Here is a 144,179-nt window from a genome sequence, read left to right as displayed (position 1 = left end):
CATGCTGTTTTCTTTGCAAATTTGCATCATAGGATTGTTTTTTGTTTTTCCTGCAGTATATAAAAATTGCTGTATCTCCAAAATAAAACTATGAAGACACTCAAAATAAATTTCCTGTGGTGGGAAACTATTTTTTGCAACTTTATTGTATTTAAAGTTTTGAGGGATAAACCTCTTAAATTTCTCCAAGTAGAAATATATGTAAACAAAACAAAAGCAATTTTCAAATTTTTTTGTAGTTTATTGCACTTTTTTGCAATTTATGTAATTACTATGGACTTAATGCATACATATTATTAAAATATGGGCTATAACAGTTGTATTGATGTATAGCAACTTGAAATGCTCCCACAAATGGCACTACAGCATGTAAAAAAAATAATATAAGCTCTGGTGGACTTGGTTCTATAGTAGGTCTTAAAGGGTTAAATAAATATCGTCAAATAATCGTGATCTCAATTTCAGTGAAAATAATCGTGATTATCATTTTTGCCATAATCGAGCAGCCCTACCAGTCCCATCCCACCTCCTAGCAAACAGACCCACTGTCATTATGTTCCCATTAGCTCTCGCTAACTCCGCTGCTCCAAACATTATCACGGCTAGACGCTAATGTTATGACTATGATTATCATTATGTGTTCCTGGTTCTGGAAACACACACACCAGCACGGGAGACTTCATTCCATTTCCCTTCCTGCCGTGAAACAAATCAAAAACTAGTTATGCTGCCGTCCGTGAACGCCATCGCCGCTACCTCGCCACGACATTAATATCAACTATCGATAGAAGCCGGCTGAGAAACTGTCGACTGGGGCCCACTTCTGAGCTGAAGTCAATTAGTGCGGAGGACGACCTCTTCAGATCTACAATTATTACCCCCGACTAAAAACTCTCTGGTTGATGCTAGTCTGCTCTAATAGCATCTTTGGTCGGCTACTCAGTAGAGCTAATTCACATTTATGAAAGAGCATAAATGCGCGTGTATGCACAGTGTTGCTCAAAAGTTTCGAGTCACCCGTCCTTTCTTTATATTTTGTTGGGAAAATAGGTGCAGCAGTTTACTGAAACATATAGAAACATACATGGAAACACAGCTTATGAGACAAATACAGATGGTATGACCATCTTTATTCTTCAACACGGCCTGAACTCTCGTAGGCAGCTTTCATGTAATTTCTTTACGTAGTCTTCAGGAATAGTTTTCCAAGCTTCTTGAAGGAAATTCAAAGCTCTGTCTGATCCCACAAAGCTTCAATAATGTAGTGCATTGGGCTCCATTGTGCGTTTTTCTAGGCTGATAGGCAGTGTGTTTGGGATCATTATCATGGTGAAAAACAAAGTTGTTGCCAATCAGATGCTTTCCGGATGGTACTGAATGGTGGATTAAAATCTGAGAATATTTTTCTGCGTTCATTATTTGATAATTTTTAACAAGATCTCCATCATCACTGCCTCAAACCACGACAGCGCCTCCACCGTGTTTCACAGGTGGCTGTGGACACTCGCTGTTGTACCTCTCGCCTGATCTCCTCTGTATGTATTGAGGATGATTCAAACCGAAAATGTCCACTTACCTAGTTTCCTCAATTTCTTAAGGACACAAGTCAAGTCAATAATCCTTTATTTGTCACATTCATTGTTACACACACATGTCACCTGCAGTGAAAATTTGATCCCTTCCGACCATACATACATTGCACAAACATCACACTGGGAAGACAGGTTGGAGACAGGTAGAATGGTGGAAAAACAATGGAAATACACACACTACATGTCATGCTGAGATATGGCAAGTTCTCACCTAATAGCACTTTGAGAATAACCTTGTTGGTGTAAAAATACTGTTTTGTGCTGACAAATTGTGTAATCTTTGGTATTTTTCAAAAATTAAAGACATGGAAACTAATTATATGTTTTTTGCTACAGGCTGGAAAGTTGTTGTATTATTCCTTCTCTTTTATATTTTATTGCATCATTGTTGTGCATTTTACTTATTTTAGTTGCATTTGACATTGTTAAGCACTTTGTGCAGCATGAGGTGTTGGAAATATGGAATAAAAATAAACTTGACCTTGACCTTACACAATTTCTTTGCTAAGTTGACTATTAAGTGTGTTGCCAGCGTTGTAAAGACATCCTTCAAGTTTTTTATTTTCGAATGATTCATAGGTCAGTTTTAAGTGGTTCAGAAAAGAATCCCCCTGAAAATGCTCAGGTACAAGAACTGGATTGAGAATGAGTAAAAATGCAGAGAGTGTATCAAGAAAGACTTTTAGAAAGCTGGAGAACTATTATGACTCAAGACTTTTGCACAGCTCTGTTGCATGTTGCTTTAAAACTCTTCAGCTGCTCTTTGTGGACATGCATCCCAGCATACACACTGAGATAAAAACTGGTTTTCACAGATTGTGTTCCATTCTCTTGACAGCTTTCAGTGTTACAAGCCAAAGACAATGTTACCACAGTGAAATCGACTCCTGCTGCAGCAGACTGGATAATAACAGAGAAGTAACAAATACACAGTTTTCTTATATTCTGTAATCGAAACATCCGGAAAAGGGACCAGACTTTCAACAGGTTTCATTTATCTCTGTCTATTTTCTATTAACTTTTAACTTGGACGTGTCAAACTGTGCCCTGTCTTTGAATTACTGTGGTTTAGTAACAGTGCAGATAGATAAATGTTGACCTGTAGCATGTTTGTAAATGGTTAAACTTCCATTGAAAAATCTTGATGCATGCTCAATCATCTGGGTAAGGAAATCCCAAGAAGTGGATTCAGCTCATCCGGACGTAACGTTTTCAACCTTAAGGTTGGGAAACCTGCAGGCAGTGGACTCTGAAGAAGTCCCTGGAATGAGTGACAAACCGTTTGTCCCACTGAAAACGCTACGTCCAGATTAACAGAATCAGCTTTTTGGGATTTTCTTAAAATAAAAATAAATGAAAAAGACTCCACTAGCTTTATAAAGAAACATCAAACAATGAGAGTCCACAGAGGTCTCCAGTCTCCAGCATCGCTAAGGGAGCTGATTTCACTCACTGTAATCAACGTCTCTTTGCAGTTTATGCATCAGGAAGTGTTCAGTAAACCTAGTTTTGAGAGATATCGGCAAACAGTGAAGTTGGGATAACAAACACTAGTCCAGCAGGTCTTTATTACATCATAGCTCGGCTGTTTCTGTGCACAGCTGGGATTATTGGTCTGTGTTTTAGCTGGCATTGTGTTTTTCCACCGAGCCAAGCCAGAGCAGTGCTGCAAATGTGAGTTGTGTGACTTTTCCTGTGGGATAAATGAAGTGGACTTTTACTTCCACCCCGGAACCCTGAATAGGTTTTCCCACTTTGCAACTTACCTGTAAAAGTAGCATCTTAATCATGCATTTTGTTTGAATGGCCAGTGAGAGGCGACTGCTCTGGCTGCAAGAAGACATGAAGGTGTGTTGTCACCATTCATTCATCTCAATTCAGTTTTATTCATATAGTACAAATTCACAACAACAGTCATCCTTAGGCACTTTATATTGTAAGGTAGACACCCTAAAAGATTAGTAAAAACCCCAACAATCAAAGCGCTCCCTATTTTCGAGAGTGGGAAGGAAAAGGTATAGTTTCAAAACATTAAGCTGCAGACAGATAAAACTGCAAGCTTTATGCTCTGTAACGTACTACAGTGGTTAAGACTGTATTTTATGGTTTCTGATATATGATTGTAAAGTGTGTCTTGTGTGTCTCTTCACCTCCTTGCCTCTACTTTCTCTGCATCGTGTTCTTTTTCCTCTTTGATCTCACTCTGAAGCCTGCTTGGCTCAAAGTGCTCTCATTTTGTTAATAGGAGAAGCATGATATAAGCAAAATGCAGCTGGACTCTATTTGCAATACAAATGCAAATTTCATTTCCTCAGGAGCAGCGTGCATGTCTCATTCTTGGCATCAAAGATGTCTCCTCTTATTCTTCTCCAAATAGTTAATGAGTTAAAGCGATCCAGCATGACTTATTTATGAAATCAAAGCCAGTTCGGTGGGTCAAAGTTCACCAGTTCAGTTTAACATTCAGAGTATCACTGTGTCACAGCTTGTAATATCACCAGGTAATCCGAGCTGCGATCAATCTGCAGTCCTCTACCAGAGCACACAAATGTAGTTTCTGTCCCATATATGGAGAAATGTTTGACTTTTCCCTCATTTTTCTTTGAAGCCTTCAGAGTGAAAGTTTCGGACTTTGCAGTGAAGCCCAAATTGCACGTGAACAACATGGAAAACAGACAATTAATAGAAACACCTCCCAAACCTGCTCCATCCCCATCTGCATCCCTCAATTTTCTCTTCACCTTCAGCTCTCTAATAACAGTCTTAAGTTGACATTCGGTTTTTCCCAGGGCCAAGCACTTAGGGTAGTGCTGTCTGCTTTCTAATTGTAATAATAATTGTGGTTCCGGCTAATCTCGGCCAGAGCTGTGACCCTAACCTGCTGTGAGCGGATTTGAGATAATGAAATAATTGCCCCAAACGCTTTTTACCCAAGCAGTCGCTGAAACCTGAACCCCCTCAGACGAAGTGGCATCGACATTCATTCAGTCTCTATCAGCGGCGTTTTCCACTTTAATTGAAATTTAGATTGTTGTTGACCCTCTGGGTGAGGTTTCATGGACCGAAATGTGTTGCGGGAGGATAGCATGCAGCTCTAACGCAGCTGCCATCTAGCCATCACTGAATGTCTGTATGCATGTGTTTGTGGAAGCTCGTCTTGGTGTTTTCATAATAAAAGGATATCTGTGCCTTTTATCTTCCTCGGCCAGCTCTGCAGCCGTTTTTTGCATATGTGTGTTAGTGATTAGACAAGTACCCCACACACACTGAGTCCTAATCACTCCCTGTTTGTCATACAGTGCACACCATTCACCATCTCCTCTGCTATTTTATTTCATTTCTTTCTCCACAAAATATTGCCAACAAAAATTCCATAATGGAACAAAAACACGTTTCCTCTAACAATGAGGCAGTGCATCGGGCTGAATCGATTGTCTCTTTTGACAGCTTAAATGCCACGCTGCATTTAAGCTGTCAATAATTGCACAAAATTATGATAAATAAGATTCCAAAAGCTGAATTCAAAATACTCCTTTTTACTGAATAAACTGAGTCACCATTATGTAAGGAGCAGAAAGCCATGGAGTGGTCAATTCAATTCAGTTTGGGGTTTTTTTTTCTAGAGAAAGAAGTCCAAACAAAAGTCAACGTGAGGCCCTTCATACTGTAAAGATAAAGATAATACAAATGTAAGATGGAAAACCTTAACAATCTGACAATCCCCATAAGTCTTGTTCTGTCAGAGGTTTCTTCCTGTGAAAATGGAGTTTTTCCTTCCCACTGTCGCCAAATGCTCAGTGATTGTTGCCGTTTTCTGTGTCATATTGTATTTACCTTACAATCTGAAGTGCCTTGAGGCAACTGCTGTTGTGATTTAGTGCTATATGCTATGATCTGAATGAATTTAATTGATTAGCACCTTGTGACAGCAGGAAGGAAACCCTGGCTCAGGGAGGGGCAGAAGAGAAGACAAATGAAAACAAAGAGGAAAATGAGAGATAAAATACAAACTGTTGGAGAGAGAGAGCAGACACAGTTTAATGGCATGCAGTAGTGGTGTATAAACACACGAGGATTAAAAAGAAAGACATGGAGAAGAAGTGCTGATTGCATCATGGGAAGTCCTCCAGCAGCCTAAGCCTGGAACAGCATACTGCCTCTAAGACATGGATCCTATAAGCCTTCTCAAAAGGAAAGCTGTACGTCTAATATTAAAAGTAGAGAGGGTGTAGGTCTCCCAGGTCTAAACTGGAAGGAAGAGAAGGCCATATTGGCTTCTCTTCATCGTTAAATCCAAAATCAAGCTGAAGATCCTTCTCCTCACATACAAAGTCGTGAATAACCAGACCCCTTCTTATATTAAAGACTCCAAAGTACCATCACCCTAATAGAGCTGCCATTTTCTTTCTCTGCATGTTTGCATGCCACTCTGCATTTAATCATTTTTTATTATTATAAATCACTGGCTGTCTCCCACAGTGAGTGTTTTGTCCTGTCTTCCTCCCAACAGAGTAACAAACACATGTACTAAGTTTTCAGCATCACCCTGACACAGGTCAAGTGGGTGATTTCTGACACGGCCACACTTCAAAGATAGATTGTGTCTAACTGCTCACGTGAAGTTATCTTATACTTGCGTTCTTTCTGCTGGCCAGCAGGGGGCGAGTCCTCTGATTATTTATTTATTTTCCTAAGAGAACACAATGTTTATTTTCATTTCATTTCAAGTTATGTCCCAAATTAAAGTCATATAGTAGTAGTAGTAGTTGTAGTATATAGTATACATATTACATATAATAGTATATAGTAGTAGTATATAATAGTAATATAATATAGACACCATGTAGTCGAAAGAATGAGTGAATATGGAGGAAAATTCCTGCAGAAATGAATAAAGTCTTAAAAAGCTCAAGCTTTCAAGGATATCAGAACACATCAGCTTCAGTTGTTCGAGTTCTGCATCCTTTCACTGAAGCACTTTAAGGACCTCAGAAGTGAAATCGACATGAGCTATCTATACACCAGCTATTCAGCACATAAGGAAACAGAGCTGAGCGTAGAAGTGAGTCAGCGTGATATAAACTACTCTATTCAATTTAGGAAGTACAATTTAAACAGTGTGGATTCAAATTGCTGAAGACCAAGACATGACGTGCAGTCATGTGCTGCATTAATGAGCTCTAACACTATAAAGGCTTATATGCAATGACTTTTCTTTTCTTTTCTTTTTTTTTTTTTTTGACGGCTATTCAATGATTCTTCTGTTTTGCACCTCTTTACTATTTTATTGACTTTCCAAGGACTTGACTCATGTGGGAGCTGCAGAAACCACTGGAATTTCAGGATGATTTGCAACCTGATTGGCAGAAAATGTCAAACGTGGTGCAAGTTTGTCCCTCTTTTTCCTTGTTAGGGACGACTTCACACATATCTAAAATCAGAGCCTAACACATAAAGATGCATATGAATTAGTAATAATGCAGCAATATGGTGCGTTTCACAATGATTTGAAAGGACATGAGAGTTGTGCCCTAAATGAACCACAAAGTTTCACTAAAACTAAAGATAAATACTGACAGTGTGGGTTTTTTTGTCCTGGAAAGGAGTATTTAAGGTGATCCAGAGTACATAAACAGATAAAAACAAAAATCACCAGGTATATTTATACTGAGATCTCTGCAGCAGATTACACAGCTCGGATCTGCTCTGTGGGTTGTATACATTTATCTTACCAACTTAAAAACAGCAACAATGCAGCAAAGAAACAAACACCCCCCCCCCCCGGAAAATAATTCTGACTTGTACAAATAAGAACCAAATCTGAGAAGATGGAACTGTGAAGAAAGCTCAACAAACCCATGCATGGACCCAAAGTACAGTATCAGTATGGGCACCCAGAGCTTGCATCCATCTGGTTTCTTAGCTGCTTATCCAAAATAGGGTTGCAGAGGGAGCTGGAAGCTATCCCAGCTGTAATTGGGCAAAAGGCAGAGTACACCCTGGACAGATCGCAAGTCCAACTCAGACCTAAAACAAAGAGAGAGACCGACAACCCCACACTCTCAAATTTACACCTAGGGTCGATTTAGAATAACCAATTAACTTAACAAGCATGACTTTGGAGGGTAGGAAGAAAACCAGAGAGGCGCAGGGAGAACATGAGAGCGATTCTTTCTACTGTGAGGCAACAATACTAACAACTGCACCACCACGTCGCCCTAGGAAACATACTGAAATATAAAATCTGTTTTTTGGTGGTGTTTATGGCATCTTACAGCTTCAGTGTAAAAAAAAGAAGCCTTATCACAGCCAATCAGCTTCATGTTAAATATCTATAGAGATTTTTGACTCTGCATCATTGGTGGGAGACACCGTGTTTACGCTGTAGCTTTGAGAGTTCAAATATCACTGAGGGGAATCACAGAAACATGACGCCAGGAAAGCAAGATTCCACAGAACGACTCGTGTAATATGGAAACCCCTCCTGTGCCCAGTTTGGATCGATATTTCTAAAGAAAATAGAAAATGAGACGTCTTCCTCTTGCAATATCTCACTGAAACACAAACACACATGGAATGCACTGAAGCACACATAAACACATTTAGTGCGAAGGCCCATTGTGCTAGAATTGTAGTTATAAAAGCTATGACACAACAGCATGAATAATAGTGGCTGTGAATCCACTTCAGGGCCACAGTGGCCACAAGATCACGAATCAGTGAGCTTAAATTATTCAGGCTGTGAGGTGATGGGACTGTGAGAGTGAACATCCTGTTTGAGGATTAAAGGTACACGGATGAGCTGTATATATTCTCTAAACACCACAAAGTGACAGTGTTATTACCGCTGGCAGATTGTGTTGTATGTTATGAATGAGACAATCTTCCCAATTACATTTAATGGCGTTTATAAATGAATTAAAGTTAGTATGTTTATTTTTAAGACAGCCCGTGTTCAATCACGGCACGTTGACTTTTCAGCTTTTAAACCGCGGCTGCACCTCGGAAAATTAAAATTAAAATGGAAATAAAGGACAAAGACAAAGATTTTTGCTCTGACTCCACAAAAAAAGAAAGTAACGGCCTTTCTGTGCTGAATGGCATTTAGATCCTGTTTTTTTTTAACACTATTCATCACACTAATTAAACTGACTGGGGAACAAAAGCCAACTTAGCCCATCCAGTTTCCTTAATTGCTTTTGACACAGTGCACAGATGATCAAAGATAAGATCCATAGTCAGTTTTAGAGTTAGTACAATTTTTAATTAGCCTCTTTTATGGAAGTAATTTTCATGGAGGCACCAAGAAAGACACACAGAGAGTTTTCCCGACCACTGAGAGTGCTCAGCTTCAGGCAGCACTCAACCGAATGTATGACCTGATTCATATGAACGCATTGCCTCTAACATGATGCTCAAATGTCCTGCAATAGTGTGAAAGGAAGGAGTCATGCTAAAGCAATTATACTGCTGGAAAAGGAACACTTTGAAATGATGCTGAATACCTATACTCAGTGTTGGGTAAGTTACTTTAAATTAGTAACTTAGTTACATTACTAGTTACTTCTATCAAAAGTAACTCAGTTACTTCAAGTTACTCGTTACTTTCAGAGTAACTAGTTATTAGGGAAAGTAACTTTGGTTTTACTCAGAATTCTCTTGTTAATGTGTTGCTTCCGTAACTGGATACCCAGCCAGATTGCCAAAAATCATAAAGCCTTTGAATGAAAACAAACACTGTTGTGACAGTGATGTACACTGTTTTGATGGTATATATCAATCTATCAATTGTTTGGTGTAAGACTCAGATAATTATTTTTTAAAAGCGAGATATCCAAACCAGCTTCCAGTTTGGATTCGGGAGACAGACACTATCTCTACTTTCAAGATTAGGCTTAAAACTTTCCTTTTTGCTAAAGCATATAGTTAGGGCTGGACCAGGTGACCCTAAATCCTCCCTTAGTTATGCTGCAATAGACGTAGGCAGCCGGGGATTCCCATGATGCATTGAGTTTTTCCTTTCCAGTCTCCTTTCTCACTCAGTATGAGTTAATAGACCTCTCTGCATTGAATCATATCTGTTATTAACCTCTGTCTCTCTTCCACAGCATGTCTTTTATCCTGTCTTCCTTCTCTCACCCCAACCGGTCGCAGCAGATGGCCCCGCCCCTCCCTGAGCCTGGTTCTGCCGGAGGTTTCTTCCTGTTAAAAGGGAGTTTTTCCTTCCCACTGTCGCCAAAGTGCTGCTCATAGGGGGTCATATGGTTGTTGGGTTTTTCTCTGTATCTATGAAGCGCCTTGAGGCGACTTTTGTTGTGATTTGGCGCTATATAAATAAAATTGAATTGAATTGAATATAACTGATAGTAGAAAGTAAGATTAAATAAATTCTAACAACAGCTGATCAAGCTTAAACGTGCTGCTGTTGTTTAATGCGACCTCCGCTGGTTTCCTCTTTCTGGCGCAAAGTGGGCGATAAACAAACAAGAGAGAAAAGCCGATCAGCTGATCATTGATCAGTTTCATGATTGAAGTAGAATGAGAGAAGAAGAGGCAGCTGTGCAGCGTAAACACAGAATAACTCCAGCTTTGTGTCTTTTTCATTGTAGCTGAAGTCCGGGACAAACTGTATTCCTTTTCACCTCAATACGAAACGTGTAATAATTTCTCTGAATACGAGACGATTCTGTTTTTGACGGGACGTTTGGCAACTCTAATAATTAACCTTATGAACAAAATAAAGTTCATCATAGCACCACCCAGCTGTATAGAAACGCCGTCATGCTAGCTAGCACGCAGTAGGAAAAAGTCAGCATAACGAAAATAAACTCCACCTAAACTTGGTTTATATCTGACCCAGAGAGACTGCAGGTCATAACTTCTTACCTGAAGTTCAGTCACCTGACACTCGGACCGGCGGCCGCCTCGGGTCTCTCCTCCTCCTGCCTCCCCTTTCCCTCATCCACCTGCTGGCCTCCACCACTTGTTAATGTTACTGAATCTGTGGAAGCTCTGCGATAACCACCACACGAAGTAACGAGTAACGCGTTCCTGATTTTGGCATAATAACTAGTTACCGTGCTCGTTACCACAATAATAACGTAGTTACTGTAACGCGTTACCTAATAACGCGTTAGTTCCTACACTGCCTATAGTGATATGCACTTTTGGTCAAGTTACTTGAAAAGAGTAATTTGTTACTAATTACTGAGTACTTCTCCAAGAAAGTAATCCCATTACTTCACTGATTAATTATTTTCAAAAGTAATTCGTTACTTTATTAGTAACTAATTTTATTACGTATTCATGACCTGAATACATAATAAAATTCTATTTTTTCTGCATAATCCATCATATAAAATTGAATCAATTAAAAAAGTCTCTTTTTAAAACTTCGTTTTATTCATTTTAATCTTTTAACTTCATGCACATTGCATCAAGCGATGCTTGATGTGTTTACACTCACTCTTTCAAATAGATGCAAGCAAAACACAGCAAAAAGGAAATAGAATCAAAGATTCAGCAGCACTAAGTTTTCACCTGTTTAGCAGGAGTGGGGCTGGTGGAGTTTTGCCAGCGTGCTAGGTGCTTGCTCAGATTTGAAGTTTAATTATTTGCTGTAGAAAGAAGTTTCTTCCCACGTAGAGTGTACAACAGACGCTAGTGTTTTTGTCACTTTTTACAGAATCAAACTCAAAGTAAAGGAAGTACTTCGCACTCTGTCCATGAGAGTATTATCCGTTGTTGATCTACACACGTCTGTTGCTGCCACAGACGTTACACGCGCTTAAGGCACTGTCATGAGAAACTCTCACAAACAAAATCACGGTAGTAACAGTAACAGTAATGTAATTACTTTTTTGCAATAGTAATCCCTCACTTTACTCATTACTTGAAAAAAGTAATTGGCTCACAGTGACTGCCCATCTCTGCTGATATGTACTGGGTAATAATAATAATAATGGATTGCATTTATATAGCACTTTACAATTCCACTATTCATTCACTCACACACTGGTGGAGGCAGCTACAGTCGCAGCCGCAGCTGCCCTGGGGCAGACTGACAGAAGCGAGGCTGCCATATACTGGCCAATACCAGTATGCAGTAGGGTACAGTGGTCCTTGCCCAAGGACACAACAGGTATCGAACCGGCAACTTTCCGGTTACAGATGTGCTTCCCAATCCCCTGAGCCACGGTCGCCCATAATGTGTTAGGAGTGAAAGGATGCCCTGCTGTTTAATGGAAATGAAAAGTGATCAACCTACAGATTTAGAAACAATGTCATTGCAGCAATTTGAAATGGTACTCTGTTGTTTGCATGTCCCACATGTGGTTGTGTTACCATGTGAGCATTCATCAGTTAACTCTCAAAATAGACATTTTTACATAAAAACAACAAGAAAACGGTCTGTTCACCATATCCAAGGCGTCCTACAGAAATACAAATACACACGTTTGTTTATAATGTTTCAAACAGTATTTGAAAAAAAAGGACAGATTTTTTTTTAAAAGATAATCTTCAGATTCACCTCTACTATAAAAATGTTTTAAATCTGCAACTTCTTGTTTGACAGTCTTGACCTCCAACATGGCAACATGGCAGACAGAACCCTTCATTTCAGTACTACTGGTACTGGAAATTACTTTGCAATAAATGGTTTTTAATGTGTGGGCCCACCGTGTAGTTATTTGATAGTATGAAAAGAATTAAAATGTTAATTTCTAGAAAAATTATCAGAAATGTAAATTCCATTTAACCTCACAAAGACTGAGCAAACTAGTGGAGGAATGTTCCACAGCAGCTGGTCTCATATTCACACCAAAAAACAGCAACTCCATTTTACCAACTTGATGTAATATAACAATAGTAATTGCTATTAACGTGTGCTGTTGGGCATATGCACACTCAAGCCACACTCATGAAGTCTGTTTCTGATTGTTTGGTCAGAGACATTCCCATCAGCGGTGTCCTGCTGGAGGTCATTTTGGAGCTTTGGGCATTGCTCATCCTGCACAAAGCAGCTGATACTAGCCCCGCTGATGGGTTAAGCACCTTCTACGGCCCTGTCCAGCTCTCCTAGAGTAACCTCCTGAATTTCTTCCATGCTCTTGAGACTGTGCTGGGAGACACAGCAAACCTTCTGGCAGTGGCATGTATTGATGTGCCATCCTGGAGGAGTTGGACTACCTGCGCAACCTCTGTTGGGTCCAGGCATCACTCATGGAACTGACCCTAGCCAGAGAAAAGAGGAGGAAAATGTCAGAAGCCTCCACCTGTGAAACCATTGCTGTTTAACAGAATTTCCCATTGTTGCTCCTCTACTCCACCTGTTAATTCCCTTCATGCCAAAGCAGCTGAATCAGATTAACAGCCCCCTCTGCTACTTAACCGACCACATCAATATCCCACATGTTATTCATCTTTCTCCTAACTTTACCACATGTTCAAGAGCTGCAAGCTTGCATTAATAATAGCTGTTAAAATACTGGCAATTAATATGAACGTTTTAGAAATGACCTTTTGGTGCACTTTCAGGTGGCCTTTACCTTGAATCTTTGACTATTTTCTCAACACAAGAACACAAAAAATATATATATACTGTAATCAAACTCAGATGCTGAATTCCTTCTCATTATTTATTTATTTTCATTACTTGTACTGTTTATATCAGAATTAAAATAAAAAATCTCATGTTTTCACTCAAAGTAACATAAACATCTTCTCTGGCAGGACACACAGTTGTGCTTAGCCGATGATCCAGGCAAATCAGACGATCTCAGACCCGGCCAGCATCAGCCGATGACTAAGCTAATAGAGCTTTATGCATCCTATAGACAAAATACATCTGCAAACCCATTTGCAACCCACCTTCACCGCAGCCCCTTCATTTCATTGTATTCATGCTATTTCTGAATGAAAGCTCCCTGTGTTCGATAACATGGCCTTGCAGTTACTCTCCCTGCCTTTAGGTTCTTGGAGGAGAGAGCTGTACTGTCAAATATAAATGACTACAGATGGAATAATAATCCCACCACTAACACGATAATGACAGAAACCTATTTAAATGTGCTGAAATCTGGTTTCTTGACACTGAGGAAGCTTTAATTCCCAAGTACACAAGAAAAAAGAAACGGCTTGTTGGGTAACCATCTCATAAATTTATGAAGTACATTAGTCTGTGCTCCCTTGGATTAGTGGGGAGATTAAATCTGATCAGAATCGGAGACGTCCTCAGTTATCAAACACAAGGCCTGAGCTGACAGTCCAGGCTGAATTCATATAGTCGAGTGTGTCCACTGAAAAATGGGCTACATCTTACTTATTGATAGATACAAGCCTCAGAGTTAAAAATTAAACCATACAGAACATTTTAAATTGAGTGCAAATTCATGTTTCATATTTGGAATAAGCTTTCCCGAGTATTTTAATCCAAATATTTCAGCCTGCGCTCCTGAGAGGTTTGGAAATGAGATTCTGCTGTCGTGTATAATCCACTTCTATAATGACTTCTCTGTAAAAGGGATAGATAGTCTGAGGCCACGGGGGTTTGCTAAGTAACTCTGTCAGAGAGCTACAGCTACTCACCACTAACACAGCCACTTACTAAAAATACACACTGTCTGCTGAGTAGCACATTTCACAGCTCTGCTCGACACTGTAAATAGACATTTTTCAGTGTCCTCACTGTAAAGGTGAAAACTTTGAGTCACAGCCAGCTTACAGCAGAGGCTCAGTGAATGACTGTTTTTAGATACCCCTACAAAGGGCCATCTGTGGTGCACAGCCACCGTTTTATCATGCCTGCCACTGAATCATTAATAATGAAAATTCCATTATGAAGTCTTAAATCGATTCATAAAGTGGTGCCAAGTAGTGCCAAGGTTTAGAGTTTGATAAGGAAGAAAGATTCATTTTTTTTAAAGAATCCACGGTGTTGGTGCAGATGAAGCCATTTGTGTCCATTCTGACAAGATGCATGAACGAGCTCTAATGAGTGCAGTTACATGAATGGTTTTTATCTAAGGCAAAATTACATGAAGTGATTCATTACAGTTTCAAGAGAAAAAATGTGAACAGTTGGATTTTACTCATAAAATGTGGCCAAATCTGAAGACACTCATTGCACACAAACAGCTGCATTTTTAATGTCTTTGTTGAACTGCAGGCTGGAAAAAGTAGGTAAACTCTTAGAACCACAGTCAGAGGCTTCCTGCAGCTGCTTATGAGCCTTGTACACAATAATGAGGTCATTTTTTGATTATTCCTGCTATTAAACTGTTTCAGTTAGTCAATATCTCTGCTACGTCTTGATCTTTTTCAGGTTGTGCTACTCCCATCGCATCTCTCTGACTAGCTTATTCCAAAAAACTTGTTGTTTCTCATGTTAATTTGTTTTTAGTCTTGGGTCATTGCTGCATCGCCAAACCTACCTGCTATTCTGGCATCCACCTGGAAGTGTTCTTGATAGAATCCAGGTCCAGGTTTGCAAAGCATCCAGTCCTTGGGTAGTAAAGCAGCAACAAACCACGAGTCTTTCCATAATTTTCCATAGCTGTTATGGTTTTTTGTGTGTGTTTGTGCGTTTTGGTGTGCAGTTAAATTATGTTTGCAAATGTATTTTGCCAAATTGTTTTCACTTTTGTCACATCTGTTGACTGTTGTCTGTTTTGTTTTATACTTTGTTATCCTTGTGTGAAGCACTTTGTGATCTAGAAAAAATAAATAAAGTTTTACTTACTTATTTATCTGTGCACTGAACACTGTACCTGAAGTATTATGGAACATCTAAATGCCTTTAGCAAACCTGTAATACCCTACACTGTATTTTTTTAAGGTACAGTTAGTTGCACTGATTTGTGTGTAATTCCAACAAAATTCTCCAAAACTTTCTATTAAATTAACCCTTTAAAAATACATCATATGAAAATCACCATGTTCACACACACTCTTGAACCCAGTATCTGAGATGGAAATCACTGTTTCGCCCAATCATGTATTATATATGTGGCTACAGACAAATACATATTACGCCAAAGGCAGAGGAGAGGTTTGCTTTGGAGGCAAATTTTAATGCAAGTCTGCACTTTCAGACACAAAATATAAAACATAGGTTTTATCATAGGTCCCTCTTCAAGAGACAACCCCACTGGCATCTTAATAAAATGTCTTTCTCCTTAGCTTAAGTCATGAGTCTAACATGAAAACATACCTGGGCTCATGTATTTAATCCTGATATTATCACAATTACCTATTGTTAGCAGATTAGACGTGTATCCGTCCCATCTCTGAACAGGTGACAACGAGTGGGTTAAGCAACACCTGGTTATAAAATAACGTTATTCAAGCTAAAGTAAGGTTTCCTATACAAATCACTGTTTGTCTCTGATAGATCTACATCGAAGAAAGTTTGACTAATGCTGGCTAACAGCAGCTAACAATTCACCTTAGTGTCGCTGTTGTCACCCAGATATATGTGACTCCTTTCTTGAAGATTTACAGCCTCTTCCAGAGTAGATACAGAGTTGTTTGTCTTACAGCTGCCACCGTAGATAGGATTATGCACTTGAATTGGGAGGGGTAAGAAATCAGAATTCCTCTGACCACAATCTACTGACATCTAGTGGTGAGATTTTACACACGCTACCTTGAAGAGTGATTTCCTTCATGTAAAGAGGTTGTAATTATTTCTGCACGTGTCAGTGAATAAAAGCCAACATTGGTTGATTTCTACAGTTTACAAACAACATTCTCTTTCTAAATTGATTAACCTCCAGGTCTTTATAAAGGTTCTACTACAGTCATGTGAGGGTTGTGATGGTTGGTATGTTTCATGCTGACCAGTCTTCTTATGCCTTATTCACAGAGACTTAGACACTGTTTAGTTACAATCTGGCAACCACAGATCACAATTGTTGTTGGAAGTGCCTGCTGGCTGTCGCTAGCTAATCAACTACTAAAGCCCCTTCATTCAGGCCAAGAGAACAGTCAGTAACCCATCAGCACCTGCCAGTTGTTAGGAAAAAGTAAGGCACAACTTTAATTTTGACCATGAATGTTTTCTGTTTCCATCTTTTATTCTACACTTCTAAATCTCACACATCTCCAAGAGTAGAAATTGTCCATGCAAGCCAGAGCAACCACAGAAATCTGCTTACAACCAGTGCATCACAAGAAAGTTTTTGATGTTGCACCCTACTTTGTTATTTATTTCACCTTGCATCAGTGAGCAACCTCCCACAACCACTAATAACTAGTTGAAGAATACACCTTTCCTTAGTGGTTTAGAGTCTCTATGGAAAAGTGTTTCTACAACCCAAAGACAGTTTTATCTCCTTAACTAGAACACCTTACCTCAAGTAGCTTTTGGATAAGACGTATATTTTATAGCCTGGAGTGTGAATGGCTAAGGATGAAAATACCTGAAAGCATTTAGTGTGATAGCGGCTCTGAAGAGACCTACATGACTGCACAAGCTTAGGGTGAGAAAAAGAAGAAAGTTGCTTTATGTTATTAAAAAACCACAAAAATAAAAGACAACATTAGTTGAATACAGTAATGTGAGAAGTCTTATATCTAAATGTCAGATGATAACATTTTTAGTGGGTCCTAATATCTGGTGCTACAGCTGTGGTGTTCTGGCAGAAAACGGTTTAAAACCCTTTAAACTTGATATCTTAGAGATATTATTTATTTTCCTTTCTTATATTTATATTTGATCTGAAACTACAACAAAACTGTTGTGCAGTTTCTGTCAAACTATCATCTACAAGAGGGTTTATGAAAACAAACAAAAAGCTAAATTAGATTGCCAATGAGTGTGACAGCACCTTCAATCAAAAGACTGTAGCTAAGCAATTTCTATTAGATAAAGAATTATAGAGCAGGCAGTGAATTGAAATATTTTCTTATGCTTCACAGAATATAAAGTATGAGGAGAAAATGTGGTTGCAACAACCTCATCACCTTGAATGGGGCAAAAGCAATATCGTATTGACTTCCCAATTACCAGAAAAGAATATGTATGTAGAAGCAAACCCTTTCTCATCCTTTAACTGGCACGTGTTCTCTGTGCAGAGCAAAACAAATTCAGGCCAACCAGCCACACTGCTATAATGAGACAAAACAAACAAAAGAAAATGAGCTTAACCGCTGCAGAAACTTTTCAGAGCTTATATGCAAATTTGCATTGATTTGGCAATCCCCTGTAACTGTACGGACTAAACATCTTTCTTTCAAACAATGTCCCCTCATTCGGTGCTTTGGTGATGGTGGCGGAGGCGCCTCCTAACACTGCTGACCCCAATCTCCCTGATTTGAAATGTAGTGATTAGCGAGGTTATAGCATATGATTTACATCAGACACCACTCCAGTAAGTTTGTTTCATCATAGCGTAATAAAAAAAAATATTCTGAATGCTGCTCACGTTGTGCCAAAAAACAGTTTGTTCTATGCGCACACTTGCCTGTGTTATGTTAAAATCACACCATTCGGCATCTGTTTATCATCTTCACAGAGAAATGTGAGCTACTTGCTACTGCTACTATTTCATTCAATTCAGTTTATTTAATATAGGTAGAAAATAACAACAACAGTCACCTCAAGGTGCTGTAAATCGTTCGGTAAAGTCCTTGCAGTAACAGAGAAATTCCTAATAATCAGCTCTCCTGTGAGTAAGCACTTAGCGACAGTGGGGCAGAAAAACTCCCTTTTAACAGGAAGAAACTTCAAGTAGCAGACACTGCTGAAAAGAGCCAGAGATTAATAATCACTAATGGTTAAATGCAAAGTGGTGTATAAACATGCAGAGAGTGAAAAGAGGTGAGTGACAAATGTACATTTCATATATATATATAAAGTTTACTTTAAGTGACTTATGCAACAAATGAAAGAGCTTCTTTGTGCATAGTGCTGGGTGCAACACATTATAGTTTTCAGTGACGCAGTAATGTAACGCGTTTCTGTGGACATGGAGGAAAATTGTGGAGCAGGAGTGGAGATATGGACACTAATTGTTATTGCTCAAGAGCGCTGTGGTAAAGGTAAAACTGCATTCAGGACAGAATCAAATGTATTATATATATATATACGCATGTGTCTGCACAGATAGCATGCTAACACAAAGCTACCCAAGAACCCAGAGTGATGACAAACCTGAGCGTTTGCTGACTCTGTAGCCTGATAATTATGTGACAGTGCGCTCCAGGTCATCTTTATGGAGTAACGAGAAAGTAATGTAACAGGACGTGTAACAAATTACTTTCTCTGGCAAGTAGTTAAGTAACACACTGCATTACTTTAAAGAAAAGTAATGAGTAACGTGCTATAAGATTCTTTATTTGAGTAACCACCTCAACACTGCTCATGGATAACCAGCTTCACAGATATTCTTTAACAGAACAGGAAAAAGTTTTTAGCACTGTTAGCTAAAAGTCCTATTTATTTATCAGGCATTCATTACAAGAAACAGGAAAAAGTGTTTATTTATATTATAAATCATATATAAGATTTCATTAATCGGGCAAATTATCACAAATTGTGCCCAGCACGGCTCACACAGTCACAATATTTTTCTCTAAAGGAGATTAGCATCCTTTACATTTTCCTTAGCGACTCAATCCTAGTTAAAACCATCAGCAAAACCGCCCCTACATCCAATTAGGGAAAGGCTCCTCTGTCTATAATTTGCTCTAATTATTTCTTAGATTTGACTTTTCAGGAATTTGGTTCAGAAATAAAATATTATAGCTGAACCTACTTTTCCTATTTTCAGAAAAATAAGCCAGGAAAATGTAGAAAGAAAGCACTTTGTGCATGTATCTGAGTATCCACCAGTTTTCTTATTTGCTCAGGGTCGCAGGTGTCAGAATGTAAATTTGTGCAAACCTTTACAAATATTTACCATTGCACCTTGGGGTTTGAATGTGAGTTGCCAATTTGGGCTGGATCTAGCATGCATATACTGTATGCACCCTAAAGGTGAAGGCTGCATTGTATGACCCAGTAACTGGATGCTCTAGCGTGTGAAACCAACACATCAGTATGCCCATGACTCATGCTGAACTCACACCCGTGCTCAGGCATAACACAGATTGGTGTACACAGTGCACACACACACATTTCACACTATTCAGGCCACTGACCATACATGCCTCCTGTAAGTAGAGCACCATGCGGCAGTACTCTTCAGTGCTCCTTGTCAGCTCCTGTGTGATCACACAGTACAGCATACATAACATGCACTTTGTGTTACAAGGGCAAAGCCCCGCATTTCCTTTGTGAAGAGCCATTTACATCAGGTTGACTGCTTCGTGGAGCTCCTCTCTTTCCCACAGTCATTTATCTCATGCACCCTGCTGTCATCTTATTTTAACCTTCACTTCCTTTCCTTTACATATTCCTCAGAGACTCTGTGTAGTCGAAGCCTGCTTCCTAACAAGACTAAAACGTTTTTGCTAGATATTAAGATATAGATGTGGTTGATTTAGGCTTGCAAAATTTTGCAGATCTTATCCCAACTGCCTGAGATTTGAGCAAAAAAATAAAAAATAAAAATGCTGATCTACCGATCTCTGGAAACAAACCAGGGTCCATAATCCCGCTGGTACCAAAAAGTCCAGAGCGGTCATATCGTCGTCACATGGAGGTTTGAGACAAAGCAGGAGAAAGCGAATAATATGAATTGCCAGCGAGTAGCCGTGCAGCCAGCCTCTGCGGGCTGCTTGAAATACGTAAAACTTCCTGAGCCTGAGGTTCCCCTCACAGAAAATAATTGCCAGAGACGGGGGTGGGGTGGATGTCTGGGGTGTGTGTTGATTTAGCAGATTTGTTGCTGAGGCCCTCAAAAATGGGAGCATTGAACATGAAAAGATTGCATCCCATGTCTCCTGCTGATAAAACTTTATCACTGTCAAAGGAAGCTGTGAAATCAGCGCAGGAAAAAATAAACAGACATTTTTGCTCTCGGGATGTTCTCACGCTCTTGTATCCACTCGCGTAAGGGTCAAAATGCGGACTCGTAGCACTCAAAGCCACCGTGGCAACTTTTATGAAAGGCTGCTGCGGTTATTTTAAACACGGAGCTCAGTATGACCAGTGCTAATTGCTCCATGAAAACAGTTACATAATGTCAACTACAGCTCTGTAAGGGAGCACTCCATCATCGAAGAAATAAAATAGCCCTGCTGATATCATCAAGGTTTGGGCCCTAAAAGCTAAAAGCTTTGTATCAGACTGGGGTATGGCTGCTGAAAGATATTTATCAAAAAGGCAGGTTTCGAGGGGTTCAAATGCAAAGTGCAAATGGCAGAGTTACAAAGAGATTTTTGAACTGCATTACATGTAAGAGTACCAGGATACTTTATTTATAAAGTGCATTTGATGCACAGGATCAGTGAGTTTTGTTTCCAATAAATATTAAAATAACTCTGAGCATTTGTTTCATGCCAAAGAAAACAGATTTATGAAAGCTTCTCTTTAAATATCAGCAATTTATTCATTGTCATATGAGTGGAGACGACTGAGAACAACTGTTGGGTTCTATTAAGATTTTGTTTTAATGTATTAACCGCCTTATATTAGGATGCCTGGGTGGTTGATCCAGGGTTTTGAGTTTATTGTATTATTTATCATTTCTATTCTTTGGTTTCTTCGTTAGATTTATGTCTTATGGTTTATGTCTCTGTGTAATCCTTAGTTGCTATATCCCCGTGTCCAGTCAGTGTCTGTCTGCCCTGGTCCCATGTCTTTGTTCCCTCTGTTGCAGTGCCTGCATATGAGTCTGTGTCTTTAGTTCAGTCTGCATTATGTTTCCTGTTTTATTTTGAAGGTCCATGTCTGATGTTACAGGAAAGAGGTTGAGCTCCTGACCACGTGGTGCAGAGACAACAAGCTCCTGCTAAATGTCAGTAAGACCAAGGAGATTATTGTCAACTTCCAGAGAGGCCACACCTGTCACCCCCCATTGACCATCGACGGCGCTGCGGTGGAGAGAGTGAGCAGCACCAAGTTCCTGGGGGTGCACATCAGTGAGGACCTCTCTTAGACCACCAACACAGCATCACTGGCCAAGAAAGCACAACAGCGCCTCTACTTCCTGCGCAAACTCAAGCGGGCAAGTGCTCCACCACCCATCCCCCCCCCCACGCACACTCTCCAACAAGGAAACACTCTCTGAACCAAGAACTGAAAACATTCCTGACTTGCATTGCAATTGCACACACCTGCTGCTATATATATTTTTTTAGTATTTCTTTTAGCACTATTTATATTACTATATTACTATTTATTACCTTATTGTTAGGGCTGTTTTTGTTGTGCATCTGCACCTTATTGTTGTCAATGTCTACGCATGGGACAGTGTGAAACGTAATTTCAATTCCTTTGTATGGCAAGTACATTTGAAGAAATTGACAAATAAAAGTATTCTATTCTATTCTATTCTATTCTATTAATGTATCTGGTTTTGCTTCCCCTTGTCTCGTTAGGCCTGATTTGCCCCAGCTGTGTTTCCCTCCTGTTACCTATTCCCTGATTGCTCCCTCTGTGTATTTAAGCCCTGTGTTTCTGTGTCTGTGTCATGATCTACCCTTATCTTGCTGTGCGTTCTGTCAGTCTTCCGGTGTAAGTTTATTTTGATATATCCAGTTATGTTACATTTGAGTTTAGCATTAAAGCTGTTTTGAGTTCAAGTTTTGCCTCCGATTGTCTGCACCTTGGGTCCTATTCCTGCCTGCACACAGCCGTTCATAACACCTTAATAATCACACTAACATTTCTACCATTGTAGAGCAATAGAAATAACCCCAGACTTTATGGATAAGACATAAAATGATATTACTGCTCTAAAAATGCTCAAGTGAAACAGATATGAAGTACAAAAATGCTCCATATCATCCATGTCCATAATAATACAACACAGGCTCTTCACTGAATTTGCTTTGCTTGGGCTTTGTGATGCATTTTAATACCATACAAAGTCATGTGAAAAAGAAAGTTTCCACTTACTGTAGGCACAGAGGGTAAGTAAGAGCCAGGTGCTGCTAATGAAGTGCACTTCATAACTTGATCATCAGCAAGTGTGAGCACCTCTATAAACACAGAAGTTGTGGCAGTTTTCTGGTGTGAATTCAGGTGCGTGTTAACACTATGCTGCAATTTTCCTTGGAGTGAAAATCGCAAGACATTCACCACACAGGCAGACTGTGCAACGCAGATGCTCGGAGAAACTGCAAAAAACCTAAGAGCTAACTTTAGAACTCAGTTAGGATGTTAAATGTTCCTGACAGAACAATTAGGAAAACATATAGAATAGATTTGATTTGTTCGGAAGTCCTGCCAGCGGAAAGATTCTTCTCTCTAAAAAAAATAAAGATGGCAGCACGACGGCTTGCAAAGTGACAACCTCTGATTGCTGCCCCTACTTGAGCCTGGTTCTACTGGCGGTTTCTTCCTGTTAACAGGGATTTTTCTCCTTCCCACTGTCACTAATTTTTTGCTCACAGGGGGCTCCTGATTGCCCCCAGAGTTTTCTCTGTATTGTTATAGGCTCTTTACATTACAATACAAAGCACCTTGAGGTGACTATTGTTGTGACTTAGACGATGTCCACACGTACACAAGAAGATTTTACGTTTTCGTTGTTTTTTTACATTGTCCACATGTGCAGTTTTTAAAAAATCGAAGTCAAACGCTGTCAAGAACATGCCAAATCCTAACCGTATAGAAATGTTGGCCAATCAGGAGTCTAGAAGCCTGCGAGGGAAAAAGTAAACAGGGTTTTGGGCCCGGACAAAACCTTAAGTACTTCTGAAAAGTTTTTGTGTTTTTATGGGAAGGCAGCTAATTTTGTGTTATTGTTCAAGTGGCTTCATCATTTCAAATGTTAATTACTAAAAACAGTATTTTGGCTGGTGTAGACTCACAATTTAGGAATGAACAAAATGCATACAGCATACATAAATGAAAAAATATATATATTCAAAACCGACGACGATGTTGGCGTCGGGATTTGTTTGTGAGAGCATCTGTGTTGAATGTAGAAGCCACGTCCTAAGTTCACTCTGACACCTCTGTCTTTCTTAATGGAGGGCCGGTAACTGTGTGTGTATATGTGAGCGTGTAAAAACTGCAGATAGCAGGATCAACAGCAACAGTATTTTGTTGAAATTAATCTCATGTAAGCAATAACGTGGCGCGTGACGTCAAAAACAGCGCACACCTTTGACATGACTAAATCTCACTTTTCTGCTAGCAGCAGTAAGTGAAGGAATAAGAAGAGTTACACTGGTTGTGATTTCCAAGCCTGACCACTTCCAAATGTGATGCGGATGATCACAACTATTACGCACAATGCATGCATTTAAATGTGTTTTTAAATGCAGATAATGTATTCAGATACAGCTTCTATCTTGTAGATGAAGTATCATTGAAACAATGATGGCTTCATGTTTGTGGGGGCCATGACTGCCAAAACAAAGCCTCTAGGTTTTGGGTCACATTGTGAACTATGAAAACTGTCACGAACACAAGTAGACACAGTGAAACCTCTGTGGAGAAAGCATCAGAGTGACTGAAGGAAAGACATTCGGTTTATATGTGACACACTTCGGTAAGGTCAGCATCAATCAAAGTGAATATTTTTTTTATCTCCCTCTTAAATCTCACAGCGCATGTCTGGGTTAGAAGACAACAGGTAATCTATTGGTAGGAGGAAGGACTAAGGTGGCAATAGAAGAGTAAGATTTAAAAGTTTTCAAGTAAGTTATGAGTCTCTCTTCTCTGAATGAGCAGGGGATGGAAAAAGTTTTTAAGCCCAATTCTTCTTAATCTACACGTAGACAGGTATCGACTGTTCCCTCAGACTAAAGAAACGTAAACAGCAGAAGAAAACAACCTCCAGATAAACATCAGACAATTCAATAAAAACTATTTCTTCATGATCAAAACATATCATTTATAGTTAACCAGAGACCCACGCCAGTCTCTTAGAAGTTCATAAGTGCTCCTTGTGAAGGAGAAAAAGGAAGGGTCATTGCTTACTGCAGCTGACCAAATCAATGGTGTGATTAATGGAGCTAATTTTACCTGGACACTGTGGATCATTACTTCCTGCTCTCCATCTCCTCCTTCCTCCTGTCTATATGGAAGCCAGTGTGGATAATGTGTTTGCTTCTCTAATGAGAGCCCCGCAGAGACGCAGAGGACAGTGGAGGGTAAAAGCCACGGACGACATGTCCTCTGGGACTGCGGCCCGCCGCACAGAGATGATATCTGCAGCAGTCGCTGAAAGCATCACCACAGCTTACAGAGTCGTGACCTTCCACCACTGACAATGTGCTGACTCAAATGTTACCCTGCATACCTGTCTTGTAACAATATTTCATTAGTCTGGAATTTTTGCCTCAGAAAAGATTAACATGAACAGAATTAAAATCCCCAACCCCCTCCCCGTGGCAAATGTTGCTGCCCGTTGAGCTTTCCATTCTCGTACGGTATTAAAGCAATTCCTGATTACAGCAGCAAAATGCACAATTGGAAATAATGAACTTGGGTGATCCTATTTGTATTTCCTGAATGAACTGACCACTGTAGCTAACTCACTTGGCAGACACTCGAGTTTGTGGAGTGGCTCTAAAAACACAAAATGCACTGCGGTTAAGATAAGGTCAACATATAGTGCGAGTGCTACGTTTAGTTTTCCTGAGCCCCTGCAAAGCTGACATTTTGGAATTTTTCATCCAACATCAACAGTAAGTAAGAGTTGACCTTAATGCTGAGTTTGACAGGGTCATATGTGCAATGGCCTTCCCTGTGAGCTTCAGCCACGGCCAGCTGCTGCAGTGCAGAATGCAACTGAAAACATGGAAGCTGGTGGGGGCAGTTTCAACAGGATGACTGCAACAATGTCCGAACTTATGACCTGTGAAGGAGAAGAGAAAAAAGTGGCCCACAGAGGCTCACACCACAGTATATATGAGTTAGGTGAGCTCTCTCCATCAACTACTGAAGAGTGCTGTGTCCCTTCATCAGCAGTGTGGAACCTCTTTTGTCTTTATTGCCATGCAAATTGTTTGGGTTTTATTTCATTGTGTTTTGAAGAACTCCATTTATTATGTTAATGACCATGAAAAACTTTACACCAAACAAGCGCTCCCTATAAAAACGACTGACAATGTCTCCTCATGTAGAAAGACTAAACAGAAATCCACAACAGTCGCATGAAGCATTAAAACGTCAAACAGACACTTGTGACGACAATGAAGCACGTGTAAAAAGATGTAGAAGTACTAGAAGACAGGAAGTAAAAGCATGGAAAGCACACAAGTGACTGGACAGGAAGCGCAAAGCAGAAAGACAAGGGTACAAAAAGTCGAAATACTATTTTTGAGAGAAAAGCTGAAATGTGGAGAATACCGTTGTTGTCTCAAGACAGACTGCCGCGGCTGCTGTAGCCTCTACACAATGACTTAGATGAAAAACTGAAACAAATTCATCAGCCGACTTGTGATACAATATACATCCTCTTTCTTGCACAATATAACCATTGATAACCTTAAATCTGTTCATTACAAGCCATTTCAATCTTCCAAGATTGTGTGTTCTTCCGTCTGACCAGATGCAGCTGTCTACACCTTCTTTACTACGTCCTCACACTTAACACCACACTGTGTTTATGTGCTCAAACAAATCATTTCCTTCCTTGTAACTAAAACCAGTTCTGAAGTACAAGTTCACAAACTGTGGCACAGTGGTTGCCTCACAGCAAGAAGGTCTTGCGTTCAATGTCATCATCAGGCTGGGCTCTTTCTGTGTGGAGTTTGCATGTTCTCCCCGTGTTTGCATGTATTCCTCCCAAAGACATGCTGTTAGTTTAACTGGAAACTCTAAAGTGCCCATTCACTCTAAAGTGTGAATAGTTGTCTGTCTCTGTGTGTTAGCCCTGTGACAGACTGGCAACCTGTCCACGGTGTACCCTGCCTCTTGCCCACAGCTGGGATAGGCTCCGACGACCCTGAAAAGAGGGTATAAACTCAGAGGGTATAGCAAAGTCTTGTTTGTCTTGAAACAACAACGTTAATCTCCACGTTTCGAGTTTTTCTCAAAATACAATTTTGACTAATTTCTCATAATGGTAGATTACATATTTTTTTCTTAATTTGGCCCTAATACTGGCCCTAATACTCTGTCATATGATGGCACACATAAATAGACAAGATAGAGAAACACTGGGGACATCAGGAAAAATAAAAAAAAAACATTATAAATTCAAAGTGAGACCTGAGAATTATGCCCATGAACGCCGACTATAGCGCCTCCTGCAGGTGGTGAGTCTACAAGAGAACAGCTCCATGACGCTTCTTCGAGTTGCTCCCAGCTGGGCCTCGCAGGCTAAAGCCACACGCACACTCGAAGCGATTCACAGCAGTGATGACTACACACCCCACAAAGTCAAGGACATTCAGGAACTTTCAGCAACTACGGCTGAAACAACTGTTGCTGACAACAAGTGATGATAAAGCGATAAAAGTTCATTTCAAATACAGGGGAGTGACGTTAGCAGCTACCAGTGAGAACAGAGGGTTGACATATAACTTAGCAATAAATACGCAAGAGGTTTACCTAGGTAATCTTGGAATATCCACAAGCAACCAGCCATTTCTTCCCATGTGTATTTCCTGATTGACAACTGTTGCTAACTTACTTGGTGGACACTCAACGCCCCAAAAACATTAACTGCAGCGCGGTTAGAAAAGGTGACGGAGAAGAGAAACACTGTAGGCCTGTTCTTATGCTGAAATGCATCTTAGTTGCTGTCTTTATAATTAGCCATAGCAATATTAGTGGAAGGTTTTTGCTTGCAAAGTTAGACAGTAATGGAGACCTCAAAGTAGCAGAGGTTTCATAGCTGAAAGCAGGATCAGGGTTTAATTGATAAGCAGATGGCCTTTAAGTTCTATACACTGAGTCTATATGACCTTAATCTGCATAGTAAGATAATGTCTGCTGCTCCATTAATACCTAATTGTAGGTTGTGCCATCTTGTGTTTGCAGTACCATTAAACTAAATGCAAACTCCAGTAGGAGGGATCGCAAATGGACCCAACAGGAAGCAAGTGAAAGCACAGCATAGAACTTTTTCTTCACTTCATTTAGGCCTGCTCTGTATTAAACCTACTTTCCTTTTTGTTTCGATCCATCAGCCCCATACCATTGGAGCTACTGATGTGAACACGGCATGTATAAGAGCAATGCGGGAGACAGTCGGGGAAGCCCAAACTCAAAAGCTTTCAGTCATAACATGGTGGGAAGGCTAAACAGAATGTCAGCAATTAGAAAAAAAAATCTAATACTGTTACAACAGTGCTGAAATACTTTCAACAAAGGCCTAATGTGTCTCATTTGAGTGTCTGGAATGTACACTATGCCGTGGGTATGTTTTCATATGCATGTAGGTGTTATTCTAAGCAGATTTCAGTGAGAAGGTACACCATGGAGGAAAAAAATCCCATTTGGAACCAATGATGGAAATGATAGAAATTGAAAACAGATTACGAGCCCGTCTGGTCTGAGCAGTCCGTGCACAGCTAGCCGACACCAAATGGGCACTTCTGTGCAGATGCAGAGCTGAGCGTGCTGCGGCCGAGAGGTGCCGCTGATTGGTTCATTCAATCTCATTCTACATGGTGCTGTGTTTGAAATTCTCCTGTCCTTTCCGAGGTGGTTTATAGCTGCAGAAATATGAAGATGGTCTATTCTGTGGTATGAGGAGAAAGGCTCTATGCCCCCTGAATAGACCTGAGGGAGATTGGAAGATGGTTTTCATCTGTCACACTCCACATGCTGACAGTAACTATTCTATTTCTTTACAAAGAGAAAAGTGAAAATGGCTCCGTTCATCACTCTGAAGGAGTGATGAAGGATCTCTAAATGGATGTGGGAGGAATGGCATGAAAGGCAGGCATATGATCAAACTCCATATGCAGCACTGGAGGGGGTGAAATTGCCAAAAAGGATGCATTATAGATCTCACAGGTATGTCTGATTCATAGTAAAATGCAGATAGATTAAAGTTTAAAAAAAAAGTTCCATCTTTAAAATTTTCCCAGCGTCAACCTGTAGTGTCACGACTGCGCGAGCGCGACTTTAATACTGCAAGGAATGGTGGCGGGCGAGGACTAGGCATGGATGAACACAGGCACCAACAAGACAGGGATGCATGTAAACGTCTGAACAAATGTATTTATTGATCGACAGAGCACTGCGTTGAAAGACGGGCAAGAACAGAGGAAAGAGGAAGAAAGATGTTCAGAGAGACAGGCGCTGGGGGGGGGGAGTTCATAAAAGAGCCTACAGGGTTTTTTTTAATGGTTGCTATCACAGGGCCTCCTCAAAGATGATGAAGCGACGGACAGTTTATGGTTTGTTAAGAAATCACCTTTCTTCCTGTGTTTGCCTGTTAAGCTCCCTGTTCCTGTATCAACCTTACAGTCCTTGCAGCAGCAGAATCACCACTTTATATTCGTGATAACATTTGAAACAGCAAGTGCCTGATTTTACACATTGGTAGACCAAAGCAGGCTTCTCATTCCTACTGAGCAACTGATTTATGGCACTTGTGCCTTTAGTTGCTGTCCATGTAGAGTGACTTAGATTAGATAAGGTAATAACAGTAACCCAAATAACAAAGTCAGATCATGCCACAGTCCAAAGAACCAGTAGAGAAAAAGGTCCAAAAAAGCCAGTTCTAAGGCTTTGTAACTCATGAACCACAGTGAGAGCCATTATCCACTAATGGAGAAAACCTGGAACAGTGGTCGACCTGCTAAAATTACTCCAAGAGCACAAGAGGAGGTTACAAAACAACTCAGAATCATCTAAAGACCTCCAGGCCTCACGTGTCTCAGTTAAGGTCAGAATTCAACAATAAGAAAGAGACGGGGCAAAAATGGCATCCATGGGAGAGTCGCAAGAAGAAAACCCCTGCTGACCACAACAAACACAAAGCCTCGTCTCACATTTGCCAAAACACATCTTGATGATCCCGAGACTTTTGGGAAAATACTCTGTGGACTGATGAGATGAAAATTCCCGTTGCTGCTGATCTCAAACTAACACAGCAGTTCACAGAAAGAACAGCACAGCAACAGTCAAACACAGTGGTGATAGTGTGTGGAGTCGGGGCTACTTTGCTACTTCGGGACCTGGTTGACTCTCTAAGAAGGCTCGGCCATCAGTTCGTGTCCTGAAGCTCAAGTGCACTTGCACACACAAGCAAGTCCAACACTGAATGACTAAACAAACAAACAACAAAATAAAATAATAAAATAATGAGGCGTTGGAAAGATCTAGTCAAATTCCACATTGGAATCCAACTGAGATGCTTTGGCATGACCTTAAACAGGTCATTCATCGTCTTATTTAAGGTGATGCCAAAGCAAAACCCTCAAAACTCTCTAAGAAGGCTGCAAAGAAGAGTGGGTCACAATTCGTCCCCAGTGATGTGAAAGACTCGTTGCCGGTTATCGGCAGTTATTGGTTTGGAGTTTGAAGGGCAAGGGAGATTTGGATCACTTTTTTACCCATAATAAATAAAATTCTCATCTGCATTTTGCATTTACTCTGGTTATTGTCTACTTAAAATTTGTTCAAAAGTGTGACAAATATACACAAAACTCAGGAAGAGGCAAATACTTTCACATCACTGTATTTATCTTTTGCTTAAAAAACAGAATTAACACTACATCGTGTCAGGTAGCATCCTTACGGCCAATCATCCACCCACGATCAAGCGTTTTACGTGTGTTTGTGTATGTGTGGCAGTAGAAGTCAAGTTTGTTTGTTTTTGTATGTAATCTATAACCCTAAATATGAATGCCTGTCTCTGGTAGTAACTCCTCATAACCGAGCTAATTATATACGCATGCTAATGATGACAGCTTCCACTAGGCCTGATAAACACTGTTTACACGTTCGCTGTTTCTGTGTTTCTGGTCTCGAAAAGGTTTTCAATAAAGGGCGTCAAATTATCTGGAGTGGCTCCACACACATAAAACTGCAATGCTTGACAAGCCTGTTTGGTACATTTATTTTGGGGGAGGTTCAACAAACGGTGGGTTTTGACAATGAGTGAGCTGAGAGTCGAGGAGGAAGTGGTGGTGCTGACAAGTCTCACAGACACAAATAGAGGAAATGTCATCAAACTCCCATAAAGACCCAACGAGCACGTAACAGAAAACAGGGAGAGTCACACAATGTTTGTTTTTTGCTTTCTCTCAATATAGATGATGCGCTGGCCTTTCTGCTGCAAGACAGTACAAGTAAACAGCCATTGATCTGCGTGTGCATGTGTGCAGTTATGTGTTTTAACCTTTTTTATCCAGTTAAAAGCAACAGCTTGATCCTGACTGACCTTCAAGAAGCTCCGTTCAGCTGCTGCCTGTTCTGCACTAATACTAGGAAATATGGTCCTTAACCTAGAATGAACCATCAAGAGGTGAATTACAAGCACTTGGGTTAAAGCATGAATTCAGTTCCCATTATAATAATCCGACAGCAGGAGGAGAAGCAGTGCTGCCAAAAATGGAACTGTTGAAAAAACGCTGGGTCCAGCGTAGGTCAGTTTAGCACCCGTGTTTCAGCCTGGCAGGAGCAGTGGAGCCTGGTGAGCCCACGGGGTTTCGTCCAGGCTCCAGTTGTGAGACTAAATGCCCTCAAACACATCTTCACTCTCTCTTGCATTGTACACTAAGCATGGAGACCAGAGAGGGATCTAGGCACAGATGCAACATGTTTAATGCACACGAAGCACTTTTCTCTGTGTGTAGTGTTGCACATACAGACTTCTTTGAAGCTTTCTGACTGACTGAACAGCTTATATTGCTGCTAGAGGAAAGTACATACACTAAATACACCCCAGGCCATCTGAGGGAGAACACAAACAGGGACGTGGACACATACTCCAAGTCTGTATTTACAGAGACAATGACTAAAAGCCTCCGGAAAAGAAAAACAGCACCGATCTAAACATAGCTGAGCATATAATGCCTTTGTCTAACAGCAGAGGCAATTTCACCATTGCACAGGCCTATGACGAGAACCGATGAAGGGTTTTCCCTAAGAGTGTAATTTCATCAAACACACCCACACTCGGAGTCGTGACCACAGTCAGTAAACTGGCGTGACCTCACCCACTTTGTTGTCAGTAACTATATGTCAAATGTGTCCCAGCGAAGCTAGAATAAACAGTATCGAGGCATACGCGGCTCCTGTTTCACATTCAGTCCGCAATAAATGCCAATGCTGCACCTCTGGGACTGCACATCCAAAGAGCCGATTTTAATCATGCCACATAAAAATACAGCAGCGCACAATACCAGAGGCCTGCTGAGCCCAGATCAGCACGCACACACATTTCTCTGAGCGTGTTATTTTTTATTTCTTTTTGTATATCTTTCCTGCCGATGGCTAAGTTTAATCTCTGGAGTGTAGAGTGCACCGTGGGCTGAGCCAATACCTGTATTTACTGTATGTCAGCCCTCTGACTGCACCGTGTGGGAGGGCACAGTGAACGCTCCCAGTCATATTTCATGTCAGTTTGATGAGCTCGATATCGCCCTCGCGTCCGCAATCATGCCGCTCTAACCAGCAGCTGATTAGTTTAGCTTAGGATACACACACTGGGGATGGCAACTATGTGCTCCAACGTTAAGAAAACCAAGCACTTTTAGAGCTCGGCAGATAAGTTGTATCTTCCTGTTTAATCCATAAAAAACTTAAGTGTAGAGGAAGTGTAAAACCATAACTGATAATTTCACCCTGTGGCTTGTTACACAAGTCCAAGGGTGTAACACTCTGAAGCAGAGACTGAATTGGACTGTTTAGGAATTACAACCCTTTATATGCATTGTTTACCATTTTGAGAGGCTTAAAAATAATCAGACAAACTAACATTAGTTTAAATATAAGCATTATTCATAATACTTGGATTAAAATCCTCTGCAGGCAATGATGGCCTAAGGTCTAGGACCCATAGTCCTGTGTTTCCATCCTTAGATGTTCTGCCACCTTATGTTGCTTCTTGCATGTGGGTCTGCACTTAATTAATAGTTTTCTATTTAGCAACTGAAAAGCAGCTCGGCGATATGCACCGAAGGTCGTGAGTTTGAGTCGTTTGGTGTGGAGTTTGCATGTTCCCCTCGGTTACTCCGCCTTTCTTCCACAGTCCAAAGACATTAGGTTAGTAGATTACCCATAGTTGGGACTGTGACTGTTCTTTATGTTCTGCAACAAAGTGGCAACCTGTCCTGGGCTGACCCTGCCTCTTGCTCTATGGCAGCTGGGACAGGCTCCAGCCTGGGGCAGGTCGGAGGTTTTGTGGTTTGATTCCTGGCTGCTCCAGTCTGCATACCAAATATCAAAGTGCTTTATGTTGCATAAAGCACTTTGAGTGGTCATGTAGAGTAGAAAAGCACTGTACAAGAACAAGTCCATTTACCATTTTTGTGACCCTGAATTGTAAGACTGACCGATTAAGTGGAAGAAAAGCCTGCTCTGTTGGCCATTGAAGAATTTGTTTTTGTAGCATGCTTTGGACCATTCACCTGCACTGTGACTTGTCCGATCAGTTTTGCAGCATTAGCTGAATCTGAGCAGAGTATAGCCCTTCACTTCATATATCCAGCCTCCTACTTCTATCAGCAGTCTCATCGTTAAACACTAGTAACCTGTTTCCACTGGTAGCCATGCATGCTATAACATGCTCTCTTACCTGAAGACTTTTTAAAATTAATCTTGAACACAAATACCATTTTGCTGCTTGTTTTAAACTCTGTGTATTTAAATTAATGAAGCCTGCCTCTTTGAGTGCTTTGCTGAGTTGGTAAGATGTTGTGAAGTTGCTTTTCCTAACCGTGGAAATAATTCTGTCATCATGCACTTTTAGTTGTCTTCTCTGGCCTTTCAGGCCTTTTGGTGCTGCTGTGTTTGCTAGTGCATCGTTCTTTTTAAGAATAAACCCAAGTGTTGAGTTAGCCTAGGTTTTTCTGCTAGGATTTTGCACTGATATATAATTTTGATGATGGAACAGGACTGCTTGGGAGCCAAGGGTCCTGTTACGTTTGAGGTTGGGAAGATATGAGAAAGGGTATGAATATGACAAACTAAACATTTATCACAAAACTTTTGTTTCTACACCTGACTGATTTACAATCCACTGTAGTGGTGTACAGAGGCAAAGTGAATGATCTATGAATGTAATGAAAAACTAACTCATCACATTGCAACAGAAAGCCGTTAATATCTGGTTTAAACAGAGGACGTTCTGTTGTGATGGATATCGAATAAATAAATAAAAATGTCCTCATTAACAGTATGTGTCAAGAATCGATGCTCACTATACCTTTTACTTAATGTTTCAAGCAGGGTGAAAATAAAAATAAAAGCGAATGCATGAGGACAAAAACTATGATTAAATGTACTGAAACTTTCATTAAAGATGGCAATTTACCTTTTTAAAAATCTTTTATCACACATTTATGTTTTGCAGGATAATATAGAGTGTTGAAGGAAAACGCCACACCCATACATCACAAGGCTGTAGTGGAAAATTACTGGACACAAAGGACAGGGCATAGAGTCTGAGGTGTGTGTCGGTACGATGGAGTTTTGTTTCTCTTCACAGGGAGAAGATGCCCGACTGGTGTTAAGATGTAAGATGAACCAGCTACCAGACCAAGTGCCAAATTGGGAAAGCCAAGTTTCCCTACAAACTGCTGAGTTTAAAAAAACGAGTAGAAAGTTTGAAGGCGGTTCTTCAATGTATATTGATCAGTTTATTCATTCAATCGGGACATGTTTTTCTCTTGTCCCAAAGTCTTACACAAACAAGTCATCGTGACATGTCCAAGTTGTTTTGACCAGAAAACAGGAAAGAAAGAAAAAAAAACAGTATGTGATCATGAAAACAAACACACATTCAAAGACTACCCGTCATGTCTCCATGACACTACGTGTTTGGTTCAGGCCAATTTGACTTGCCAATCACCCAAATGTACCACTTAAATCTTTTACAGTTTGTTTGTCTCGGATTTAATTGTAGCTGGAGGAAGGCAGGCGGTGGGACCGGGGTACACTTAAAAGATACAAAAGTGAACATAAACAGTATTTTTAAGAGAAAACTTCCTCCTCGGCTCGATGGGAGGGAAGGGGGTCAAAGCCATGTTGAGCAGAACCGATAGGGTCGTACAGTAAATGCTTGCATGCACGTTGACACAGGCACTGATCTTGACTTGCTGTCTCACTTCAGTCTTCAGACAAGAGCATTCTGGGAACTGTGAGCTCTCTCAAACAAGGCAGTCAACAGGATTTTATTATTATCATTATTTTTAATTAAGTCCATTCACAAAAAAGAAATAAAAAAACCCAAACAAACAAAAACAGAGGAATATGGGCCAAGGACAAATCCAGAAACAAGACTCCTGTCAGCCTGTCTTATGGAAATATCAAAACTAACAGTAACAAATACCTTAACACACAAAAATAGTGGCTTTACTCCAGAACCTTCCAACATCTTTTTTTTTTTAGTATACAATACATTACTTTCAGTACAGGCTGGACCTACTGTATTAATCTGTCCAGAATGGCTCAGCAAGCCAGTGCTGAGGATTCTGAGTAACGTAATAAAATTCATAAAATACCAACCACAAGAAGCAATTAAGCAGCTTCTTTAAAAAAAGGAAGAAGAAACAAAAAGAAATAATAGCGGTATACAAATTAAAATAATAAAAAAAAAAAAGAAAAACACCAAGAACAGCAAAACCAAGCACAAGTAGTATGATGTATAATTAAGGCGAGTTAAAATATTGCAGAATAATTTGGCCCCTGTGTCTCAAACAGACTGCCACAACAGTCAGAGCTCCCCCCAACTCGTAATCGCTGCAAGGATCCAGAGAAGGGAAAGAAGGAACTAAAGAAAGAAAGAAAGAAAAATGTGATCCTCTTTGGAGAGAGATGGATTTTATTTGGTTTTGTTTGGTCTCTTCTTCAGGGATGTCTTAAAGGGAACAGTGAGGACCTCTTTTCTCACATGAATTCCAATAAAAAAAAGAAGAAAAAAAGAAAAAACAAACAAAAAAACAGATGAATGATTGGTTACGTAATAAAGTTGTGTTTATCTGAGACTTATTTTTTTATTTTTTATTTTTCTGAGCCCAGTCTGAAGCTGGAGGAGGGGAGGGGCACGCGGATCAGAAAATAGAAAGCTGTTTATCAACAACCTGATATGACACAGTTGACAATGCAGTGCCCTGTGGGAAGAGTTTGTTCCCCTGAAAGTCCTCCGTCTGAAAAGCAGTCGGGCAAAGAAACAAAGAGGACGGGGATAGGAAGTCGAGTTTCTGAGATACAAAGTGATGCTGACCCTCTTGTTGATTTTTTTTTTTCTCATTATTTTTGGACCGGGATCGAAGGTCACATCCGACAAAGATCCCCCTCCACAAACTGTCCCTCTGGGCCCCGTTTGTTAAAAAGGCTGGGGGCTGGAGAAAGTCAGCTTAAAGTCCTGGGAGTCGCCTTTTTTTAAACGCGGGATCACCGTCAGACTTCTCGGCTGGTTCTGCAGGTCTGCACGAAAGTTTCGATCGCCGAAGAGGAGGAGGCGTGGCTTGTTGTTTTTCCCATAAAGCTGTCCAGTGTCCACCGTCCTCCTCTCTGTGAAAAGTGGGGGGCTGTTGTACTGTTTTTCCACAATCCTCTTAACTCCCACCCTAGCTCTGCCCTCTCGTCTCTTAACCCCACCCCCCTCCAAAAAAATTCAAACCCATTCCTGCATGGAGCGTTTGCAGTACAGTATGTGGCGAGGCGTGCCCTTCCTCTTGAACTGCACCACGGTGTAGACCAGCACCAGCAGGCACAGCGCGAGCACGCAGGGGATCACTATGGCGATGGCCTTCACCGTGTTGGCCTCGTTGTCCAGCTCGATCACCACGTCCGAGTTGCCGTCGTCGGCCGGTGGGCGGCCGGGGTCGATGGGCGTCAGCTCGCAGCCCATGAAGTCCTTGAGGATGGAGCGCGGGTAGCCCGGTTCCACTCTGAGGAACTGGTTGCTAAACTTCCAGTACTCCTTCCCCTTGTAGAAGTAGGTGAAACCTGAAGCAAGGACACACGCACACAAAAGTTGTTAAAGAGTGATTTAGCACGTTTTCAGCTAATGCTCAGCTCTGTCAGTACTGTCAAAATGTGCATTAAGCTGTCACCGAAAAGCCATCAAACTGGATATAATGATAACAATTTCATTCAGCTGACGGAAAGGTCACCAGCTAGGGCGAGTGCTAAAACGTGAGGAATACGTCACATTACTAGCTTATAAGCCATTTGCTGTTAGATCCTCATCAATACACGTCAGGCATCATTTTTACTGCTAACATATACTGAAGTAACCGGGCACAACTGTTGCTTTGGAGGAAGCTCTTTCATGTATTTAATAAAGTCACGAACTGTTCAAAGAATTTATTACTAATTGAATCTTTAAAAAAGAAATCACCTTTTATCTTAAAGGAAAAAAATAATTCAAGCGAAGTCAAAATGAAGATAACCAGCCAGTAGTGTGTGTGCTGCTCTGATGCTGAGCCACAGTTTCGGTTTCAGTTCAGTTGTTCTGCTGGGATATCTGTGCCTGTCCCTCAGGACTAATTATACCGGTCATGAAAGAGAAAACACACCCGAGCGGGAGTCAGGCCCCGTAGCTACGCTCACACAAAAGCGCAGCAAATGTCACTGGCAAACAAGGCGCTTTCTAAGCCACGAGAGCGACGGTCGATTTTGTGACGGGACGTGAGGGCGACTGTCCCAGCGTCCCCCAAAGATGCACAGATCCGCTAATGCAGTCGGCCGCCGTGCATTCAGGTGAGAATTTACCCCTCCTCTCCACAACGGCTCCAGCGATGGAAAAAAAAAATCATGAAACACAACGAAACTATTTTTTTGTTGTTCCATGCCCACAATATGTTCATTTCAAACTTTGCCTCCACCGTCGCTCAAATGCTCACTGGGAAAATGTGCCGTGTAAAACTGGTCCGGACAGCCTGGCTGAATCCTCGAGCTCTCCTCTCCCTCGTTGGCCTCCTTTCACACTTTGTGTTTCCCCATTTGTTATTTATGCGCACTCCTCTCTGAGAAGATGAGGAAAGAAATGTTCTAAGTTTCCAGGCGAGGAAGGCCAGCGCTTTTTAAACAACGTGTCGGTTGGAGATGGTATGAGCGAGGAAATGAAACAGCGTAAGGTGGGATTTTAGATGAAAGAGGGGCCGGCCTGGCCGAGTGGGAGACTTGATCACCTTGTCGGGCAGAGCTCTGTCTTCACAACCTGGCCGCGTATAGTGAGACAGGCCAAACCACACAATGCTCTTTGAATTAGTATTTAGAGCTCAGCTGAGTATTGTGATTAGCTGATGAATTACAGCCACTGTCGGGATGCTCCTCTTTCTGATCTGGCGGCAGGTTCTGTCACACTTTTCTCCTACATTTAACCCAAATTAAGCGAAAAAGGGTTTTTTGTTAGAAATAGAAAGATCCACATGAAGACTAACTATACAGCTCCATAACAACTAGAACTATTCACTGAGAGACACAGAGGGGGAGAGCAGATGAGAGGTCAGACAGGCTGAGCTTGTGTGGGTTAGAACCAGGTCAACGTCGCCCTGGGCTCCCCGCTCCGAAACGTGCCGCCTCATACACACTGTCGTGGGCTACAGTGGCGTGCTCAATTACGCCTGGCGATCTGGGTCAGTGTTATGAGCGGTCCACTTGGCACGCTGTCTCGGCAAACAGCCGGCTCTCTCAATAAACGAAGGCCGACACATTTACGTGCAGAAACATACACAAACAGCCATCATCCGCTTGGATATCAGTCCATCCTTCATGCTCTGATTGATGCCCGCTCCACCTGGCCTCACCGGCAGAAATGCCCAGCTACAGGTCTGGCGGGGGATCTTCGGCACAGATGGCGCGAGCTTTCAACACCACCTGCTCTGTTTTTTCCAAACGACTTGCAGCCAAGACCAGACCCCAAACCCACCTGGCACGGTGCATCCAATGGGAAGAGATTATTTTTGTAGCCTTGCCATCTGAGCGGCCTATCGTTGAGCTCCCGGCGAGATTTTAATCCCGCCTACCCAAGCCTGAAGAGAGTCAGTTGGCTTAAAACCGGAATGAGCACCCAGCGGTGGTCTTGTCCTTTCTGCTTTCCACAGTCCGGCTCCGACTGGGTCTTATGGCATTCAGAGCAGGATGGACCGATTACGCAATATTTTCTTGTGAAACAATTCATAAAAAACAGGGACAAAATGTATTTCTGGATGATCTGACCTGCTTTTTGTTTGGAATACGCAAAAAACATTTCCCTCTGTATTGCATGTATGGAAGCGTGCCACACACTGAGACTCAGTTTAATAAGTGGGGCAAATTTCAATCAATGCTACCCTGCCAGTGACCATCTGAAATCAATGCAGCCTGGCAAACGAACTGCAACTTGCTTGCCAAACCAGAGTATTGTGCAGGACAAATCGTACCATTGGCTTTGTCCACGAAGGCCCCCTGTGGCGATTCAGGCACACCTCTCCACACTGTGATAGGCTTAGGATAGCCAAGGTCCATGATTCTCATTTCCTCATTGTAGCGCCAGTACCTAAACAGGAACAAACGATGAGCCACGGGAAGACAAAGCAGGTACTATAAGGCTAGAGGAACACAGGGCTGAAAATGGAAACAGATGGTATTTTATGTGTATACCTAGTATCTTACTATCACACTGTCAGCTTCCTCTAGTGAGTTAATTCAAATAATACCTATCATAGCAGGTGTGAGAGGCATGGGGAAAATCTAACTCTATCCCACATTTTCCCTGAACCTTTTTCACCCTGATGATGTGGGACAGCAGACAAACAAAGAAAACTAATGAACCGTCATCTAAGAGGAGTCGCTGACCTGATTTTGTAGCAACATATTACAGATGGTTCTTTAGCACAAGTGTCAAATGAAATCAGGTTGAGAGCGACTCTGTGTCAGATCAGAAACGCTACTTTAAAACATTCTTCCCGTTCTTGTTTAGTTATACTAAATATCCACCAATTTAAGATCATACGCTTCGCTTTTAAGAGACCTTTGCAGGCTAAATTTGCACACGGCTTTCAAGGAAGAAAGTCCAGAACTGATCTAAGACCTCCACTCGTACCCACCTGTCCCCTTTAAAGAAGTAGGTTTTGGCCACATCCTCCCACCACAGGGCGGTGTCGATGCTCTGTGAGGGCATGCCATGGGCAAACTGGGAGATGTCCTTGGGGTATCCGGACTGCAACACCGTGTCCTTAAACACCCAGAACTGCTTTCCTGCATATCGAGAAAGAGAGTGAGAAAACAAATTAGAAGGAGGACGAGTAACCGTGGGGATTACCATACAGGGGGGCAAAAGACCCCAAAACGCACTGAACACACGGCAGGCAATAACCTGTTGCGTTGTATTACTGTATTTGATGCTGATACTGTTGAAAGAGGGAACAGAAATGGTGACAAGCTCCCCTTGCCCTTGCTTAGAGGTGCTCTGGGAACTTTTTGGCGCTGGCAAACTGAGCTGGTAACTGCTCAGCTGTGATAAAAGGAAAAAAGCTGCAAAGCTTGTGGGAAAACTGGCAACCAAACAGTCAAATTAAAACCTTTATTTTTTAAAAGTTTCCTGGATCCATGAAGCCAAGAAAATACTTGGGTTGTGATATTGTTGCTGAAATATTAAAAACCATATATCTTTTTCTGCTTTGTTCCTCGCCTCCATTTTTTCCTCTCTACAGCCTCCTTCCTGTGGAGTAATTAGGTTAAACAGCACATTTTTGACACCGCGTGACCCCAGGAAGTGCATTTCTTCATCAATGGTGGAGGCGTAGGGTGGGTCAAGAGGAAATGTGTGTTGGGGTGTGTGGGGGGAGGTACGTGGCAGAAAAGAAAAAGGGAAAGAAGGAGTAGGAATGACAAAGGCAGAGCAGATGGCGTTTTTATTATTCCCTTTTTATGATTAAATCAAATGAAACGGAGCCTGAGGCTATGAATGTTTGCTGTTTTATGAGCGGGAAAAGAGCAATCATCGGTTTAATATCTGCAAAATACTTACAGTATTTCTTTCAATAATCGCGGCGCTGACAAAAATAAATCAGGGTTTGGAGGAAAACATAAAAAAGGGCTGACAAGGAGGAGTGTGTGACATGTGCAGATGTCAGACACACACACAGTACGCTTCAGTCGCCTCTGAAACTCTGTAACATTCAAGACATTGAATATAAGTAAATTGAAGTTTTTTAAAGCTTGTTTTTAAGACAAAAACAGAGAATCAAAGATTCAAACCGTGTTTGCAGAATCCGATTAACTGGCTGTGTTTAAAGAGCCGGATCCTCGCGTCTCCCTGGTGTCTAACTAAACACCAATCAGCCTGAAACACTACATGGAATTTCTGCAGGGTCAGCTTTACAGATGACCACACAACTTCTTTCTTTCTTTTTTTTTAACAAATGCAGGAAATGGATGTCAAATAAGGGAGGCAAAATCCCAGCAATATCTGGCCTCATTCATTTTCTTCACAAATTCCCCATGTCTGACATTTCACCCTAAAGTATTTAAACAATACGGATACCTTAGAGATGGAAAGGTGGAAGGAACAGTAGGACAGGGTGTTGGCTGAATGTTAAATGGGAAGGCGAGACCTGCAACGGCCTCTTTTTTTCTCAAAAGGAAATTCCTGTCATTTCAAGTCATTCTGTCTCAGCGCTCCGCTCACCGTGGGTCACGCTTCCTCCCGGCCTTGATACGCCACGCTAACACGCCACACCCTGAGGTTAATAGTGACCCGTCCCCAGAAAGAATGAGTTCAAATTGATTCATAAAAAAACTCCCAAACTTTCCCTTCTCTCACTCTTTTTTCCCCCCAATCCCACATAGAATGGGATTCTCCGTTCTCGCTTTCTTTTTTAAATTGGAGTCGACTTGCATCGGCCTCCACATAAAAGTCGAGCTTCATCTTCAGAGCTGTGAGGGCTGCTTTGATGTAGTGGTGGCTCTGGCATCTGCTGCACTGCAGCGACTAATCCCCCCCCCCGCCTGCCTCAACAGTGTATGAAAAGTGTTATATAGGATGAAGATTTGTTCCAAAAAGGAGACGCCTCCTCTTTACACAGGCCACACACAAAAACGGGAAAACCAGGAACCACACATGCGCCTGTGAGTACTTAACTTATTATGCATACGCACGTCCAGTGTGACCCCGTGGCTTTAATGTCTGCTTGAAATCATCGCGTTCAGATCTGGAAATGTATTCTTCGACACGGCGTTTAAGCAAAAATCATCGCAGGCTTTTCCACGTACAACAAACAGCCTATGGAGATTCTAAGTTTGTCAGATATTCTCCCATAAAACTAAAAACTGCTACAACTGCGCCGATGGAGCACGAACCGTGCTGACTGCTACTACTGAACATAAACCAAACATAACCCCCATTTCTCACAAAAAACAGAAGTGTAAACTGACTGCTATTTTGCATGATAGCTCCATCTGTAACCCTGTGTTATAAGGTAGGGAACAGTAAATGTACTAAAAGGTTACACTGTGTTAGAAGAGTTCCTGCTCAGGACCCGAGCATTCACCCTTTCAGAGCCAAAATGCCAGGGTATTAATGTTTTGGCTAAAATTAGATGCTCTGTCCTAAATGTTTTATTTCGTCTGGGGCAATGAGCATTCATACCTAAATTCATTATACCGCCCCCTCTTCTCTACTTAATGTTTCAGATTAGAATCTGCTGCTGAAAATATCTTTGTTTGAGACATTTTATCCTGCATTTAGCTATCGAGTACATACAAAAACCTCTTCATGGGGCAACAGTTTTACAAAGAACAGCCAAAAACAGTAAAAATGTTAATAAAAACTTTATATAATTCATGGAGTTAACATTAGCTGCAACACTTGGTAGCTAGCTCTGATGCAGAAGTGACAAGCTAACAGTAAGTGGCTAACAGTAAGTGGCTAACAGTAAGTGGCTAATAGAAAACATACGTTACTGTAGAGTATTATATAAAAAAAACACTTTTTCTACTTTTGTTTTGCTTTATTAAACTTCTGTTAAGTTTTGAGTGTTTTTGCAGCATGTTTATATTTGCCGGTGTTTTCTTAAATTGCAGAGCATTTGACCTCTCATGGCCACCGTGAATATCTGCACTGACACAATATACCACACAGGAAGAGAGCCAGACATAAGCAGGATACCAAATACCTGTGGCTGTGTATAACTGTAACCAGCACCATGACCTCAAACTTGAAATAAGACCCTACAAGAATACGGAGAAAACCTCTGAGCAAGCATTTGGAAACAGTGGGAGGAAAAAACTCCCTTTTAACAGGAAGAAACAAGAACAAAGCAGAACCAGGCAAAACTGGTTGGGAGTGAATTCAATGACATTTTTAATTTAAAATTCAATGTACACGCCAATACTGGTCCAGCCTACAGCTCGAGTTCAATGTGAGAGTTTTGATCATCTCTAAGTGATTAAAATTGGACGTGATGAGCGAGTGGTGAGTGTCACTGATCTTTTATGACTCTGGAGGGGACCATAGGGTTGCCAAATGAAAATCAGGTTATATTTAGAAAGACTTGAAACTATCAATCAAAGTCATAATTTTCCCATAGATTTCTACAAACCTTTATTCTTTCTGCAACGATAAAAGTTGCCCCCTGCTGGTCATTAGAAAAAATGCAAGTTTAACCTACCACATTAGCCGAGCCTGCGTATTGTTCTGCTCTTAATCTGAAATAAAACAATATAAGCCATGTCTGCATAATTTAGATGTAGGGAGTAGCTTTGTCTGTCCTCTGACACAAAAGCCTCAATCAAGCTCTGATTGGATCCTGCCTCCCAGGAGGAAGATACATACCCCTATATGTGTGCTGTGCATATGCAGGGCGCCTCCGAGTAAAGCTGCAAAAGCCCATGCTAATCTGATTAATTTAATTTAATTTCAATTCACAACACAGCTTCTTATTAATCAACATTTCTCCATGTAAAACACTCTTCTTCTAAATCTGCCTGCATGGTGTTGCCAAACTGTGAATGGTAATTCTGTAAGGGCATATAGCCTGATTAGCAATCCACACAGCAGGCCCGGTTCGACTGATGCGTTTAAAATTCATGAACTTCTTGCGTCTCTGAAGAATTCAGCGAGGGAAACAACTAATACACTGACATTGGCGTAGGAACGAAGAGCACACTCTTAATGTATACTGTGTCTGTTTCCAGACCTGCCCAAAAAGCACTAAGCTAATCAGTGTCTCAGCCATGACAGCCAAAGCAGACTCCAACGTCCCCATCTGTGGATGTATTTTAAGAGAATTCATCAGACGAGAGCTGTTCAGAGTATATTCAAAACGCCTGGTTAGACGAGGAGTTAACGTGCCGCCTTCTGCTTTCTGACCGACTTTCTTCCTAATTTTTCTTCCAAATGGTGACAGTCAGAACAAGGCCTTCTGGGAAATCAGCTGCATGTGTTCAAATGAAAAAAGGCATTCTGTTAGTATGAATTTTCTAACTCCACCGCTGCCCAGTAAAGAGCAGGGTGGAGGAGAAGGCAGCGAAATCAAACTTGCAGAGCTCGTGGCACACCCGGGACCAGCAGTCTGCATTTCCAGGAATTGTTTGGTGTTGGAAATAGAAACGAGTTTGAGAGAAGATTTGTAGTTTTTTTTTATCATCCCAGCAGAGTTTCGTTGTTACCTACGTCTCCTTTCATCAACACCCTTCCTTCCCCGCCTTTCCCTGCCTCCCGTCCTCTCTGTGTGTATGCAAATACGAGGGCCGTGTTTGTTTGCTGCTTCTTTTAAGTGGCTTTGCAGCTTCAGACATAATTAGTCGTAAAGCTGTGTTTTGGGGGCTCAGTCTAGATTTGAATGTGAAGACAAATCTTTCAGCAAAGCAAAAAAAAAAAGAAAGAAGAACAATTAAAATCACGTCTCATCAAGCGGCGAGGCTCTCCTTGCACATGCTGTTCCAGTGATTTCCTAGACCTGTGCATACAGATTGTGTTTAACTGCAGTGGACGATTTTATATGAAAATACATCACTGGAGCAGAAAAATGCAACACATGCATTATTAAAAGGCAAAACTGTTTGTGGTAAACTTTCCTACCAAAGCAAAACAACTGCTTTAATCCTCCCCAGACTTGCACTAAACTCTGCAGTGCTCAGAGGGAGCATGATAACATAAAAAAATCCCTCTATTTTCAACATACACACATGGAAATTGAATATAGGAGGAATGAGCGTCCAGCTTATACAAGACGATGACTTGTAGGGATAACAGAGCAGACATGGAGCTACTGTAAGCCGGGACTGCACGGAGGCAACTGGGCTACAGCACTGCAGGATCAGATAAAAAGCTTTATGATGCTTTGCCTGTAATGAAAAACAGCTTTAATAAACAGTGATGGTGGTGGAGTGTAAAGGACTCACCTTTGAAGAAGACAAACTTGCCCTCGCTGTTCTCATAGACTGCGTCTATCTTGGGCGGCAGGCCTCTCCAGAACATTCGGATGGGCATGGGGTATCCCTGCATTACAGAGTTATCTTTCACCCGCCAAAACCAGTGGTCCTGAAAGGGAACAGAGGACTATGTTAGGAATAAATGAGAACCTTTAAAGGTCTGACACACAGATTGTCAGAGGTAGAATATACCCTTAGAAGTTGAAAGCATGATGTCTGCCGTCATCCTATAAAGGCCTTTTTGGCAAAAAACCCCAACAAAAAACCCAACAAAAAGCCCGCTTAGCGAAGATTTAGCTTTCCTCTTTCAGTGCAGCAGCAATCACAGGAAGAATCCAGTGTGTTCTAGAGAATAAGACGCACGCATGTGTGAAAAACATCATCAGAAGATCAAGTAGGAAAAAATGCACATGAATGTTTCTAAGATCCCAAACAACACGCTGCCCTGATCTAAGAACAGAAACAAACTACAGCTATAAGGAATTTCTGCATATAGTGACACAGCTGGCAGTGAATCTATCTGATACGCTGAATTCAGGCCAGCGCCTTGCTTTGCTGCTCATGCAACAAAGCCTGCTGGTGACAGCCGTGATGCTTTTAAGACACACATGTGCTTTCTCAGGTTGTCTGGAAAGCCTCGGCGACTGTCGCTACACATGCAGAGCCTGAAGAACATGCTGGGAAAACCATCAAGTAACAGGGGCAAAAGTGATAGTCAGGAGCTTTATGAGGACCCAAGGGGCTGACTTCTTTTTTTTTGGGGCGGGGGGGACAAGTGGAAGGTGTGTCTTTTTGATGTTGGATGAAACTTGATAACAGAGGGAGCCGGGGAGAGACACAGCTGCAAAAGCCATTAGGACTCAGAAAGATGTCCCACCCTTTGGCAATGAATGGCCAATTGCACCTCCTTAACACGCTGGGCGCTCGGGCCAAAAAAGCCCGACCTCGTAGCGAGGGATGCAGGGGAGACAGCACATCATCGCACCCTGCCTCATTCACAGCGAAAGCTAAATAAACAGCCAATTTATCAAAGACTCTCTGCACAGCTCTCTTTCTCTCTCTTTGTCTAATCCAATTGTTTCTCTGGGACTCTGCACTCTCCCTGGACTCGTCCTCCTCTTTCTTTTCATTTCCCCCTTGTCTCTCATTCCAGTTCCTCTGCTTTTTCCTCTCCTCTCCCACTCTCGCTCCACACCTACTGCCTCCATAGATTTCAGTTGTTCAGCATTTTCTTCTGTACGCGGCCCGGCCGAGTAATTGAAAACAGATCAAAACTGTGAAATCCGAGCCATTTGAGTCCTTTTGACTTTATAAAAAGGGAAAATGTTCTTTCTCCCGCCTGCCCCAACTTCCCACTCCCACTCTGAAAACAAAGCTCGGGCGACTTGTAGAAAATTTCAGCAGGCGCTTCTCAATTACAGGAACGTTCAGAATAATCAGAGCGAGTTCAGTCTTAGCGAAAGATGGAAATATCACACCGCTCTCCGCTTTGAGGAAAAGGGCGGTACCGAGTTTATCAAGTATACAGTCTCGTGGCACATGACGATGCATTCAGAGCGATGAGGCTGAATTCAAATCTGGTTTCTACAGGAATATAAATTCTGCCCTCCTGGATAAATAAAAAAAATCTGGTTCTACCGATGAGTTTTTGTGCTGAGGAAAGTTTGCGAAGCGGATCCCAAACTGCCTCGCCGACAGCTGAACCGAGTGTTTTGTTGGCAAAATCAATACTGCACAACACACTGGTGTACTGCATGAAGTACCTGACCTGCTGAGCTGACAAATCAACAAAACACACACACACACACGATGGAGAGCACTTTGCACTTCATTAATTCTGAAATGAACAGGTATCTGTTTAGCGCATTAATTCATGAGGATTCTGCCGCAAGATGACTGGCAAATAATCATTACACAGAGACACCAATCAGCAATCCCGACTAAAACCGTGTGCCTAATTAATGCTCGGATCCTCCTCGTTCCACCTTAACAGCTCTGAACCACCGCAGCATTGACACCTGACCTGTGGGAATATCTTTTGGTGTCTGCTACTAGTAGGGGTGGGGAAGATTATTGATGACTGATAGATTCAACAAACAAAACAGCCTCAAGTATCACTTGAGATTTAAAGTGGTGCAAAATACTAAAATGAGGCGCAAATCAGCCATAACATTACACTGAATGACTACAAAGAGGCGAAACAACAACAGAGTGAAGCCAAATGTGCCCAGACAGCCAAAAAAACTCGAAATGACTACAAAGAGATGCAAAAAAATCATAAAAGTGACACCAAAAAATGAGAAAGAAATGCAAAAGAACAAAAAAATGCAATAACATGTACAGAAATCCAAGACAATTGCATATGTAGGCAAAATGATTAGTAAAGCGTGCAAGTGAACAAAGTTACACAAAAAGATGCAAAACAGCCATAAAATGACAACCAAGTGACACAAAATGACCACAAAGAGAACACAACAACAACAACAACAACAACAGCAAAGTGGCGTCAGACGTGTACAGAGATCCAGAAAATCATAATAAGACCAGCGATGCAAACGACCATAAAATCACAACATAAAATGGTAACCAAGTGACACGAGACGATTAGAAAGCGAGGGGCAAAAAAACGATTACAGAGATTCAAAACAACTCAGCATCACTAATCTTTGTGAGCCGAGCTGAAACACACTGGTGTGAATTACACTACGCGTTCACACGCCGACCCTTCACAGCGGCATGCTGGGTACATGACTCAATCAGACTCTTAGAAAGTTCGAGGCTGATGACTTACAGACTTTGCCCCGACGTAAAGCGCCAACACAGGAATGAAAAACAAGAACACGGCACATTTAAGAAGTGACTCAAATCGTTGAACACTGCATAAATACTTATCAATCAATGAAAATGAAAAGAACCGGCGTGAAATCTTTCTGCAAAGGACAAAAGAGCAAGTAGACCGCCCTGTTATTAGCAAAGAACAACAAGTGGAGACAATGAAGCTATTCCGAGAGATCAACGCTTTTTTGAATTTGTTGTGTAAAAATGAGGTTAAACCTAAAAACCTCGACACCCACGTCAGCCCCGGGTAAGCATCTGCTGCCGCCTTTTGTGTTTATGTGCTGAGAGAAGAGGTGAGAATATGACAGGCAGTGATATCTGGATGACAGCCGCGTTGACCTCTCACTCGTCTAACATGACGCACGCACTCGGCTTGAGTCGTCAGCAGAGCACGGGTGCAAATATTTCAGACGGATGAGGATTAAGGTCGCAGTTATCTATCTGCTGAAGTCTACTCTGTTCGCTGAGGAACTGAACTCTAGAAGATTTTTCTTAAATACATGTGCGCTGATGCATTTTGTACGCCTTCTACATGGAAATGGAAATGGGGAGGTTTCCATCTCGCTGCAGGGCAACCTGCTAGTGACAAATAAAAGCTGTTTCATTCATTCATTTCATACATGTGCTCAAGGCCAAGAAGCAAGACTGCAGGGACGTAACTGTAACTGCTGTAAATAATGAAGCGCGACCTTCATCAGCGCAACAAAACACGGCAGCTTTCACTTCTCAACCTGCAGCTCTTTCTTTCCGTTAGATTTTAATTCTAATACGCCAGCTTTACAGTTCATCTTTGTGGGGACATTTTCCAATCCAATAAATGTCAGCGTGGCGCTCTGTGCACGATGTAAGCCTCCATCCCCAAAGTCAAGAGTGCAGAACGGTGTTTAGCAGCTCCGGCATCAAACTGCCAAAATGACTGGCTGTGTTATCAGTTTCTGCAATTTTATACTCTGAAATAAACTTCAGTCGTATTTTTTAGAGAACAAAAAGTGATTTCATGGGAAACAACAATTGCAACTGTTTATTTTAACTAGGTGTGTTTATGTTTCGGGAAAAACTATGTCATCATGGGGAAATTTGCCGCTGCTAAAAAGGCTAAAAAGCAGGGGTGTCAAACATAAGGCCCAGGGACTAGAATTGGCCGAGCAATGGCTATAATGGAAAATACGATGGATGGCATAAATTTGTACCTGTATTTGCTACACCAAAGATAGAATAGATAAACCACAGAATGACTTTCTGCTTAGTGAGCAGAACTTTTTCTATAATTTTATGCAAAAAAGCTGAGATGTGCTGTTAAAATTACACTTCTTCATCTTATATTAAGATATCACAGGGATTAAATTAGTAGTTAAATGTCTGTAGGTTGACAGAAAGTCAAGTTTAACTCCTCTTGTCCAACCTGAGATCAAAGTGGGCTGTACGTGGCCCCTTGATATAAAATAAGTTTGACATTCCTGCTCTGAAGCACTTAGGTACCAATCTCACAGGAGGACATTAAACATATGGTAAGAGAAAAGGATCAGAGAGTTAGCTTAGCTTAACATAAAGATTAGAAAATGGGCAAGCGGCCGGCACATTTCAAACTGGAATGTGGGTACAGATTAAAACAAATGATAACACATAACACATTATTAAGTGAAATTCAGAGGTGCTGGTAGGGGGTTTGTTACCTTTGAGCATGCCCAAGCTGGCTGCTTCCCCCCTGCTTCTCATCTTTCTGCTCAGTTAAACTAAGCTAAGCTAATCACCCAGAGGCTTTAGATTAAAATTAGACACGAGAGTGGTGTTCAGCTTTTCATCTCTCTTTCTCTTTGAATTCTCAGGACACCTGAAAAAGAAGTCTTACAATTGTCCAAAAACTGAATTGGTGGCATTAAAAATCCACTCCAGACGCGCGCTATTTTTGGACTCTCTCTCTCTCTCTTGCTTTTCATTTCACTGCTCAAAAAGATATTAAGAAGACACGACAGCTTACTGCCCATTTGGCAACTGCTTTCTCATTAATGGATGTCATAGTCAAGGAGCGTGGCTCCGGCATCGGCAATCCTGAACAGCGAGGCGCCCCGCGGCAGAATCCCCTGCTCTATATCTGTCCACACGAAGGAAGGAAGTGTCCCTCAGTGAGTGGGCGAGAGGGGTGGTAGTTTCCATTTATTATATGTCTATATAACGGGCAACGCACCAATAATGGAAGCTAGAGTAGATGAAAGCATTAGTGTGTCGAGTGTTGGGTGGAAGCTTATATATAGACCTGTAGGGGAAAAAACGTATACCTGCATGTGGGCACAACAAAAGGCTCTAATCCTGTCCTTGTAATGCAGCTACAAGTGTCCGAACATAATGAGTCACTGTTAAACGACAGCAGAGACATAGTGGGTGAAATGAATTTGGAGATTTAAACTATCACCTAACAAGAGCTACAACAATTTCTATAGCACCGCTTTCACAGAGAGGTTTTACTGAACAGTGAGCTTTAATAAAAAAAATTAGCTTTAGGGATAAAAACTACTTTGGGAAAAAAAGAAACCTTATAGCACAAAGAAAAGCATGAGCACAGTAATTTCCCTTTTTGTAATCCTTGCATCCTTGTTTTGAATTCTTGCTCCATAAAGGCAATACTGCAGCTATAAGAAAAGCATGTTGTAGGGAATGTTTAGTTAAAATCCTCAAATCCCTGTTTGGATTTTCTGCCTCTAAAAACTGACAAGACAGCAGTGAGCCATAAACCCAAATCCAAACTTTAATTATGATGTCTGAGACTCCATCCATATTTTACTACAATCCAAGCCTGATGGGAATTGAATGAACTCCTGGAAACTTTTTTTTGGTCTGCTTGTTGTCAGACAGCATAAGCGTCACACGCGGGCACGTTTGCGGTACAGCGGGAAAAAACTGGTTGCAATTAAAGCCCGAGAAAGCACTCTTCACCAGTGTACGCATGCATATACATGAATGTGTGTGCTGCTTCCAGCTCCGGTGGGAGAGCATATGGCCTGCGGGTTCACAGAAAGTTGAACCTGAAGTGGCTGCGACCATAAAACAACAGTAACTTTGTAGCTTTACGGGGCATTTACCGTTGACACTGGATCTGTGAAGTCATCGGTGAACCCCGGGTGACCCCGTGTCACCTCACTAGGAAAGAAAAATGAGCCACCGTAAAAAAACCACCTTTAACAAGCATGACTCCCGGCCTGGCTGTGTAGATTAATGTTAACCCGTATAAATCAGACATCTTTCAGCACTGCTTGAAAGACTAGTCTATCCCAGCATTCTTTATAACAAGGACTTCTGCGTCATAAAGAGCCACAATCAGGGCGTCTCAGCCCTGAATGTTACTCATCGATCCTGAATCTGTAACGTTACGTGAAAGTGGAACATTTTTCCCAGCGAGTCTTTGATAATCTGCTCTCCGTTTTAAATTCACAGGTGGAACATGTGAATATTTTCTAAAAACAGAAACCTCTGTCTCTGCACGGCAACGTTGTCGCTCTTGATTCACTGTTTTCTGCTGCTGTTTTAGTGCCACTCGTTAAGAATACCTGTTCTGTGAGCATCTGAAGGTCTAGAACAGCAAAAATATTTGATGAGTATCCGACAGCAATCATCCAAATATCCTGGTTTGATAAGAGATGTTCCGTATACAAACCTGTAGCCTCCTATATGTTTTAAAACAGAATACTTGCGATATCCAAAGTTTCGACATACATCCTCATCAGAGTTCTGCCCTGAATGATCATTTTAAATACAACAATACTTTTTCCTGCAGCCTATTTTTCCTTTTGCAGAGCAGCGGGTCCATGTGAAAAGAAATCCAAGCTCTGAATTGCTCTAACAATGAGCTGCAAAAGCCTACTATGATGCATATCAACAATGAAATTGCACTGAAAACCCCACTGCTCCCAGTGAATTTCACCAGATCACCTTCACTTTAAAGCTCCCTACTTTACATTGCTGGACCACCTGTCAGGGGCGGCGGGACCGCTGAGATCTCTGCTATAATGACTTGGGATCGACTGGCCTTTGGTTTTCCAAAACAATCAAGCTGGGATGGTGAATACAACCCAGTTATGCGGGGCCAAATGGACCCGCAGAGCAAAGTAACCAAGCAAGGAATCAATCGAACAATCAAGTAAAGAACAAATCAGCCTTGTGAAGTTAAAAACCCCCTGAAAACTCAGCGAGCCATCGCTGCAGCCAGTCTGTAAACTCGTGCGTGTACATTGGCTGGTTCTGAAGGGAATTTATCAGAGTCCGGAGTAATCCAAACATCTCTAATTATGATTCCAGATAAACTGTTTTACAGTTGGGCAGCTTCATCTACCAGGAGGAAAGAGGCGTTAACACGATACGTCAGTCTGCTCGCAGAAAGTTGGCAAAATACTCACTGAGAATCAAGAAATATTAGGACCACCTGCTCCTCCAGAAAAGCACACTTGGAGATGGAATCCAAGTCAAACCCGTGCTCCCTTATTCATTTCACTTCACTAAACACACTTGATTCACGGGCTGAGACGCAGATTACTCTAAGGGGAGAACAAATCATCATGACTCTGATATTGCTGGTGGTCTTAACGATGTGAACACAGTGGATTTACAGCTACGCTTACATGTGTTCTGCAAATCTTTCCCCTTCGCTCCCCGGGATGTTTAGGAAAATGTGAGGCGGTGCCAGCGAAACGCTGAAAGCCAACAAAATAATGGAAGCACCATGCCAATTTAACATAAGTGGATGCCCACTTAAGCCGAGCAATTACAGGTTCCCCTGCTTATTTATCACACTATCATTAACTAAGACAAATTGCAAACATGATGTCTTTTGCATACGGGTTGTTTTTCAAGCACTGTGCACATAAGCTATCATACATCACAGCTTTACGTTACAGAGTTTGTGAATTATGAAACAATTGATAATACAGTGCTTAATAGAAAAGTGACGGGACTAAGCCAAATGATGCGTAACAAAACAAGGCTGCAGTGTACAGATGAGCAGCAAGTGCGACACAAAAGAAACAGCTGAAATATGACTTCATCAAAATGCTCCTTATCGTTTTAATATCTGTTTGCTAAAATGGGCTCTCTCCCCACAAACCATCACATCTCTGCAGGTCCATTGCATCCTGGAGAACTATTGGAACATACAATAATAAAAATGATTCTTTTATTTTGAAAGTGTAAATATAAGTAAATAAATCCTAGCAATACACAAAAATGAAATCAATACAAAAAATTACTGAGCAAAGGGTTTAGGCTAAAACTTTAGCTTATTACACTTACAGCCTTTTATAACAGGTATTCATTTATAAATAACTGGACATTATTAACTTCAGCTTATTGTTATTATTATCTATATAACTAGGAAGCTCATTCTCCTTCTCCTGACGATACTTTAAAGATATAACACATTTTGGGATCACCTTAGCAGAAGGCATCGACAATATCATTTCCTAAATGTTGCCAGCATAAACAAAGGCAGTAAAATTTTAGCCTCATTTAAAGATAAAAGCCATTTTTACAAAAGTTTGACCTTATTTGACCTTGAAGAAGAGGTCAGAGGTCCAAGGTGACATGGCATTTAGAATCAGCATAGATCATCACCTGTATGTTGTCAATGCAAACAATGGCAGGTTTCAATAGTTCCAAATAGCATTATTATCACTTTGACCTTCAGATTAATCTATTGGCTTTAAAGGAGATGTCAGAGGTCAAATGTGACATGCTATTTTAAATCTGTCAACAGTACTTACTATATGCTGACAATATACACCACACTAAGAATCGTACTTTCTAAGTTACGAGCCTTTTTGTCAGTTTTCCACCAATAAATCGTGAGGATGAGCTTGAAGATGTCGGTGGATGGAAGCCAAATTTTAGCATGACCCCCTCTACACCCCTACAAAGTTCTAGCAGAATTCATTCACAATGTTCGGAGCTATCGTGTGTCCTCATCACAACTGCCAAGGACGTTTACCCCTTTTACAGAAATACATCTTTCCAATATTTACACTGACCCCTGCCTTTTAAACATACTAGTGTCTAATTTTAAAGAGCCTCTAGAAGCAGATTCTTTTGTGCTTTACACATCTTCAGCACAGTGCTGAGATCAACAATATCCTACAATTGTAAGGTGTGAGTTATATGAAATGGTTGGCTCATAACAATAAAATCATGACATCCCTTGTTTTAGGTCCTCACAGTAAAGCAGCGGAGCACATACACAGCATCCTTCCACCAAGGCTGAAAATTCACTCAACACCGAGCATCAATAGAGTCTCTTGATCCAGAAGAATCCAGGTTTGTGTCTGAAACCTTCTTGTGAATATAAGGATGATTTCTCACCTCACTGTTTTTTTCCCATTTTAATTGATATTTAATTGTAATAAATAAATATAGTCTGTGGGTCAAGCCCCACCTCTGCAAAACTGTTGTTTCTGAATAATAATTTTTCAATAATCCTGAATCCTGCAAACAAACTAAACCAATCACATAACCTCTTTGGCAAAGGTAAATATATAGGTAGCCATAAATTTAAAAAAAACCCCGAAATATTCATGTAGACTGTGTTGGATTGTAGTGTTATTTTATGCCATGTTATACCCCGAATTAAAGATTGTGAATTATTATGTAGATTAGCGTGTGTTCATTAAAATCATCGTTTGACTCAACCCGACCGGACCAGTGTTGTTATTGTGGTTTTTTCTCTTGTTTCCATCCCCAATTTTGAACCTTAACAACTGAGAAAAAACAATGCTTGGATATATAAACAGATTAGATATAAACAATATCAAAGTCATGCTTGAGACGACCAATGTGATAAATTAAGACCAGGAAACTTCTGCAGCAGTGAACCACATTTTAATTTCAGACGCTGGGATCACTGGGACAGATATTTAGAGCCTTTCTCCTTCACTTCCTAAAGTCATAAAACATTTGGCTGATTGCTGAACATCTTTTTTATCTCAGCACTACCTCTGAGCTCTGTAGACATCCCATGATCCTCATCACTCCATCAGGACAGGCTGTTGCCCTGGGAGTAATGAAGGCTGACAGTAGCTGCTGCTGCAGGCACCATGTGAAAGAGAGAGGCTGGACTAGACTACTGTGACAAGCAGGTATTGTTTCCACAGCCAAACCAGGCTCAGTGTGGGCTTCCAGTCTAATTTTGGGTAAATATCCTTACAGGCAGCAGCTTCAGCTCCACGAGTCCTTTTTTTTTAAATTTATTTTTTGAGTCAACAAGAAGAAAGTTGCAGCGAGGGGTGCAGAGAGGACGAAAACTGGTTTTACTCTGGCTCCACAAGTCTCTTATTTAACCAATGAATACTGTCTACTTATATCCACAGAAAATACAGTCACACTCACATAAAGCATTAGAGGCACTCTTTCTCCTTTCTGTGGAGAACACAGGACAGCTTTGTGCAGCCCCAGGGTTTTTCTCTGTTCCTTACTGCATGTTGCCAAGGTCTCGCTCTCACAAGCTAAGACCAAGGATAAAGATGTGTGTTTTTTCTCTTGTACTGGAATGAAAACCAAGCTGAGCTTCTCTAGAGAAGGAGAAACTGTATTCTACTGTGCACTGCATGCCTTTCCTTCTTTGTAAATTCTAGTTCAATAGACCCCAAGTTAACTAGGAAGTCTTCCTTCAGACATAATAGCCTCTTTAATAATGGGATAAAATACAGAGGCAACAGCTTCAAGAGAACAGAACAGGTTCCACAGTATTTCCACAAGCTAGAACCGCACTGTGAAACTGTGAAATAACTTATATTACCATCAAGTGAAGTTTTTCCACACTATGCACATGCCAAACATGAAGCAGAATAACAGAAAAAGCTCTTATTTAGGTAATAATATTTAGATAATCCTCCAAACTTACAGCAATTTATTCTGCATGTAACTACAACCCAACTTTAAAAAACAAAACCAAAAAAGTAGCTGATGATAACAAGCAGGATGCAATCAATTTAAAATCATGTATATATTAGATCCTATTATATGTACTATTGTGTATTAAACGATTACACATTTTATATTACACAGATTTATAATACATATTTACAATATTGTTGTTTCAAATGGAGATTATATCCTCAAAGCTAAACTTTGTCAATATCTGTTTAATCCGATTAGATAAAGTTTTCTACTTCAGTTATTTCGTGCTGCAAAATGAGATTGTTGAGCATGCTAACACTGACCTTATGACCTGTCATGAATCCTACCATAAGACCGAGCCGGGCTGCTATCAGTCTGAAATTGAGCCCTCTTGTTAGTAGGATTCCCAGTGTATTTTCATGTATTTATTATTAATTGTGTTTTCATATATTTAATAAAATATTTATCACAATTTTTCTCTGTTGGTCTTAATTAAGACTAACAGAGATGGACTGTAGGGCCAGGTTGTTCTTGTGTTGGTGTTATCAGCTAGTCAAGTTATGTATTACACCCAGACGTATGGTGCAGGGATGAAGTCTCTTCTAGCTCAGTGGTGATTTGGACTGGGAACAATGATTTCTGTGCTCCCACACAGCTAAGAGATCCAGGCTATTGGTAAAAGAAAAAAACAGCTCTTGGGTTAAAAACTTGAGATTGCTGGAAACAAACCAAACGTGAAGAGCCCCTAGCTTTGTTGTGATATCACATGCTGTTGTTTTACCTTGAAGACGAACATCTCCCTTCTCAGTATGGCCAGGGTGTTGAAGCCTCCATCGCAGATGTTGGGTTTAGCATTGGGCTGCGACGGTCGCGTAGGCAGCATTGGGAGTTGCGTCTGCCTGTCTTGTTTACGAGGGTCCGAAGGAGGATGGGAGCGAGGAGAGGGCGCCGTTGGCAAAGGCTTGGTGGGCTGGGGGAGTTTATCGGGCGGCCCTGCGGGGAGTCAGAGAAATACATCTTATACGTCTCCGCAACATGTTGTTTTGCTTTTTCATTACTTCACCAGTTGAAGCTAACCAGCACTCTGATCTTGCAGGAGAAACGAATGTTCAAGCCAAGTTTGGTGGTGCCACTTGGAAAAACAACAACAAACAAACAAAGGTAAGAAGTGATGAAGGCTGCCAACGAGGACTCAACAAAGATATGAGAGAGAAAGGAGTCCACGGATAAACAAGATGAGGTCAGTGGGTAGAAATCAGTGGGTAGATGTTAACGCTGCCAAGTTTAGAGATTCAGCTTAGCAAAGCATAATATCATACGCTATAAAGACACAAACAAACATCAGAGCAGAATTAGGTTTAATAAATGTAGATCATGTGATTTCATGCCAAATTCATGAATTACTGTACGTGATAAAGGGAAAGGAGTTATGCACACTGAGGCAGTGGCTAATAACAAATGGGCGTTGCCTATGAATAACGCATGACGCTGCATGATTAACGCACTCTGTGACTGTAAGGGGATGAGGTGCAGACAGACTGAGGAAGACAAGACTGTGACAAGACTAACGCTTGTTCCATGGTACTGTGCCTGTGTCACGTTTGCGCAGGTATTTGCCTGCGCAGAGCTTTCTAGAGTTGTTTTCAACCTGTGCTAACGAGATCCCGTGCAGACTTCCAAAGATAGAAAATTGCAGTCTTAAAAGTACAGACGCTCATTTCACGTCAGCTCTTTGTGCTTATAATTTTGCTGACTGATTGGACCAACAATAACACCACATACTTGGCACGCTAGCCTCTATCTGGCAGCAGACGCTTTCTGCAGGTAGACGTTTCGATCCGTACATCCCTACAGTCTGCCAACAGAGACCAATATTCAGCCCATAACGTGACAGAAAGACCTCACCTTAATCAGATAAAATGTATGATTTTAATGGCCTTCCATTCTTTCAGCAGACGTTCACAGACTTGCAGAATCAATGCCAAGGCCCACTGAAGCTGTCCTGGCAACATATAGTGGCTACTTAGACATTTTACGTTGGCTCTTCCTTTAATGTGTCATCCATCTGTAGTTGACAAACCAGACAATCGCAGGATTAAGCCATCACCCAGTCCACAAAACTGATCAGCGGGTCTACACGAGAGTGATTCCATTCACTGACTGAAGTTAATCCCCTGAAATACATCGCAGATTAGTGGAGCCAAAGTACTCTGAAGTTATGTAAGCATGGGGGAGATTCACAGTCAGATGGACGTGTAAACAAACAGGCAAATGTGTACTTGCAGCTACATTGTGGTAAACCGACGACAAGAAAAGATAAACACAGCTTTTTTTGGGGGCAGATTTTGGCTCTTTTGGTCACCCTGTAATTTCAGCATCTGGCTGTTGTTAATTTACTGGAGATGTCCAGGTGGCCCACGTGTTACACCAGTACTGTGGTGACTGGCTGGACCAATCAGCTAATTCCACCGATCTGTGCACTTGAAACAGGAATCTAATCAGCGAACTCTGTGGGTGGGAGTGGGAGACAAACTTCCCACACTTACAGATATTAGTGGAACACAGATGAAAACCAGCAATGCAGCCTAAGAACAAAGGAGCTGGAGAGCCTTTATAACCACAGAATTCATTCATGAACCACTCGTAGTTCACGTTCATATTGCTGATCTGTTTGGATTTAAATAAATACTGTGTATTATGTAAAACACTCAACACAAAAAGTTCAGACATTTTTCATAGTGCATGTTTGAGGTACTTATTTTATTTTTAGTGGGCTACATACTGAATTTAGAGCACAGAAAGAAAAAAAAAATCAATCCTATCACACTAGTATCGATCCGATACTGATACCAGCATGAGTATCGATACTATTGATATTTGGCTCGATTTGCATCATGGTTTCACCTTCTCATGTTGCAATTCCCTGACCACTACCTCAGCTGCTGCTGACCTCTCATCCCTACTACTAAAGCCATTAGCAGGATGTGAAGAGATGTAAGTGCAGAAACAGGAGGCCTGTGTGACAGAGAAACTTCAGAAGTATTACGTGACAGTCATGGTGGAGTAGTAAAGGATAGTGTTATTGCTGTAGCTGACTCCAGGGTCACTACTGATATGTTAGCCAATCTATGTGGACATACCAACTAGCAATGTGGATATGCTGACGCCTGTTTTTAGCATGCTAGTGTGGTTAAAGATATAAATGTGCAAAGAGTGAACATATACAGAAAATGAGAATATCAATATTGGAGTGTTTTATTGTTCATAATGGAATTATGACACAGGCTAATGGTCATGGTTTAAAGGAAAAATATCAAACAAAGATTTAACGAGGCCTAAAAGATAAGACATGTGAGACTTTTAAAATTTAATGCAGCTCTTGTTGGGCATCCGGCCATTTAGAAGTTTAAGGCAGATTTACCCTTTAGTTATTTATGTAAAATTAGATTTAGCTCATTTTGTTTTCTTTAAAAGGTCCTAAAAATATAAACTCCAGCCCAACTTTTAAATCATGTTTACTGTTTGAGGGCTTCAGCTGAATTTCAATACAATTATGGCCTGAATAACATTAATGATTTTTGTTTCTGTCATCCCAGTCATCGACATCATGGTGCCTGAGCTCTGCTGCTTCTGTAAAAAGGAAGTGGGCTCTGAGAACGCAGGAAGTCATTAAGTTCAAAGCCCAGTGGGAACATTTGGATTTGTCCAGGAAGAAAAAAAGATTACATGACAGAAATGCCACATCTATAGGTTTGAATGTGATCTGTACTTCATTCTTTACAGTTTCAAGCTGCCAAACTTTTTATTCACATAAGTCAATACATATCGAATGCACTTTACAGTGTTTTTTGTGACTACGGTTCAAAGAGTTGAAGGAATAAACAGAAGCAGCAAAGCCAAAACGTCCAAAAACTCTAGAGGTCAACTGATCCTCAGCAGCTCTTAGCTTCCCACAGTTCCTCGTATGATTGTGCCCGACTCTCCCAGACTGCAAGCCAACAGCTGTAAATGAACGCCAATTCACTCGCATTTCCTTCACATCTCCTTATACCGCTTCACCTTCACACAGAACCAAGTCGCACTTTTTTCCTACTCAACCTTAAGTGCATCACCTTGTACTCGATGTAAGCTGTGTACCTCCCACCTCTTCTCCTGTTTAGTACCACATCTAGCACCGGCACTGGCATGTGGAAAAAAACATGGAGGCCAATTACTGCGAGGGGGGTGGGGGGTACGAAGCTGAGAGCAGAGCTGTCATCAGTCGTCCTGCCCTTCAACTCTTGGTACGACACAGAGGAGAGGGAGGGAGGGGCAATGCAGAGGAATAAAACACGAGAGGGATGAAGAGAGATTTGAATCGCTTGCCCAGGTCTGTCACTCCCAGAGGGACGTGCCCTGACCATGTAAGCAGATGGCAGGTTCTATGTGTGTGCGCGCATGCAGCCATTCAGCAGAGTGTGACTGGTGTACAGTGTCGACAGCAGTAAGGAACGATGCTGTCATTCGCCAACGACTCGTTTCCGAACTTAGATGTCAAGCTGAGGTTGAGACGACAGCATCGGCACTCCCGATAACACATTTAAACATTAAGGCTTCCGCCTCCACAAGCCAGCCTCGTCTGAATTATCATTACAAGTATCCAGACTGATAACTGATTTTTGTCACTGCAATCTACTAATTCAACTACGAGTGAAAAAACCGAAGAAGCAAACTCTGTGGGTGCTTCCATAAATCCTTTGCCGTCAAATTGAATTTCACACTGCCGCCCCAGAGCTATATCAGCTTTATGAGAAGACAAAGCACTGTGCAATCAGCGTCTGTCAACTCCAAATGTGTGTCGATGAGGGATGCGTGCTGTAGGCGCTCTGATGATGAAGTATGATCGGAAATGTAGGTCTTAATTGAATTCAATTTAAGTATTTGAGCCTTAATTTGAATCTTGGTCTTAATCTTATTTCTGTAACTGTGAAAGTTTGTTACAATAACGCAGAAAACAAGAGCTCCAGGTGAAGGAAGATGACTTACTTTAGCTATGCCAGCTTCATATGGTTAGGTGTGTTGGGCAGTGTACTTATAGTTGAGCTCTTACATGGTCTACTGACTTGATATGTCACAGGAAGATGACTATGAATGCTTAGTATGTTATTGGCTTGCTTGTATGACAGCTAAAGCCTGAAGACTAACTCCTCAGACCACACTGATAAACTCTAATACTTGGCTGTGTCCTGCGTTTGCTTAACAAATTGCTGAATTTAAATAAAAAAAAGAAAAAAAGAAGGCTTACCATAAATTTTCTGGATGCCTAGCAGGTCATCCATTGGTAGTTTGAAGTCATCCGTGTCCATGTACTGATAGAAAGGAGCCATGATAGCTGTGGGGTCGTTGGAGTGTTCGAGGCCCAGTGCGTGACCAAGCTCATGGACGGCTACCAGGAACAAATCGTTACCTAGAAACACGAAGAGAGAGTGAAGGAGAGAGCAGCTCTGTCAGTGCTGTTGGACGTAAACGAAAACAAGCGAATTCGAAAAGAAAAAGAAAAGAGAAAACTTTGTCAGCCCCGGGTTATTGTGGCTTGTCATGGTCCACCTGTTCTAGTGCCAGAGAGGTTCCCTCAAAATAAGGCCAAGTTTTGAAAGTTTGTACAGTCGTGTTTAAATAAGCAGCAGCCCTACAGGGGAAAAGCTGACTGTGTCTTACAATATGCATCCATACATATATAAGGGTCTATGCATGAGCACAGATAATCCACCATCTGCGCTCCTAATCAGTCCATCTTCAGACAGAAACACAGGCTCGTACACATACATGTGTAATAAATACAAGTGCACTTCAAAGAGCACAGGCAACCCTGCGAACTGTAATTAGTCTCTAGCTGCGGTAAGCTGAAGACTACACTGGGTTCTTGACCTCTCGACTCAGAAACTCTCTGTGGCTAACAGCCAAACCCCAGCCCAACCCTAGCTGTATTAAAGCTGAGATATTTGGGATTGAAAGCCTCCTATTCCTCAACTTACGTCACTGGCAACCAAAACAACAACAAAAACCAGTCCTCCTCATCCTCCTCTCTGATGTTCTGCCAGCGTTTTGAATCTGACCCATAAAGAAGCTCATCATCATACAATTAGGGTTAGACTGCTACGTCTTCTATTATTTGTGGCTATACACGGGCTGTCTGTGGGAAACTATTAACCTGATTCCAATGAGATGTCTTACGCTGCAATATGTTATTGCTGAACTTCAAAGGAAAGCTTTTTTTCCTAGCTGTCAGACACAAAAAGTTATGGTTTACCGTTATGCATGAAAATGTAATAGCAGTTAGACAAAGGTCGGCTGGAGTTTAGAGTCAAACTGGTCAAAAACAAAAAAATATGGGGTGAGCACCATCACCTCGCAGCAAAAAGGGTATGCTCTGGATACTCTGGCTTCTTCCCACAGTCCAAAGACAAAGATGGGGTTAGGCCAACTCGTGACTCTAAATTGAGCTTGTCTGTCTGTGTTAACTCTGCGACAGACTGGCCAGGGTGTGCCCTGCCTCTCGTCCTGCGATGCTAACCTGGATTAGTGGAAGAAAATGGCTGGAAGAAAAAAACAAAAAGGATTTAATGTGTTTTGAGGGGGGTTTCTTTTGCACTCTCCAAGCTGCCATCTCTCTTCAGTTTTACCTTTGCTTTTTTTTTCTTCTCCCCCCTTATCGCAACAAGACTCAGTGGGGATAAGCATCACTTATTCATTGGTGTTCCTACGAAAGTGAGGCACTTATCTGCTGCAAATCTGTCACATGAATAACGCTTCAGCAGATACAGAGACTGAGATTTAGATCTCTTCATCGCAGGTACAGTGCGATACTTAGGAATTTACGGACAAGGCTACAACAGAGAAACGGGTTAATTGGGACCTCATGAATGATATTTGACTGTATAAATGTCAGCAGGTCTTTATAGGCGTGATGGAAAGCTCTTGCGTTAATACCCAGGTTTTCGCTGAAACAGCTTCGGGTTTCAGTCCAAGTCGTCCAATGAAAATAGATGGCTTGTAAAAGTTAGAGAAGTGTAGAAATTGAGGCAAAATTTATGCAAGCTTGTAATATTGAACAAGTGTCTGAAGATGTGGTTTATAGCAAATAAAGAGAGGCAGAGAGAAAGAAAGGAGATAAAGAGGAGAGAGATACAGCTAAGTGATTCAGGAATTATTTGAGGAGGAAATCGGGCGAGCCAGCTCTGCAGCTGAAGATCTTCCACCCCCCGCCCGAGTTGTTTCCTGGGATAGCAGCGGAAGCAGAAGGGTAAGAGTGAACAATTAAGTCTAAAAAAAAAATGAAAAAATCTAATTAATTCTATGAAAATAGCCGGTAGAGTTACAGCACACAAATGTGATGGTGGTCTGTGAAGAGATTTTGATCTTAGTGTAGCTGTACACGTGCTTGCTTGATTTACCCACACTAACTGGCATCATTTCTGACTTCATAAATCATATTAATAACTCACTGACCGCATCAGCACTCACTGACTCACTGACCTCTTTTTCTTTTCTTACCAAAAAAGACTTGAAGCTCAGAGGAGTGTTAAAAAAATGTGTGTAGCACGTTTTGACATCATATGTGAGTAAAGTGGAATTATTGACTGTATATGTAATATTAATGCGACTACATTTACACCAGATCTCTGTCACCTCATCGTACCTGATCCTTAGTACCCAGAAGGTTATTAGTAAACAAGTAAAGGTTTATTTATGTGGAACTTTTCACAGACTAGGCAGTCACAAAGTAAAAAATATTGACTGTAGTAAGTTGTTCCAGTATGTATGTATGTATGTATGTATGTATGTATATATATATATATATATATATATATATATATATATATATATATATATATATATATCATAGACTGTTTTATTGAGAAATACAGTATATGAGAGCTATTGCACAACGAGTTCTGACACTACAGATGCTCAGGTCATCAGTTGCACGACTTAAGTGAAGAACTGTCTCTGTCGTTTTCCGTCTCCATCTCGTTCCATCGCTCAATCTTGAGTCAGCCTTCCTGCCTCCCGGGTCCCTCTGAGGTCAGTGTCGTCGCTTTGACTCGGCTGCTTATGTAAGTCACGTTGTGTTAGATGGGGATGCCCTGTCGACCCCGGGGCCACAAACAAAGCTAAGGCAGTTTGTACCGCCTGGCTAATTATCAGCTGGAAGTTACAGAGAGCCCAGAGAGAAAATGGTGACGCCTAGACAGACGTGGGTAGATGAAGAGGATGGAGCCAGATGAAAGAAACAAAGAGCAGTGCACAAGGAGGGAAACCAAGCGAGATGAAGGTGAGAGAAAAAGTTATAGAATGGGGAAACAGAGGGGGGGAGACAAAGATTTGATATAGTGGATACATAGAGAGATAAAAAAGGTGAAGTAAACCAAGGAGAAAGGGCGTTTGGAGTGATAGCTACATGAGGGAAACTGGGGGGAGAAGGATGATAAAAAGAAATAGAAAAAACCTGAGGCGAGGAAAACGATAAGGTTCGGGACAGTGTACTATCGTGTAAGAGTGCTCCAGTATTTGTTCAATCACAGAAGACGAAAATGATGAATTACACGACTCCAACCTCTGACCTTGGCATTTATAACATCGCTCTACTGTCAGTGGCCCAATCGCAACCCCAAACACAAAATAATAACGCAGAAAATAGAGGATGCAGTTGAAGAAAACAATGCCAGGAGATGAAATGCATTACAAATCTGTGCAGGGTTTGTGCGATAATCCACAGAGGGTCACAGTTTTTGGATTGGGGGGATTTGAGTCCTGTATTTTCATTGTGCGGTGAGTCATCGTTATGATGTGTGCCGTTTGCGTATTTGAGCAAGATTTCAGCACAAAAAAAGACAAGTATTTATTTAGCACATGAATGAGTTTTAAGTAATAAAAATCTGCTTGTGTTAAATGATTCAGCAGGTTTTTTGGTTTTTTGTCCTGTTAAGTGGGCAACGATCAAGCGGCAGCTGCAGTGTTGCCCACACTGCTCAGGATAGGGTCAAGGTTGCTGCTAATGAGGGTCGAGGAGAAAGAAAAGAAAAATGAAATTAAAAAAATTGAAATTGGAATGAAAGTGGAGATTTACAATCTTTGCCCACAGGATGTGCAGTAAGCAGGGGCTTTGATTAAAACGCAGAAACCTCTACCTGCTCTCCCTGAACTTACCGCGAGGAGTGCAGAGAGACTGCGTAGGGTTGGAGATGAACACACACTATGGTCACCACTGTTCAATTGCAGTAATAGCTCAGGTTGTCAGCAAAAGCCTCCAGGGGCCCATAACCCTTCCTGCCTGCTTACTGCTTAACTAAGTGCCCGTGGTTCACTCAATACATGACATCTGATGTAAGCTACAAGCCTGGGTGACCAGCAGTCAGCCCACTTGTAAGTGTACCTTGTTCTTTATCCCTCCCAGCTCTCACGTTATCACATTCTTGTGCTTCTTTTTTACTGTACAAATCCCAAACGCCACCAAAGGACCAAGTTTTCAAAAACACAGCATCCCCTGTGACTCCTAACTACACATCAACATCAAGCTAGTGAAAGGTGTCAAACAAAGCAATTACAACTCTCACTTGTTTTATTACAGTGAAGAGGGCACCCAGCAGAGATGAACAAAATTCTAACTCCCCCACCCTTTCTTTAGAAAACACAGCTGTTATTGTGCCGTCCGAGTGTAAGCAAGCATAAGCACTCTCTTTGTCTCAGGGGATCACAAATGTTTCCTATTGTTCAGCTCCCACAGCGCCCTGAATGGCTGACACTATGATTTCAAGAGTGGTGTTCGAAGAAGCAGCACTGCACAGTAAAGTAAATGCAAAAGGATGTTAATTGCCACCTCAGGAGCGTCTCTGGTGGATTGACAGAGCACAAGAAACAAGAGCAAGGACACTGGTTCCTTGGTTTCATACGGAAGTCTCAGCAGAACCTAAAGCAGCCCTCACCAGTTTTTTTTAAAGCCTTGTCTAAGCCTAAATTGTAGGTCCAGGTCTAAGAAGTTAACCAAGGAAGTGTGACACTGAACCTGCGCAATTATGAAGTAAGAAAAACACTGTTTTAAACAAAAGAAGCTAAGCGTACGTTAGCTCATCCTAGCTGCCATCTCTTGGCTGCATAATCCCTTCTGGTTCCTTTGCTTTTTTCTACTGACTTTAACTGTTTTTACATTACAGTCAAACTATTCATCAGTGTTTAGCTATGACTTTTAGCTAACTACTTCAGTTCCTTAAGCACTACTGTACTGTTAGTTAATTATTAGCTATTTTAATAGTTCAGCTATTTGTGCATGACTTTAGCTTATTATTATTTTAACTGTCTGTGCATTATTTTAGCAAAACGTGTCAACTGTTTATTCAGTGCTGTTGCAGTTCATTACTTCTGTTGTTTATGCGTTTATGTGTTTATTCAGCTCGTTAGTCATTAATTCTTAGCTAATTATTTGCTAATTTTAACTATATATTAGTATTCAACAGTTTAAGCATCACCTTTAGGTGTTTTAACGATTTATGCATTTCCATCAACTAGCTGTTACGTGACCTTTAGTTGACTATTTCAATTGTTTATCCATCATTTTTATGTTTCTCCATTAAATTTTAACCCATAAGTTTATGACTTTATACTTTAACTAAGAATTGTTAGAACTATTTATTTATCAATTTCTTACAATAAAATCAGTAGCTATGTGATGTAGTGGTTACTACATGTTTCATGTGTAAGGTGACATTATCAGACAAGACTTTAACCATTTAATCATTTCTCCCATCCATAAAGACTCAAACAGAGCTACATATACTTTCAACAACTGCAATGGAGACCCAATGAGGTACTGATGCAGGGTGTACTGTGTCATCAGCCTTCATGAACATGTAAGGTAGAGAGAGGATACAATCGCATTGTCAAGTAGCTGTACTAACAAAATTGCGTTTGTGTCAAAATACTAGTCATGCAGACCCTTAAAGATGCTAACCTAATAAGGTTTATTAAAAAACCTTAGCCTTTTAAAAAGTGCTTGACTAGAACAGGTACAGTTTACTGTCTGAAAGGAGGAAAAAAAACAGAAATCAGCTGTTGTCCTCCAGCTGGGGTGAAGTTCACGATACCGACACAGGATGCTGTTTGTCCAACTCAGTACGTCACTGGAAACAAGAGAAGCCCTGACAGGGAACCAAGCTGGAGATATGCGAGTCCACAGAGGCAGCAGAGAAAGTAAAACCGAGTGTGAGTCAATGAGAGCACTGGCTGTCCAGGAGTACTATGCTGTGCTGACAAGCTGCCAGAGGATCTCAGCCCAGTGATTCAGTGCCTGGCTCAGAGGGCCTGGGGCACGCAGACCTCTGCTGGCTGTCAAGCCAGAGCTGTGCGCCTGATTTGACAGAGTGACCATTGTGAAGAATGCAGCCAAAATACAATAGCTGCATTCTGCTCACTTCACATTCACACCCTCAATACTTCCAACACACCCTCGCAGGACAATACAGAAACACGCTGTGCGCCACTCTGTGCATTTCACCAAATCAGCTCACAAGTATTGCAAATACAAACACTTGAAAACAAGATTTCAAAGCGTCAGACTGAAACTTTTGCCCCATGCTGGTTTCTTGTGGGTACAATTTACAAATAAAATGTAACACCACTCTTCCAGTACTCAATTATATAACAGAAAGAGACTGTTTAGTAGCCAAAGTAGCCACAACACAATCTGAATACTGTTCGTAATGATGAGATGAGCTGCTTTCATATTTAAAAAACACTGCAAAGAGCAGTGGAAACTGATTAACCTCCGTGTTAGTGTTGTTGGGTTATTCAAACACTCCTATAGTCTAGCCTTTCTCTTTGTCTGTCCTCTCTCTCTAGGTTGTAGACACCCTGGCTGAGCAACACTTGTGCTTTTGAATCTATTACCCTTAATTCTCACAAGCGTGTCAGAGAACAAAGCCCAGCTGACGTGAGCAACATATGTAACTAGAGTAATTATTTATTTACAGACTGCTACAGACTGAAATTCGGTGTTGGGAACATTGCCAGGGATCCAAAAAATTGGCCGTTCCAGTGGACTCAAGATAAATAAACCAGCTGAAAGGAGGAAGAAAAAAAACAAAAACGCTGCCAAAGAAAAACATCTTTTATTCGTGTCATGTTTATCTCTGTGCAGCACCTGTGAGTGAGACGGGGATGCGTGTGTATTTTCATTGTGATCATTAATCATTAATAATGCATTTGCCATGGTAAGTGCAGCGATGGTGTATGCATGTGTGTGTTTGCACATCCTTTGGCGGTCTGTTCCTATAGACACTGCAGGCGGCAAACAGCCATGAAAATGGTGCAAACAAGTTTCAGACCTCGCTTTGCAATTTGAAATAAAGCTAAAAAACACTAGAAAAATACTGGCTGCATCAGCATGCCTACAGTGTTTTAAACATGCCCTTCTTGTAGCCTTGCAGGTAATCACAATTCCTGATTAAAGAAGAAGAAGGCACAATAGTCGCTTTTGCCATCCCTCTGCATATTCACCTGACGCTCTTCTTTGTCTTATTTTACACACTTTTACACATGCCCGAGTGCATTTTCTAACTTTTTTTTCCAAGTAGCTGTTGTGGTGGTCCTCAGTGTCATCTAACTGTTTTGTATCTGTCGTCCAGCAGCTGGACAGACTCCAGCACCACCATCTTGGACTGCAGCTGGAGACTAGTCCTTGCTCCGCTCTGGAGGTCTGCTGCGAGCTGAGGGCCACTCCATCCAGAACCTGAGGCAGATGGAGAGCCGGTGCCACAGCGCTGAGCTCACCGAGGCTGCAGACCAGAACAAGGTCTTAAATCAACAGTTGCACGTCAAGACGGTGGAGCCCGTCCACAGGACCAGGAACTGGCTGGAGAGGAAGTTGTCATGTAGTTTATAATAAATGATTAATTCAATTGTGAAAGCAAAGGTACACCCAGCTGACTATTACCACAAACAAGGACTAACTCTGTGGCAAACACTGAAATCCCCATCATTTATTTAATGCCTTACACTTCAGCTTGGCACCTCCCTTCCAACTCAGTCAGGCCTAACACTTCAGCACTTTCAGTTCACCTGCTGCAGCATTTTACCTTCTTCAAAAGTTTGGTAACAAAGCCTGAGATGCACTGATGCACGAGCCATCCTAAAACATACCCACACATTACAAAAAAACCTCCCCTGAGAAACCCTGATGGCGACACGGCTACTCCCATCCTTAAAATACAAAGAAAATGTGCACAGCACATCAGAGCAGACGCAAGAGGTACTGTTTCAAGAGTGTCTTCAGAACAAAACGCACCCCGGCCAGGTTTGTTTACACTTTTTGTTTACCGAGGATTATGGGTATGAGGTTATGACAGCATCTGACTGACTTGTGGGAGGGCGAGCCTCCCGAGGTGTGCGATTTGTTTGCCTCTGAGAGTGTTAAGTGTGTGCGTGAGCGTATTCATGTGTGGGGGCAGAAGAGAGCACAGCCACCCACGTAGAAGTTTATCCTGCTGTCAGTAGGCAGCCGTCTATTTCTAGTGGCAGCCATAGTGGGCAGGAACACATGGTGATCTCTCTGCTGTCTTTGTCTTTCTATTTCATTTTCTTTGGGAAAAAGTGGAAAAACTGAATGCTTTTTTTTCCTCTTCAAACAGATACATAATATTCGGTGTGCTAAAGATACTGCACCTGGCAAATTCAAGAACTAGTAAAAAGAAGATCCAGAGACGAGGTGGCTACATAATCTAACGCCTGTATTACAGCCCATGGTTGTAACAGTGCAGTGCAGCTTTCATGGCATTCTTTAATTACTTGCTGTACATTAATCTGTCAGACTAAAACAGATACAGGATCCCAGTCCTTTCTGTCATATTGATGTCTCCGGTGGCCTGACTTTAAATTCAGAAGTGGGCTGGACAAAATGAAGACAAATGCTTTAATTTGCAAACGTTATTTTCTGCACTTAACTCCGCTTATATAAGTGACACGCTTTTGTAAAACAAGACAATTAACTTGAGATTTCGCTGCATTATTAGCTCCTGTGTGCCACATTCACCCAGTGCCAACTTCCTTCCAGCTTTATTGTTGCCTGAGAGCCAAAGCCGGGGGCATAAAACCCCATTAACCTCTTACTTTTTTCTTTTAACATACTCATCTGTATGTATTACATCACATTTCACAGATATGCCTCGCACAGTGTTGTGTATATGCATGTATTCGGTTATATATTATTCATCGTGCTCCCAGGCAACCGTTTCAAACCATACTGTCAAATCATTCCGTCCACGATGCAAGAGACAAACTGCCTCATATGTAGCACCACTGCACTGGGTTTGTATATGTGTGTGGACATTTCTGTTCTTCTGTTTTACAGCATGTGTCCTCCCACAAACCTAGCAACCCAGCCATCGATACAGTTCCTACCACCTGCCCAAACAGCCCTGTTTGATGTCCTCGAGATTCACGAGTACACGTGTTTCCAGTAAAAAGATAAAGATCTATTCCTCGGGTAAGAAAAAAAGAACCCACATCTGAATCTCCCCATTTATTTTCTCCATCTGGGAAATAGAGAGCGGCAGCAGGAGAGCAGGGGAGATAGGACAAAGACAGAGACTGAAGGGCACAGGAAAGATTACAATTCTTTATAGAAACTGGCAGATGATGAAGTGCAGTTTTGTGAGTGGGACAACCTTGAAAGAACTTTTCTGGACTATCCTGTAAATATCAGACATAAGTTGTGTAATTAAAAAGAAACAGCCCCTATTAACAAAACAAAACAATACAGAAGGAAAAAAATAAACTGATGAATTTTCATTTAACTAAATATTGCTGAGAAAGGCTAAAATGGTCATTTTACACCATTAGGGCTTCAACGCTAATTCAAATTGCACTTGCGAGTTAATGGCTTTCACAGTATTTCACATTATTAGCGATCCTGAGGAAACAACACTTTTTTTTTCCTGAGACTTTCAGAGCTGCGTCTGGTTCCAGTACAGGAGTATGCTGCCAATTAATTTACTCGTTTACTTGAACAATGCACTGCAGAGCACCAGAGCCCAACGAGAACAGACTCTGATTCATGCTGGAAATGGACTGTGAAAGCCACTGTCCTTTGCTTCGGCGTACAGTGCTCCGTGTTTTAGTCAGCAACGAGCCTCTAGTCTATCCGGTGAAGTCAGTGGGACACAAATCAAAGCATCCAAAGGCTTAATCAATGTTTCGTCTCTGGAGGACGAGGAACCTCTGGAGGAACCCGGTGAGTTTGGCCTGGAACCAGGAACGGGAGGTAAAATAAGATCCAGGTAAATAATTTGACCCTTTAAAAAAAAAAAGCAGCTGCTCAAGGGAGAGAAAATGAAGAACAGGTTTCAGATCATACCTCATTTCATTTCAGATTTAGAAGAAATAAAACAGCTGAGAAAATGCTGGAAATCTGTGCAGGCTTACCCCGCCTCCGCAGAAGATCCATCAGGAACCAGAGTTAAGCAACCTTGGGGGGTGGGGCCTACAGCACTAAGTGGTAATGATTGGTCAAGTGATTTGATATTCAATCAATTAGTTGGTCAGAACTGGTTTACTTGCTTTAGGCCTAGCATTTTAAGTGTTGGGTATTTGGTCAATCAACTTTTTGATTTATCAATAATTATGGAAAAGATGCTCGGTGTAAAATGAATGTAAACCAATTATGTACATTTCATTTGATCAGATTCCTTAATCTGACGGCTGTAATTTTTTAGATTGTATTTATATGACAAAATTACATGGAAAAAAAGTTAAAACCTTGACCCTATAAGACCAAATGTATCATATGGGATACGGTAGTGTTTGTGTTTTTGTGACTTTCTGAGACTTCTACGGCATAATTTTTCACCCTCCTCTAAAACAATCTGAATAATCTGCACAATACTTTACCACACATACCAAATTAAAACTCATATGTGCAAATTACTATTTCATTTTGTTTCTTTTTTGACAAAAGGTTCAATAAACACTCCATTCTCAAATAGTTTTTTGGAATTTTTGCTGAAATATTCTGGAAATTATTGCATGTTTTAAGGACATAAAGTCAGCATTTCGGACTTAAATATTTTTTCGAGTGTCAAACTCACACTTCGCTTTTAGGGAAGAAAGCCACTACATGTCACTTTTAACTAACAAAGTTATTTATCAAATGAATGACTTTACGCCCTTTCCTGCTCTGAAGTAAACAGGCAAAGGAATCCCCGAGCCAGCTCCTGACATCACAAACCTGAGCCAGCCACAAAACACAGAGGAGACGCCACTTTGGAAATTAGACCAAATTACGAGGGAAGAAAAATAGAAATACATCACTTGCTGGAGTGGAATGACAAATCCAAACATGCTGCAGGAGACTTAAAAAGAATAAATAAATAAAAACCCGATAAGAAATCTAAAATAAGACCATAGGAGTGTACAGACTGAAAGACCGTAGCTGACAGCAGACAGGCCAACCTTCCCAAAACGTTGTCCAAACAACATGCAGAGAACTTCCCCATTTGGAAAAATATATATTGTCATTTTAATGTCTGGACAACGAGGCAAAATGACTCTTCAATCCCGGCAAGTGCTGCCCATTAAGCATGTTTCTGCCGCCACAGCCAGAAGGAAATATCAGCGAGTCAATCAAGCAAATAAACTGGGTTCCTCGGGTTCTGGCTTCGGGATACGCAATCACCCATATATCTGAATCATAACTGCTTTTTATTTTTGTTGTTGGATTGATTTGTATTGTAGCCATTACTATTTTAACAGCTTTATAACAGTGCTTTGGAAACACATCAAGTGCTACGCCAGCCAAACCCACTGAACCTAATGGACAGAGCCAGTGCAAGAATGAAAGCGAGGAACAGGAGAACAAGAGAAACGGGGTGGAAAAGACAGAGCGCACCGCTTCCTCCTCATCACCCAGTAGGAGTAGCCTAAAAATAAACCTGCAAGGACACCATATGTTCTTCAGTTCCTCAACTACTCTTCCTTTTCTCTCTCTTGTACTCTACCTGCTCTAACATCTCTTTTTTTTTTCTATGTGTGTGTGTGTATTCTTCTGTTTTCTCATTCGTTACGGTACCCTGACTCAACAGGGGCTGCTGCACATAACAATGCCAGCTCTGCCTGCCGTGGAGACGCCTAAAAATCTATCGCCTTTCATCGTCAGCTGGTAAAAACAACAACAACAACAAATAAAAAAAACCCAAAATGGCATCTGCTTTGAATGCACCACTGGATAACAAGGACCAGACGTCGATGATAAACTGTTTTGGCGAATGTCATCGGGGATCTGAGCTTTCTTCCAAGACCATCAATCAAATGTGTCGATCCCGACGTCCACTCCATCAACCAACCTTCACTCGGTTATCAAGTGCCCCACTAACACCCCAAATTTTCTAATCCTCCTACCTGGAAATGTAAATTCTTGGTGTATTTTTCCTTGGCCAGGGTGTGTTTTTCTAACCTCCGGTTCATTTTTGGGGGGTAAGGGTGAAGAACATAATAATGCGCTGGAATCTCTCATTTCCTGTGTGTAGGTCTAGCCTTCATGCTGTGTTGTTACATAGTTTCCCCTGATATTAGCGAAGGCTGGAGGTCCTTGAAGACATACCAGGCCTTATAAGTCACCCTCGGGTGAAACTGGGTGTTTGTGTACAGTCATGGTATGCAGTGAAGGTGATGAAATGTTTCTTTAGTGCCAGGCTGGTTTTTTTTGTTGGTTTTTTCCCCTCAAATCCAGTCAGCCTCTCTGCGACTTAAAGTCTAAATGGAATACATCTTATCTGTTCCTGCATCAATCGCTTTTGGTTTTTCCACAAAGGAAAACACAGCGGCCTCAGCCCACGACGATGACCTCGTGATAAAGCACAGATGAGTGTTGATGCTTATTTGCCTCATCTTTCTTTTTTCCTGGTGCACAAATGGAAAAACTGTCAAAAAATAAATAAATAAGTAAATAAAACAACTTTTGCAAATGTGGTCACGGCATGTTGAGATCTGCTGAAGAGACAATCTAATCATCTCCATCTCCAGTTCTAGTTCTTTACTCCTTATCATGTGTTCATACCAAATCCCTCCAATCTTCTCCTCTTTGCCCTCCAGCACTCCCCCCCCCCCCCCTTTTTTAAATTTATTTATTTTTCCATGATGTCTCACGCAATCCTCTTATCCTCCCGGCATAATTTTCACATCCACCCTCCGCTCTCCTTTCGATTGTACCCTATGACATCTTTAGCCCGTTCTCTTATGCCTCCATCTATCCCTGCATCTATCGATCTCTTACAGCCATTCATCCATCCATCGGGCTCTTAAGCCAGGCATTTGGGGAGTGTACAGCAGCTGCAGGAACTCCAGGAGCACTTCTCTCTGTTTTTGGCCACGGGGTTTTTGCAAAGCAGAGCAGAGATAGTAACAACACCAAGTATCCCACTTTAAGGTAAAATTACATAACAGCATTGCTAGCCGCACTCCAGGATGGATACACTAATCAAATCATACACAAATCATCAGGCTGCATATGTCCAATTTACCGTTTGTCCCTGTTAGAGGTGATTGTTAAGGTGTTTTAACCAGAGTTGTTTAAAGAAATCAAGCAATGTTTGTTTGAAAGCAGCACAAGAGGCAGACACGCCCTTTAAACACAGGCTTCTAGGAAAGCGATCTCACCAAAGCGCCGTGTCAAACAACCTTCACGCGCTCTTTTAAGGCACGACACCCTGCACGTAAAGGTGCGATATGATCTGTGTCTGAGTCTGCTCGCTGCAAGGAAGAGGAGAGGGTTTAGGGTGAAGCAAAAAAGCGATAACACCGGCCGGATGAGAGTAACTTCTCCAGAGTTGAATCAATGACATGAATCCCGCTACAAGCAAACACAGTCTAATTTCCAAATATCTGTATGCTAACAATTCATGTGTTGTGACATAGCACCTTTATAAGGATGAAAAATTAAAAAGGGAAACAAATTCATTTAAGTCTTGCAAGAACTCTTTCATCAGTCGACACAGGTCAGCGTGAAGTTACAAACATAACACTATAAAAATGTTGCGGCCATGCTAATACTATAAAGCAGGAATGGGTGATCCAGCATCAAAGGAAATTTGTGGTACTGACATTTATGATGATGTAGAAAAATAAAATACAATATTTAGCAGGGATTGCAGCTTTCAGGCAGAAACATTAATAAATGTAAGCAAATCAGGGATGTTGTATGTTGTCTAGAGCTCTTTATCCAGCTGCTTAAAGCCCTCATTTTGCCACCGTGTAACTGCATCAGTAATTTCCACCGTTTGGCTCCTCCTTTCTTAAGCAGCGCAACTGCCGTGGTTGTAGCTTTTCTAGTGTGTTTTAATTTAGAGTCGCCACCTTCTCTCCTTTGTGATAAATGTACCAAAATCAAACACACATAACAGCTGCATGTTAGCTACTGTATATCAAGACTCCCTCAAAGATTACACTGAACTGTTGTTATGGCACTCTACCATATAGACCATATACTAATATATAGACCAAAGCATTTATGGTGTAGTACTTATAACACAAATTTGATCATCAGATTATTGTAAGAACTCTTGGTCATGGTAGCCTAACGCTAGCTAAACTTGAACACATTTCTTGATCACAAAAACAACAACCAATGTCCAAACACAAAATACTTTACAAAGACTTAGTGACAAGTCGGCACATAAAATGTATATGCTATGACTGATAACTCTAACCCTTGCTATAACCACGGAGCGGTAGGGATGCAGTTGTTCGCCTTTAAAGTTGTGTCTTAATGATTTAACCAACATCCCTCAAAGGCACAGCTTTTACATTGAAAGCAAATGGTCTCTGTTTCCAGTTTGCATCACATTTTTTGCAGTTTCTCTACCACTTAGCAAAAAGTTGGCAAGTGTGCTTGAGACCAAAGCAATCACAAGGAGGTTTTCGGTGTTGCACCACATACCTCAGTAGCAACAGAAAGTGACCTCCAGCAAACACGCGCCTACTGGGTAGGGAATACCAATTTTTCCTAGCAACCAGTGGTTGTCAGACAGCAACCAATCAGTGTCTAGTCTTGAATAAATCACTCTCCAACATGTGCTAAAAATCACACTGAATGAAACTTTTCCATCAACACCTGTGCTGGAGTGTGAGTGGAACTGTACATGTGAGTACTTAAACACACATGTATGCAAGTGTTTGTCTCAGCGCAAACAGGGATTAATCCTTCAGCGTGCATCTGTGACACCATTGTCCAAAACAACAACAATAACACTGACGGTGTGACGCTGGCAACAGTCGCCCTGATGACTGATATTTTTCTTTTCTCTCGACAACAGTGCAGGGGGAGGATTAGGTATGACAGCTTACCAGACAGCAGCTCATCTCTGCTGTGTGCCTGTGTGGGATTGTAACTTTGAAACACAACAAAGAAGGAGGGAGAGGAGACTGAAAGAAAGAAAATAGGATGAAAAAAGGAACTGAAAAGCTAAAAATCATGTGCTGGTCTGAGCAAACATTACATCATTCCCAGCTGTTCTTACAAAGTGTGGGATGAATCAGAGATGGATTACAAATCCTTGAAATAGCATGCACTGGAAATATATGGAATTATCCATCCCCGCCGCCACAACATCTAGATTAAAATGAACATCTGCGTGCGTGATTTTACTGCCGCCGATTCCAGATAAACAAAAGCGAGCTGAGTTTCGCATCTTAAATCGTAAGTCAGCCAACAGGCTGACTTACGATGACATGACATGAAAAAAAAATGCTTCTGGAGATATTTCTTTGTAAATGCATTGCATCGTTTCCATTTTACACATTAGTCATAATCTAGGAAGCATCACTTCAGCGTAAGACCACCTGTCTGCCTATTGTTTGAGGAGGAATATCGACACAGCAGCAGTGCCAGTGCAGAAAGCTCAGAAATGTACTGCACTGGCCAATAAAATCCATGTAAAAGCAAGATTATGACAACTCTCCACAGAGCCTCGTCTCTCTAGTCTCCATTATTAGAACCTCTGTGCAGTTTTTCTGGCATCTGAGGAGCTTTCAGTCTCATTGAGCTGTTAGCACAAACACATTTTATCATTTCTTTGCCTTTATTTGACAGCAAGGACCTTGCACTTACGTGACACTTTATAATCCATTACCATCCATCTACTGTATAAGGATGCAAAAACACGGGAGTAACTGTAAATGCCTTAAAATACAGTACATGCTCTCTTTTACTTTTTCTTTTTTTTTTGTTTTCATCTCTGGGAAGCTGAGCAAATAAATGGCCAGAACAAAAGAGTTCAGACTTTATGTGTTTACGAGATGAAATAAAAACACCACTAACTGAAGCAATACTGCAGAGATTGTGTCATGATACATTAATCTGATCACAGCTGCACTGGCTGCAACAGTACGCGGTGCAATGAAACAGGACTATGTTTAATTATTAGTACTGAAGTTGTAGCGTTATTGCTTGCGGTACTATTATCTTACAGTTTTTAAGTGTTCGTCTGCCAAAAGCTACACTATGGCTCAAAGCCTCGCGACCGTGCCAAGACGAGAAAAACAATCTGGCAGAGCGATACAGAGCCTGATATTTGCAATAGTTTTTGGCATAGGGATTGTTACATTTCAGGATAAGAAAGAAAAAAGCTTTGAGCTGTGTGCTTCTTCAAAACTCATCTAAATGTAACGCCAGCCGTCATACAGGAATAAGGGCAGCCCCCGCCACGGCGAGCAGTCAGGACTCAGCCAGTAAACACTCCCATTTGAAAAAGAAAAAAAAAAGCTGGAGAGAGCGTAATAGAAGTGCCTGCATTATGGGATGTTTTCACAGAAGTGTGGGCCACAGCAGGGCTGTATTAATACTGCACTGAGGGGAGGAACAGAACGTGTCTGCTAGAATCGTGGCCTTCAGTGACAGCTGCTTGTCAGCGTGCGCGTGAGTGCGTGGGTAACGTGCGGGTCTTTACCTTCGCGTGTGCTCATGTGCGTGTTAATACATATGTATCATGTCAAAGAGTGGAGCAGAATGAACAACCAGCATTGTCGACGGTTACTAGAGGTTATCGTTATCCTAAATAGAGAGTCACACTGATCGATCAAAGCTTAAAGAAAAGCTGTTCACTCTGTTCTGTCTGAACCTGCCAATGCCCCTCCGCTCCAACTTAAAATTCTGTCTTCAACAGCAAGTTACTTACTCTGATTTCCAAAGTAGTGTTCACCAGCTCCCACTCGTCTCCCTCTCTTGCCTTTCCTCTTCAAATGTTTTCTTTACTCCTCACTACGCTGCTCATTCAGTCTTTCCCTCTCCTTCTGTCTCTCTTATGAGCGCTTGAACTTCCAATATTTGTCTAATGACACTGTGTTTCTCTCTGTTATCCTCTCTTTTGCTTGCTGTTATCTCCGCTGCCTTCCCGCTAGGAATCTCATCTGTTTTTATGTATCTATATTTCTTTTTCATCTGTGTCCCTCATTCTTAAGTGTCCCTGTGTCCCTCATCCTTGGCGCTGCATCGGTTACCACTGCTATTGTTTTTTGGCTCATGACTCGCTGACAGCAGGGCGGATCAGCTCCTAGAATTTAATGAGGGATTCAAGCAGAGGTACGTCCATCTTTTGCAAACTCGGACAAATCTTATTGTGATTGGATCATCTTTGCAGACCTTTCTTTCCACCCTCTCTCGCTCTTCATTGACTCTCGCTTAAGGGTGCACAGAGTTCAGAGTTTCACCTAGGACTGTCTGCCACTAATACACAAAAAACACAAGTGGAGACCTGTTGCATATCAGCACAACGACTTGGACGGCAACGCGCCTGCTCAGACTGCACCATGCAGAACACATGGCATGCAGACCCCGCTAAAGGCGGGCTGCAAGGCTCCAAGGGCAGGTACTCAGCAAGGGCACGGGCTTGAGATCGGCGCAGAGTGAGAGGGGATATGATTACTGTTGTTCAATGAGGGTGGTATTTGCTTTGAGAAAGCGAGATGAAGCAACAAGCCTCAGCAAATCACAGTTGTAAATCACAGCAGAGCAAGGAATGAGTAGTGACCTGACCCCGCAAAACCAACAGCATCACGACGCATGGCTCCGTGCAGACGTACTGAACATAAAATACACTTTTACCTTTACAATTACCACAGTAAATATGTAGTAAATGTGATAAAAGTATTAAACCTGTAACTATATCTGTAAAGCCACATTGACAGGTTGGAAAACAATTTCCTGTTTTACTGTTTTGGATGCGAGGCCGCGGGAAATCCTGTGTCGCACCTCAGGGATCACGATATCCTGTGTCGATCATTTCTGTCCACTTTTGGTGAAATAAAACAGGCGAGTGAAAAAAAAAGGGCAGAATACTCCACAGTAAGGATGTGTGTTTAACGTCATTGCAGGTTACCTGAAATCGATAGCAACTTCTGAGCATTACACATTGTTTAACGTTAACTAAAAATGAACGCACAGCCAAGGACTAATTAACAGTGTGACGAGTTTGTGTTTTATGGACATTCTGTGTGTGAATTAAACTCGTTTTAAACCTTATTGGCTGCCATGTCTCTGCAGAAAACGAATTAGCAGCAGGAGCTTATTATGCGTAAGGTCAGCAGTTTGGCTTCTGGTCGAGCTGCTGGGACTATTTTGTTGTAAATACTCAATAAAAGCCACTGTTTTATGACTGACGTCTGGTTTTGTTGTATTTTTGCGACAAGCTGATGAAACCATGAAGGTCAACAGTGTATTTACCATCCTTACCATCGTGGTTGGGGTTGCCCAGCGTCCAAGGCTCGTCTGAGTCAAAGTGTGTGTCGCCTCCTATTCCCGGCCCTGGAAAGTAGGCATGGGCCAGGAAGCCCCCCTCGCCATCGAAGGGTGAGCTGTCTCCGTGGAAACCTGAAGCAAAGATGATGGTGATGTCCACGTCTTTCTTGCTCCTCTCCAGCTCACTGTAGGGCACAGCCTCAAAGCGCAGTGGCGTCACGCTTTGCCACACGTCGAAGGCTCGCCGAATGGCGTCGTGGGTCTCCTCAGCACCCACTTTGGGTGTCACGTTCTTTATGCTGCAGAGATGTGAGATAAAAGACAGGGGGTAAAGAAGTTAGACTGGAGAAATGCACGCAGGCCAGATCATTTTCTTTTTATCATCAAGCCTCAAATCTGGATTTCTCTTTCAGCTGTCAAGATGAGCAAATCCACTGTAAATTGGTCTAATAAGGAGCTCACAGCACTGGGTAAAATAAACACACTGAAGAGTGGCTTATTGTGCTGGATGACCACTCAGAGGAAAAAGAAAAAAGACAAAATTAAAGAACAGAATCAAATCAGGGACGAAAATAAAGTCCTGTGAATCTGAGACATGGCAAGGCAGAAACTGACAGTGAGTTCAAGCACAACGGCTGAAAGAGGCGAACATCGCTGCATGTCAATCTATGTGATCTCACTACGCCAAACAAGAAGAGGAAAAAACCCAACTATCACCGCTTTTCCCTGCACGCTGCCATTTCACGCTCGTCCTGCTCGCCAACAGAGAGCTAAATGGAGCGATTTGTGAGAGAAAACAGCTGAGTCCTCCCCCGCCGGCTTTGAGTCGGTGCAGGTGTGGAGAGGATGGGACAATTTCCTGCCTCTGGAATTTATTTTCTAATTAAGGATTATCAACAGTCCACTGCCTGCTGAGAGCCACAGTCTGGTTCGGGCAATCAGGAAAAACCTCTCTCCGCTTTATTCTAGTCTGACAATATCTCAGTGTCACGCTCTATTAAAATCTGGTTCGTCTCCAGGGATAGACAGATAGGTGTAGCTTACATCAGTCAACTTAAGACACTTGTAAACACAAGCCGCTCTGTGTGTTCTTCTGCTGCTGCGTCTGATTTGGGAGGAACGATGATGTTTAATTTAAGTGCGTAAAAAAAGTGGGAGTCAAAACAGCTCCGCGTCAGTTTCTTTGTTTTCTTGTTCAACTGCTTCAGGTTTATTCGAAACTTCCCTGTTATCGCCTCGCATCCACCCCGTCTCATTTGTGTACCCTCCATCACCTCGTCACCTTTGTTCCCGTTTTTGTTTGAGTTCTTCACAGTTTCTGTGTTTGGCTGTCAGCGCTGTCGTTTTCCATAATAGGAATAAATATTATCAGAACGCCTTTGTCTACCATGGGGTGGCTGTAGCTTAGGTGGCAGAGCAGGTCAGCCACTAATCAGAAGGTCGGTGGTTCGATCCCAGGCTCCCTCCTGGCTGCATGCCAAATATCCTTGGGCAAGATACTAACCCCATGTTTGCCTACTGGTGGTGGTCAGAGGGCCCGGTGGCGCCAGTGTCCGGCAGCCTCGCCTCTGTCAGTGCGCCCCAGGGCAGCTGTGGCTACAATGTAGCTGCCATCGCCAGTGTGTGTGTGAATGACTGAATGTAGTGTGAAGCGCTTTGGGGTCCTTAGGGACTAGAAAAGCGCTATACAAATGCAGGCCATTTACCATTTACCATTTTACCACTGCGAGGCACATTTATATACACTGCAAATTGATACCACACGTAAGCTCCGATTCATTATTGAATCACATTTGGTGAAGAGGGAAGCACAAAGGCTGGTCGTGAATTATAAATACTCTGCTATTGAATCACCTGCTACATTCCTTTGAATTGCTCTTAATCACTTATAGCAAAACACAATCTGCTTTTCTTTCTCTGTCGGCCGCTTCAAGACTGACTCGCAGGCGGCCGACCACCACTCTGCCAGAGACGTGTTCGCTTTAATTGCACTCTCAAAAGTCTTGTAAAACTTTCTCTTTCTGATAATGATTTCAGAACTGAGGCCTGCAGACACACACACACACACACACACACACACACACACACACACACACACACACACACACACACACACACACACACACAGAGCGAAAGTAAGAAAATAACAGAACATACGTCATGATAAAAGACGAAGAAGCAGGGATGCTTTTAATTCTTTTTTTTAGAGCTATGTCTTATTTTTGATATCCTAGCATCCTTCCTGTTAGCCTACATTTAGACCTCCACTGTCAGGCAAACAGCAGCTGGTGCATGCACTGAACCGAGACTGAGAAGAATCAGCAGCCAGAGCAGTGTTTTTGTCCACCTAAAAAAGGAAAAAAAAGAACATTCAACCTCCTTTCAGCTTCCCAGTAGCTCTTCAAAATACAAGTCTCTAATATATCTTTAACTGATAATACCGCCATTCTGTTTGTTATTTTCACATCAACTGTCGCGTCTCACACTGTCGAGTACAGCCACAAAACTCTACAAGCGTCCAGACGATGCAGTCACACTGGTCAAAAAGTTGACTGTGGAACGCGATACACTTTTCTCCCCCTATGCTCAATATCTTGGCTAAAAAGCGAAAAGCGAGGCAGCATCACAACCCGACTGATTTTCAGTGCAGTTCTTGTGTAATCTTCTTTAAGAATGGCTTCTTGACAGCCACGTTCCACTGAGACCATTCCTGATGAGGCTTCACTGATGCATCTCTCAGGCCTCTGCTGGATTTCTTTCCCCCCCCATTTCTTAATGATATGAGCTTCAAAGATATACAATAATGTCTTTGAAGCTGATATAAGATAAGATAAGATAAGATAAGATAAGATAAGATAGAACTTTATTAATCCCTCGGGTGGGTTCCTCTGGGAAATTCGACTTCCAAAAAAAGCACAGCAACGACCGAAGTTACAGTTACAGAACTGTTATATATATATATATACACACACACACACACACACACACACACACACACACACACACACACACATATATAAATACAGAGACAAATATAAATAAAATATACAAAGGGGATAAATAGAATAAATAGGAATAAAAAATAAAAATACAAGTGAATTGCACATTTCAAGTATTGAGTATATACTAATATTAAGTTGAGCTTAAAACTGTGTAAATTTTGAACTGTTCTACAGTTTAAAGTGCAGGTACTAAATGCTGTTATCTTAACCTGGGAGCTGACAAAGCCTTAAATTCCAGAGATAATCTTGAACATCATCTAGAAGTGGCATTAGCTAACTATTCCTACCAAATTGAGACCACTTAAAGTGGCATCATGAATAGCCACTTTGTCTTTTAAAGGGCTTATGTAAAGCAGACTGAAGTACAAACGTGATAAAGACAGGGAAACAGTCCGTCTTTTGAATCAATATCAGCTGACCCAGAGAGAGTCACAAAGGTACAAACGTCTTCCCTGTTATTAAAAGTAACACATAAACACTGTAGCACCACCAGGGTTCTGTGTGAATACATGCCCTTGTCCTGTTCTCTCTGAAAGGCCTTATCAACAACTGAGGCCACTCAAGGAATAAAAAAAAGATGGTTTTCATACGAGCCTGTGACCCAACCCTCTGTATGTGTGTCCTATTTTAAGGACAAGCCAGATAAAGAGGGTAACACATGCAGGGCGAAGCTGCACAATAACAAATGGAAATAATCCCTGCCTGCTCTGAGGCCACACCACATATTAAACTCCATACTGCGAGGTGATAATGACTCCGAATGCAACTCATGTGCTGTAATAGTACCTGCATGCAGGGAAAACAGTAGGGATGCCAAAGCTAATTAGTGCCTCCCCACAGAAAGTACTGTATGTGGCTACACCGAGACCAGCACACACCTGGGGCTTGCATGCATTTGTTATACTTTCCAAATGTCAGTGTTATTTTTTTCAGGACTATTTTAAATGCTTGAAGCCTGTAACAGAAAGGCAGAGGTTCTTCGGGGAGAAACAAGAACAAGATATCCACTTTTTAGTTAGATTGCTACAGTTTAACTGTAGTGTCTGTAGAGATAGTGTTTGTTTTGAGGTAGCGCCTGTTCCTTTCGCAAAAGACACCTGGGAGTCCAGTGACTGTGTGCAACAAGAGCACCTGATCTGGGATTGAATGGTTTAGATGCAGTTTTAAGTTTGATATTATATATGATGAATTAAGCCAGCGCTCATCCTCTGCACAGTACCATCCGTGCAGTGCAGTACGGCGGTGGCAGCATCATGTTGTTGGGTGTGTGTTTTTAAAATTCATTATGTCATGTCACCTGAGCACTCATGATCTTAGACTGAGCAGAAAGTTCTTCCATCAAGGCAATGACCCTCAACACACAGTCAAGACATTGACTAAGGGGCTTAGTGACTAGGGATGTTCTTACTAACTTCCTTGTTAGTCAGTCTAATTTTACATTTCTTTTTACTCAACAAATCATTGGGTAATTAACAATGACGGCACATGTGCAGCCTTTGACAGCTGTTAGATGACCCAATTTCATATTCAGCTTTTACACTTCCAGGCATTACCACAGTCAGATGGCACTGCATAATATCTTTGGGCCAACGGTTAACATAAACATAAAGTGGCCAAGTCACAGCTCTGGCTTGAACCTATCAAATATTTCAGGAAGTATAAATACTGTGCGAATACTGGCCCAACTTGACAAAGCTCTGGAAGGCGTGCAGAGAAGAATGGTAAAGATTCGCAAAAAGATTCGAGGTTATAACATATTATGTTATATTATGTTTTATAAGTGGGGAAATGTTTATTCCAGCATTTTATATATATAGACAAAACCTCTGTATCAAACACTCAGAAGTGTTCTAGCTAGCTAATGCTAATCACATTTTCATGTATGCTTTTACTTTCTTTACCATCGTCATACGAAACATAAAAACAGTTTAAGTCTACTGGCTAATTTTTGTGTTTACTTCAACTTTGATTTGAATTTTAAAGATCTGCGACTCTTGAGAACTCTGAGAACATGTTTTATGACTGAGGTACAATATTCCTAAAAGTCAGCATCCTAATAATTTATGGGCATAAGGTGCTTTGGATAACCGTTACCGTCACTGTGACTCATAGCTTTCAGCACCTAACCTTACAAGTTCCCTTGCAGTTAGCACAATTTTATGTTTACCACCGTCCATCGGTGAACCTCAGTTATACTTGAAAACGTTTTTTCTTCAAACTGAGAAGGAAAGATGTTGCTTCTTATTCTGACACGAATGCATAGCAGCATTTCTTAAATTACTGACAAGATTTTGATACTTGAATCAGATTTAAATGAGGTGACCCGTTCTAACACTACATAAAGAACATTTAAGCAGATTAAAAGAGTCGTTAGACGATTGCATTCTCCAACTACCTCCATTGCAATCTGACATAAAAGGAGCAGCTGCAGGCACATCTGACAACTGACTAGAGGCCACATCTATGTACACATCACACACACACACACACACACACACACACACACACACACACACACACACATATATAAATATATATGCACACACAAATACACACACTCAAAATGCTCCCATTCATTTACATAACCCTAATCTGTCAGAGAGTACCCTCTGCCTTCCACCAGGGTTTCCTCCTCCTCCTCTCAGCTCATGTCTTTCTCTCTGAATCTGCTTCTCCTGTTCTCTCCTCATTTCCACCCTTCTCCTCCTCCACTCTGCATCGATCCACCTCATTGGTTTGGTTTCTTATCAGTGGTGCTGCAAATGAACCACGCGCTCAATTTCAACTCAATCTCAAAAAAAGAAAAGGTTATTCGAGGCCACTGAGCCATACATTATATTTAGCAGGAATTACCGCTTATGCAAAACATTTTTAAAAATCTAGAATAATAACTGAAAAAACAAGAACAGCACTTGAGGATTGTCCATAAAACACGAAGCTGAGGCAAGCAACAGTATAACACACATGAAATATTACAGAATCTGGGCTACTCACTACATCTTAGCAGAGAAAAATTATATAACCACAGAAAGCTGTCCTATACATTATTACTCATGTAGCGGGATGTCAGAAAAGGCGCTGGTGAATTATGAAATCGGTGAGGTCACCAGTGCGCGTACACTCTTTTTGCATTTGTGCTACATGTTCTGTCAGGAGCGAGACGGCTCCGGCAGTGAGAGGTTTGATGGACACGGCCTGTGCTGCTGTTAATGTGATGTTTAAGGCTCTGAGTGACGTGGAACTTTACTTGACCTTTGCTTTTGTAGGTTCGCGTCCATTACGCAAGTTCAAATATTGTGCTTCTTTCAGTGGAAATGAGGAAGTGAAATCAGGGATGTCAAAGTGATTTTACCTGGTTGGCCACATACAGCCTGTCTCAATACAAGAAACAGTTTTTGCACATGATAAAGAAGCTGCTAGAGTAGGGGTAAGACATCTGTCAGCGTGACTCTTTGGGCTTTAACTGCAAGAAATGAATGTGTAAGAAGGATCTGGCAGCTCATTGCCCAGACTGTCCTGTAATTATTACACAGATTTTGGTTAATCCAAAGAAAATGTCCCCTTTTTTTCTGTAGGCTTTTCTAAAAGAAAAACAAAACAAAAACCCAAAACACAGAAATTTCTTTGGTAGTTAGTGAAAAAACATCTGTCAGTTAATAATCTGTCACTTAATTACATTGATGTACCATGAATGGGCATGTGGGAAGTCTTTAGCAGAGGGAAAATCTTATGGGCTGGATTGGAGTCTTTGCTAGAATGATTCTGGCCCACAGGCCTTATGTTTGACAGCCCTGCTATAAAAGCTTACAGGCAGGGACAGGTCAAAAGCTCAAACGACTCGGAAATAAAGGAGCTACTGAAGAAAAAAGTATTCTTTCTTCCTATCTCTATGTCTCCCACACGGCTGCTCGGGTGATTGGGGTCTCCTCGCAGTTTGGGGTGTGTTTCTGGGGTTTTCTGAACATGCTGTAGTGCTAGGTAGCACTGAAATGCCTTGAAAACAAAAGAAAAGCTGAATCCACCCACCTGTATGTGATATGTTTGTGTTGCCACTTCTGTCCCGTGAGGGCGTACCGTCGTTTCCTGACACTTAATCTGGACACACCCCCTATTTGGTCAGGAACCCCGCATCGGGGCTTCTTCATCCACCTGTGGAGAGAGGCGGGGAGGAAAAAAGTTATATCGGCAGCAGCACATTACCTCCCCCACCCTGACACAGTGATGTCACTGGCTCACAGGAGCCAACTCTGAGCCAGTGTCACACAGAACAGATGTGCAAAATAATTCAATATGATGTAATTTTTGAACATTTATATGTAAACGAAATGCAAAGATGACAACGTGTTGATAACAGAACACACGTACTTCATCGTAACACCCACACAGTGTAAAACTACATGTATTTAAATGTACAAAAAAAAGGTGCCTCACCTTATCGTGTTATCCCTACATTAATCGAGAGAAGCAGAAGGGGGGAAAAAGAAACAGGCACTGTTAGCTCATCACATTTCACTCTGTTTCAGCCCAGCGGTTGGATAGCTGTTAGTCTGCATTCACATAGCTGGCCACCACATCGCCACATCACAGTTCAGTGACCAATGTGAGCTCTTTTGCTGCGTGTGGCATGGATGGTATTTCGCTGTTGGTGCGCACAAATGTCAGCGAGCACTGTTTTAGTGATTTGCAGGTATAATGCGGCGAGGTTAAACCCGGGTAAATCCAGGGCTGCTTTAAAAACACAGATGATCTGTGTCCTCTCGCCACTGCCGCTCTCATACAGATGAATAATTTAAAAACATCTCTTTAAAGACTTATGAGAGCCCCAGGTGGGTTTTCACTCCACTACACTCCTGTGTGCAGACAAAATATAATATAACAATGAGTCTTTCCATTAAAAAGAAAGAAAATCCAAACCAACATGACCTGCTTGATTGCTTGTAGCTGCTGGGCTGAGGTTGGACTGTTCAAATGAGGACAAAGCCAACCAGAGTCGCAGCTCTTCTGTTTCTTCCACTGTCTATTAATACTAAAACATTGTGAAGTCTTTGATCTGACATCGGAGGTGTACTCTTGCAAAAACCCTCTTTGATCACATTAATAAGCCCCACTTAGTCTACGTTACGCCAACTTTGCGTCTGGCAAAACGACTCTGGTCGCCTTAAAAATGTAAGACGGGGCGAAAAGAAACACAAACAGCCTGTACCTCCATTTTTGAAAATGTCTAGTTCACTTGAACTGTGAGTCCTACAAAAAAGAAACACAAGCAACACAGTTCGCAGTGTGTTTTTCCTCCTCAAATTAATAAAACATCTACCTACAGTATGCCCGAGGCCCTCAGCAAATTTAGATTTTTAGTCTGAGACTGTTCATCAAATCATAAAAATCAATCTGAGATCCACATCTCTCTCTTTTTAAAAGCCACATGAGCAATTCAACATATCCCAAGTAATTACTTGTATTCAGGCGAATACAAAAAATGACCAAAGCAAACACCACGGTTTCTCTGTAGCTGTAATTTCACACTCAGCCGCTTCCTGTTGTATTCTTACCCGTGTTTTCTTATTTTGGGAATAAACCCATCGTGAACCTTGTGCATAATTCATACTGTGGTGTCTTTAAGGGTATTTTTAAAGGTGTGTGTGACTCACTCTATAGTGTTGCTGTCCAGCGTGCCTGTGACATTTAGGCCGTAGCGGCGCTGCATGGCAGCGATAGCAGACTGCATGACTCGGGCAGAACGCAGCACTGACATTCTGGGGTCTGCAGGAGGGAGGTAGCCATACCTCTGGAGCCATGCCTATAAACAAGGAAACAAGGAGGAAAAAGGTTAGACATCACTGTAAACTCCAAGGAATAATCTGCAAAGACTGATTTTTGGACAGGAGCTAAACATGATCTCAAAATCATAAATAGACATTTGAAGACAGGAGGCAGCTTAGCTTGAGTATAAAGTTTGAAAAGGTGGGGAAATATCCAGCTTGGCTCTTCCAACAGCTATAAAGCTCATTAACCGCCTCCGCTGTGGCAAGACACTTCACCCGCACCCTGTCCAGCTGAGCAGCGCAGAGCTGCTAGTGCTGAAGTGCGAGTCCAGAGTTCCTACAAGTAAATTTATGGTGTAGTTTGTTTTTTTTCCTGTGCATGAGAAGCATTTTAAGCAGAAAGCACACTCCATACGACCTAGAACAACATTTAAATGTCATCAAGATAAAACTCCGCATTAAGCTACACAGAGCAAAGATCAGCTAGTAACCGGTCTAAGGACACATCTGAAAAGACATTTGTAAAAGGGCATAAGTAGAGAGAGAGAGAAATCTCCATACCAGTCTATAGTGCAGAATGTCATCCGTTATCATGTCATTTTACTTGTCTGGAAAGGGCTTTGGTGTAATAAAGCTTTGAGTGTCCCTATAAAATCCAGCCAGAGGGAATCATTGCTCAGATCTTTGGACCAAGCAGGAGAAGCGGGAATCGGCCGGGCGTCCCCACAGAAGAGGCTTTAGGGATTTGGATAGTCTCAGCCTCTCTGTATACACTCAGTCCTCATCGTAAAAATGCCAAATGTGGGATTAGCTAACTGCTGCATATCGGAACACAAAGCCAACAGCAAAACGAGGGTTAAATTGTTTTGCTTGAAGAGCGGGGAAAGTGAAACAACACAACGTTGGCCCGGAATCTCAAATATCCAGTGAACTCAGAACTGCCGCGTGTTTGCCTCAGACCTTCTTATTTCTCTTTCAGCAACTCTGTGCTGTGAAACCTGAGCGCCGTTCTCGTGCACAGTGTTTTCAAGCTGCTTCAGGCCCGCTGCTCAGGATAGCATACACACTGAGAATGAAATTTACTAAACAGGGAGGAAAGCCCAGAGTGCGAGAGCGAGAGGAGAATGCAATAAAAAGCAAGAAATGCGAGTCTATAGCTTCGTTTACGGTGACTGCGCTCCACATCCAAGCAGTAACAATGAGCTCTTTTGAAACTTATTGTATATGCTGTTTGTAGCAGCGGTGCAAACAAGCTGATATGTATGACTGTTCAGAAGGTGAGAAGAACTGAACATGTCACTCAGCTAATGTGCAAATGAGGACACTAAATAAAAAAATCATGACACCGGGAGGATGCCCAGGTGCCTGAGCATTGTGGGTAAGTGTGGTGGCAACTGCACAAAGCAGATCCTAGCTGAGAATGTGAGTGATCTCATAAATAGTTCATGCAAACATGGGGATTCCTACTGGTAATTAACAAAGCATCTTATGAGCAGGAAGAACGAGCAAGATCATTGAAATACATTTCTTTTAAAGAACTACATAAAGCTTCTCCATTAGGTGATTGTGCAACTGAAGGGTGATTAGCCTAGCTTGACTTCAGATCCAGATAATGCCCATGTTTGTCCAGACTCTAGGGGTGGGCAATTAATTATCCCAAAGGGCCACATGAGAAATTGGGACTGCTGTGAGTGGCTGCACCAATAAATAATAATTAACTTATATTAGCTTATCAGTGTGGCCCTCCAAACAGTCCCACCTTTTGGGAAAATTAATGCCCACTCCAGTCCAAAGCAAGGGCGAAGCTAAAGGGTGGTGCATGCCAGTGTAACAGGGCAGCTACATCTCTTTAATATATGAGCAACTCTAACCCACATAATTTTCTTATAGAATAATAAAGTATGCTGATTATGATTCTGATATGTTTGTGGAGACAGGAGATCTGTACTGAACTTTCAGCCAATTTTTAAGTGATTTCTTTATTGTTTTTTCATTTCTAATGAGCTGGTTGGAGCCCTGCTGTATTTAACAATACATGTCCACCAGCCTGCCTAAAGCTCACTCTTTAACATTTTATATATAACCTGCTTTGTTTTAAGGCAGCTTGATCCTTTCAGGCAAAGCCAGACTTCTAAACCTGCTAGTCTTTATGCTAAGCTAAGCTAACTGCTGCCAACTTAATTACCAGCCTTACTATATATACCATATTGTTTCTCGCAACACAGGATTAAGTTCTTTCATAAAAAGGTGACCTGGAAAAATAACTTTCTTTTCTTTCCACACAGCCAGTTATTCTGAATCCCAGACTTTTCCTTTAGTAATTTATGAGAATAAAGCTAAGAATTATATTTCTATTTAATTATTAAAGTAACTTCATACATTGTTAATTACACTTGAGATAAAGACACATTCTTTCAGTAAGATCAGAACTAGCCAGCAAAACAGCATTTCTAAACTTTCTACTTTCTCTACCCTGAAATTGTTTGATGAAAGGAAAATATTAACAGTGCCAATGACAAACCCAGTTACTAATATGTCTATATTACATTGGAATATAAATAACATTTAAAAAAGCGGCTTCTCATTGAAGTCTTAACTCTAGAATAAGCGAGACTTTCTCTCTGTAGTTTGTGTTGTGACTGGCACATCTACTGAGACCTTCATGAAGAGACTCAAACTCTGCATCAATGACTTACAGTATCAAACTCCACTCTCATCACTTTGGCAGATGCCAAAATGTTACACCTGTGTCATGATTCACACTTCCAAGTACCTGCCTGTAAACCCCAAACCTCTCTTTGTGTATTTTCTTTCTTCCCTTTCTTTACTGCACGCTTTGGTGCTTTTCGTGCCCATCCTGCAGCCGCACTCTCCTCGTCCCCCTCTCGCTGTGAGTGGGTGGGTGATAACATTACAATGTGTGTCAGATTTACTAGATTCAACTTTAGTTAAAATAAATGAATAAATAAATCTGCAAATCTGACTACACATCAAGCCACTTGTTACAGTTACTCCATTGCGTTTCCCAGCAGACTTCACGAGTACCAAACACTGTAAGATCTTCTCTTCTCTTCTCTTTCTATGCCCACATCTTCTCCACCTCATGGCACTCTCTTTTCCTTCCAATGTCTGCTTTAATTCTTCTTGTCCTGTAATCATCTCTATGCCTCCCTCTCATCTCCTCTTTTTTTTTCCCCTTTGGTAACCAAACTTTGGCTCTGTCCTATAACCACTGCCCTAGTGCTTTCAGAGGGAAAAGGGAGAGAGGAAAGGGAAAAAATAGACGATACAGATGAAAAGCACACAAGTTCAGACGTGGCACTGCATATTTGTAGCAGAACGCTTTTTCTTTTTCTTCTGCAGTTCTAAGAGACTACTGTAAAACCTGATTTCATCAGCAGAGAGATATTTTAATTCGACGCCAGCTTCAATTGGCTGGATGGGTTTTGAAAAATTTTGGGCATATATTTCCTCCTGAGATAAAAAGAGGCTAGGGAGGCCAGTGTATTCGTTTTCCCAGAGGAAATATTTACTTCTGAAACTGAGATGTTCATGAACTTAAAGAAACTGTCAATTTGTGACCAACACTTGGTGTGCGGATGTCATCGATGTTTACAGAGCTACGTGACGATTATGTAAATTAAAGGCTGCAAAGAAAACTCGCTTTTTTTTTGGGATGCAAGAACTAAGTGATGTGTTTGTGCTTTGAGTTATTGCGGCTGTCGCTGTCTACCACTCAAACATTGAGGGGATATTGGATGGTGCCAGTTCGAGCGCGCAGGAGGGGTGAAGGGTTGTTCGACGTCCCATATGAGAATGAAACATGGTGGCAGGATGTGGAGGGTGTAGCTGTCATACCGGTTCTTTATGTACACCACCGTGGGGAAACAGCACGACAGCACAAAAGGATGAATATAGCAGCAGAGGGCGGCCGGTAATTCCAATGAAAATTTCCGCATTGACAGCAAAAACAGTCAGCTGAGTCATTTCGGTCATTGTGTCTCTGCTACTGCAACGTTTGGCAGAATAACCAAAATAAGGGCTATTGGTTCATGTCCACTTCCTCTAATCTCTGGACATCCGCTTCAAAACGCAGCCTCACTTCTTTTTAGAACTTATACTCTTGATACGTCGCTTTGACATCACCAGGATGGTTTTCATAGAGTCTCATTCATTAAGCTAAAAACACTCCAAACTGTGTTTGTTGTAGTTTTTAAAAAAAAGCTCAGATTACTTCAAAGCTTTTCCTCAAACCGCCGCTTTTGCTCGCATTTCCTCGTGTCGTCGTTCACGCGGAAAACCAGAAACTTCCACAGTCAAACAAAAAAAGTTGCGACAGTTGCAGTTTCAGGACCAAAATCCACACGCTGCAACGCAGGAATCAAAGAGAAGCACGAGCTCAAGGCTCACATTTATTAAAACTGCACACGTTCAAAGATTCAATCCAAGGCTTTGATCTTTAATTCCGTCATCGTGCCAAACTTTATGTGACTCCGTTGGGAGAGAGGTTAAAGATGGAGGAAGCACAAGTATAAATTATTTCCAGTATTTCCAATATTGCAGAATTTGAAGCTATAATAAACCGTGAGTATTATGTCCATTCGTTCATTCAGAGTTGACTTTTACAACCTTCACGATGGAGATCTTATAATCAGAGAGAGAAAAAACTGAAGATCTAAAGACGTGTTCTGCTGAATCAGTGCCGAGCACTTTACTTTTTCTACATTTCACTCTCCCATCTGTCCTTATCTCTTTCTGTTTTCTTTCATTATCCTCCCTCTCTGCTGCTGCCCACTTCTCATCCTCATCGATTTACTCTTTCCCTTTGTGATCTATGGTTCCCGGGGTTCTGCCGATGCAAGGGTTCCTGAGAGCAGGAGGCTCCACTTCGACAGCATCCTTTATTCAATAAGACAGAAATTCTTCCCCGTCCTGCTCTCTGCAAAATGGATAACGAGGGAGCTTGTGAACCTAGATGGTTTGGTTCAATAAAGTTGCAATTTGGATTTCTTGTCAGTGTAATAACAGGGACACAGAACAGTAACCGTACTTTCTGTAGTCACAGGGATTGCAGATAGAAATAGAGCCCAGGACAAATGAGCAGGAGATGGTAAAACCATGAACACATCAGTAATTCAGCTCCCAGATCAAAGCATCAACACTTTTTACTTCATACGCTTTTAGTGTTTGCAAAGGGAGCTCAAGAAAGGGCAGCTACAAAGAATCCAAAGAAATATTTGGAGCACTGATGGAACAGTTCTGAATTGTGATAAATACACCTTTCAACTTGGATTTTTTTGTTATTTTTTGCACAAAGCAAGATATCTTTTACGACTAAAAATGTCCAAATAGCTAATAAAAAGAAAAGGAGCCCAGTTCCCCTAGAGGTCTGTTGTTGCCGTCTCCAAAAGAGAGTAAATGGTAAATGGATTGATTCTTATATAGAGCTTTCCTACTCTCCAACATGCCACACTCACCCATTCACACAAGCACTTTCTTCTATGCTTTAAGTGCTTTCTATCTGCCATTCACACACATTCACATCCAATGGATGCATCGGTTAGAAACTTGGGGTTAGTAACTTCCCAGGCATGCAGACTTGGGGAGCCAGGAATCAGACCACCAACTTTCCGATCAGGAGCTGACATGCCCTACCTTCTGAGCTCAGGAGTAGGGCTGGGTATCGTCACTGATTTCTAGAATCAATTCGATTCAGATTCACGAGATCCTGATTCGATTCGATCCACGATTCGATTTGATTCAATTCGATTTGAATCTGGGAAATTTTGCCTCAGACAGTCAGAAATATTATAATTCAGATCAGGACATTTACATATTTTTGTATCTATAAAAAGGAAGCTGACACTTTCGAGACTTTATCAAAGGTGTGAGCATCACAGCAGATGCCTTTGTGTCAAAGTAGCTGAAGATAAATCACAGAAAAACATGGTGATTTTCCTGGCCTGGAATTTTATAAAAATATTCTGCAGTACATCAAAAACGAAAGAAAATCATTAATCAACTTATGAACATTACCTCTGAAGTTACAGAGGTTTTATTAGAGACACGGCTAAGCGTTTTGCATTTTGTATAATTTTAAAAAGTTTAAATTTGTTCAGAAGTTTATTGAACGGCAGAAATTAGGTTTTCATTTCGGAAGTAAGTAAAAGGAAAAAAAAAACATTGGCCGACAGCGCTGTAAACAACGGTAGTCTTGTGCGTAACAAGCAAGCGAATAATGCAGAAAACATATTTCGGGGATAGACGGGAAACTGTTCTTGAACACTGAGAAAGAGAGAGAGAGCTGTGCATGAAGTGTGATTTTATTGTGGTGGAAGCAAAACAGCAAAAGTAAGAGGGAGTCCATGACAATGTTTATGTGAAGCTTAGTTTGGATCTTCTTTTGCTGCTGGTTCGGTCAATATTGTTTGGAGAGAGATCAAACTAACAGTTTTAGAATCAGCGCAAAGGGGGCGTAAACACAAAGTCAATTCTCATATTAGATCCCTATGTTAAAATGTCTTAAACTAAACTGTTTAAAGTGGTGTGTACAGCTAATTACCACCTCTATTACAACTCTGTGCTAATCAGCTAATTTAGGTTATTGGACTGGACCTCGTGACTGATCAGAGTCAAGTTTATCCTGGCAAAAGATGATACTTTTAGCAAACAAGCCACTTATGGCTGCTCCCCTTAACAAGGGGACACCGTCACGGCTAGCTCGGCATGTTTGATTTGGCAGCTTTAAGGTGCCAATGTACCGGTATGTACAATGTAAAACCGGCACGATCGTACACTCGTGCCCCAGCTGTGACAGCTCCAAGTTACAAAGCTCAAGAGGTGCACTGTGGTGATAATTTCACAGTTTTCACCACAAACTAACTGGAATTAATCATCATACCTGGTCGATCAATTTGAGCACTCACTCCAAACCAGCCAAGCATTGTTCTTTAAGTACTGAGCGTAGGGCTGCACGATTTTGCATAAAATGAGAATCACGATTTTTTGGCTTAGAATTGAGATCACGATTCTCTCACGATTTTCTTTTCCAGTATAAATATTTATTGCACTTATTAACTGCACATCAACTTCGTAACAGTTGAAACTAAACATAAAAACAATAAATAAACATAAAAACAACAAATGTCTCACATTTTGTTGTTGCCGCAAAATGTTGAACTGCTTGAAATTCCGTCTCCATCGTTGCTCGACACTGCGTGTATAGAGCAGGTAGCGCAACAATAGAAAAATAGTTGCGGGACGGCACTGTGTAGCGTTTGTCTAGGGTATTGATCATTTTCCTAAATCCTTCATTTTGCAGTGTTGATGGGAGCCATATCTTTGGTCAGGTGATAAGTGATAGCCTCCGTAATTTCTTTGTGCCTGCGGAAGTTCGACGTGCATAGGGAAGCGCTGTATACGGTTCCCGTTATTGATGTTTGGGTGGTTGACCGGACGGATTTTCTCCTGTCACTTTCTCGTCATCCCTGACGTGCTCTCCGTTGTTTTTTCCCTGCCAATTTTAGCAGCCAGCTTCTTTATCACGTGGTATAAGGCTCCGCCCTTGTCATTTGTGAGCGCTTGTTTTCATGCAGATTACGTCCCAGATCAAAATGTGGTACAATTGTCATCGTCTTTTTTCTTTCTTTTTTTTAAATCGTTGTCATTTGGAAATGAGATCGGACATAAGTATGAATTGAGATCGCGATTTTCTAACGATTAATCGTGCCGCTCTAACTGAGCGCACCCTGAAAGCAGAAGGCAGCAAAAGCGCTATAATGAGGTTAAACTTCTTCACAAATCAAGTCCCTCTTGAAGTGGAAGGATAAGGAGTCAACCAGCAGTGCCCTGACAGAGGCTAAAATCTCTGAAATGCATCAGTGTCTATTTTTGGGTTCTCCACACTTGATTTCACTTTACTTTGAAGTAGATTTCTCTCATGCTTCAGATGTGAGAAGAACCTGGCCTCCCCTAACCTGCCTGCACACTTCTTCACGGTAAGTGCATTTCTTTTTCACCCTTGTCACATTATGAGGAAAAGAAATCCACACACACACACACACACACATCTCACGGTTTCAAATTTCCATCCTCAAAGTTGCCCTAAAAAGCCTCTTCTGTCCCATTTTACACCTTTACCTGTTTCTCTACGCCTCTCATTCAACTACTTTCAACTACACTTTTCAGTTAGAGAATTGTCTCAAACAGAGACTAAAACTTGTATTATCATTAGTAAAGCCATCTCAGGTGAATTTGGGCAGCATTCAGGAGAGGTTCAGACATCCAGATGTTCGACACGAGTGCTGAACTGAGGTGAACTTCGTCTCATCAGACCACCTTCCAACGAGCTGACTTGGCCTGTGACTTAACGAGCAGAAGGCGGGCTAATTAGCCGATGGGTGCCATCAAAAGGCCACCTTGTAAGGCGACGGGATCACTCCATTATGGATGAGATGTGGCTCAGGAAGCCCGGTCGTCATGGCAACACACCGCCATCACACAGCAGCTGCTGATGTTGGCATTTGTGACTGATCAACTGATAGGGGCTTGGTCCTCTCAGGTTACAGAGACGGCATGTGACCTATGTTGGAGACCACATTTGCATTAGCTGTTCACTGTGAGCTTCAGTCAGAGGATGAGGGCTGTAGAATAGCTACAGTTAGTGTGCAATACAATTGTTTTTGTTGTTGTTGATTTTGTCTCATGAACAATTTACAGATATGGCCCACGTGGATTTCATGGTATTCTAACTTTCTGTAGGTTTTTCTGCTTCTCAACCTTAGTCCCTGTGATAAAGGGACAGCAACATTTTCTCAGCCTGTCTGCAAATCTCTGAATTACACTCCTACTTGGAGCAGGCTTGTAACAGACCCTCAGCGAACGCCAGAGAGTTTGTTTACAAGCTTGTGAGAAATTTCACAGGCATGATGGAACAGAAGAGATCAACTGTTCATCATATTTTAATTGAGCTTTGTCAGGCTGAGTGCACATGCTGTTGCTGGAGATTTATAAGAAATTTTATTTTATGATCAGTAGCTGTGAAAATGTTGTTATTAAGCATTAATAAAGTGCACAAGCGCATTAGAATTTAGCTAAGTGATTGTGCTCATCAAGTGTGTCCACATGGGAGTGAGAGTTGCAGAGAAATGGTTACTAAAAGTTACTCGTGGAAAACAGCTGTTACTGGATATAACTACTGTTCTCTGATTATGTGTTTAGCCTTCATTACACAGGCCTAGAGACCGGTCTGCACCCTCCTGCCAATGGAGAATATCTACCTCCAGAGTAAAGTTGTGCCTCAGATCTCTGAGGCACAACTTTACTCTGGAGGTCAACACATCAACACAATCAACACATTTCAAAAAGTGCAACTTTTACTTTGAAGACAAGTGGTCTCGGTTTCCAGTTTGGGGTTATAGTTTTCAGTCCGCAGTCTTCTATGCAAAGAAATGGCAATCGTAGCCACCTGCTAACAGTCAAAGAAACTGTAAGGAGAATTTAGGTATTACACCCAATATCGCTTTGCCACTAATTTCCTGCTAGCGGCTGGCAGCAACCTTCACCAACCACTTGTCAATCAGTCACAGAATGCACTTTTTTTTTCCTAGCGACAGGTGGTTACCATAGCATTGCTGACCAATCTCTAGGCCTGCATAATCGAGGCTCTAGCAGTCAAATTCACAGCAGCTGCCATGAACCATTTGCAACTAGTGAGAGAATATTCATTTTTCTCTTGTTGCAACCAGTGGTCGTCAGCTAGTCTCCAACCAGTCTGTGTGAACAGAACTTAAAAGCCTTCACCTCTGTCTGGCCCATGGATAGACACAGAGTATGCCTCAGCTTGAAGATACTTTTTAAAATGTGGTAGTGCTATTTTTAAATTAGATTTTATAATTAAACAATTTTTCTGGTGGCTGAACTAGTCTTTAATTATTCAGGAGGTCCACATGTCGAAACTGTGATCAAACTGAGATCTAGCTGTCAAGAAATGGCCAACCCGCCTTTTCACAAATAGGTAGCTGCATTAGCAGAATGGAACTCTGTGTGTCAGTTAAATTGTTGCCGAGACAGAAATACAACCTGTTAAAGGGCAGCACCTGTCAGTTGTGGCCTCAGACACTGAAAGCCCTTCTATTTTCTATTCTGCTCGTCTAATGTGAATGATTTACACCCCGGCATGCTGACAGAATACAATTAGCTCCCTGCTAGGACAGAAAAACAGTATTGGAAGACCTTGCCCAGAGCCTTTTCTACACTACAAATAACACGCTGACCAATTACTCTACACTTTAAAAAGGAGAATGAATGTACTTTTTTAAAAATGATTTCAGCTGCAACTGTTAAGAAAGCCTGTGCCCAAGCATTACTGTTGAGCACATCCAGCCACTTGATTCATTAATAAACATTTAGCAGAGTAGAGACATTACATCAAAATGTCCTGTGAGTATACCCAGTGATGATGGTATGAAGTGGCTCAATCTGTGCTGCAAGTTGGAGCAGAGCTGCTAGAAGTGATCATCTCTCAGCACAGGTGACTTGTGGGAACAAGATCCCAGCCTTCTGGGGAAGCCTGCCACCTCTGACCGCCCTGAATTATTCATCGGTTACATGCCGGACCACTGCGAGTATGCCAGGGTCGTCAAGGCAACCGCAGCCTTTTCCTGCCCACACAAATAACCACATACCCACATGATTCAAAGTGCCGTACTGAAATTCATACTGTAAAATTTAAACGAGGGAAAAAAGAATCAACCTGACTTTTAATGAAACCAAAACCATCGTCTGCACCTCATGACCCCAATGCGATGCAATGACTGCAGAGGCTTAGCAGGGCGCTGCAGCACATTTAGCCCCTAGTGCCTACACACACACGCACACAAACACACAATGGCTTTATGCATGCCATGTCCACCCTCTCAGTGGCCCCATTAGGATGAAATGTCACAAAAATGTCATGGAAAAATGTCAGAGTCTGATCATACATACTGATCAGAACAGCGGGCTTTAAGTGGATAATCTTTTGGGAGCTTGTCAAAGTATTTTAATGACTTAAGATAATGAAAAATGACAGCAAGAAACATCAAGATTATGGCATGTGACAGGAGCTGCAGTATGACATCAATCCTAAAGGCTGTTTGATATTCAGGTTTCAAAGTACATTAATTTCTGCGATGAAGCCCAATCGCTAATTTAAACACAGTGAAATGTGATTACATGCACGCAGGAACAGATTGAAACAGTTGTCATGACTCACAAAACTATGCGTACGTTTATATGTACACACACACCCCAACACACCCCTGAGCGTTTGTCAAAAGCCTAATTGACAGACTTACACGTGATGCCCCATTGGCATCATCTAATGTTGCTGTTGTTAGTGACATTAAAGATTTAACAGCTCAGTAAGCTGTGACCAAAGACGTGTCTTAGAAAGAAGGAGACTGACATGCAGGGAAAAATTCTGAACAAAATATAATAACAAGTGGCTGCTCAGAGAAAGTCAGGTGTGCGTGCGTGTGTGTGTGTGTCTGCTTGTGTACGTGTGCATGATTATGAATCATTTACGTCTGTGCAGGTGTTGTTGTATTTCTCCAGGATTGGGTGAACAGACTGACACAGACACCCCAGTGGCTCACAAATCTGCTCTCTTACCAAAGCCAAATGACGTCAAGAAATGGTGTGTGTGTGTGTGTGTGTGTGTGTGTGTGTGTGTGTGTGTGTGTGTGTGTGTGTGTGCGTGTAATCCATATGATTCCTCAGTGAGAAACGAGGGCGAAGCGCACCAATATAAATACACTCATAAATATGCCTGCGTGCACTCAGACACAGGAGGTGAGCTCATGCACACTAAGTGTACTGTATGTAGGAGGAAAATACGGCTGCAGGGAAACAAAAGCAACAATTTAATATTGACTTTGTTAAAGATAAATTGTTAAGGAATAGCCAGCCCAGTCACTGATGGAACACGAAGCCTGTGCCGCAAAAGGACGTGATGCATTTTCAATTGGGGGCTATTTTGGAGAACTGTGTAGTTAAGTTGTTAATATCAGTGCTGATAACCACCGTGGCGCAGGGAAAGTATAGAAACATTCAGTCTTCATTAACTGTAAATTCAAGGAAAAACACACCAAAGTACTAAGCACACTGTTTGAGTGCCAAACAATTTCTGGGAAATAAAAAAAGAAAAAAAAGAAAAAAAAAAACACACAGTGAACGATTATCACCAAAAATAGCAAATGAGGTCTGTTAACACTGTTTTCTAGTGTATGGTGTTATATTAAAACATAAATTCTCTCTATGACCTGCAGGACACACAGGCACATGGTGTGTCATCCACACACGTTCGCATCAATTGTTTTCCATTATTCAGATGCCACTCAGGGGCTGAGCATGCCAACTGGTAACATGAGCTGAGATGTGGGGATGAAGCTCTCCCATTCCTCACACAGTGACAACAGCACTGAGTAGTTTGCACTGGGCAGCACTTGAGCTTGGCTTTAGCCCAGTGCTGAAAGCAGCTACACTGCCTACATAGCTATGTAAAGAATATAACACAGTAATAGTTTATTTAATTATTGTAAACTTACTCAAGGGATAGTTTGTCAAGCATGATTTTGTTGCCACAGTTGGATGAGAACTTCTCATCCCATTCTTGTTTTGTGACCATTTAAAAATTACGCTAAATACAGAAGACAATAAGCTTTGATTAGCATAATGCCTAGCCCAGACTGCACAACATTTTTGCCCTTTATAATTAGGGGGGGGATGTGTATCTGAAAATCTTTCCTTTCTGTGACCTTCTGTGCGCGCTGTCTTTGAGGACACGTGCGATGGTCATCAGGAAGGAGACTCTAGCTAGAGATTTGCAGAAAACAAAGTGACACTGGATGTGCTCAATTTCAGCTCCAACACCAATGCCAATCACCACATCGGTCAGTTCAGTCACAGACTTGAAGGAACTGCCATCGAAGACTCTGAAAACTTGTAAGAAGCTACTTCCTCTGATTGCAGCTCTGACTTTCAGTTGCTGTGACACACTATGAAATACAAAATGATCAAGTTGCACTTTCATTCCTGATGCAAAGCAACACCCTACTTTGTTTGTTGCAGGTCATAATCAGGCTCAATTCATGTAGTCTGACCTGAATTTGAAGCTGATTCAGAACAGCCATGTAGTTAAATGTTAAACTAGCAAGTTGGTATTAAAAAAAATTTAATCACTGCATAGGTATAACTAGAGCTGGGCGATAGAACGATAACGATATGTATCGCGATATAACTTTTTCTCCATAGAAAAATTAAACTATCGCGATAGACCTCGCCGCTCTTGTCCACTTAAAAAAAAAAAAGAACAGCCAATCCAAATTACGTAGCGCAGAGCCGAACCAATCACAGCCGCAGCGTCACGTCACGTGACTTGTTACGTACAGCACAAGTGCCAAGCCGCACATGTGTATTTGTTTGGGAAGCACCGTACCGCCCGGGTAATGGAGGAAATGAGTGCGCCGACTAGAAAAATCAACCGAGCGTGACCAAAGAGAAAACTGATGATGATTCCAATGCCGGAGAGATTGTCGAACGGAAGAGCCATAGAAGTTCCGTAGTGTGAAGGTATTTCGGCTATTTCAAGTCTGACAAAAAACAGAGTAGCGTGCACTGTAAATTGTGCCGAAAGCAAGTCTGGAAATACAATAAACTGGTGCATGCGCTACGTCCACACGTACCCGGGTATTTTTGAAAACGCAGATTTTTCTATGCGTTTGCACCTTTCGTCCACACGTAAACGGCGTTTTTGGTCACTGAAAACGAAGATTTTTGAAAACTCAGTTTTTGCATTTACGTGTGGACCAGAAAAACGGAGAAAACGCAGCGTCAAAGGTGTGCGCATTTTTTGACGTCACACTGTGCGCCACGTTATTGTTTCAGTGAAATGAATTTCTACAATACTGTTACTGTTAATTCTACTCTCTGCAGTGTTTAAATGCTTACATATACACACAGTTACTGTCCCTCCACACATACGACTCTGTTCTGCTTCTATGCCCCAGCTTTGTTTACTTTTTCCCACGGTTAGGAATCTAGCGCCACCTGCTGCTTTGGCATGTTCATAGCAGCGTTTTCCTTCATTTCTCCCTTTATGTGTGGACGGGATTATTTTTTAAAACGGAAACGGAAAATCTCCGTTTTCAAAAATACCCGTGTACGTGTGGACGTAGCCTCAGTCTCTGACTGGAAGCGCTAATTCGTCATTCGGCTTTTGTCAGACTAAAGTAACTGTTAAAACTGTTTGAAAAGCTCAGCTATACAACAAGGAGAGATTGAGAATTTCCTTTTAGTTCTCAGTTTATTTGATATTGACAAAAGTAAGTCAATTTTGTCTGATCTTCTGTAAAACGAACTAAGATTTATTTTTAGAATTAATATTTTGTTTCTAAGTGGAATTGACAATTTAGTCTGTTTCGTTTGTTCTATTTTGAAACTTAAACGCTTTAGCGGCTGTCTTTTGTGTAGTTTGCAATATTTGCCTTTATTTATCTGAAAAAGTCTCATGTTCCTTAAGTACATCTACCCTGTTGAACTTATTATGGGAAATAAATATTTAAATAAAAACAAGCTGTTGATTATTTCACATTTTACTTGTGAGCAACAGCACATTTAAATCTTACAAATATAGTTATTTGGCTTATATCGTGATAGATATCGTTATCGCCTGAAATGAAAAAAACATATCGTGATATGAAAAAATCTTATATCGCCCAGCTCTAGGTATAACAATACATTCCAGTTCAAGTTTGTAGGATAATTAATATACATGTAAATACAGATGTTTATTGATGCTGATTGATGCATTTATAGTTTTGGACAGAACAAAGCAAGCCATCTTCATTTTTCAATTATGCTAAGCTAACAAGCGTTTATATTTGTTACAAAGATGTAAAGTGTATGCTTCTGTTTTACACTTATGGCCGGTCCATTACTGTGCAACAAAAGATCAAAGTTCGGTTCTGCCTTATGATTGATGATGATCGGCTCTTTCACGATTCCTCACTAACAGGTGAGCAAACAGAACGAGCTGACAGAACTCTTGGTTGGAGTTAATAATCACAGCCGACAGTCAGCAGAGTCTAGCCAAACCACCTTTTATTAATTCATTCATCCATCTGAGAAAGGATGTGTTAACAGATGGGAGTACAACTTTGCGCTGTCTTTGTTTTACAGTAGATTATCTTTGACTAAGCAACTTGTCTTTGTCTCTAGTTGCACAGTGGCATGATTCAAACACTTCAAACACTCAGAGCGCAGCTCTGCACCTGATGCCTCACAGTGAAACACTGAGTGTAACCAAGGCAGCGTGACGCTCACGAGGCTTTAGTGGGTGCACATCGGTGTTGTTGTGCTCCAAGAGAATCTCAAATGTAAATCACAGATCACAGAAATACCTGCAAGCAATACAATTAACATTTTGAGTGATTCGGCCATCTTTGGACACAGATGGAAATGTATATGGTCATGTTTTTATAACATAATAACATATTTATATTCATATAAACATATTCAAAGTATTCAAATTCCAGAGGAAAAACAAACACTTAGGAAATGTTTCAGACACACTTTTCTCTTAAAGTTGTTCCAGTGTTTCGGCAAAATTCTGCTTTTCTTCCTGTAACTGACAGGACACATAATCATCTTTGTAAGGCTTCTCCAGTGGAAACTTATGTTATGTACATAATAAATGAGTGACTATTTGTAGTGCTCCATATTACAGCTTTATTGTACAGTATAATTCAACTGAAAATGTACTGTGAAACTAAACAGATTATTAATCTCACAGTGGTTAAATAACAAAAATATGTAGATTAGCAAAGAAAATTAGGAATCAACACATGCTACACTGGCAAACTTCTGGCTTCAACGTTAGCATTAGCATTATAAGGAACCCAGACAAAGTCCTTTTAGATACTGCACTTTGTGTCATGGATATATCTTCCAGCATACCATGTTAAAGTTGGCTCAGGGGCTTGCATGCCATGTTGCTAACATTAGGGATGCAACGATACCAATTTTTTCAAACCAATACGATACCGATACTTGGATCTGAGTACTTGCCAATACAGAGTACAAAAACCGATACTTCTACCACACACACACACACACACACAAATGCAATGAATTGGAAGACAGGTTTTATTTTATTCTCTGCCGATAAATAATATATTAATAAAAATGACCACAAAAAAATTTCAAGTGACAAATAAGCACTTCTGTTAAATTATTGCAGAGTCTCCAAATTGAAATTTAACAAAATATCACTGAACTATTGGCACTGTCTCGAGCTTTCGGAATAATAAATAAACACTTCTGTTTGGAATAAAATAAATACAAATTAGGTTTGAGAATAAAATAAACTTTAAAGTTGTTGCAGAGTGTCCATATTGTAAACAAACAAACAAAATAACGAAAGTATTTGGCATTGACGAACTCCCCATCTGCCCGTGGATCATCAGTCCACTCTGCCGTTAAACCGAGGACTGACATCGCGCACACACTGCTTGTCTTTACCTCTTTAGAAAGTTTTGGCACCATTATCTCCCTGATGTGTGGGCGGCTGGGAATTTCATATCGCAGCTCGGGTATGCTGAGAAGAATCCTATGTTTTCCACGACTGGCATTGGCTGGTCATCCAGAGCGATAAAATGAGTCAGAGCCTCTGTTATTTTAACTGCCCGTGGATTTTCTCTTGACATTTTTCATCGCTTTTCCAAAACCTGAGTTAAAGTTGGCTGTTCCCAGTCCACACTGCTGACATTTTGTTTAGCCTAGCTACAGCAGCCTCCAGTTTCTCTTTTTTTATCTGGAGCTGCCAGTCTGACTCGTCTAACCCTGTGCCTGTTTAACGCAGGATGTCCCCCTAGTGGCCAATCTAAAAAACTACAACAAAAATGACAAGCCACCCTCTGATTAACGAAATAAGTTAGTATCGGTTCATGGTATCGGTTAACTTTTACGAGTATGAGTACACACACATTTTACAGTATCGGCCCCGATACCCGATACCAGTATCGGTATTGGTGTATCCCTAGCTAAGATGATTTTTGATTATCTGAATAAGCATCGAGTTGTAAGAAAACTAGCTACTTTATGCAACTATTTTTTGTTTAAATGATATACATTTACTTTACCTGGTAGCATGCTAAGCACTGCCACTAAAAGGTAGTGGTAAAGCATATAGAGGCTTTATTTACCGACCACTATTAAACAACAGAACAGAAGAAGAATACACGATTAACTGCGAAGTGACAGATTGATGAAACATCTGTGAGACTATACAGACAGCTACTTTCAACTTTAGGAAAGAAAAGGAAGGAAAATTATTTCAAGGCCAAACTGTGTCAGGTACAGCTAGCAGAAGACAAGAGTACCACAACTATACATAGTCATTTAAGGGGGGTTTAAGGGTAGGAGGTGATCTTGGAAGTATAACAGTGTAAAATGGAATCATACATTTCCTTGAAATGAGTATCTCCAGTGTAGTTACATTTTGGTATGTGTGTTAGAAGATCAGCATGAAATCAGATACACCAGAGGCTGATCAGCCAGTCATCCATCATGGCCAATCAGCTGAAAACAGCCGACTGGCCCATCGATCTGTGCATCTCTACTTCAGACAAACTTGGAGCGTGGCCGAGCACAGCTCGGCATGTCTCTGCATTTGTGACACTAAGTGGAGAAAACGCTTATAAAATATTAAGTTACATTTCTCCCTCTAACTGTCTGATATTGTCAAACAGGGATAGGGGGGAAATCTCTCTGTTTTAATTACTCTGAATTATGTAAGAGCTAATGATAAAAATAACCTGAGATAAATCAACTGCCTGCAAGGCCCACCTACAGCATGACGCCTCGCAGAGAAAGCACTTACTTTATTGGCTGTCGCACAAAAAACGTTGGCTCATCCATGTAAAATCAATCTGGACTGAAACAGAAAATAATACTCACAAGGAGATAAACAAAATTAAGTCGAGCCTGAGCCATTGTTAATGGCGCTGTCCAATTTGCAGAGAGAATTACTTCAGGGGAGACAATCGAATGGACGAAAGCTGAAGAGCTTTCAGAAATCTTTCTGCAGTAGCCATGTATAGTGCTGAAGTGTGTTACACGTTCCTATTAATTACTCTTATCACCGAGTGACAGGCTGTCCTTCCTGTGAAAATGTCATCCAAAGCAAGAGGAAACAGGAGAAACAAGTGGGGGAATGACAGCATTACAGCCACTTTGTCTGTGAAGACAAATCCAGGAAGGTCGGCAGCAAAGGCTCCATCCAAAAGGGTGAGGTTTTCTAAAAGACCGCAGTCTGACCAGTAATCACAGGGCAGGCTCAGGATGACCTCCCACCTCAAACCACACCTGTTAATTAGAGGAAATACTCATCTGTGTCTACTCTCTAGAACACTTGGTGTAGGAGTAAACACAGCCCTAACAGCTGAGCGAGTGGCTCCAGTGAAAGCAGCACAGTCTCCAAACAGAAACTGTTTAGAAAGATTGCGAAACTGCAGCCAAATTCTACCAGCCTGGAGTGGGACTGCACAGCATGTGCTTTACTGTGACTTTGCTTTTCTTTGAATACCCCTTAGGATCAAATTAAACACTTTCTTTTGGGGGTTTTTCTTTAAGCCTCATTCATTGCTCTTTTCTCCCATGCCGGGCATTCCCAATTGAAGCAACTTGTCAGTTTAAAGCCCACCTGATGCTTAAATCAAACTTGTTGTTGTTGTGCATAGCAGAGTGCAACTTTCGGCAGCCTCGACGCCTCTCTCGTCTCATTTGTGACAAAGACGACAGCTAAATTAGGGACCAGAAAATGTCTCGCATTACAGCAGAAAGCCCACTTTTCACTAGCAAATGAATGAGAACGTGTGGAGGCTTTTTCAGTCCTCCACACGTGCATGAAAACACAGAAATCATAGATATCAAACTACTGTAAGCACGCTTGTGAGCTCGCTGGCATCTTTACCTGACAGGCACAGCAGGGGCTCATCTTGAGGTACTTTGCATTAATATGCACACTGGTGCTGTTGCATTTATTTGTAGGTTGTCAAAGTTAATCAGCTCCAGACCATTTGGCTTCCTGAGAATGACTTATTAAAGTTGAGAGACTTTGAAAAAAGACAAAAAAGAAAAAGAGAGCCACGACCGCTGAGCACATTCACAATTCAGTGACACAAAGAAACAACAGATGCAAGGGCTGGAGGTGGATAATAAGATTCAAGTGGAGGTGGACGACGTGGGAGAAGGGAACGCTCTGCGAGAGAACGATGATGTTAACGCTAATAATGCGTTTTTCACCAGGTTAAATGGTACCGAGCAGCACGGGTTATTATTATTATTTTTATTTTTTTACCAGAGATCAGGTCAGTGCTGCCTCTCTGCCTCTGGCATGCCCAGCTTGCAAATCATGTGGAAATGTGGATGTGGGACTCGAGTCACTGTCAGTACACATGCCAGGATGATCCTGTGCAGCGGCTCCTGTTTGCATGTGTGTGCATGTGTGAGAGAGACAGACAGGAAAGGGGCTGCTGAGCGCAGTGTCACAGCCTTCTCTGGATGTAAAAGGGGCAGACGTGCACGGCAAAAGCCACAGATTAAGTTGCACACCATCTTGAAAGAAACACTAGCAGAAGTTGGAGAGATTCTTTTTAAAAGTCTGAGTCTCAGAGTTCATTGGCACAACACTTGTAGCCTGAAGACGTTCAACTACCCATTAAGCCGGGCGGTCGTTTCAGAATACAAGCTGCCTTTGTGAAGGAACCTTCCCTGCTTTGTTAAATTCTCATCTGGCTGCCCACATTGTTCTCTGTGACCCCATAAGATCTCCTTCCTGCAGAGTGAAGCCTTAGACCTGAGTTTGTTTGTTTTTTGTTTGTTTTTGCAGACACGGGGTATGCGAATGCAGTAAAACCACTAAAACACAATAATCTCGCACATACCCACTCTGAATGTCTGCCCATTGACTTCTGACATCGTTGCTCATGCTGGCTCAGTTTTTAAAATCATAGGGTTATGCATTGTTTACATACCTAGATAAGAGTGGAAATGTTATTTTGTTTGTGTGTGGTTTTTTTTGTTTGTTTTTTTACATTAAGGTAGCCCACATTTTGTTTCAATCCAAAATTCAATGTTTCAGCACTCTGAGAACACAAACAAGCACAAGCTGGGGAGGGAAATAAAGCTTTGAAACCCTCTAACAATACCTGCACTTCCATTCAGAAATGCACATTCCTTGGGAAACTGTCTAAAAGCGGCTAACGAACTGGGTAGAACTACAACCCAGCTGGGCATCTCACAAAGGCTCTGTTGTTGTGGTCGGTGAAACATCAGCACAAGGGACTGGAGTTACAGAGCAACTCTAACACTTTATTATTATTATCATTCTTTTAAATGAGGATAAAAATAACACAGTTTAATTTAACAAAAACCGTGAAGCTGTTGTTGTGCGGGAAAATCTCTTGGATGTCAACAAATCAGTCCTCTTACCTCTACACTGAAAGACTGCTCCTCTCCGTTCACGGCACATAAAATCCACAGCAACAACTGCAAGCATAACGTCCCCATACAGCAGCTATTAAGACATCTCCTACTGCGGAGCGCCAATAAAACCATAGTGACACCCGCTGTTGGAGCTTATTGTCTGCGCTCAGTTTTATTTACAGGCGACACAGAGAAATGGGCAGCGGGAATAAATCCTACACATTTGGCAGCAACATCGCTGATGTCTCGCTGTCTCTCTTGCGGTGCCGAAAGCAGAGGACGGGGGAGTGAAATGGGCGAAGGAGCGGATTCGTCGAGCCCTTGCACCCGCTGCTTTCGCCGCGGTTTCGGGAGGAGGTTATCCCCGGGGAAAGAATCGCTGTTAACGCCTCTCAGGCGCCTCCTGGTCCCACAGTCCCCGGGTCAGTCCTCCGGTACACCGGCCGTTGTTCCAAGCGGACGCGTCCAGCCCGTTTTCTGCACCGCGCGGCATAGCTGCCCGTTTTCAATCGTGTTTCCCACCGAATGCGCATGTGCACACTGGCACGAGCGCCCCCTCCCATCCCCATCCTCATCAAAATCCCAGATAAAAACATAACAGTCCTCATCCTGCCAGTGCAGTTTGACACAAACGTAAGAAGCGCTATTTTCCCACTCAGCGTATTCTGCTATTGTTCTTCTCTTTGGGTAAATAAACACGCAGGCTTCCGTATTTGGCTCCATGGCATTTTTCACATGGCAACAAGCAGGGACAGCTTATTATTGTGCTAATATAACCAACTTTATTTCATAACTTGAGACGAGTAGAAAATTGTGACTGTTCATAAATGCCCCATAAGCTTTTATTATGTAAATATTAAACTGAGTAGCATAAAAGTGCAAGTTAAATATATTTTAAAAATAATAAAATGTTTACATGGTTTTTATATCGTTTTTAATACCTTCTCCCTATACTGCTATGTATATTTAGATTTACATTCTTATTTTTATGATTTCTATCAGCCACAGCCAAGCTACATGTAATGTGCTCCTGTGCCCATGCGTATGGGATTTCTGTATCCATGTTTTAAACCCTCCTTTGCCAATAGAGGGCGATGACAGGCTCAGTGTTCAACCACCACCCTCAGTGTGGGTGTGTAATCCTACTCCGATATCTCCTGTGTGTCAACTTGGCTTCCAGTATAAGGTAATGATGCCATCAGGAGTGTTGTCACCGTAGAGAAAGTGATGTGTTCACGGTTTAAGAGCGCTCCTTTTACAAAGAAACCTTTCATCAAAGTCTCATCTTTGCATTAATAAAAGACTGTGACAAATCTGTGTCATTTATTATTGGTAAACAGAGTTATATTGCCTTTGCAATGGCACTTGGGTCCTCACTAATACACAAAAAGTGTCACATTAAAGAGCCTCTGTTTAATCTCCTCGTATAATAAAGAAGGGGCAGGCATAATGACCCAGGTCAATGATTTTCTACTTAAACTAACACCAGGGGACGAGGAACAAGCAGCATGTGTGCCACAGCAAAAGGTAGGTGAGCCACACTATTAGGCTATTAATGAGAGTTGACTTTGCACACACACTCCAGCTTTATCCTGGGACAAATTCTCACACTAAATGGATAAAACTCCATTTAAAGTTTTGAAAAACACTAGGAGCGTCAGAACAGGCACAGTTTGGCTTGAACCCCGTGTGATCCACGTGAGTTCTGCAGGGCATCATGTCACGCTAACTCTTAAAAAAAACCATCATCTTGCTTATTACACTTCATGGAGGAAGTATTAATTATAGTTTGCAGATGTAAGTTTATTGTATCTGGACAGGAAATGACAAACACTTTGGAGCACTGTGTCAGCTCATAGGAAAGGGTAAAATTTATTGTGTGTCTAACAAGGTGAAGCTCGGACTCATGAATTATTGATTCTTCTTTTGCACAGCTCTGTTCTGAAGTGGTTAGGATGCCTCGTCAGTGATGAGAATGTAGACACCCAGTAGAGTATTTTAAAATTAATGTAACAAGCTTTAATTTGCAAACTTTAGAGATGACGATTATTAATTTACAGACAGACGTCTTGTTTAATAACTTGTAGAAACATCATGAAAGCATGCATGTATATTATGAAATTTAAAAAAAAGCAGCTTCCTGGAAAGCAGTGAAATTACCAGGTAAAGATAAAATTAGATGCACAGTTATGGTAGATGCCTAATGTGACTCACAAATTCCAGGAAGAATTAGCTAGTGGCAATAAAAAAGAGAATGTTAAAAAAAAGACGAGCTGACTCAGAGTACTTAAAGTCTCTACAGGTCGCATAAAATCATAAAAAGTATAGCTCCTATTTAGATAAAGATAACATAATATATTTATGTAATCATAATTATGTAGAGCACATTTGGCCAGATGTCACAGTGTGATTACAAAGCATAAAATGTAATAAAAATCAATCCAGAGATGAAAAAATATGCATTGAAAAACACTTAAATGTAACATTTTATTTCAAAACAGTACACAAAGTACATAAATACATGGAAAAAACCCCCCCAAAAAACAAATCTGCCACACGTGTCTAAACATCCATCCATCCATTTTCTTCCATTTATCCAATTCAGTGTGATGAGGGGACTGGAGTGTAGCCCAGTTGTCACAGGGTGAGAGGCGGGTTACAAAGTGGATAGGTCGCTAATCTGTCACAGGACTAACACAGAGAGACAAACAACCATTCAGGGCCAATTTAGAATCAGCAGTTAACCTAACCCCACTTAATTCATGTGTTTGGACTGTGGAAGGACACCAGAACGCCACACAAAAGACAGAGTGGATTCTAACCCAGAACCTTCTTGCTTTAAGGCAGTACTAACAGTATCAACCACTATGCCACCAGGCTGTCCCATGTCTAAACAGATATGTTTTTATCTTCCATTTAAAAGAATCCATGAAACCAAGTCTTTTAGCAGGTGTGTGGGACAAACAGCAAATTTAGCATATTTGTCTGAGGGTAAAAGACAATACTACAATGCTCTGTGTGCATGAATAAAAATATTAAACTGGATCCTGAACGTGAGGAAGTATTTAAAATAACCCACAAGACTGCCTAAGAGAGTAAAAGCATACTACGATTGTTGATAAACAACAATATGAAGGCATACACGAGCATCTTTAGCTGCACATTTAAAGCTCTAGTCTCAGTTTTCTGAGGTTTGTTATGTTCATCTGAACCTCCGTCTTTTCAGCGGTAGGCCATAAAAAATGGTAAATCATAAAATTAAGGCATTCTAGAAGCCAAGATAGGAGATAAGCTGCAATGACTTTGATGAAAAATAAAGCTAAATATCTATCTAAATTTTTGATAATGAGTACTTCAAAGGCAACAGAAAAAGGCCACCTAGGCACCTTGCAGTTATTGAGTCAGCCATGAACTCCTCAGACAGCCCGTTCTCACTCCAGAGGCTCCTCTGTTCACCACAGTATTATAAAGTCGAATGTAGAGCCAACATCCTAGCTAAATCTGACAGTTAAAGCTTTGTCCAAACTTGAAGGTGCAACTGGAAAATGATCATCAGCAAAGATAAAACAGAATTACCCAAAAAAAAAGGATGAAGTTGTTGCAAAGGCCCAGTCAAAATCCAGACCTCATTCTGACTTAAATGCTGTGGAAGGACCTTGTTAGAACTGTGCAAAAATAATGTCCTGCAAACCAAACCAAAGCTGTAGAGTGGGCTAAAAATTAATCCACAACAATGTTAGAAACCTTAGAACTGACAGAAGATGTGCCTTCTTTTTATCATGACATATACAGGACAGCAAAGGCCCAAGAACTGAGCCTTGTTGGACACCACAGGACAGCGGAGAGGAATCTGATGAAAACCCTACAGAACAAAAGAAGAAACCTCAGTCAATGAAATTAATTAAGGTGATGATCTATCTTGCAAACCCTCAGAAGACGACCTCCCAAACTCTGACTTAAACGTGTCGTTATTTTATTCCTTCCCATATTCTTTTTCTTTTTTTCAGTTTGTTGTTTGGTAAAAACCTCTCTAGAATAAGATCACAGCACACCCTGGCATCACCAAAAACCATAGTTACTACTATAGTATACGTATAGTTATAGTTATAGTATAATATGGTATTGCATTCAGTGGGCTAGAGGTTAACTTCATTTAACTTCATTTAGTAATGAAGGCAGTAATCACTGCCTCTGACAGAAAAATACAGTAAAGAAGAAAGAGGTGTCAAAATGCAGTTGTTGATAATAACAAAGGCGTTCTTGGGATTCATTTTTGAGGAAGAGATTATGTCTGCAAAGTAACCAGTCGAGGCTTCTTTTACCGAGGCTTTAAACTAATACAAGCGATCTTTAGAGCACAGACAGTGGAACTTGAACTCAGTGGCTTTCCACAGTATCTGGGTCCTTTCTTGGGTAGCAGACATGTGTTTATCTTTTTCTGTTCATATAGGATCCACCTCTTTTTGAAAATCCAGGGCTGTGACAAAATTGCTAAAGATGAATGGCAAATTATGAGTTCAACTGAACTCAATTTGAACATTTTCCATTCATAAATCCACTGTGCAGTTATTAGCACAAAAACAACTTCTCTCGTTGGCCATTGTGGTGTCATTTACTAACAGTATGAATACATGTTTTTCCTAGAATATATTGACTGTATGTTCCACAACTCAAAACCACTCGTGTAATCAGTGAAGACGTGTAATTTTTATTGCATGTGATAGTCGATGCTGAATAAACTGCACAAGCACAACCCTGCTGAACTGCTCTGTCACTCATTCTTTGTGGGAGTTAAATAACTTCCTCATTGCATGCTCACTTTGTAACGATGCAAATTTACAATGATTTTTACCGTGTTAAAAATATGAAGTCTTTTCTTTGTCCTCCTTGTGCTCATCTAGAAGTTTGTTGGATGGTTGAAATCATTCGCTCATCCACACTTCCTCTCTCTTTTGGCTAACTCTTTCGCACTCACGTCTCTCTTCCTCTCCACTCCTTAATGACTTCCTCTCTCACTCAATAATCCTGAATACCCTATTTGAAAGGTTCTGGCCCTTTCCAACTGGTCCTCCCACCAGCGCAAAGCCCTGCCAGGCTCCTCAAAGCCTCCCTATGCAAACACGACTATGTCTCATAACTGCTGCATCTGCTCCCAGTCAGACCTCCTGGATCTCCTGGCAGCATGAATTTAAAGCTGCCCGTCTGTCTCCCTTTTTCAAGGAACAAAATAACAATAATAATAATTTTTAAAGAGATATGATGAAGAGAGAGCAGTAGTTGGTAATTAAAGAGTTTCTAATCTCCTTTGGGGATAAGTAATCCCATTACACTTCCACATTGGATAATTGGCCAAGACGTTAAATAGACCACAGTTCATCAGCAAAATGTAATTTGAAACAGGTATTTCCCTCACTTTGTTGGGATTCATGACATGTTTAATTTGTGATGTGCTTCCTGATGTTGGGTGGGATCACACTGGCTCCTATCCCCTCTCCAGATGAAACTCTGGGTCAGCCTAGCACAGCGTGGACTCGACTCTTCAACAAGTTCTCAAATTGATTACTATGTTATCATATGGTACTGAAGCCAAGTAGAAGGAAAACTTCTCCAGTGAGAAATAACTCATGTGTTCCAACAACAGTCTATTTCACAGTTGGACCAATTTACTAGTGTCTGAACCCAGAATCATTTTGGGGTGTTTCTCACAGTTACTTTTCTTTTGAATGAAAACTGATCCGACTCATAAACAAATGTCAGCATTACTTCATTTAATCTTAGAGTATCTCATGCATCTCACATTACAACCATAAAATACAGCTGCTGTTTTTGTCTAAGCTGCTGTGTTGCCTTATAGTTGTGGCAGCCCATACGGAAAAGAAATAGTAAAAACTTATATGTGATTACTCATGAAAGTGGCCACTTTCATGAGTAAATCATATAAGGCTTACATGATTTACTCATGAAAGTGGCCACTTTCGCATTACTTTCATACATTGTTTAAGTAAGTATCAGAAATATACAAGTTTCATTATATAATTTTTCAAGGGATCTTATATCTGTTTTCACACTTATATGCTTTTCATACAAGTTTCACACAAGACAGATACAAACTTTATAAGATTTATATATATCTTTTCCATATGGGAGGTGTGTGAATAAATGCATGTTAACTGTACATTGGTTTTGTCACCTTTATGTAAAGCCCAGCGAAAACCCAACAATCAAAGGAAATATTCTAGGATGCTCGTACTTGGTGATTAGCTAGAAAGTGTTCGTAGACAAATCAGCATCTTCCATGTAAACCATGGTCAAATGTTGCAATTTTCCAGTGGCCAAAGCAATCATAAACAGGTTTTTGGTGCAACACCCACAACCAACTGATTGCATTCAGCGACTGCCAACAAATTCCAGCGACCACGACCCAGTTCCATCGGGAACATTTATTTTTCCCTAGAGACTGGAAGTTTCCAGGGGGTTCCTGACTGAAATTATTTCCCCTACACTGTAAAAACTGTGATTGGGGTTAATTAGAATCTAATAGGAGAGTAATAGTAATTATTACTCAGTAAAAACGTGTATGAGTAGTTTTAATCAAATCTAAGCAAAATTCAACAATTTTGAGATGTTCAGTTATTTAAATTTACACAGTTTTGTTTGGGGTAAATTCAGCAATGGTTTGTTGAGTAGATTTAAAAAAAATGTTTGAGTACTAAAAAAATTTAAGAAATCTAATAGATTTAACTGATGAAAGCATTTTCATTTTAATCATTGTACACTTCCGCCCATAATCCTTTGTGCCACGTGCAGGACACACGCGCTTCATGAGTGGACGTCTCCATTTTGTCAGAGGTAAGACTTCTTAATTTGTTCAAATATAAGACACGGTTTAAACAATAACGTATATCGGTTTTGAGTAAAGGTTTTAAACAGTATGATACGTCGAAATTTTATTAATAATCGTCACTGTAATGATAGTATCGTATTTTTACACAAATGGCAGTTAGTGGACTGCTAGCACAAGGTCACTTTCCAAGCCTTCACGACTGTGTTACTGAACAGCTTTAACTAACCACATGTTTTACCGTATTAAAAAATATCAACGGTATATTCCGATGAGTTTTAACGTCTTTCATCCACGTTTAAAAGTTCATGAAAAGGTTTTGCGGTCAGTTGTGAGTGATTTTGTCAGCCACAGTCAGTTTTTCGAACTCCAGTTTCCAATAATGGCGGCCGCTACTAAGTTTTAAAATTACTCTTAGTAATCTTTCTGGGTCACAAAATAAACTTTTAACATATTTTCAGGCGCGAAAGTAGCTGTGTAAACATCAAATATCTGCTCGGTTTATCAAGATATCGCATGTTTGCAAAAGTGCTTAGACGTTTTCGGAGCATCTGCTACCCACCAGCTCGATAGCAAGCCGGGAGCTCGAGGGTCACTGAAGCCGCTGAGAACGGCACAACTCCCGGCACATCATTTTCAGATCACCGCGGGGTTTCGCTACTCAGTTTAAACGTAATGTATAAGTCACTTAGACAACCTAAAAATGTTATTGTTTGGTTTTTTTCAGTGTTTTATTTGTTCGTGAGTAAATCGGTTTGGCTGAGATTAAAGTTATTAGATTAGATTAGATAAAATAAATCTTTATTAATCCCCCGGGTGGGTTCCTCCTTGGTTTTTACACAGCTGACTAAACGTCAAAAATGATAATGTTGCTTTCCTTTCAGGTAATGGAAGATCCCTCAACTTAAATTCACCTGATCAGCATGGGATTGAAGTTGCAGGCTATCATAGCCAAGGTATTTTCCACAGACATTTCAGCTTGGAATTTTATTTAAAGAATTTTTTTGTCAAATTTCATTTGCATGGTGCACAGCTCCACTAATTTGTTTGCATGTTTTTGTCAGTGCAAGAGGACGCCAGGACGTCACTGATATAATTAACAACACAATTATGGGTTTCATGTTTTAATTGTATTTTAAATACATGTCTATTCTTAGTAAAAAAACAAAAAACAAACAAAAAAACACAAGTACAGGTATTGCTGGGTTTTTGTTTTGTCCCAAGAAGGAAAAACCCTTTCTGACGAACATAAACTAAATTAGATAAAAAAACTAAATGACTAAATTAATGTAATTTACTAAAACGACACATTTAAAGATTGAACCTGTCAAGCATGTTGACAATACCTTTGTGTTGACTGTCAGCACCCAGGCATGTGCATTAACATCAGCTAATTATCGCACATAATGCTCCATGTGATGATAATTTGATATTTAACAGTTTTTTTTAATACTGCCAATTCTCACAGTTTTGTCTTAATAAATGGTCACTTATCTGATGGTAATTTTTGGAATTCTTGCTCATTTTCAGTCACCAAGCAATCCTAGCAATAACATAACCAGAAATCTGGTTATTCAGTGCTTGATGGTGTACCTTGGGGAGTCCATTGATCAACTGATCAAAGAGTACAGTGTAAGTGTTGAAGTAGAAACATTATTCTGTTTTTGTTATTCATATGTGTTTGTCAAGTTTCAAATAATTTGAGGCATTATCATGTTTTATTTGTCATTCAGCTACAGGATGTGTCCAGGAAATATTTCATGTGTGCAACTACAGTCAGAAAACCCATGTGTTTGTTGTTTCAGGATGCTGATGAGGATGGTGTGTCACAAGATCTTTCTGAACAGAGGATGAAAATCTACAAAATCAAGGCTGTTGGATCTGAGGAGGATGACATTGGCATTGTGCTGGAGGGTGTGAGAGTTATGCCTGCTCTGGGCAATTTTCCAAGAGCATGCGCAATGCTGGTTGGATTGACATATGCAGTCGATCTTGCCTATCCCAAAGAGCTAAAATACACCTTGGAAGTATTCCAGAAACTTTTCCTTGAACTGGATTGTGCTAAGCACTCACCAAAAGTGAACAGCCTCAAGAACAAGTTATTGGCTTAAACGAGGACTCTGAAAGAATGAAAGGGAAGTAAGCTCACTGAAAACCTTTGGTTTGTCTTTGTTAGATGCAGCTATCTTTTCAGTTTTTAAGTTAATTTCATCTTATTCATATCTTACCCAAATGACCTGCAATGTGTCAGGCTGTATTTGTGCTCTTCATTTTAATTTTGTTTTTTATTACCTACAAGTTTCTTAGGAATATTCTGTTTGAAAGGCAGCAAATTGGAGGAATCACTAGTGAAGCTTTTCTTTGTTTATAGTGTATGTTACTATAAAACATTGGTTTAAAACAACTTTAAAATTTAACAGAAGTGCAGTCCTGTAGCTGTAGAAATGTTACTTCCTCTTACATGTGTCTTAGATTTTCTCAGGTTAAACATCCAAATTGGGATAAAAGGTTGATTTACATTATTGATATTCCATGTACATGAGTGAAAAACCTTTGTTCTACAGTTATATTGAGTGATTCGATTTAACAAAAGATTGACAAACTAAAGTTTTTGTTAGTCAATCATAAATAAGTAACAGAGATAAAGGAAACGGTAAAGGATATTCAAATTTCAGGTTCATGTTGATATTACAGTCTAAAGATTAATTTCTTTTTTACAAAACTGGTTTACATTCATGCAGTTTATTTTGCTGTTGCTCTGTACACAAAGCTGTGTGATAAACTGTTTATGACACTAAAACAAATTTACAGCAGAGGAATGTATTTAGGAGATCAGGAGATTGTTGATGAGAATTCAGTGTATACGAGCAGAAAAATGTTATATTATAAATTACTGTGTTTTATTTTCCACAATAAAACAAATTACTGTTTTGATGTTTTCTTTGTGAAATTGATTCATTTTACTCAGAAAATAAGTAAAATTCATTTCATTTTCTCTTATTATTCAGTCATTATTTTTAAGGTTTATTTGGAAAATTATTGAATCCAATTTGAGTTTTACTGAAAAAACAAGAAGATTTCATTTCTTTGTAATGGATATTTTAGGAAGTTTTTACTAAACCTTTGCCAGATAGTTAGTAAATTCAAAGTAATTTTTCTCAGAGACTTATTTCATATCAATTATTTTTTTTGGTAAAGTTGGGCAATTTCAACCTTCAGTTTGAGATTTTGACCCTAAATCCAACACATATTTACAGTTTAATTCTATTAATATCTACTTTTGTTTTCTATTTGAATTTAATTAACATTTTCTCTACATTTTACATAAATCTTTTGAAATTAAAATCTACTTAATTATTTCAAGTGTCACTTTGTTGCCATAACTTTTTTAAGTAACCTCTAGTCACAGTTTTTACAGTGTAGGGATCAATAAAGTATTCTGATTCTGATGTCATGACTGAGGCCTAAGCACAATGAAGCATAACAAGTGTATGGTGATTTTTTTATAAACTCAGTTTTGAGTGAAAGGCTTGTATTTTATTAGGCTGTTACTTAGCATTAATTAGCAGAGATATGGGGTGCAACAATACTCGTATCGGTATTGAACCGTTCGATACAGTGTTTTCGGTTCGGTATGCATATATATCGAACAATACAAAATTTTAAATTTATTTGATCAACTTTTCTTCTGACGATGCTGTCTGTGTTGAGCGCTCAGTGGATCTGCGTTCGACTACTCCGCCTAGTCTGCACTGTCGAGCGCAGATCCACTGAGCGCAACGCAAGTGAGAGCTCGTTGCAACATGGCAACTGCCTCAACGCTAAACGAAATTAAACTCTCTTTTCCAGAGATGAGTGATTTCTCGATCAGATAGATTTATTTTTTTCATTATTTTCTTGTTTCAGCAACATTAAATTTAAAAACTGTACTTTTGAGTCAATATATATATTTATAATTTTAATAAATGACAAATTAAAAAGGCATGAACATTTTTTTGTATCGAAAAAATATTGAACCGTGACACCAAAGTATCGAACTGAACCAAACCGTGAATTTTGTGTATCGTTGCACCCCTAGTGTATATGTGTGTATAGATAGATAGATAGATAGATAGATAGATAGATAGATAGATAGATAGATAGATAGATAGATAGATAGATAGATAGATATTTCGAAATCCACAAAGAGCCTTAATTTACTTGAAAGCTTAGTTTTATGAGCAATAATTCCCCCGCCCCCGTGAAAAAAAGATACAGTTAGAAATTTCTGGTGAGACAAACGTAGGCAGCATGCCTACATAGGAAGTTGCACAGAACATTGCACATTATGCTCACCAAACCTCTAATTTTACCATTGCAAATTATGGCCTAGATCGACATTCAAGAGCAAATGACACAGGAAAGCAGTACATCTGGGTCCTTGGCTCCAGTCGTAGCCCATCAATGATGTGATTGCACCTCCTTCTAGGAAGTTTTGACATAAGGCAGACAGCTGATCTCCATTAACCCAGCCGTGATGTTACTATCCGTGCCATGTGGCTCCATCAGAGCTGGGCACTGGCTTGTTTAAACTTTGGACACAGGCAAACAGTAGAAATGGGTCAGCTTGGTATAAAAATAACCCGATTACAGCCCACACATTGCCATCGCTAAAACAGACTGGATATTTGCATAATAAATGTAGTCATGCAGTCAGCTTCACACCACCAAGAAATGATAGGGCTCCAGCGATCTGTATTAAGACATATGAAATATGTGCATGTGTGCAGCATGCTTCACCAGTTGACTCAAAAACCATAACCTGATGGATATCTATGAATGAGATCAACTATTTAGTCGTAGGGTGGTCAGTAGATTTGGCAGTGAGTCAGTTGGGAGGACAATGATTTTTTTGGCTTTGAATCCTGGCAGTCTAAACTGATAAAAGCATAAACCCCAGTGAAAGGGACATGGAGATAGAAGAGAGAGTGAGAGAGAGACAGAAAGAGAAGGTGTGGAGGAGGGCTGTGAAAATCAAAGCATGGGATAGCACACACTGCACGCTGTGTGTGGACTTAATGTTTCAACGCAAGTTGGGGCTGTGACTTCATTGCCATTATCTAAGAACTTTCAAATTACCTTTTAATCTGTGAAGTACAGACAGCACATCTATACATTATATTTATCCAGTTTACCAAAAAATGGACACAGGACATCCATACCTTTAATCTAGAATGTTTTCACTGATGTACACTCCCATACCGCCATTGCCTGGTTCGAAGTCCAGGATGAGAAAGGAGGATTGAGCGTGGGGCTAGCAACCTCACCATGGAAAAATGTTGGAAAAACATACCAGAAAAAATAATAACATTTATATTTCATGATCAGATGGTGAGTGGCTGCTGGAGGATGCTAACAGTCATATACAGGGATGATAGTAGGGTTGTCATAGTGACCAGTAGTTGGCACAGAGGGTAAATACTTGCAAACTACTCGCTAAGTGACAGTAAAATTGGTGCAAATGTTAGTGCTCAGATGTAGCACGTCTTACTTCTAGAAACAGTCATGAGTTTGAATTTAAGTGCATCATGTTCTTTAGTAACATTTGCCAATTTCCACTTCCAGTAATGGCAAATGTAACAAGGGTCTAAATATTGTAAAATGTAGTAGGCTCTTACTGCACCTAACCTTGGGGTTCCCACTTTAAATTGTCCTTGAAGACTAACTTTAAACAGTACTTAAAAAATTATTTTTGGATCTGATAAGGCTAGACACTGTAATCTTCAAAGTCCCAGCACTGGAAGCTTACAATGCACACACAGCACAAAAATGGCTTTGGGGAGATTTTCCCTTGTGATTGGTTGTGGTTACAGCAGCTCTGAAATCCTGTACCTGCCCTGCACCGAGTGTTTTCATAATTCTTCTATGGGGCAATAATTCCAACTGCGCAGCCACCCATGGGCCAAAAACCTCAAACCTATTTTCACCATAAAATTGGAAGTGGGTCAGTTGGTGCAGTTGGCAAACATGCTCTGAGTAGCCAAAATGTCTTTGTCAAACGTGCTCTTTTGGGACTGAGGCAGACTTACATCATAACAGAGCTGTTAATAAGTTCAGTGTCAAAAACTGGAACAGAAGCATAACACTCAAAAAGGCAAAGGCCACTTCATATTTCCTGGATTAACGTAATGGTGGTATATGAAAAACATATTTAGTTTGTGTTCTGTGGTCAGTAAATTTTAAAAGATGACTGTAAATTTGGCGACAGTAAGATGGACCTTGTAAAGCCTTGAGCTGAGCCTTTTAGCTGTTGCCATCTTGTTGTTTTGAAAGTGGATATAATGAGGTTTGACTGAAGACCAAAGAAAACTGCATGTTCATATGGTAAAACCCTATAACAGTGGTGTCCAAACCCAGGCTTGGAGGGCTGGTGTCCTGCAGGTTTTAGATGTGTCCTTGATCATCACAGCTGATTTAAATGGCTAAATGACCTCCTCATGTCTTGACGTTCTCCAAAGGCTGGTAATGAACTAATCATTTGATTCAGGTGTGAGATCTAAAACCTGCAGGACACCTCGAGGCCTGGAGATGGCCAAGCCTGCCCTATAAATTACAAGGAAGCCCTGCTTTAACATCTTTTTTGACACTAATGGGAACATATGAAACAAGAACAACATCTAACAGATTAAGCCTCTGTTATTGTCGGTAGATTTTATTAACTGTGAACAGAACCGGGGTGTTTCCCAATGTTTCCAGCTTGAATGTTAACTGTAACCAGTTATTGGCGTAGTGTTGTCATAAATGGCCAGAGTTGTATTGCTTCTCATCATTGCTACAAAAAAATGTTAATATATTTATTCTCATACTGAGCCATTAATATTGCAAACAGCACCAATGAATGTGTTTTGTATAGACACAACAAAAAAGAATTGTATACATTATTTATTGATAGAGTTTTTTGTTTACTTTTGATATGTTATAATGAAGAAGCAGAGAAAAATGCCCCAGAAAATTAAACAAGAGTGCTGTGTTTCCACCAGGGTTCGAGGATTTTTTTTAAAAATAAGGGTTCGGTGAGGACAGGAAATCAGAATATTTGAAATAAATAAAATGAACCAAATGAGTGTAGAAAATATTTACATTTTTCAGGCTCTACTGCTGTAGGACTGCAAGGAAAGTAAAACATTTTTTCCTCTTAATAAGTTATATTTAGGACCTGTTGAAGTTATTAACCTAAACTACATGCTGTTAGCTTATGCTACTGTCAGAGTAGCTAACAGTAGCTTAGCAGCTAACTTTAGCTTAGTACTTAAAGTAGTAATATTTCAAGACTAGTAAGGCTGTCTTGAAATAAACTGACAATTATTATTGCAAATATGAAAAGAGAACTAGGTGTGGTTAGTTATACTTTCAGAGACCACCCTCCAGCTTCAACAGTTTAGGTGGGGGAGTTAGAGTATGTAGTATGTATGAGGTATCCACCCCCCAGAGAATGTTGTAGTTGTTTATTTGTTGCCGTATTATAAAACGTTATAAAATGTGTTGTAAAAGTAGTACAGATTGTTCTCCTTTTTAGCCCGTTTCTGTCTGCAGGTCAAACCAAGAAAAACGTCAAACAACCGGTATGACGAACGCGGCCGTGACTCTGGCAGACGAGCTGAACACTTTCTATGCTCGCTTCGAGGCTGCAGCTAAGGACTCCAACAATGCTAGTGCTAGCGGTGCTAACGGCTGCAGACAGGAAGATACTGCCAGCACCGGAAACGTGCTCGTCATCTCCGAGCATGAAGTAAGGAGAGCCTTCAAGAGAGTGAACACCAGGAAAGCAGCAGGACCAGACGGCATCCCAGGTCGTATCCTCAGAGACTGCGCATACCAGCTAGCTCCTGTGTTCACTGAGATATTCAACATCTCTTTATCTCAGTCGGTGATCCCCACATGCTTCAAAGAGTCCATCATTGTTCCTGTCCCGAAGAAACTCCACCCTGCTTCTCTCAATGACTATCGCCCTGTAGCCCTCACCTCAGTAGTGATGAAGTGCTTTGAACGCCTGGTCAGAGACTTCATCATTTCTTCACTACCAGACACACTGGACCCACTACAGTTCGCTTACCGTCCAAATCGTTCCACAGACGATGCCATCTCTCATCTCCTCCACACATCACTCACTCACTTGGACACTAGAAGGGGGAATTATGTTAAAATGCTCTTCATAGACTACAGCTCTGCATTTAATACCATAATTCCCTCCACACTCACCACCAAGCTGGAGCATCTGGGACTCAGCTCATCTATGTGTCAGTGGATCTCCAACTTCCTAACTGGCAGACCACAGGCAGTAAGGATGGGCGGACATGTCTCAGCCTCCACCACTCTCAGCACTGGAGCCCCCCAGGGGTGTGTTCTGAGCCCCCTGCTGTACTCTTTGTACACATATGACTGTGTGGCCACTACCAGCTCCACCACCATCATCAGGTTTGCTGACGACACCGTCGTGGTGGGCCTGATCTCTGATAACAACGAGACGGCCTACGTGAAGGAGATTAGGAATCTGGAGAACTGGTGCCAGAGGAACAACCTCCTTCTAAACGTCAGTAAGACAAAGGAGCTGATAGTGGACTTCAGCACTAAGCAGGAGAGGAACTACCAGACCCCCGTCATCAACGAGTGCCCAGTGGAGAGAGTGGACAGCTTCAAATACCTCGGAGTTCACATCACGCAGGACCTGTCATGGTCCTGTCACATCAACACCGTGGTGAAAAAGGCCCGTCAGCGTCTCTACCACCTCAGACGCTTGAGAGACTTCCAACTACCCTCCAAGGTGCTCAGGAACTTTTACTCGTGCACCATAGAGAGCATCCTGACGGGGAACATCTTAACCTGGTTCGGGAACAGCACCATGCAGGACAGACGAGCTCTACAGAGGGTTGTGCGGTCAGCTGAGCGCACCATCCGCTCCGAGCTCCCTGACCTGCACTCAATCTACAGCAGGCGGTGCTGGACCAAGGCCAGGAAGATCGTGAAGGACCTCAGCCATCCCAACAACAGACTGTTCTCTCTGCTGAGGTCAGGAAAGCGATTCCGCTCCCTGAAGACCAACACAGAGAGACTGAGGAGGAGCTTCTTCCCGCAGGCGATACGGTCTCTCAATCACACCACCACACAGTACTGACCCACACATATAGTTCTTACACACACACTGGACATTCTGGACATTGTTTTCACTTCATCACTTAAATCACTTTAAGCATATTTGCACTGCACAAGACATAATGTGGATTGCACAACACTGGTCACTACATTCTTCATTTCCAGTTAATACAGTATATATGCTGGCTGTGACTTTGGATGATATTCCCAGCCTGTTGTCCAGCACAAAACAACTGCTGGATTAAAGCAAGTTCAGCAGTTAGAGAACTGTGACTGCATGAAAGTTGAGCAAGGCACTCACCACGCTACTGTGAGTAATTATGATTGATTATAGTTTCCTAAAGCGGTCCTTGTGTCGGTCATCTCCAAGCACTAAATTGGGTTTTTGCTCTGGGCAAAGCAGCATGTCACACAGGGCCACTTTAGGAGTGACTGTAGCCTACAGAACTGGGTAAGCCCAGAGCATTCGCAGTTAGCATATGAATTATTGCTACGTTATGTTAGATGAGCTTTATTCTTATTCTAAGTGTGACTGTGGTCTGTGGACTGAACAGGCTGAACAGTGAACACCTAGACCCTTCGGACTGCTGATTAAGCTTGGGGCCAGTCTGGGCCCCATAAGATTTTTCGAATGTTTCAGTTGTTGGCTCAGACTGGCTGGGGTCGTGAAGTGTGAAGTACAAGACTTAACAGTCAGCAAGTTTTTTTGTCCATTCAGCTCAAGGGAGGGAAAAAAATGACTTTATTTTTAACAGTACTACTCACACTGAAAGTTTGAACCAGCTTTGTCTGCTCCAGTCTGCATTAAACTTAATAAAGGTAACTCAGAAAGCGCGTTCTACACCACAGCTAATGTCCCTAAAATTGAATAGTTTGTTCCTTTGCACATCCTCCACATCTTCACCGAGTCTTGACTTGCTGATTAACAGACAAATGACTACGATCACACTACAATCACTTATTCCGTATTAGCTCTTGCCTTAGTGGAGAAATGACTTTTCAAATAATGTCAGTCATTTCATGCACAAGTTATATTTTGACATTTTCCCGTAAAACACCTTTTTTTGTTTTGATGCGTCAGTAGAATCCTGGAGGCTGCACAGAAAAGAGCAGCCTCAGAGCATCCTAGACATTTGTCTACAACAAAAGTGTTCTTCATCGGTATCCACTGTACTTTACCGCAAGTTACAATTTTGCTGAGATTCTCAACAAATTTCGTGTTAATTTCTGCATCATTTGGAGTTTTTTGCCTCTGAAAATCCATCAGTGCAAGCTGTTTCTTTAGAACTGCCTCAACTGAATCAATAACCATTTTAACCCGAACTGCAGCAGGCACAACAAGCAATTAACAGCAATAACATCAACTTGTTGTTGTATATTACTTATAGATTTAGCTAGGTGTCCATTTTAAACAGCTTGCTGACACAGAGCTACAATGTTATTTCTTTTGAATTGTGTTTCAAGTCTAACATTTACGTTCTTATAGCCTCATTTCCACCAGCTTCCAAGGAGAAATTCTATGTCTGTGTTGTTCCTACATCAGTCAATTAACTGCTTTACCTCTGTCACTAAAACTGTGCAGTATGTCTTTCCTTTGAGGCCTACAGGTAGTCTGGAATTTTCCATCTGCAGAACAGAATAAGAGGCTGAAAGGAGCTAAAATGGTGATGGGACCTACAGCACTGAGTGAAAAATTGTTTATGTAATATAAAAAAAATTGTGATCATAGCAGCTTTGATCTAGCTATTGTTAAGCTCAATCCTGAGGCAACAAGTTTTATCAATAGTATTATAAAAATGACAGTCGTATTCAGTGCCTACAATTAATTTGCTGCTGATACTGTTGGTTTTCTTACAATTTAACCCTGCTTCAGTGGACACTGTGCACAGCTGCAGGTACAAGTTTTAACAGTACATCTAATGTATGTAAATGAAAAAAGCAAAACAAAAAAAAACAACAACAACCAAAAAACATGATAGGGTAAATTAGCCCTAGGCCAAGAATAAGCATGAGCTGAAATATGCCGTGGGATAAACCATTATCCCGCAGATGCTTCTCAGATGAATGACCATATTTAAACAAAAGGGTTATGACATTAAAGGCCTTTAAAAATGTTAATTGCAAGCAAAAAAAAGCCCTGGGCTTCTAAACGCACATCTGCTTCAGCGGTTAACAAACTCTTCATGAGGAAGACAGGCCACAGACGTACAGTATAGCTGATATGAACTGAAGACAGAAGGACTTTCAGATTGCGATCATTAAGGGAAACGAGTCTTGCTATTAGGCTGAGTGAACTGGGAGTTCTGGTGAGCAGACAGAGGAATCATGTTTCACTGGGCAGCAAATGCAAGAACGTTTCCGTCTTTTGTACGGTGCAGCACGAAACACAACTGGGAGCGTTCAGAGGAAAAGAGGTGGGCTTGCTGCGCTTGTTAACACCAAATAATGTAACCTCGTTAAAAAATGCCTCTTTTAAAGAGTGCACCTGCAGCTCAGACATTAAACTGGACATAAGACTGCCAATCTACAGCTGTTTCAAATCACTTCAAGCTGGAAATGAATTTTATCTGTTAGCATCTGAAGTAAAAATAAGAAAGCATGATAACTGACTATTGCATTGCAGACTATTGCAATGACATATACAATATTGTCGTTTATCACATTTCAACTGCGAATGATGTACTCATAGTTCACACTGTTTATATCGGTTTGATCCAATAAGAAAAAGTTATCATTGTCAAGCACACCAACACTGTCATGAATACCTGTTGTCATAAGACGGAGCCAGGTTGATACCAGTCTGCAATTGAATGGGAAGAGGATGGTAATTGCATGCAACCTGTTTCTGATAATACAGCAATTAACTGCGGTAAATCATCAAAAATCATGTGCCAGTTGGTCTCTGCATAGACAAAAACTCACTATTAATTTAAACGCCCTTCAATGGCCTCCACAACATTTAAGTACCTGAGATCAGGGTCCATATGGAGCGGACATGAATAAAAAGAAGGGCAGGGATCGTATTAAGAAACATATGGGAGCTTTACAGATACATGCACAAACAAACTGACAAAGTGTACGTGCTTGTCAGGGAACAACCTGGCAGCCTCACCCCCCGGACAACATGTCATTTCCTGGCAACCCTTCCTACACACACATGTGACGGCATCACAGGAAGCTCACCTGCTGCTTTTGACCCTGACTCATAAACCAGAACCATAAACCAAACTGCCAACTGGGGTGAGGATGATGTACAACCTCCGTATGTGTGTGCTGCACCAGTTGGATTCCTGCACCAAGGCTGTTATAGGTCACATCCTTTGATATTTGCAATAAATTGACCTTTAATTCTAAGTCATATACAGCTAGTGTGATCTTCAGGTGCTGCATACACATGAGTATGATACATTAAGGCTAATTGCTGTAAACGCTTAAGAGAGCTCATTAACACAATCATCCGGGAGAAGAGGATGAAATTTTAAGATGAAACACATCTCCGGTGTTTAATTACGCAACTCCACAGACTCCGAAAAGTAGAGTTTCAACGTCATTCCCTTTCACTAGATATGGATAAATAACAGGATTGTTTTTGAAGGGCAGATAGGAGAGATGCTGGTGTCGGGCTAAACCATGTGTTTACACGCAGACAGACAGTCGATTTCACACTGTAAATCTTTCATTATGTAACTCCATAGAGGTTTACCACAGGTGGGAAAGCAGACTTTTAACTCTCAGTTTGGGTTGTCTCAAATGCGTGGTGTGGGTCAGCAATCTTCCCCTGGAGGATAATGAGCTCCCCTTGATGGGCAGCTCGCAGCGTGGAGGCAGGGGCACATCAAAATGCCACCGCAAATAAATTCAGGCTTCTTGTTTGTGTTCTCTGTAGCAGCAAACAAATCTATCGAAAACATATTCACGATAAGAAGATATATTAATTTTAAAGGTCAGACCTGTCTGAAGCAGGCAGCTGAAGATATCTGCAAATATTACATTATCCATGTATTGAAACGCTTGATGCTGGAAGGTGTCCGCTGGATAAACAAATGTGCAGTCAACCGATCGAGCGGTGGGCCTCTGCATGCAGACGGAGGCTCGAAGTTTGAGCTGTTTCTTATTTAAGTCCACAGAAAGGAAAAGGGAGATTAGCAGAGGTGTGGACTCGAGTCACATGACTTGGACTCGAGTCAGACTCGAGTCATTAATTTTATGACTTTAGACTTGACTTGAAAAAATGTTCTAAGACTTGTGACTTGACTTGGACTTTTACACCAATGACTTGGGACTTGAATTGGACTTGAACCGGTTTACTTGAAAAGACTTGATATTTCACCCCAAATATAAAATTTAACATACATATTATATAGAGATTGAAAATGTGACGTCATTCACGGGTAGAACCGCAAAGGACTCTGGGAACTCGTGGCAAGAGGTACTAGCGCACGCAGGCTTTCAATTGAAATCAGTCACACAGCGATAAAAAGAAACACAAAAATGGCAAGAAGCTGTTGTATTATTAACTGCAATAGCCGGTCGCATGACAGCCACGGGAAGCCGACGGGTAAAGAGATCGGTTGTTATCGGATTACGTCGTTGAAGAGAAATTGTTCGAGCCATGTTTCCGAAGTAACAAAGACACGACTGGATTGCAGCCATTCAAAGATCAAATATAACGTCCCAGAACCCTCCAGCTCACAGGTTAGTCTGCTCAAGCATTTACACGAAGGTCAGTCTGCTGTTGTAGTTAATGCGTCATTTTTCATAACATAATTGGTGATATAGGTTACAAGCAAGTCTGGCGCTGAACAGAAATTGTCGCGCTATGCTCCTTTATTTATTGTGTTTATTGTGCATAAATAGTGAATTGTCCTGACACAATATTGCGTTTCGCTTCTGTTATTATGGTACATTGACAAAAACATATACTTTTATTCACAGGGTAAAACAGTTGTTTTGTATCACTAATTGCCCAGTACGATTACAGCATACAATATTATTGTCACTGCTACATTTCTGTGATGGGTACCAGAAATTATTTCCACTACTAATTAATTACCATTGAGCTCAAAGGTCCTATTAATAAACTGTTAAGGAATGTGTATTTATGACGACAATTTGTGAGACTGGTAAACTTATGATACGTACGATGGTCTTTCGTTCTACACGGTGCATTTCAAGGTCCTGCACCCATCCGTCGGTAAACTGTACCTGGGCTTGTTGCAGTGACCTGAAGTTACTAAACTTCACGAGTGTGTGCACTCACTCCAAGAACCGTATAATTATAAATATGCATATAAATGTGCTACAATGAGATAGCTGACTTCATCTAACTAGCAAATGTTGTCCAGGCTACGTTGGTGATACAGTTTTTTTTAATGTGTATGATATTTTTGTCATGCGATTTTAAAGCCGGTCCTACAAGCGCATCCAAGAATAACATGCAGCTTATCTCAGAACTGTCGGTGAAAATTATTCTTGGAGCTAGGTTTAATTGAGCTGCATTTTAAAGAGGTGCAATTTCACAATTTGTGTATATTTTCTAAGTTCACTATTTTGTCATGTGTTGAGAAAAACACAGATTAAAAAATTACATGGTCTAATATTTACATTTAGCATAACTGCAACATGCTTTTTTTCATTTTTTTGAATGACTCGAAAGGACTTGAAATTCTAAATTTCAGACTTGTGACTTGACTCGGACTTTTACACCAGTGACTTGAGACTCGACTCTGACTTGCCTGACATTACTTGAGACTTGACTTGAGACTTGAGGATAAAGACTTGAGACTTACTTGAGACTTGCAAAACAATGACTTGGTCCCACCTCTGGAGATTAGAATGTATGGAAACATCTGCAGACAACCACAGCTACTGTCTGTTTTTGAAGAGGGCTGATCCACCCCTGGGGATGCCATGTCCCGATCCAACACTGTGGTTTTTAGATTTTTATTATTTACTTCCTAATGAGAGCAGGAATAGTTCTCATTTAAGCAATATGCATCTCCTATTGGCCTCTTTGTTGAGGCATGTGAGGATATTGCAAATCTGTGTGAGTCTGGACTTTTCTGTGTGCACACTTGATGGACTTATAAGGCCCGCTGAGATCGTCATCATCATTAATCCCCATTACAAGAGCAAACAATGCTCAATAGCTCCCATTCTGTTTTCTTTTAATCCAGTCCATGTCATCCGCCACTGGTGGCCTGATGCGGAGCCAAGCAGCTGCTGCCATCAGCTTGCTATCATACTATCTTTGCCCCACATTGCTGTCTGCATTATTATCCAGTATGGGCTTCCAGCACATGACAGCTTAAAGTTTTATCTGAAGCTATGATTGCCAATCTGTGTGAGCTGTAATCAATGGCTAATAACCGTTCAGCCAGCCCAGCCAGTCGTTTGGACAGCCAGGTGCAATTGGATTATCTGATTGGGTCGTTTGCAATTTGTCTAGGCGGCTGGTGAGCTCTTTAGCCAGCTGCAGGGTGTATGTTCCAAGTGGCAACAGCATAATTGCTCTAGTGGTGCTTCAGGGGATGCGTGGGTGCCTGTGATACAAAAGGTCATAAGCTCAAAAACATGCAAACACAGAGTCAAACTGGACACAGGTACAAAAATCCAGGATTGAAGCTGTGTTTTTCTTCAAATGAACACATTTTTTGTGTGTATTTCCACAACATATGTGGTCAGATCAGCAGCAGTAGCAGAATTTGTATGGCTTTGGTGTAAAAAGATGTAATCTGTAATTTCCTTCATTATAAAAAAACAATGCAGTATATTAATTGTACCCCTGCCCACATATGTAACCTGGTCTTTTATGTCATATTTCACCAGCATAGCCGCTGCAGCCCGGTTATTAACTGGCACGCACGTATGAAACTATACATGCCCCATGTGAGCTTACACTTGACTAGCTGACAGTCTTTAAAATTTTAAAATTGTAATTATTTTATTTTTTGATGCCGCAAGAGTTAACGCTTTCTCATCTCTCTGATCTTTTAAGTTTGCACATTTCCTCTAGACTACTGAGATCAGCTCTGCAAAGGCAAAGGCTGTCCCGTGGTCCAGATTCAAGCACAGAGATCGGCTGTTTGCAGATGGTGCTCCCAAATTGTGGAATAAACTGCCCTTTCACATCAGGACCTCTCCAACATTAGACACGTTTGAAAAAAACATTTTTATTCTTTTGCTTTTATATCAGGAAGAGTTCATTTTATTTGTGGTTTTTTTTTTTTTTTTTTTTGGCCTGTCCCGTTTGGCTCTTTTGCCATCAGAATTATTGTCTAAAGGCAAAGAAAGATGCCCAACGGATTTACTTTACCAAACTGACCATCCCAGCCTTGCCGTAATGGTCCATTTGATTCACCTTTTATTGTTTATTTTATTTTCACTTACTGAATACGGGACAGACTTGACTGGGGGAAAGAAGGGGAGAAAGAAAGAGGGAAAGAGAAACAGCTGAGAAGAGGGACGGGGGAGAAGGGCAAAAGACAAAAACCAACCGAACGGGCAGAGAAAAAAAATGCATATATCAATCACCTGGATCACCTGCTGAGAAAGAAAAAAGAAAGCAAGCAGAAGAGAACAAGAGTAATAGAATAAACAACATCACAATGATATATGGGAATATGACAGTAAATACTAAATGTTAAACATTATTGTGCAGCACATAAGATCAACAGAACACAGTGTGCTTTGAGGTAGGAGCCAAAAAGGGTGTAGTTTGTGGGTGTGATCACCCGTGTGTACACCTGTGAGCATGGACGCGCTTGTTTTTTGTTTTTTTAAAAGGTTCCTTCATGTAATAATCTGCTAGAGGGTGTGGGGGGGCCACAGCCCCGTCTTCCAGGGCATGAAGCAGGTATGGAGGAGATCAAAACTCCAGACATCCAGAGGCCCCCAGAACACAAGAGACCAAGGAAGACCAACAGAGGGGCAGCTGCGCCACTGTCCCGGAAAGAGCTGAGGAGAGTCCCAGATGAGGGCTCACTCAGCAGCCGCGGAGCAGAAGCCAAGGGGAGTTGCAGTGACGCGCCCGTGAGCTCCGCCGGCAGCCAGCTGCGCCTGAGTGACCGAGCCCCAGGCCGAGAGGCCGGGGGCACCCCACCTCCGAAGTGGCCCGAGCGAGCCCCAGGCTCCAGGCCCCGATAAGCGGCCGCCAAGGAGTGAGCCGGTGTGTACCTGGACGCCCATCCCCGGACACAAAGAACCACCAACGCACCGATGTCTGAGGGGGTCCGCCACTGGCAGGGGAAGTGGTGGTAGGGGGAGATAGGCCTCCAAACCTTGGAGGGCCTGAGATGTCCCCAGAGAGGTGGCGTCTGATACCCAACCTGACATATAGACACAGACATACAGGCACACACAGATACAAACATCCATTCCCACCCTCATGCTCTCATATGCACTCACTCCACACTCAACCAACATGGAGACAGACATAAAGAGACGCTGTACACACGATCACACTCCCCAAGCGTACTCTACAAACCGGGTCTAGGTGCCCTCGCCCCTGGAGGGGGGAACTGCACCCAGACCCAGGTGGTGTTTCCCTTTTCCCTGCGGTGGGGGGAGGCAGACCGCCCCGACTCCGCAGCAGCAGGAAGGCTCCACACTCCAGACCGCAGTCGGACGGCCAACTCCTCCTCCTAGCCCCCCTGCTCCAGCAGGTCGCAGAGAACGGGGGTGAGAGAAGACTCCAAACCTCCCTCCACCCGCTCATTGTAATGTTGATGCATGTGTGTTCTAAGGTGCATTTAAAACCCAGGAGGGCTTGGAGCTACCTGCCAGAGAGCAGCAGGTAAGCGCATGGTCCCTCCTGCTAGCCCTCAATGTCTACGTGTATTTAAAATTGAGAGGTGGGCAACGATGCCAGGGGTGGGGTTTGTGTTGTTTTTACTTTAAACTTGAGTTTCTCACTAACTCACTCACTAAAACTCACTAAAAACTGTTTCTCACTAATAAAACCTTAACCGTAGGAAAGCAGACTTTTGAGTGGGTGCGTCTATCTTTAAGGTCATGATGTCTAATTGGGTGTAAAACATGGATTCTTGGGTTTCCACATCACTTTTACATTTATGTTTAAAAAATGCCAAATTGATCACAAAACAGCCTAAATAATTTCACCCACTAAACATAATTTCAACCTGTGAAACTATCCTCAAAACTGCTCAAGTGGGGAGAAGCCTGCCAGATGGACACATGGAATTTGTCATGGATCGTCTCACTTTTGGAGCCAGGCTCGTGTGGTCAATATTGAAACTGCAGTTTATGTTGCACTTCCACCCCAGCTTCGTTTTTCCAGTCCTTAAGGCTGCCGCTCAGTTTAAACTTGTCAGCTAGTGCTCCTGTGACACTCACAGGCTACAGAGTCTGACACGCTTCAGTCAGTAGCACACTAACAAGCCAACAGCATGTTACCTAGCAACATGAGATCTCAAGTGTCAGTCAACAGCTGCCTTGGAAAACACAATCTTTAAAGTGTTCAAGGTTTAGACAGTTTTCACAAAGAAAAGAAGAAAGAAAAGTGTCCAAAAACAATGGCATCTTCTTTTGAAAAGCACAGAACTATGATAGCAACAGCTGCCAGATCAGTACAGTACACAGAGTTTCACGTCGATGTCAAGGCAAAAGGAGCTGTCAGATGAACCACATTCACAGGGATCCAAAAAAATAGAAACAAACACTTTGTTTTTTCCGTGTGTCTGGTGTTACATTGGGATCTTTGGCTCTGAGTCTCTCTGCTCATCTCTTCATCCCTGACAGCCTCTTTGATTGAGATCATGCTGTCATCTGCTTTCAGTGTTACTCACACTCAGAAATGGGACGTGTCCCTCCCACTGCAATCTGTCTCTGTTACAGGGCTGACATCGGGGAGGACCTCTGGTCACTTTACACACTTTCTCTCTCTCTCTTTCTCTCTCTCTCGCTTTCCCCCTCTCTCCACCCACTTGTCATTTGGCGCCCAGATGGAGCCGTTGCAGGCGAAGGAAGCTTTAGCTGTGCATCCTACTTTTTCATGAAGAATCTGCTGCAAGGCAAAGAAGAGTGGGTTTGGGCGGTGGGGGTCAACATCAATGAGAAACTTAGTGCTGTGTCTAGTAGGGTAAGCAGGTAGGTTCAGAACCTCCACTGTGTCCTTTTGAAATGAAAGTTTTACCAAAGAAACTTGAAGATAAACATGCCACACGGTGCTTTCTACAGGCGCTACTTGCACACGAAAAGACTCTAGGTTTACACGGAGAATCGAGTTTATGAGATTTACCTGTTTCAGCAAACAGCTCTGAAGGAGTTGCATGCACTTTTTCAAACTGGTGCCACAGTTCTTCCCACGGGCTTATAATAAATTAATGGTGAAATTCCGAATCTGTCATATGGCGCTCCACCTTAATATTCAAGACTTCACATAGAGAAATGCAGTACTGTGCATTAGTACTTACCGTTTCATTCCCTGGGTTTTGTGTTTGTGTTAATAGTGCTTTATTAAATTTTAGCCCTTAGTATTGCACAATAATTCATCCATATACATGAGAGAAGGTTTTAAACTTTTAAACCTTCCTCCCTAAGCAGGCTACAAACTAAATCTCACAGAGGAGTAAATGTTACACGGTGTGTGTCACTGTATAATTACATTATATCATTTTCTAGGTTAGATGTGATGACTGGTTGTTTAATCAGGCTTCTAGGTGAATTTGTGAAGTGTGAATGCATGACTGTAATATTTGCAATTCATACTGAACATTTTCAGAATGTCAACACAGAGGCTGCTCGAGGAAGATATTTAGAGCTCCAGGAATATTAAACTTTTTGCTATCTCATAAGGCTCTCTATCTTGTTCTGATTCTTCATTCTCATTCCTGGCCTTAAATACAAGATCAGAGCCTTTTTCTACTTCTGTTCATTTATGGTGTGAAAGGCTAATAACAGTATAATCAAACACACAGCTACGAACACTCTTGCTCCATGTAGCTCAGTCGATACAGCTTGTTATTGTAAAGCCTGTGGTTTGTTCACCACATGAGACAGCTTCGCTGAAAATGCATGTTCTCCTTTGAACAAGGGCACCTGGCTCTGGAGCATCACGACAACATTCTGTGTGAGGATCTAAATGTATTCTACGCTAGATTCGACACAGCGAACACCATGAGACCGGACAGTGTGCGCACCGCGGATGACGTCAGTGCGCACACTGTGTCTGAGGAGGATGTGCGGAAGTGCTTCAGGAAGGTGAACGCGCGCAAAGCTACTGGTCCGGACGGGATTCCCGGCCGCGTCCTCAAGTCATGCGCGGCTCAGCTGGCTGGAGTGTTCACACACATCTTCAACCTTTCCCTCTCTCTGTCTGTAGTCCCAGCCTGCTTCAAAATGGCCACCGTCGTCCCTGTACCCAAATCCTCCACCATCTCCTCATTGAACGACTGGCGACCTGTAGCCCTGACCCCCATCGTAAGCAAATGCTTCAAGAAGCTGGTCAGGGACTTCATCTGCTCTGCACTACCCGACTCACTGGACCCTCTACAGTTTGCATACCGCCACAACAGGTCCACTGATGATGCTATAGCCCTGACACTACACACTGCCCTGTCACACCTGGAGAAGAGAGACACGTATGTGAGGATGCTGTTTGTAGATTACAGCTCAGCATTCAATACCATCGTTCCCTCGAAGCTGGACAGGAAACTGCAGGATCTAGGACTGAGCAGCTCCCTCTGCAGCTGGATCCTTAGCTTCCTGTCTGACAGACGCCAGGTGGTCAGACTGGGCAGCATCACCTCATCCCCCATCACACTGAACACTGGTGCTCCACAGGGGTGTGTACTGAGCCCTCTCCTGTACTCACTCTACACCTACGACTGCACAGCCACTAACAACTCCAACATCATTGTGAAGTTTGCGGACGACACTACAGTGGTGGGTCTTATCACCAACGGTGATGAGACGGCTTACAGGGAGGAGGTCAGCGCCCTGACCCACTGGTGTCAAGACAACCATCTCACCCTCAACGTCGCAAAGACAAAGGAGTTGATAGTGGACTTCCGGAGGTGCAGAGAAGTACACACCCCCATCACCATCAACGGCGCTGCTGTGGAGAGAGTGAGCAGCTTCCGGTTCCTTGGTGTACATCTGGCTGAGGATCTTACGTGGTCAGTACACACAAACAAAACAGTGAAGAAGGCGCAGCAGCGCCTCTTCTTTCTCAGGAGACTGAAAAGATTCGGCATGAGCCCTCGCATCCTCAGGACCTTCTATCACTGTGCCATTGAGAGCATCCTCACTGGATGCATCACCACCTGGTATGGCAACAGCACCGCCTACAACTGCAAAGCTCTCCAGCGAGTAGTGCGGTGCTCTGAACAGATAATTGGAGGTGAGCTTCCCTCCCTCCAAGACATCTACAGGAAGCGCTGCCTGAGGAAAGCGGGGAGGATCATCAAGGACTCCAGTCACCCCAGCCATAAACTGTTCAGACTGCTTCCATCAGGAAGGAGGTTCTGCAGCATCCGGTCCCGTACCAGCAGACTGAGAGACAGCTTCTTCCATCAGGCCATCAGACTGCTGAACACTTCATAGACACCTCACCTTCACTACTGGAACTTCAACATTATGCACTCCACACTGTATATAAATGCCACTTGTTTTGCACATATTCAACTCTGTATATTTTATATATTTTATTATTATTATTATTATTATTATTATTATTATTATTATTTTTTTTTTTACTATTTAATTTGTAAAAATGTGTATACACACACACACACACACACACACACACACACACACACACACACACACACACACGTAGGAAAATATTTAGTATACACATCCAGAAATGCATACACTATTATATATTGTACATATATTTATTAGTTTCAGGTTGGCCATTCTTGTATTTTGCTCGTTTGTGTTGTTGTGTTTGCACATCTCTGTTGCTTGTGGGGCTCGCACACAAGATTTGATTTGATTTGGATGATCCTGTAAAGGGGGGTCGCTCACTGTGGAGATGAAATGTGTTTCAGCATGTTGTCAGAAACAAAAACAACAAGAGGCCCATCGAAGGAATCCCATCAGGGAGGAACCGAGGAGCTTGGATTGGATTACAGGTCATCCGCACAACGTATCCTCCCTCACAGTCTGTACGTCCCAGGTTCTCAGGGAAAAATAGTCCCGCACAGCTTTTTCGTCTCACTCGACAACATGCAACTTTAAACCGAGGCCAAGAATCTGGCCTCGAAGGAGCACTGCTCAGTCAACTCCTGGATGCAGTTCCTCTGGACTTTCTCAACATGTTTCCTGCAATGTATGTATTTATTAAAGAAAATACACTGGTGATACTGAACTGGAAAAAGCAGAGGAAATAGTGATTATAACACGCTAAATACTTCACCTCTCAGTTTATTAGCCAAATTTCTACAGTGTGGAGATGGATATTAATTTGATTTTTATTACACAAAATGATGAAAGCACGATGATGAAGTTTAAACTGAAATAGACGTAACTACATTATGCTGCTAATGCAACTTTGGCTCTTTGCAGCCATCTGCACAGTCAGCATGCTAATGCTAAGCTAGCCAAGAACCCATAGTTATGCTAAAACTGAGTGCATGCTGTTCCCAAACCGGCAACCAGAGCCTGAACTTCAACAGATAACAAACTGATGAGCAGTCAGGCTGCAGCTTCCATTTCTACCTGCTCATGTTTCTAAAGTGGAATCACCGTGGCGATTGCTTTAAAATCTCTTTAGGTTAGTTTTCTCCGTTTTTGTTGTTTTGTTGACTTTGTCTTCATACCTATCTAGTAAGAGAAAGATCATATGTGTCTGCATTAGGACAGGGATTTGTGTTCGTGTGTGGGACTGTAGCCTATAAGTTTGTATTGTAATTAGAAAACAGTGTGTTTCAGGTCTTTTAATGTCTTTAACGGGACCCAGTATGTTTGTTTCCAGCTACAAATACATATTCTGAGACTGTAGCAGAGAATCTACGCAGTATTTTCAGTTCAAAATGAATTTTTTATTGGACCTTGGAGCGGCCTCTCAGTTCATCTACTGTCTGAACCGAGCTGTCGCAGCCGCCTAGTCAACCTGTTTCTGATTTGCTGCCCCTCGTTTCGACAGCAGGTGCGTCGAAACGAGCAAACAGCATCTGTACTGACAACCAAAAGCTGTGTGACCGAGGCATCATGTATAAGGAATTACACTCTCCCTGACACACTGATCCAAGAGTAGAAAAATTAGTCTGAGCGTTGAGATTTTGGCTCACAGTGATGTGAGCATTTTTAGAGTTGGGCCCGGAGGCTCTAAAGACCCGAATACAGTCTGTTTCAGTCTTTTCAGGTAAGCTTTGGTAGGTTCTGACTTCACAGAACTTTATGGAATTATTAACTCAAGGAGGAAAAGGTTGCAGTGTTCAGCATCACAGCTGAGGCGATATCCTCGTGTCTTCTCCTTTGGTTGTGGACATGAAAATTACAGATATGCTGCTTATTGGCTTTGTTCTTCCAGTAAATGGAAACAGTAAACACTGTCTTCCTATCAGAGCTTTCAATTCTGCATTAATACCATCATCAGCAGAGATGGGCAGTAACGTTACTGTATTCCGACTACTTTTTTCAAGTAACGAGTAAAGTAAGGGATTACTATTGCAAAAACAGTAATTAGATTACCGTTACTTTCCCGTAGGAACGCTGCGTTACTGCGTTACTAAAACCGTGATTTTTTTGCGAGAGTGTCTCACGACAGTGACGTAAGCGAGTGTGACGTTCGTGACAACAGCTGTGTACAGATCAACAATGGATCACATATCGAGTGCAGAGAGAGTATGAGCGTGCAGCGTTTAAAGCGTGGAAGTACTGACCTTACTTTGAGTTTAATTCCATAAAAAGTGGCAAAAACATTAGCGTCCATCGTGTGTGGGAAGAAAACTTCTTTTTACAGCGACAAAAACCCCTAAACTTTAATGGGAAACTCACAGAGAAACCCGCAGATTCTTCCACTGACCGCTGCACACCTGCACCAGGGTAAACCTCCGCCTACCGTAGTCCTGCTTTACAGGTGAAAATAGAGCAACAGGACCGCTGAGTCTTTGACTTTATTTGTGACCTAAAATCCAAGTACATTTGCGATGTCTTCCCATATCTTGGCAAGGACCCCAATCGTCCCACTAGGGAGAGACTTTCTGAAAATGTAGTAATGAGAGTTGGCTCACTCTCATGTAGCTGCGAAGAAGGCAAGAAAAGAACAGTTGCTTTGGACACAACCCTCCACACCTAGCCCTGGAAAAAGAGCCATGTGTCAGGTCAAACACAAATGCAAGAACAATCATGCCACTGTGCGATGTGTTCACTGCAACAGATACACATGTGGTAAATGCAGACCACAATGTTAACCCCCCGCAAGATGACAATTGCAATAAATGCCATTAGTTCAGGGAGGTCCATGAACCAATGAACATGCTCCGTGCACCACTCAGCAGGCCATTTGTAAATATGTGTACAAATGGTTGGTTTTTTGTACTGTTTTTATCAATAAATCTCAGCAACAAAGGACATACACCCATGTGTGTTGATTTCTCCCTAAGATGGCAAACTGAAACACTCCAAGTTGGTGACTTTTGGAGATTTATTTCCCTGGATGATTGAGAATGCATCAAGACGAACACAAAAGGAAGTTCACAGCTTTTAGCAGCTCGCCCACCCCCTCATCCACACACCCCCACTCCCCTCCCTCCAGAATTCCCAGGTAACAACCTAATTTACATATGAATGACTAGCCAATTTAGCTTCCACTCGGCTGAAGCTAAAGCTTAGCTAAAAGCCTACCAGCCATTTGGCTGCTCTCCGGGTTTTAAAGGTAGAAAGGTAGAAGCCTGGCTTTGCAGGTGTTAATGGAGAAAGGTGAATGTAATGTAACAAGTAGTATAACAAACCACATTATCCTGGGAGTAATTAACAAACATGCTGCAATACTTCTAAGAAAGGTTTTCTGTGTAATATGTGTAATATATTACTTTTCTGGAGTAACAACTCCAACACTCAGTTTGTTTTAATATCACTTGTATAACTGTTTGTTAGGAAGCTTTCTAAAGTGTCATGGCTGAATAGCTATGCAATTTTATACTACATGCAATTTAACGCTACATTTATACTGTAAAGTATCTTCTTTTCTTTTTTTTACAATTTTATGAGAAAATTTCTCTACTGGCTTGCAGAATAAATACTGTGATTTAGTTGAATGTATTGTGCTCTTTTGTTGTTTTTATTAAATAACTGGATTGTTTCCATTTTGCTTTAAATAAGCTACTACCACACAGACAAAGAGGATGATACTGAAAATATTCTCTCTAAAATTCTGAAATCTTTGGATCAACATTCAGACAAATGAGTTTGTAGTCATGGCTTTAAAAATCACTTCAATAAGAATCATTTATCACCACGTATGCTCAAAGTACTTAAATAATGCCATGTATTATGTGAGTCATCAGGGACTCACAAACATTTTTTTGTGGTCTAAGACACCTTATCTGGAACATTTATACATGGCATGATGCTGTTATGTTGCTCAGCTTGAGTAATGCTTGTGCCAGTAGTTGACAGCACTCAGAATCCTAGATAACTTTTATAAATATGGTGCCACAGTTTTGAACTTGGCATATGCACACCCCCGAAACATTGTCAGAACTGGGATGCTCAGGCCCATACAAACATACTCTGTGTCATATTCATGTGACATTATGTGGTTCACTTTTAATGTTACAAGTAAATGTTTCTTTTTGAAAACGGATCTTTGATAATAACTTTGGCTCAAGTTGTTGGAATGAGAAACAGCAGTAGAGCTGGACATTGTCTTGCATTCTGATATAGCATCCAGAACCACATCCCACACAGAGAAGAAATGCTTCTGCTTGTTGTGAACAGTACTTTCTTAAATAAATGCTGAAAAAGCCCACAAAATAGTCCAGTGGCCCTGACTCTCTTTGCTTTAGGTTAATAGGCAGAATAGCTGAACATATTAATGTTTGCAGCTTTCCCACAGACTGGATAAACCCTTCCTTACACTTTTTTTTTTTAGTTTTGTTGGAAACAGCTCATTGTTGAGTATCACTTTTATTACATAAACAACAATGCAAGTGAGGAACTCAGCAATAGTACCAACCTGGATAGAGGCCCAAGTACATGCAATACATATAAAAACAGAGTAAGAGACCTATTTCTTATTCTCTCTGGGTCTGATTCTCTCTCCAGGTCATTAATGGTTCTTAGAAACCTCTCCTCAACTCCAAGTGAAAGAAGACTCCCGAGAAGATTTAATGGCCTACTTGGATGGCAGCCCGCGTGCTGCTGTGTCAGTAGATGGACACTAGCTCTTCCAAATGTTCATTTTATCAAGGAAGAAATTTGGGATACTATTCTCTTAATGCCCTCTGGCAAAGCACCTGGTTTAGACAGGTTCTCATTAAACTTTTATAAAGTCTTGGCCTGAATTACACTCTATTCTAATGTCAACACTCCCCTGGAGAAGGACAATGGCAAAACAAGATTAGCAATTCCAAAGACCAATTAGTGCACTGAATGCATATTATAGCTCTTCATATTGACAAAAATATTTATATTTTGGCCATTTTCAAGCAATAAAACAATCGTTTGTGTCTGTTTCTGTCTGTTGGTCGCACCTTACAATCAGGAGGAACAGTATAGTTTTCATACTGGCAGTGGAACAGTGCAGCAACTCTTTATCCAAGAAAACCCAAGTTCATGTAGGATTTTACCCAATTAGTCAACATGTGTTCTGTGAACTAGGTGAATGCATACAAGTGAAGCTGTCAGATTACAGGTTGATCTATGTTCACATGCTTATCTATGGCCATGGACCATAGGTAAGTCATGGCCAGGGAAAGGGAGCTAGACTGCTCCTCCCACTAGCACTCACTAAGGTAAGTGATGTCCACAAGAGAAAATATAATCTATGAACCTACCACCAGTGTCTGGTTAGACCTTTTAGAATCAATTCTAAAAACAGGGCTTTTCTAAAAGAATACAAAATCAACCACTTTAAAGGTACAGTCACACTTTTATATCGCTCCGCCATCTTGAATACAGTGGCAGAGATGGACATTGCTGTTCTCATTTTATGTATGTGGCTAGAGACTGGCCACTGGCCACCAACTGGTAACTGGATAAAACACCATCTTCTCCCTCCTCACTTCAAGTCTAATCTCCTGAACTTAACTCAGGGCTCTAACACATGAAAACTTGCAATTTCCCTGTGTTGTCACAATTACGTATTGTCAGCGGTTTGGACATGCAACCTGCTCTAAAAGAGCTAGCTAAACAACAATAGCTGATTATAAGCTAACCATATGTTAGCCAATGTAAGGCTTGAGAAAAAAATTACACTTTCTATCTTATAAACACTTTTACACTCTCAAATCATATGAGATATTATTCATTAAGTGTCTCAGTTGAACAAATTTAGATCCACTATTTTTATTAACCCAAACTAACCACAGCTAACAGAGGCTAACAGTGGCTAACAGAAACACTTAGGATATCCTCAACAACTACCTAAGTACTGTTGTTATCAGACAGAAGTGAGATTAAAATGACAGCCCACACTCACTACACATGAACAGCGGCCTGCTGTAGTTAGGTTTATGTGCTTAAACTGGGAGCATTAAAAGGCATAAGTCATTTCACTGGATTCTGCAGTCTAGTACCATCTAACAAATTAACAAATTTCCCATGTGTGGGACTAATAAAGGTTATCTTATCTAGAGGTGAGATTTCAAGCACTGTAACTTCAGTATAGCTTGTTTACTTTATATATAGGTACATAAGAAAGTACACCTCTGAAGAGGTTGACTTGAAAGCCTGTAGCACCAAGTATTGAAAAAGGCGAACATCCAGTCTGACCTTGTTCAAAAATCCCCTTTAACAGCCCCCCATGTTGTTTTTACTCCTGAATTGAAGTATTTATGCTAAATAAAGCAAATACCTGCTATCCACAGCTTCATATTTTTTCTGTCTTATCTCACATCAACCAAACAAATATATTCCCCCAAATTTCAAGCAATTTTTTTGCGACTAGTCAAAGGTGTAATTTACTTTAGATCGAGCACTAATCACTGCTACATTTTTTAATCCAGACACTAAAACAGTTAATGCTTCTCGGCTGTCACCACTCATCCTTTATACTACACTGAACATGTGAGTTTAAATTAGAATGAGAAATTGATTTAGTATCACTTCCTGTTGTTTTATGGATGGAACTACTAACCCATTAATCAAGAATACAATCAAGGAACATAATT

At 41.3% G+C, this 144,179-nt stretch overlaps 1 protein-coding gene and 1 long non-coding RNA gene across 3 annotated transcripts; one reads left to right on the top strand and one right to left on the bottom strand.

The window, feature by feature from the left end:
* Nucleotides 1-34,390: 34,390 nt before the first annotated feature.
* Nucleotides 34,391-109,482, bottom strand: mmp16a (matrix metallopeptidase 16a (membrane-inserted)). 2 transcript variants are annotated; one of them, XM_082547001.1, is made up of 11 exons: nucleotides 108,915-109,482; nucleotides 88,269-88,417; nucleotides 87,052-87,066; nucleotides 86,647-86,769; nucleotides 79,613-79,917; nucleotides 61,148-61,309; nucleotides 56,645-56,856; nucleotides 45,124-45,262; nucleotides 39,825-39,975; nucleotides 39,159-39,274; nucleotides 34,391-36,738 (listed from the first exon to the last, which is right to left on the bottom strand). In XM_082547001.1, the coding sequence occupies exons 1-11, from the start codon at nucleotides 109,038-109,040 to the stop codon at nucleotides 36,404-36,406; spliced, it is 1,833 nt and encodes a 610-aa protein (XP_082403127.1). In that variant the 5' UTR covers nucleotides 109,041-109,482; the 3' UTR covers nucleotides 34,391-36,403. The 2 variants fall into 2 exon arrangements, with proteins under 2 accessions (XP_082403127.1, XP_082403128.1); XM_082547002.1 differs by lacking the exon at nucleotides 87,052-87,066 and having other exon boundaries at nucleotides 108,915-109,481.
* Nucleotides 109,483-115,413: 5,931 nt separating this feature from the next.
* On the top strand, nucleotides 115,414-117,810 carry LOC309714314. The gene is made up of 4 exons (XR_014278899.1): nucleotides 115,414-115,757; nucleotides 116,634-116,705; nucleotides 117,280-117,381; nucleotides 117,555-117,810. It is a non-coding gene; the product is annotated as an uncharacterized lncRNA (long non-coding RNA).
* The last annotated feature ends 26,369 nt before the right edge of the window (nucleotides 117,811-144,179 follow it).

The sequence above is a fragment of the Aulonocara stuartgranti genome (assembly GCF_965226115.1).
Source record: "Aulonocara stuartgranti genome assembly, chromosome: 9".
NCBI lineage: Eukaryota > Metazoa > Chordata > Actinopteri > Cichliformes > Cichlidae > Aulonocara > Aulonocara stuartgranti.
Note: the sequence above shows the minus strand (reverse complement) of the source record. Positions and strands in the feature narration are given on the sequence as shown.

What these genes read in the sequence shown, in the direction of transcription:
- mmp16a (XM_082547001.1), bottom strand. Translation starts at nt 109,040, where the DNA reads ATGGTTTTATTGGCGCTCCGCAGTAGGAGATGTCTTAATAGCTGCTGT. An exon ending in CACAAACATATCACATACAG is followed by an intron (nt 79,918 to 86,646) that starts GTGGGTGGATTC and finishes ACATCTCTGCAG; the next exon opens with CATAAAGAACGTGACACCCA. An exon ending in CAAGTTTGTCTTCTTCAAAG is followed by an intron (nt 39,976 to 45,123) that starts GTGAGTCCTTTA and finishes CTCGATATGCAG; the next exon opens with GAAAGCAGTTCTGGGTGTTT.